Here is a 114,301-nt window from a genome sequence, read left to right as displayed (position 1 = left end):
TGGCCCCCAACTATGGCCCTATCTGAGGTGGTGGCTTTGTGGGAGCCCTACAGTTAGCCAATGTGTGTCCTCCTTGATGGGAGAGAAGAACTGGTCACAGCAGAGATTCTGTGTTCACTTAGAGACTCACCAATCAACATGGGAGGAAGTGGGAACCACTCCAGGTCCTTTGTTGAAACGCCTAGCGCTCTGGAAATGCTGACAGCAGCCGTTTAAGCATTCTGCGTTTGGCTCTCTCTGGGCATCGTTCAATTAGTCAGTCCACTGATCTTTTTCTTTCTCTCTGCCAAGAATATAGTTGACTGCAGAGCCCCCTGGGGCATAGCCAAGTTTACACAAATCTTTCCTAGACCAAAGAAACTAGAAATGCAGCTGCCTTTATTCCCTGGCCCCTTCCCTCTCGTTCCCCTTACTCCTTCACTGGGAAGCGTGGACATTTTTCTCTTAGGATGTTTCTTCTCCCTTCTGCTTGTTAGCAAATTCACACCCCAGGTTTCAGAATGCATTGGAAACCTTCCATTACAGACCCAGGTCTGCAGGTTTCAGAATGCATTGGAAACCTTCCATTACAGACCCAGGTCTGCGTTTTGACGGCCCAGGGTTCTCTTTTTTCTTTGGCAGTCTTGCTTGACCTGGGTCTATCTAGACTGTGCTTGTTCACAGAGTATGAAGAGGGTGGAAGCCGGGTGGGGTTGCCTGTGGCGCCAAGACTTGCAAGGCTGGAAGGCAGGAGTGAGTGTACTGCCTTACAGGAAAAGGATGCTCTCACCCAGAGCCTCAAGGGTTTGGTGGGATGAGCAGAGACTTGGATTGGAGATAAAGAAGTGGTCTGGAGACTAGAACTGGGGCTCTGGGAAAGTCCTGGGACCAAACCATGCCTTCCTGTATATTTGCCCCTGTCTACTTGTCTCACCATTGAAAAGGAGCAGGGACTTGCTCCCAAGGCTAAGGAGGAACAATGGGAAGACAAAGCTGCGTGAAAGCAAAAGGTCATTTATGTCTTAGCAACCTTTCCAATAGAGAGCGAGAGAGGGGAGGAGGACATGGAGCCCAGAGCCTGAGGAAGGGCGTGGTGAGCAAGCTGCTCCTTGATTTCAGCAATCTGTTTATTGCCTGTGTTAGGTCACTGGTAAGCCAACTCTTCCGTGCTGCCTGATGATTTTGTGGAGGGAAGATTGAATCTGCCTGCCCGGGACCTTTGCCATGAAGGCCTGTTTCTTTGAGCTGGGTGCTGAGGGCTGCCTGGACACGCAGCCATCAGCAACCAGTTTCCTACAAACCTGGAGCATCAGCCCCAACGTGGGAAAAGCGGCTTTGCAGGAGCACTCCTCGGCTCCCACATCCCTTCACGTGTACCCTTCTGCAAACAGAAAAAAGCCCAAGAGGGACATGGTATTGCAACCAAGAGGTGCATGGCAACTTCTGGAATTTTTGTTTCTTTTAGTTTTTAAGTTCCAGTTAATACACAGTGTAATAGTAGTTTCAAACATGCAATTTAATGATTCAACACTTGCATACAACACCGGATGCTCTGCATTTCTTAATCCCCATCACTTATTTAACCCATCTCCCCACCCACAGCAACTCTTTTTTAAGATTTTGTTTACTTATTTGAGAGAGAGAGACAATGATAGAGAGAGCATGAGTGGGGAGGAGAGGGAGAAGCAGGCTCTAGGGGGCTCGATCCCAGGACCCCAGGATTATGACCTAAGCCAGAGGCGGAAGCTTAACTGACAGAGCCACTCAGGCGCCCCTCGGCAATTTTCTTTTTTTTAAACTAAATTTCTAAAGCCCGGGCGCCGGGGTGGCTTAGTGGGTTAAGCTTCTGCCTTCAGCTAGACTCGGGTCATGGTCTCAGGGTCCTGGGATTGAGTCCCTCATCAGGCTCTCTGCTCAGCAGGGAGCCTGCTTCCTCCCTGCCCCCACCTGCCTCTCTGCCTGCTTGTGATCTCTGTCTGTCAAATAAATAAATAAATGAATGAATGAATGAATGAATGAATGAATATAAAGCCCAAAGTTGGTTTGCGTATCTTCATCTCTATTTAAAAGAATCTTTCACTATGAAGTGTTCCAAGATTTACTCTGTAAAGATGCTCTTGATAAGATATGGCTTGAAACAACTTAATCTGACCAAGGAGGGCAGTGTCCCTTGGGGAACTAAAGCGGCCTCTCCTCTTTAATGAGCTCTTCAGGATGTGTTGCTGTTTTCTGTGGGGCTTTTAACAATCCCCTGGGTTCCCTCATTCCTCAGAGTCAAGCATCACAGAGCTTGGGCCTGAGCTTGTTCAGGCTCTGACCCAACAGCAGATGTTAGCCTAGGGCCCTTGGCCTCTTTTCTGTGCTTCGATTTAGCACTCTGGCTTTACAAGGAGAAAGTATGTCCTGTCTTCCCAGTTCTGAGCACCATGGCCTTGAAACTCAAAGCTGGAGACCTAAATAGTTCCTAGGCTGAAGGCAAAGGAGATGTTTCTTACAGGGAGTGATAGCTCTGCGTGCTCTGCAGGTTGTCAGTGAGACTGCTTTGAACTCTCAAATGTGTGTGGCCTTCTAGCCGCAATCTCTCCCGCTGGAGCCTCCTGGGACATGGGACTGAGGGTGGATGGTGACAGGATAATATAGTTCCTGACAAGGTCTTGGTCACCAACTTGTAGGCCACAGGATCTCAGACAGCTGAGGGAAAGAAGGCACTCATCCCCATCACTTAATCTGCTAGCTCAGTGCTGCTTACACACCTAGGCCTTTCTTCCCTCTCCCTGGTATTCTGGGTACTGTGTCTGCAGGAGTTTGGGGACCCTTATACCTCTTCTATGTGTCTCTCTCTGTGTTTGTGTGTGTGCTGCCTGCTATGGAAAACATTATTGTGGGGGGAGAAATCTGAAAAACTCTGTCGTTTAGGAAAACCTCTCTTTTCCACCTATGTTTCCTCTGTAGTACTCTCACAGGACACTTCACTTCTGAGGCTCCTGGTCACAGAATGGGTAGGCTTCCCCCTCTTCCCCACTGAGGACCCCTGCTGGGCGTCCTGCAATTTAACCTCATTCTGTCACCATCTGCCCAGAGACACCAGCCTCTCCTTCAGGTAAGTGCTTAACCCACAGGACTGCTCCCTGCGTCAGATGCCAATCACAAGTAGCAGCTTCCCAGATTCCCACAACTTCTGTCTGACTTCGCTACAAATTGGAGGTTCCCACAACCCCCTCTTTAGCTTAGATTAATTTGCTACATTGGATCGCAGAACTCAGGGAAACGTCGAAGTTTACAGTTTATTACAGGACATGATAAAAGATACAGATGAACAGCCAGGTGAAGAGATACCGAAGGTGAGGTCTGGGAAGGTCCCAAGTGCAGAAGCCTCTGTCCCCGTGGAGCTGGAGGAGGGGTTGATGCGTGCCACCCTCCACGTGTGCACGTGTTTTGCTGGCCTGAGAGCTCTTGGAGCCCTATATACTGTTGGGGGGTTTTGGAGGCTTTCTCAAATAGGCATGGTCAGTTATTTTTTTTTTTTAAATAGTATTTTATTTATTTATTTGACAGAGATCACAAGTGGCCAGAGAGGCAGAGAGAAAGGAGGAAGCAGGCTCCCCGCAGAGCAGAGAGCCTGATGTGGGGCTCGATCCCAGGACCCTGGGATCATGACCTGAGCCGAAGGCAGAGGCTTAACCCACTGAGCCACCCAGGCGCCCCAGGCATGGTCAGTTATTAACTCCCATTTCCAGGCCCTCCCTCTCTGAAGAATTGGGGATGAGGCTGCAAATGCCAAGCTTCTAATCACGCTTGACCTTTCTGGGACCAGCTCTTGCCCAGGAGCTTGCCCAGAGTCACCTCACAAGAACAAAGATGCTCCCAATGTTCTTCTATCACTTAGGAATTCACAAGGGTTACGGGAGCCCTGTGTTGGGAACCAAGGCCAAAGACCAAATATGAGAACAAGAAATGTTCCCAGTGTCCTTATCACTTAGGATATTACAAGGCTTTTAGGAATTCTGTGCCAGGAACTGAGAGCTGAAACCAATATGTATATATATATATATTTCTGTTATCTCACAACTTGTCTATAGTACAGACCTCTCTTCTTGGATCTATTGTAATCTCAGGGTCAGGAGGACAGAAATTGACTACCTTCCCAAATAGTGCTATACACCGTTCTCTTTCTCGTTGTAAAAAGAGTCACTCTCTTCAGTGAGTCAGGCTGGAGACTTTGGGCTGTCTTTGACTCCTTTTTCCATTCCTTCATCCGTTGTATCCCGTTGGTCAACATGTCCTGATGCTTCCTTGTTTGAAAAATCCCTAAGACTTGCCTCTTGTGTCCACAGCCTTGTCTCAGTCAGCCTTAAAAGCTGGATTGCCTCAGAAGCCAGTGTCTTCTGGTTTCCTACCTTCTAGTCTAACCTACCCCAAGCCCATCCTCCTTACCACCATCATTTGAATCTTTCCCAAATACTAGGTTCATCCTATTAGCTGAAGGTTCATCCTTCAGACAGGATGAAAAAAAAAAAACAACTGAGGGGAAACAGGACAGTCTCCAAAGATTAAAATCTACCTGTAAGAGGAGGGGCAGGTTTACTCCATCTGGCTCCAGAGGGCAGAACTTGGGTCTGTGGGTGGTTTTGGTGGGAGACCGCCAAGAAACGAAAGAATGCGTGGACAAGGAGGGAGTCAGCTGGCCTGTCCTGTCCAGTTGGCAAGTTTCCCTGCAGACACCAGTAATAGCCCAATTTGAAAACACCCTGAAATATAAAATACCTAGAAATTGGGGCACCTGTGTGGTGCAGTTGATTCAGCGTTGGGCTCTTGGCTTCAGCTCCAGTCATGATCTCAGGGTTATGGGATCGAGCCCCGCAATGTGCTCCTCGCTCAGCCAGGGAGTCTACTTGAGTTTCTCCCTCTCTGCCCCCCTGCCCTGTGCTTGCTCACTCTCAAATAAATAAATCTTTAAAAAGATACCTGGCAGGGGCACCTGGGTGGCTCAGTGGGTTAAAGCCTCTGCCTTCGGCTCAGGTCATGATCCCAGGGTCCTGGGATCGAGCCCCGCATTGGGTTCTCTGCTCAGCAGGGAGCCTGCTTCCTCTCTCTCTCCCTGCCTGCCTATCTGCCTACTTGTGATTCTGCCTGTCAAATAAATAAATAAAATCTTTAAAAAAAAAAAAGATACCTGGCAATTGCCTTTATTGGAAATGTCAGTGAGCGATGTGAAGACAATGACCAAATTTTGTTGAGAAATATGGGAAAAGTCAATGAAGGAAAACTTCCCTGACTGGCAAAGTTAAAATTATAAAGATGTCAATTCTTTCTTAATTTATTTCAGGCTTTGTGTAATTGCAGTGAAAATCCCAATAGAGTCCTTTTAGAATTGGCTATAATTATTTTAAAATTTATCTGGAAGAATAAATAGGGGAGATGGCAAAGAATATGTTGAAGACAGAGCTTAACTGGGAAGAAAGAGTATTAGCCTTGGCAAACAGTAAAACATTATGTAGCTTATACATCAATTTAACAACTGGCAAGGCAAAAAATTTATGTAATTTTATATAAGCCTTGGCTCAGGGGGTTAAAGTCTCTGCCTTGGGCTCAGGTCATGATCCCAGGAATCCCAGGATTCGGGGATCGAGCCCCACATCAAGCTCTGCTCAGCAGGGAGCCCGCTTCCTCCTCTCTCTCTGCCTGCCTCTCTGCCTACTTGTGATCTCTGTCAAATAAATAAATAAATAAAAATCTTTAAAAAAAAAAACAAAAAACCACCATGGGGGGCTCCTGGGTGGCCTAGTCAGCTGAGCATCTGCCTTCAGCTCTAAACCTGGTCACAGGGTCCTGGAATCGAGCCCCACATCAAGTTCCCTGCTTAGTGGAGAGCTAGCCTCACTCTCTGCCCCCTCTGCCTTCTCTGCCTGCCCCTTCCTCTGCTTGTGCTCTCTCTCTCTGACAAATAAATAAAATCTTTTAAAAAAATAAAAAGAACAATGGGGAGAAAGGCATTTGAACAGATGGTTAAAATTTGGGACATGGGAGCAGGTATAGGACTCTATCCTTAAATAGTACAACTAAATAAATTCCAGGTAAATTAAATATTACAAGTTAACTGTAGGCAGAAATATAATTTAATAACTCTGAGAGGAGATCCATTTAGAATTTTAGTCCTCAAGGTCATGAAGGTATATGTCAATTATACCTCAATAAAAAAATTTTAATTCACAAAAATGTGACTTCTGAATTAAACTGAAGGCCAAAAGAATGAGGAATTCTTAGTGACAAAGATGAAAAAAAATAGTCACATTTTTACTGATAAGCTCAAACAAAATGATTGAAATACTAAGATCCCCTTAGACCACTGATCAATATGAGGATGGGTAATTCCTACACATGTTTATTAAGCTCCCACTCTATGCAAGCCATGTAGCTTTGCACCCTAGGATTCCCCTAGGGTGACCAAGGGAGACAAGTGTGTCGAGGCGGAGAACGTGGGTTGCAAGTCCGATGGGCTTAAGCAATAAAGGGTCAGTCTTACGGTTCAGGTGACAGGAAAGTCAGAGACGCTGTAGGCCCAGGCAAGTGTCCATAGAGTACTCTGAGGTCTCACTAAAGACCTGGGTTCATTCTCTTTGTTCTCTCTGCGCAAGAGGTTTGTTACAGTGCTTATTGTAATAGTGTAAAATGAGAGACAACATGTGTCCAACAGCAGAGAAATGGGTCTGGCACATATCCCTGGGATATTATGCGTTCACTACAAATGGCCTTTATGAAGACTATGCTTCGAATGTTAAGTGACGAAAAGTAGGGCTCAACATTTTAGGGACACCTATTACAGCTTTGCAAAAGAAAAAAATGTTTCTGAAAAGGCTAGAAATCAATACTCTGAACCACTCCCCATGCTTGTGCAGTGTGGCTTGTTTTTCTGCTTGGTTTTTGCTAACTTAGCCCTTCATTTTCCAAATTTCCTATGGCGTTCATTCTTTTCTCTCTAGCAAGGCTGCTTCCCACACTGCCTTCAGCTCATGCAGGGATCAGTCTTGTCTTTGTACATTTTCCGGTATTGGTTCCTTCACCTGAAATGCCTTCCTCTTTTGACCTATTAACCCGTTAGACATTTACTGATAATCAACACGAGGATATTTGTGGAATGCATGGAAGACAGTGGACAAGAAAACACTTTGTGTAGAGCTTTACAGATGTTAGTTTTTATCATGAGGAAATAAAAAGGAAGGAGTGAGGAGGAAGAGAAAGACGCCTATTCTTTGCACATTATTGTGCCTGGCGCTAAGGGAGGACAGACTGGAAAAATCCAGAAGCTTACCATCTAGTCAGGTGGGTAGGGGAAAAACAACAACATGTGGAATGCCAACACGAGAGAGGCAAGTAGTGCTGTGAGAGAAGGGTGGGGAGGATGTGGGGTTAGAAGCAGACCCTGAAGGCTTTGGGCAGGTAGGTCCCAGGAGAAAGGGCAAAAAGAAAGTCCAAGTGAGAAATAATCAGCCTGTGTGGGGGGTAGTGGGCATAGCTGAAGAATCCTGCTGGAGAAGTAGTGGGGGACTAGGAGGTGTGGGAGGCAGCTAGGGTGGGCATGCCCCCAGAATCTGGACTCTAATCTTTACAATAACGGGTCTCCAACGGAGTTTTTAAAAAATTAGTGTGTAGGTTTTCAGCGGGACAAGGGTCTTCCTTGTCTGTCCTGTTCAACACTGAATCCCTAGTGCATAGAAGCATGGTTCCTGGCACACAGTAGGTGCTCAATAAATGTCAGTTGAAGGGAAGTGGGAATGAAGGCTCATCCCAAAGAGGTAGATGACACAGATTGAAAAGGTCAAGGCTGGTGGCAGAGACACAAATTAACAGACTGTTAGGGCACCTCCAGGCATGAAGTAATGAGAGACTGACCTGCGCTAATGGCTACAGAACTGGAAAGTAAGGGACTGCTGTGATAGTCATTTGGAAAGATGGGATAGGTCCTGGTGCCTGACCAACTGAATGCAGGACATGGGGAGAAAAAAATCTAAGATAACATCAAGGAAAGTCACTCATGCTTCAAGATGGCCTGGGTTCCTCTGCCAGGAAGGCTTCCCAGAATTCTCAAGCTGTGTGTTCCCTTTCCGAACTTAACACAAATAATCTGTATCACCCCGTTTTAGGGTGCAACATTATCATCCAGACTTTGCAAGTGCTTGTTTCCCCAACTAGACTGCAAGCTTTATATTTTATTTTAAAGATTTTATTTATTTATTTGACAGAGGGAGACACAGCGAGAGAGGGAACACAAGCAGGGGAGAGGGAGAGGGAGAAGCAGGCTTCCCGTCAAGCAGAGAGAGCCTGATGCGGGGCTCAATCCCAGGATCTTGGGATCATGGCCTAAGCAGAAGGCAGACACTTACATGACTGAGCCACCCCTAGACTACAAGCTTTTAAAAGGTCAGGGTTATCTCCAAGCCCCTGAATGCCTGCCCTTCCTACTCCTGCAAAGTAGATGCTCAGTAAGTCTTTAATCATTTAGAAGAGACCTGTGTTCTCCTCCATGCTGAAGAGGGTGCTTTACTTCTGTTTTCTTTTTTGTTCTCTTTTCTCTTTTTCTTTTTTAAAAATTATTTTCATCTTCTCTCTTAGTTCATGCCTTAGTTTCATCTTCTCTCATTACTTCATGCCTGGAGGTTCGAGGGAGTGAGGAGGAGGCCCATCCTGAGTACTAATACATTCCCCATGGAAAAGTCAAGGGCCAACTATTGGCATTGCCACCAGCAATGAGGAATTTCATTCATTCATTAGTTCTTATATGGGCTTAGTCATAGGGGAATGGTGTAGCATAGAGCCGAAGCTCAGCATGGGCTTTGGATTTTGCTTATAATCTTAGATCTTAGATCTGTCATTTACTGGCCATGCTGGCTTGGAAAATTTATTTATCCTATCTTCTCTTTAATTTGCTCATCCATAAAATCAAAATGATAATGTCCACCTTACAACATCTACCAAGAGCTAACCATGTGCCAGGCACTGCCATTTGAGTCCCATTTTACAGATGAGGAAATGGATACGCAGAGAGGCTGACCATGCACAGGTGAGAAGTGTAGAACTGGGAGCGGGTCCTAGGCCATCCAATCCCATGGCTCCTGTGCTTGGGCTGCTTTTGAACCTCAGAGGTGTGGCCGTGGTCCCCACAAAGCCATATGGAAGGATCACGTGCCACAGGTCTGACACACAGCAGACACTGGATATGCTAATATTGTTAACATTTTTGAACATCTAATGTGTCAAAGGAATAGGCTTAGGCTCCGGGAGTGTGACCAGGAAGAGACACACTCCGCCCTCAGATTGCTACCAGTCCGCTGCTGCCACTAGATATTTGTGGGCCCAGAGGCAAAGCGACAATCATGAACTCTCACTGCTGAAAGATACCACAGAGCCTAGAACTGCCTCACTTTACAGGTGAGAACACTGAGGCCCAAAGTGGGGGTGGGGGGAGTCACTCAAGGTGGAAGCTTGGATGAGAATCCAGATCTCCTGCATTGGAGTGCTGGGTCCTTGGCCTAAAGAAAGTGTCCAAAAAGGCAGGAGATGGTCCTTATCCAACGCTGGTGTGCGTTTCCAAAGCAGCTTTCCTTGGGGGAGCAGAAGATGGGGTTGGGGGTGTCATGGACAGACAGAGAGAAGCCCATCAGATCTTCTCTGCTTGCCTGGCTCACCAAGTCTTTAGTATCGTCCTGTCTTTCTAAACTTCAAATGGCAGCTCCCTCTTCCTGCCTTGTCTTCCAATGAGGATGGCCAAGTGACAGAATTTCTCTGATCCTTGGGTTCCTTCTCTTAAAAAAAAAAATAGCCAAAAAATGTGGGGGTGGACTAAGGTCTCTTTCAGCTCTAAAAGGGCGTGGGTCTTGTGGGGAATGCTTTCAGAGCATATTTACTCAGTAAACCTGAAAAACAGAAGGAGTTTTTGTTTGCTAAGTGGAGGTTCTGCTATACCGCAGGTTGCAGCCACAAGAGGGCAGCAGGTCCTCGAGCCCCGGGGCAGATGGCCGGGGTGGGCCCCGTAGGAAGAGAGGAAGCAGGCTCTCTCCAGGACCTTCCCTGGGGTCCCAGAGTTTTCCTGTTGTAAATGCCAAACTCACTTCTTTAGCAAAAGGCAGCCAGCAAGCTTAGGGTGAGACGAGGGAGCAATTTTGCAAATTAAGTCTAGCACCAAAAAGATGAAAGACCAGGCCTAAAAAGAAATTGGATTCTAGGAAAGTAAATATTTTATGAAATATTGAAAATGTATCCCTGTCCTAGTTTAAGTTGCCTGCAGCTCACATCATCAGAGGCAGAGCTTTGAGAAGAGCGGGGAGCATTTTACAGGCTGATAAAAAGTATGGCAGGCTTATAGGTGATTTTAAAAACTTATTTGTGAGATTCCACCTCACACCAGTCAGAACGGCTAAAATTAACCAGTCAGGGAATGACAGATGCTGGCAAGGATGCGGAGAAAGGGGAACCCTCCTACTCTGTTGGTGGGAATGCAAGCTGGTGCAGCTACTCTGGAAAACAGTATGGAAGTTCCTCAAAAAGTTGAAAATGGAGCTACTCCTATGACCCAGCAATCTCACTACTGGGTATTTACCCTAAAGATACAAACGTAGTTATCCAAAGGGGCATGTGCACCCGAATGTTTATAGCAGCAATGTCCACAATAGCCAAACTATGGAAAGAGCCCAGATGTCCATTGACAGATGAATGGATAAAGAAGATGTGGCAGGGGCGCCTGGGTGGCTCAGTGGGTTTAAGCCTCTGCCTTTGGCTCAGGTCATGATCCTAGGGTCCTGGGATCAAGCCCCGCATCGGGCTCTCTGCTCAGCAGGGAGCCTGCTTCCCTTCCTCTCTCTGCCTGCCTCTCTGCCTGCTTGTGATCTCTGTCCGTCAAATAAATAAATAAAAATCTTAAAAAAAAAAAAAAAAGTTGTGGCATACACACACACACACACACACAATGGAAAACTATGCAGCCATCAAAAAAACAAAGTCTTGCCATTTGCAACAAAGTGGATGGAACTAGAGGGTATTATGCTAAGCGAATTAAGTCAGTCAGAGAAAGACAATTATCATATGATCTCTCTGATATGAGGAATTTGAGAGGCAAGTGGGGGACTGTGGGGGGAAAGGAGGGAGAAATGCAACAAGATGGGACCTGGGAGGGAGACAAACCATAAGAGACTCTTTTTTTTTTTTTTTTAAAGATTTTATTTATTTATTTGACAGAGAGAAATCACAAGTAGATGGAGAGGCAGGCAGAGAGAGAGAGAGGGAAGCAGGCTCCCTGCTGAGCAGAGAGCTCGATTCGGGACTCGATCCCAGGACCCTGAGATCATGACCTGAGCCGAAGGCAGCGGCTTAACCCACTGAGCCACCCAGGCGTCCCATAAGAGACTCTTAATCTCAGGAAACAAACTGAGGGCTGCTGGGGTGGGGGAGGGATGGCGTGGCTGGGTTATGGACATTGGGGAGGGTATGTGCTATGGTGAGTGTTGTGAATTATGTAAGACTGATGATTCACAGACCTGTACCCCTGAAAAAAAATACATTATGTTAATAAAATAGTGTACCATAAAAAAAAAAAAAACTTGTGAGGCTCATGTGTTAGATCAGTGTTTCCTAAAGCTTCTTGAGAAGTTTCAGTTTATTTTGCTCATGTTTATTTTATTTTTTTAAAGTTTTATTTATTTGAGAGAGAGAGTGGGAGAGGGAGACAGAGAGAGAGCATGAGAGGGGTGACAGAGAGAGAAGCAGACTCCCCACTGAGCAGAGAGCCCAATGTGGGACTTGATCCAGAGACTCCAGGATCATGACCTGAGCCGAAGGCATTCATATAACCAACGGAGCCACCCAGGTGCCCTTTGCTCATGTTTAGTAAGGCTTTCCTCAGGACAAGACACCACTTTTTGTTGTTGTTGTTGTTGAGGGAGAGGGTAAAATAACCCAAATTATCATGTGTCATTGAATGAAGAACACCAGCCTGGGCACATTAATGTGTGGATAGGAGAGGAAGCTTGGTGAAGATGTTGAGGACGGCTGCGCGTACTGGCTTGGCTTAACCTCTTCAGAGTTCCAGTCACCAATAATCACATTTCAGATCATCACAAAAGCCCAGAGATTCCCGAGGACCTTCCCAAGGGCTTTCTCAAATATATAAAAGACCTTGATTCCTTGAGAAGACAGTTCCCATTGCAGATCACAATCTTGCAAAACTTCTACAACACCCACACAACAAAAACGTAAGGATATGAGCTTTATATAGAAAGAGAATCTTGCTTAATTATCAGTTGTAGAGCTAGAGCTTCAATTTCTTTTTCCCCTACCCCCAGGGCCATGAAGGGGTGATGACTGGGATTAAGCTGCCCACTGCCTTACTCAACCAGCCTCATTTCTGGACCTCTACTACCTTGTGAGGTTCCAAAACACACTATGTGCCATTCCCCACCTCTCTGCTTTTGCATATGCTGTTCCTTCTGCCTGGCACTCTCTGCCCTGCCTTAGCCTTCTAACAAGCTTCTGTTCAACCTTCAAAACCCCCCCTGAAATGACACCGTTTGGTGAAGTCTTCCCCGACTCCACAGAGAATCGCCCACAGTTAATCAGTGGTTCCATACTAGCTGGTACAAAGCTTATCCCATTCTACAGGAATTGTTTGTTTTCATGTCTGTCTCTCCCTCCAGATCTGAGAATTCCTAAAAGGTAGGGCTGATGATTTATGTCTGTGTCCCCAGCCCTGGCCCAGTGCCTGGCACGTTGTGGATACTCAGCAAATGCCAGCTGACCAGAAATGGATTCTCTTTCCTGTAACCAGCAGAGTGTTTTGCAAGGTGACTGACCAGGATCACAGAACAAAATGGAAACCATTCCTAAAGGGAGCCCTGGAGCTCTGCCTGGTATTCGGAACTAAATGCAGAAAACTGCTAACAGTCAATGTTTGTGCTTGGAAGGCACACAGCATTCAAAACTTAATGGAGACCATTTGCCTAGAATCTATTTTAAGAAGATTACATGTAAGGAGAATTTTTCTGATCATGTGATTAAGCTCCAGAACATGAATTTGAGGAAGTGACAGGTATTCCCTATTGAAGAGCTGCATAATTTATGTATTTTAGAAAAGACTGTTTGGAGTGAGTAGGTAAACATGAACAGAGACTTCTGATTGTAAGTTTATGTAATAGAATTGCTCAGCTCTGGGCACTGGACACGGGGTGGGGCTTTGGTAGCTTCCCGTGGAATGACGTGGCCCTCCGTGAACGTGAACGGGTGTTGGGGTTGGATACATAACTGTCACTTCTCTGCACAGCTCCTCACAGCTTTGCCTCATTTGCAAACATCTGAGGGATTAGTAAATATTAGTAGATACATGTTGTCAGTAAATAGACTGCGAGAACTGCCAGCACCTGCTGGTGCTAAGTCCTTGTGCTCCTTTCTGGCTCCGAGTCTTCCTCTCTGCCTCCTTGTTCCGCAGCCTCTTGGCATGGATGTGGGGATATCCAACTGTACCAAAAGAGGACTGGGAGACAAAGGAAGAAAGGGGGCAGGTAACCTTTAAGGGGAAAGGATGTGGGTATCGTAGTTGGTTCAATTCTGTGCTGGGGGTTCCCTTGTAGGGCACTTTGGGGGAATGGAATTTCTTGAACTGCATGTCAATCAAAACAACAGTAGGTTTGAGAAAAGAGGGAAGGACGACACAGGAATGTGAAAGAAGTGATTGCTGAGGCTAGAAATGATTCTTACCCACAAATTAAAATGGGCAAAAGTTCAGCATTAGGTTATCAGAGAGAACCATGAATTTATATTGTACATTTGTACCTTTTTCAAGTTTAGTGCAATTCCTTCATTGTATATCTTTTTTTTTTTTAAGATTTTATTTATTTATTTGACAGAGAGAAATCACAATTAGATGGAGAGGCAGGCAGAAAGAGAGAGAGAGAGGGAAGCAGGCTCCTCGCCGAGCAGAGAGCCCGATGCGGGACTCGATCCCAGGACCCTGAGATCATGACCCGAGCCGAAGGCAGCGGCTTAACCCACTGAGCCACCCAGGCGCCCCTGTATATCTTTTTTAAATCAAGATTTTATTAATTTGACACAGACTGAGAGAGAAAAGGAGAAGCAGACTCCCAGCTGAGCAGGGAGCCCGATGCGGGACTCGATCCCAGAACTCTGAGATCATGACTTGAGCCTAAGCAGACACTTAATCGACTGAGCCATCCAGGTTGAGCCATATATTTGTTGTATATGGCTATATACATATATACATATGTATATGTAGACACACATATATACATATGTATATATGTATACATACATATATATAATATACAGATATATTTGTTGTATATCTTAAATAGTCTCACTATTTTATTAAATTTTTTATTGTGATAAAATAGACATAAGACTTACTATTCTAATGATTTTTAAGTGTATGATTCTATGACAATAAGTATTATTTACATTGTTGTGCGACGGTCACCACCATCCACCTCCAGAACTTCATCTTCCACAACTGAAATTCCATATCCATTAAACACGAACTCCCCATTTCCTCCTCCCCCAGCCACTGGCAACTACCATTCCACTTTCCATATAAATTTGAATACTCTAGGCATCATATAAGTGGAACCATACAATACTTGTTTTGTGACTGGCTGGTTTCACTTAGCATGTTTTTAAGATTCATCAACGTTGTAGCATTTGTCTCACTGGTTAATTGTTATTGTTGGGGAGGGGGAGAGGCACAGGGAGAAAGAGGGAGAGAATCTCAAGCAGGCTTCATTCACAGCACAGAGCCCTATATGAGGCTCAATCTCACAACCCTGATAATCACGACCTGAGCCAAAATCAAGAGTCGGACGCTTGACTGACTGAGCCACCACTGTTTCATAAGTGCATCTTGCAAAATCCTTTCTTTTTTTTTTTTTAAGATTTTATCTGAGAGAGAGGGAGAGAGAGTGAGCGCGTGCATGAATGGGGGGAAGGGCAAAGGGAGAGGGAGAAGAAGATGCCCCCCCACCCCGATGCAGGGCTTGATCCCAGGACCCCGAGATCATGACCTGAGCTGAAGGCAGATGTTTAACTGACTGAGCCACCCAGGCGCCCCACAAAATCTTATTTCTTAAAGTATCTCCAAGTGTAGATAAAGTAGACATCGTCATCTCTAGTTTACAGTTGGAGAAACTGTTGAAGAGTTTGTTGAAGAGAAACTGTAGAAGAGTTGAAGAGAAGATAAGTACATCAGATATGACTGGATGCTTTTACAAATCTGTATCCCCCTATACTCTCTCCCTCACAACCTTCTTTCTTTTGTCAGAGCCCCAATTATGTTCTCATATTTACTGGCAAGCTATGCCAGGGAATACTCTTAGCTCCATGAGTAAATCTTGATTAGTTTGACTCAATCACAGTTATCTCAGGTCTTTTGCCAATGACTGGTTTAGGTGATACACTTTTGGCCAAGAGACATAAGAGAAAGCTGAAGCAAGACCTTTAGAAAGAGTGTCTTTACTTTTACAAATAGACACAAGAAGAAAAGGCCTAGTTTCTGCTTCTCAAAGTGGTCATCTGTGTGGGTGATGCTCGGAGCTCGGCAGCCATCTTGTCACTATGGGAGGAGTTAGCAAATGTTGACATGGCAGAGGAGAGAGATGGAAGAATGTGATCCTGAATGATATGAATAAGCTGCTGAGTTAATCAACACTGGAACTCCCCACCTTGATCTTGATACTTATGTGAGATCATAAATTTCCTTACTGTTTAAAGCGCTTTTAAATTTTCTGTATTTACAGCTAAAAAAAATACTCAATGATTTTGAATGATAACAGCTGAGCAGGAATGCAGAAGATGCAAGTCTCACTCCCCTTTTCCACTGGATGATGCTAATGCCTCAGGACTGGTCTTTTGCTATGCGACCTCCCAACCTGTTGTATTATTTCTGAACTGTTGGCTGTGGGAAGTAATTTTTGGTGAAAAGGACCTGTGGAAAATTAAGTTCAATTTTGAGGAAAAAGTTGGAGGCACTGGAGAAAATGACGAGAGACACAGAGTGACAACTGCCTAGTGCATTACAACTGGAAGGATGGTGAAAAATGTTATTTGGGAACGATCCGCTGAAACATAACAGTCAGGTCTGATGAGAAGGGCTAGATGGAAAAAAGCCAGCCAGTGAGGCTATAAGAGCCAGGGAGCTTTTCCTTCCCATGGGAAGCCCAGCAAATCTTGGAGAGGTGGTATGTAGCAAATGGGAGACAAGGGCATGACATGAAGATGGCCAGGGGAAGGGCTTTGAGACACCAGAACTATTCGATGCTGCTAGAGAAGTAATATAATTATAAGTACATACTAAGCTGACTCCAATGCTCACTTAAGCCTGTGATAGATTCTATTAGCTACTTTTTATAGTTTACCCAAAAGCTTTCTTTTGACAAGTGACCTGGGTATGTGATCCAGGTTCGGACAATCATAGTACTTCATTGTCCAGGCAAGTTGAATTGGTCCAGGTGATGTGCACACAAAAGGGCCAAAGTCCTTCCTGAAAAATAATACACGGATTTTGAGAAAAATAAGGTGTTTTTTGCTAATAGATAAAGAGAACCAGAGATGAAAAAAAAGGCAGGCAGATGAAAAAGAATTAGGTGGCCCCAGGTTCTCTGTGTCTGACACTTAAAAGGCCTTGGTTTCTATAGTGCTTGGTTTAAATCAAAGAGGCAGGGATACCTGGGTGGCTCAGTTGGTTAAGCATCTGTCTTTGGCTCAGGTCATGATCCTGAAGTCCTGGGACTGAATCCCACATTGGGGTCCTTGGTTGGTGGGGAGCTTGCTTCTCCCTCTCCCTGCTGCTCCCTCTGCTGGTGCTCTCTCTTTATAAATAAATAAAATCTTGGGGCGCCTGGGTGGCTCAGTGGGTTAAAGCCTCTGCCTTCGGCTCGGGTCATGATCTCGGGGTCCTGCATTGGGCTCTCTGCTTAGTGGGGAGCCTATTCCCCTCTCTCACTCTGCCTGTCTCTCTGCCTACTTGTGATCTGTCTGCCAAATAGATAAATAAACTCTTTTAAAAAATGAATGAATAAATAAATAAATAAAATCTTAAAAAGAGTCAAGGAGCCATCCCAATGTGGCAGGTTATATTTTTCAGAGATGGCCAATGTGATATATCCCACTCTGATTATGTTGCAAAATTGACACTCTTCTCATCTAGGGTTGTGTCTGTATCCCTTCCCATTGTACCTGGGCAGACCTCTGTGACCACCAGGACAAAAAAGTATGGTGAGGTGATATCATGTGACTTTCAATGCTGCATCATAAAAATCTCATGCACCAGAACCTTTGATTTTGGAGCTTTGACACAAAACTTGAAGAAGCCAAGAAGAAGAAACCACATGAGGAGGCTATGTATGGGGGTCAGGCCATCGGATCAGCTCCAGCTGAAGTCCCAGCAGACAGCCAGCCTCAATTGCCAGGAGTAAGACATGCCCAGATGACTTCAGCCACCAGTCACCCTGAGCTTTTGAGTCCTCCCAGCTGAGGCCCCAGGCACTGTGGGACAGAAGCCAGTCATCTCTATGTGTTCTATCTGAATTCCTGACATACAGTCCATAAGCATAATAAAATGATGGTTTCAGGCCACTAAGTTTGGGGATGGTTTATTTATAGCTACAGTTAACATGAATACCCAGTGTCCTTCTCAGTTATGTGAACCAATACATTCTCTTTTTTGCTTAAGCTAGTTTGGATTAAGTTTCTGTCACTTGCAGCTATAAGAAATTTGATTCATGTACTCTTTAGTCTGTAGGTATTATTCACTGTTGCAGATCAGTTATTCAATTTACCAAAAAAATAAATAATAAATAATTTTTATGTGGTCTTCATGGAGAAAGTACAGAAAAAATAGTGAGAAGGATAGAAGACTCAGAATTAAGAAAAGGGGTTAAGAAAAGGGCCCTCTTTTTGTTTTCTTCAACCTGTGAGTCCATGGGTAATGATATACCTTACTGCTTCATTTAAGCCTCATTTTTTTTTTCACTAGTGTTGATTTCTGGCCACTGACCAGCTGAGTGACCTTTGACAAGTCATGACACATTGCTGGGTCTATTTCTTTTTTTAGAGAGTTGTAGTGGAGGAGCTATTTCTTCATCATCAAAATGAGGGAATGGGGCTAGATATGATATTATTATTGATATCTATAATTAAAATAATAGAGGTCCATTATTTTATATATATTAGTGATAACTGTGTTATTATGTTAGGTGTTTTCCCCATATGACTCATTTTACTCCTATACAGCAGCTGTTATTAGACACTTTCTGGTCCTTTTCTGGACTGAGATTTCATCAATACTCCTTCTCTTGTGCCCCTCACTCTCTTAACTCGTTGAGGACATGTCATGTGTGACAAGTTCCTGGTTTTCCAGAAACTTATGTTCAGATTAGAAAAGTAAAGCTGGACTAGACATTAAATTATTATGGTCTAAACTGAGGGGCACATCACAAATACGATAGGAGTAACATTTGTTATCTGCTGCCATGTAACAGATGACCACAAATTTAGCAGCTTAGAACAACACACATGTATTATTTCATAGTTTTTGTGGGGCAGGGGTCTGGACTCAGCTTAACTGGATCCTCTGTAGGGTCTCACAAGCCTGCAATCAAGGTTTTGGGCAGGGTATGTTCCTTAGTGGAGCCCAGGATCCCCTTCCAAGCTTCTGTGGTCATTGGTGGAACTCTTAGAGGCACTGGACTGAGGGCCACCATCTTCTTGCTGTCAGATAGGGACAAGTTTCCAAAGTCTCCATTCCTAGAGGCTCTTGTAGCTCCCTGCCATGGGCCTTCTCCACAGGCACATCAGAACATGGAGGCTTTCTTTCTCAGAGCCAGCAGGAGACTCCTTCATCCTAGTAGGCTAAGAAGTGTTATACAATGGAACTGTTTGTATGGGAGTGACACGCATCACCTTTGCCACATTCTGATGGGCAGAAGAAAGTCACAAGTCCTGCCCACAGGCAAGGGGAGGAGATTACACAAGAGTGTGACTCACTGGGAGGTGGTGGTGGTGGAGTGTCCCAGGAAGGTGTGTTTGCCACAGAAATTTAGGAAAAAAAGGTAAGTCAGAGTGAAGTGGACTCCCTCAAAGGAGGTTTTATGGAGGGACTTAAGCTAGAGTTTAAAGAAGGAGTAGAATTTAGACCCCCAAAGAGGGAAAGAGAAGAGGCAGACTATCTAGAATCAAAGGACCATACACATATGAGCAAAGGTGTGAAGGTGGGGTTCTCTCTTAAGTTAATGTCACACAAAAGCCCAATGGAAACCTGCTGACTTCTTATATTACAAAGGACAGGAGGATCTTTTTTTCTCTTCTTTCTTTCTTTCTTTACTTATTTGAGATAGAGAGAGAGAATGAGCGTGGAGGAGGAGCAGAAGGAGGAGCAGACTCCCCAGTGAGCAGGGAGCAACTCCAGGATCAAGACCTGAGCCAAAGGCAGACACTCAACCCATTGAGCTGCCAAGGTGCCCCTCTTTTCTTTTTCCCCCAAAGATTTATTTATTTATTTGGGAGAGAGCTGGGGAGGGGGATGGGGCAGCACAGAGGGAGAGGGAGAGAGTCTTAACCAGACTCAGGCTGAGCACAGAGCCCCAGGCAGGGCTCCATCTCATAACCCTAAGATCAAGATGTGAACCAAAATAAAGAGTGGGACGCTTAACGGATTTAGGTGCCTAGGAGCCCCAGAGCATTTTTTTCTCTTTAACCAAAAGGAAGCTGGGTATTAAAGAGAGTCCTGGCTGTGGTGTCAGAAAATTTGGGTTCATGGTTCAGTTCTGCTATAAACTAGTAGTATGATTGGGGCCTGCTGGTTAGCTGAGCCTACTGGCTTCCTGTGGATGCTTCTATTTATGTTGCTATTGTGAGGACTTTGTAAGCTCTTGGGTGGGAAGTGCTCTATACACTTTCTGGGTCCCATTTCCAAAGGCAGCTTCATCGAGTTCCAAGATCCCACTCTCTCCAAGGCCATCTCTCTCTGGCTCTCTGGGAATCCTCTTTCTCAGTCATCACCTAAATGGCCAGGGAGAGGCACTCTTCAGGTTCTGGCCTTGGCACCCCTAATCACTTTGTGATCCGCTCTGCCTGGTGTGCTCCTCCATCACCACCCACCACCCTGAGCCCACGCTCATCAATCCATGCTGGGGCCAGACCCCTTCCCCAGTGCCAGACTCACGAAACCAACCAATCCAGCCTGGATCTCCCCGAAACCCCTCATATCGTTCTCATATCCAGAACTAAACTCATTGCCCTCCCTGCAAGCTTCTTCTTCTTCCTCCTGGTCTTGGGAAATCACACCACCAAGTCTCACCGCTTGGAACATTCTTTCCTGCCCTGGCCTCACACCTGAGCTCCAAGTGATGCCAAGTCCTCTCTGCCCAGTATGACCCTCCAGTCACCACAGTCCACGCCTCCCTCTTGTCAGTTCTCACGGGAGTCAGGGCACCTGGTTCTCAACATATCCTTCTGGCTCATTTTGTTCTCCACACTTCCTGCTGGATGAACTTTCTCAAGCACGAATTTAATAATGTGTCTGCTCTGCTTTAAAGCATTCAGAGGCCCCTAAATACTTGGGAATGAAATTCAAACTCCTGGACATGATTTTCAATGTCTGAAATCCTCTCCGATGTCATTCTTGCCCACGTCCCCTCGCCTCTGCTCCAGTCCTACTGAACTGCAGTCTGTTCTCACATGGCACCATGTTCTTTCAAGTCTCTGGGTTTGAATGCACTGTTTCTCTGGTCAGAAATACCTGGCCACACTATCCTTCTCTGCCTTGCCAGCCCTTCTTATCCAGAATTACCCAGCTTAGCTGTTCCATTTTCAAGGCTCTCCTAGGGGCACTCTTGCCAGCTTGTGCAGGCCTCTATCACAGCTCTCGTTACTCCACAGACCCAAAGCCTGGGTTGTAACTGTTTTTTTTCTTTTGCTCTCTTCCTAGTTGTGAGTTCTCCAGAGCAGTAATGGTGTCTTATTTTAGTTTCTTATTTTGATGCTCTGATCACCTTTTCTTCCAATCTGATCCTTTCTACATATTTTATGTAGTTATATTTTGAATAGGTAACACATTCGTCTGCCTAACATCTGCCATTCAGATGTTACAAAAAGCTATATAATGAAGTCTCCCTTCAACTGCTGTCCCACTCCAGTGGTCCAATCGCCCTCCCCAGAGGCAATCAACATTATCAGTTTCTTGTGAATACTTCTAGGGATATAAATATTTCTAGACATAAAAACATATCTATGGTTCCCCTTTTATACAAAAATGTTATCATGTTCTACAGACTATGCTGTACCTTGTTTTCACTTATGTACTGTATCCAGGAGATCATTTCATTTCAGCACATAAAAAGCCTCCTTATTCTTTATTTTCGGTTTTCCATTGTGGTTGTACCCTAAGTTAATGAACATTGGGTTACTTTCAGTCTTTTGCAAATACAGATAATACTGCAATGACTCTCTTCACAAAAATGTCACTTCACACACAAGTGTAACAGTAGAATGAATTCCTAGAAGTGGGGCTGCCAGATCAAGGTGTACGTGCATTTGTGAGTTTTACCATGTCATACTGCCCTTCATGGAGTTTGCAGATTAAATCTTCTTTATCTTTGTATCCCTAACACCACTGCAAAGTCTAGAACAGAGCAGGCATTCAGTACATTTTTTTTTTTTTTGGTCAAATAAACAAACGAAAAAATAGCTCTTTCAGTGAAAGCTCCCGTTTTCCTTTCTTTGATGTCTAGTGGAAAAAATCTATGCCCATATAGAGCTCAATTCAAACCAAATGATTGTAGAGTATTACTGTAGAGCAAAATTCTTATTATTTCAACTTGTACTATTTTCCCTATTTGTGCAATTGATATACTTCTTCATCAGGTTGGTTATAAAATAAGATCATACTAACTTCTATGTTCTAATATAATAGCTGAATCCTTATCCCACATTTTGTGAGATGTCTTAATTATTCTACTACTCTCTTCCCCCACATCCTTCCTGAGCAATTACTAGAAGCCCGTACACAGTCCACAAATTCTTTCAGGTCGTTGCTTGTTGCTTTTATATGTCATCAGACCTCTCTCTGCAATGAAACTTTTACTGCCTTTTTTTTTTTCTTTTTAAGATTTTATTTATTTATTTAGTTGAGAGACAGAGAGAGTGTGGGGCAAGGGGAGAGGCAGAGAGAGCTGGAGAGAGAATCTGAAGCAGACTCTGAGCTGAGTATGAAGCCCAACCTGAGGCTCAGTCGAAGGACCTCAAGATCATGACCTCAGCTGAAACCCAGAGTCAGACACTCGACAGACTGAGCCACCCAGGTTCCCTGCTTTTCTTTTCTTTTTTACACTGTGAATCCCTGTAGCTCCTACTGGATTGTTTACTAGCTCTATGGATTCTCTACGCCTGTTTATTCATCTATAAGTAGGGCACATTATAGGATTGTGAAGATTAAATAAAATTACAGATGTAAAGTGCTTAGAACAGTGTTGGGCACATAGTAATGTTGAGAGAAACAGCTCTTTATGGGTCTCTCATGCTTCTACCCATCTTCCGGGGTATGCCAAAAGTGCAAGACCCTGACTGCTCTTCACCAGGGTCAATTCTCAAGGTTGCATTTAGAGTGAGCAACTTTAAGGAAAGAAGTAATGTCTCCCTACATGACAGAGAACAGGTTTGTCATTGCTTCCTATGAAAAGGCAGTTTTCCCCCAACTCAGTGTTCCTTGGTTGTGCACAACCAAGTAAGTGCACAGCCTTCATGTGAGCCCTTGTAAGACCTGGGGGAAGAGGAATTGACACAAACGTGCTGAAGCTCATGTTGCTTCCTGTGTGGTAATAGCCCTTTGTCTCCGACCCAGTAATTCTGTGTCTTTTGTCAGCATCCACAAAACAGTAACAGACTAACTTATGTCGAGTCACAGACATCAGTCAGGAGGGTAAACTGAAATACCAGACTCCAGTACTAAGTGCTTAAGTAAGCTATTTTCATTATTTTGGTTCTTGCTCTTCTTTCTTGCCTTTGCTGGGCATTCTGCACACTCTCTGTGAGTGTGCATTTGGGTAGGTAGCTGAAAAGCATCAACTGGGCCATTGGCCAAGAATTCTACAGTGCTGTTTGGGGAAACAAAATAAATCAGAAATAAAGGATAACTTCAAAATCATTGCCCAATTTAAATTATTACTTAGCCCCTCTAATATCCAGTTCTAAATCGCTGAGACTGTAGTTTTCTCTGCATATACTTTCTGTATAGTTGGAGTATAGTTTTTATATAGTTGCAATACGTGAAAGTTGCGAAAAAATAACCGGGTCTTATTTCCTGTTAGCTAATAGCTGAATGAGTTTGGGCTCTCTACAGTTCAGTTTCCAAATAAGTGAAATACAGAAATGAATTCATGATCCACTCAGCTCACAAGGTTGTTGGGGCCACGGAATAAAATAATGTATGCTAACACAGAAGGTACTGAACAAATGAGTTGTAATGATTTAAGGTTGCAACTTAAGGCTGTCGAGTCACAAACATCAGTTTATCCTAATATTTTGCTTTAGAGGCTACAAAATGAGTTCTGAAATGAAAGAAGAAAAAACTTGACCGTATGTCAACAGTTGGAACAGTCCGCCGCACTCGATGCAGTGTTAGTCGCCCAAACTACAACTCCCGTCAGGCTTTGTCCCCGAACTGCGTCACACATAACCTCCGCTCTGCCCCGGGCCCTGCCCTCACCCCCGCCCCCACCGTCCAGAAACTACAACTCCCAGGAGGCGCCACGGGCCTAACCGTCCGTTTTCCCCCCGCCCCCGGCCTCCCCTTTACCCCCTCCGGCGGCTCTGTGACGGACTTGGGTCCCGCGGGCGGCGGAGCGGGCGCGCGCGTAGGGGGTCGCGCGGCTGCTGAACAGGGCGAACGCGCGCGAATAGGGAGTGGAGGCGTAGGGGGGCGGCGGTAGGGCTCGCTCGCTCGCAAGATGGCGGACGAGGACGGGGAAGGGATTCACCCCTCAGCCCCTCACAGAAACGGGGGTGGCGGCGGCGGTGGGGGGTCCGGGCTCCACTGCACCGGGAACGGCGGCGGGGGAGGCGGCGGCCCGCGGGTCGTGCGCATCGTCAAGTCCGAGTCCGGCTACGGCTTCAACGTGCGGGGCCAAGTGAGCGAGGGCGGGCAACTGCGGAGCATCAACGGGGAGCTGTACGCGCCGCTGCAGCATGTGAGCGCCGTGCTGCCCGGGGGAGCGGCCGACCGGGCCGGGGTGCGCAAGGGGGACCGCATCCTGGAGGTGTGAGTATCTGGGCGCCCGCCGCCCCACCCCACCCCGCCCCTCCGGCCGTCCCTGCCTCTCACTCTACCCCTGTCGAGCTCAGGCCCCACTGTCCCCCCTCCCCCCCTCCAGCCCCGGAACCGGCCCTAGGGACTCCGTTCCCCTCAGGCCCCGCACCTTCTTGGGGTTGACCCTTTCACCTCCCCGCTCCTTGGGTTTTCGCAGCGCGCACCTCCCTCCTTGTAACCAGTCTACGTCCCAGCGCCCCCTCTGTTTTTACCCCTGCCCCCATTCTTCTGCCTTCTTTTCGGCCCCGTTGCTTTACCCCTGGGTATGCCGCTCTCTTCTCCTTGCTGCCCTCATAATGGACTTCTGTCCCCTGCTGACGGAATCTCCTTTTCTGACCCGGCCTCTTTCGTGTCCTCCCCAAGTTTTCATCTTAAGCATCGTAGTTTTTGTTCGCCGCTGCGGTCAACCCTCATGGACCGTCCCTCTGTCCTCTAGACGAAGTAGGCAAACCTGTGATCTGCTCCCACTTTTCCTGCGGAAATATCATCCCTCTACTGCACTCCTTTTGCTTTCCTTAGTTACTCTCTCCTGTGGTTAAGCACCCCCTCATTTTTTCTATCCTGCCTTGTGTCCCTTTCCCCCCCTCCCTTTTGGATTCACACTCCCAAGAGTGTACCTTCTTCTCTGATCCTTGCTTGCATGCCTTTGTTTTTGTTTTTGTTTTGGTGGTGGAGGAGGGTGTCTCTGACACTAGTTTCTTTACACTCTTGTGTAAAGAATATCCCATGTCACGCAGGCATTTCGAATCTAGTGTCTACCATTTCCATGTACCTCTGTGAGCATCCGTATTCTGAGCCCCCCCCCCTTTTCTGATCTTCACTTTTGCACCATACTCCTACTTTTTAGTCAGGATTATGGTGGATCTCTCCTTCATTCCTGCTTCCCCCCAAATTATGCTCCTCTTTCGGGTCTTTGACATCCTTACTTTATTGGGGCATGCCCTTTCTATTCTCTCTTACTACATCCTCTTGTGATCCCACGCTTGAGTTTATCCTATTCTTTATCTCCTCCAGGCTGCTTTCACTTCTCAGTTTAGGCTCTTGCTGCTGCTGCAACCCATCCTCTTCCTACTGCAGCCCCTCCTCCTTCATACTCCTTCAACCTTACTTCCTATTGCATCCCAGAGCTCTGCTGCCTTGTCTTCCTGTGTTTCTGTGCAGACCTCCTCCATCACTCTCATCCAGGTTTTACCCTTGGTGCCTTTATACTTTGTATTAAAATTTATATAGTGATTGCTGGTTGACTCTCATTACCTCCATTCTCCTCAGCAGTCTTCAATCCTGTATCTCTTGCGTTCTTACTGAACCTTATTTTTTCCACACTTTTGCCCTCTCCCTCAGTGCTTGGATTTGTCCTCATGAGGTCTTTCTCATTTTTTATAAATGTTATTTTAGTTATAATTTCCACAACTTTCAGTCTCTCCTGTAGGAAAACAGTAGGTTTGCCGAAGTTTTCAAAGAGGTTAGTATCGTGAGGATCTAGCCTAGTTGAGGAGTCCCTCCCTTTTTATTTACCTCATCACCCCTGCCCTTATCCTCTACACACTTTCTCTGTGGAATTCACTCATTCTGTTTACTCTTACCTTCCACCTGAAGAAAGAGTAGCTCATCAAAATAATTGTTTGGAGCTATTTAACTTTCCATTTATGTTTTCTTTTTCCATTAATGTTCTATGTGCTCTTTTTTCTTATTCTCTGGTGATACATTTTTAATCTTTGGGGGCCTGGGCATTCAGATATAGAATGGAGTTGTGACCAAAATTTGTTTCATACCTGGGCATCTAATTCTATTCTTTCTAGATAACTAAAAATCTGTGGTTGATGTTTTCTTCTGATAGAAGCTCTTGTAATTGTCATTTTCCTTTCCCTTTGGAAGTTAACTTTGGATCCAGGTGTTTATCTTTAAATTTAAAATTGAAGTATTTATTTAAAATTAGAAATTCATCATAAAGTTCTACATTACTCTTTATAAGAACTAAAGGAACTAAAAAAAAAAAAACTAAACCACAAATAATTCTGTAGATGACTACAGCTAACATGATCAACCATTTCAAATATATATGTGTGTGTATATTTATATGTATATAGATATATATATCAACTAACAATTTTATAACAGAATCTTGACATAAATTAGTTACTGTAAGGAATACTTCAGATGATCCCTTAGGACAGATGGAAGGACTTGCCTCAGGTCCAGGTTCCAGGCTAGGCCCATTCCTCTTCCTAGAGAGAAAACATTGAATTTTGGTGCATACGTGGTGGTGAGTAGGGACTTTGTCTTAAAAGAGACAAGAAAGTGGGCAGGACAAAAGAATGCTCTTTGCTTAGAGAACCTTACTCTGGAGGGTTGTGATGATCAGACTTTTTCCTGGCAATGGTTTCTCACCTTTCAGTTGTATTTTGATTTCCAAATTCTGTAAAGCTTCTTTGCTATCGTTGTGGAAATGGTGATAGTTGGAACACGGAGTCAGGCAAGTTGTCAAATTGAGACTTCAGCTCTACAGCCTCTTTCCTTCTTCCAAAGTCTTTATCTTCTCCTTAGGTTTTCTTGTGAAGGAGGAAATCAGCAATCGAACAGACACAGTTCTTGAGGGATATCTATGTCTGTTACTTGTTTTGCTTTTGTTTAGGTTGATGCTAATTTTCCTGTAGCATTCTTTAGGCAGCACTCCTTAGAGCTTTTCTTTGTCTCCTACAGGTTCCTTAAACCTCTTTGTTGCCCCAGGAAAGTTTTGCATGTTACTGAAGTGCCAGGTGGGATCAGGGTTAGGCATAGGTAGATTATTATTGTGTAGACATAGTTTGCATGAAGTCATAGGTGGATGTCTGGACCTTGATGATTGCTGTTTAAGACTTGTCCCTATTTTAGATGCTTTCCTGCTATACACAAATTATTCCAATTTTCATATATTGTAGTCATTTGGGCAACTGATTGAGTTGTGAAAAGAACTGAGTAACTTTGAGATTTAAGGGACTAAAGTCTTGGATAAGAGTAAGAACATTGATTTCTTTGTATTTTAAAGTCTGTCTTACAAAGGTCCTGTCCTCATTGAATCTTAGAACAGTCATTAAACTAAATTCAGTATGAATCAGTTTGTCCTTTTCCCTTCAAAACTGACTAGATTCTAACTGCTTTGCAAAGAGTCATGTTGCGGGGCGCCTGGGTGGCTCAGTGGGTTAAGCCGCTGCCTTCGGCTCAGGTCATGATCTAAGGGTCCTGGGATCAAGTCCCACATGGGGCTCTCTGCTCAGCAGGGAGCCTGCTTCCTCCTCTCTCTCTGCCTGCCTCTCTGACTACTTGTGATTTCTCTCTGTCAAATAAATAAATAAAATCTTTAAAAAAAAAAAAAGAGTCATGTTGCGGGATATGAACAAGCCCTCTGGGCTCTAAATTTTACTTTAGATGGAAAATTTTGTGCTAGCAATGTTAGTCTCCACTTTGTAATTTTTCCCAGTGTAACATATATTGAATGTTTCCCTTTGATGTGTATATACCTGGAGGGATGGTTTCAATAAGTAGAACCAAAATGCACATGTCTTTGCACTAATTATATAGTATGTGCAGTAATATTTGACTTCAGGTTAATTTTCTTAAGGTTAAAGTATTTCCAAAGGCTCTTGACTGATTTCTTGAGAGGTGCCCATAGAAGGGTTATAGTTGTGGTACCATCTTTATTTTTAAGTGATTAGGCTTATCTGTTGAGTAGTTTGTTTTATCTCTTTGGTATTTGGGTGGTGTGGTCTTTAATAAGCATGGACCCCTAAGATTGCTTGCAAGCATTTAAAATCCTGGTATATTTGTGTGGGGTAGAGTTTATGCTTTTCCTCTTCATAGTGTCAAGATAATCTACCCATCGACTTTCCTTTGTTAAAGTTACACTTGCTCTTAGCCAAAAGGCTGAGAAGTGATTTCCTTGTTAAAGGGAAAGAAAGAAAAAAAAGAAAAAAAATTAAAGCTGTATATATATCTATGTCTATATAGATTTGTTTATTGGGAGTTCATTTTATAGGAATATCTCATGGCCATTCCTTTTTTTTTTTTTTTTTGGCTTCATTTAATGTGAAAGTTTGGAATAAAGAGGTTGGTGCCACAAGAAATATTTTTACAAGTTACGTGTGAGTCATTTAATGTTGACTGCTAAGTACCTTCTCAGGAGCTGCTTTCTCAATTATAGATGAATTCTATTTGGCCCAGATTTTCCAGGTAGATTTTAGAAATGATGTTTGAAGTCCTGGTTATTGATCAAAGGAAAATTTTATGGTACTGATTCTTATGCTTTAGTGAACATAAAAATCACTGGGTGTGTTTGTCAAAAGTATCAATTCTTGGGCTCACACTTTAAGGGTTATATATGATTCAGTAGGTCTTGCATGGGGCCTAAAAGTCTTTATTTTTTTACTCCCTTTGCAACCTATGTACCCAGCCCATACCTGGAGCAACAGGTTCTAGGTCTTGAATTCTCAGTTCATTTTATCTTCGTGGTTATATTGAGAGTTATGAGCTAAGACTATACTAACAAATAATGATTTTTTTAGACTCCTGAACTCCAGCCCTTAGAAAATCAATTCAATAAGATAGTAGACTATTATATCTGCTCATTTAGACTTTATTGAATCTTTCTAAATGTTGTAATAAAGGTATGTGGTGAAGGGTTAGAACAAGTTAATAAAATCCTTATATCACTTTGCACTTTTAAAATTTTTATCTTTATTTTTATTTATTTATTTATTTATTTTATTATTATTATTTTTAAAGATTTTATTTATTTATTTGACAGACAGAGATCACAAGTAGGCAGAGAGGCAGTCAGAGAGAGAGGAAGGGAAGCAGGCTCCCCACTGAGCAGAGAGCCCAATGCGGGGCTCGATCCCAGGACCCTGGGATCATGACCCGAGCCGAAGGCAGAGGCTTAACCCTCTGAGCCACCCAGGTGCCCCTTATTTATTTTTTTTATTTGACAGATCACAAGTAGGCAGAGAGGCAGACAGAGGGTGAGGGGAGGGGAAGTAGGCTCCCTGCTGAGCAAAGAGCTGGATGTGGAGCTTGATCCCAGGACCCTGGGATCATGACCTGAGCTGAAGGCAGAGGCTTTAACCCACTGAGCCACCCAGGCACCCCACACTTTCTTTAAATTAAAGATTTATTTTAGAGAGAGAGTGAGCGAGAGAGGGCACAAACAGGAGTGGGGGGGTCGGTAGGGGGAGAGAGAGAACCTCAAGCAGACTCTGCTGAGCACAGATGCGGGGCTTGATCTCATGACCCTGAGATCATGACCTGAGCTTGAAAATCAACAGTTAGACATTCAGCATCAAGAGTTGAGCAGTCAGGTGCCTGGGTGGCTCAGTCAGTTGAAGTGTCTGCTTTTGGTTCAGGTCTTGATTCCAGAGTCCTGAGATTGGCAGGGAGCCTGCTTCTCTCTTTCCTCCCTGCTTGCTTATGTTCTCTGTTGCTATCTCTCTCTCTTTCAAATAAATAAAATCTTTAAAAAAAAAAAAAGAGCGAGAGAGAGAGAGAGACATTCAACAAATTGAGCCACCCAGGCACCCCTCACTTTGCACTTCATGTAATGTGTTACAATTTGCATAGTATTTTTACATTTGATCTTTACAACAGCCTTGTGAGATAGGGAAAATATAAATTCCTTGAGGATAGGGACTACATATACCCATGTTGTTTCCCTAGTCAAAGGTCTAATGGCACATACAAGGTATTATTCAGTAAATATTTGTTGAATGACTATAGGAGTATTATTTGTCCCTTTTTCATAAGAGAGGAAATTGAGTATTGCAGTAGTGAATGTTAACCAGAATTAAACCCAGGTCTTTGGATTCTAAATCCAGTATATTTTCCACTTCTTTGTTTTCTCAGCTATTTTTGGCTGTTAATAGTCAACTATTTTTGACTGAATGGTCCCTTAAAATTCTTTTTTTTTTTTAAAAGATTTTATTTATTTACTTGACAAAGATCATAAGTAGGCAGAGAGGTAGAGAGGCAGAGAGGCAGAGAGAGAGAGGGAAGCAGGCTCGCGGCTGAGCAGAGAGCCCGATGCGGGCCTCGATCCTAGGACCCTGAGATCATGACCTGAGCCGAAGGCAGAGGCTTAACTCACTGAGCCACCCAGGCGCCCCGGTCCCTTAAAATTCTTAAAATTCAGTCACATCCCTATAAACTTGAATAGCATTTGAGCTTTGGTTCTGTTGTGAAATGTAACTGTCTTTTATCATTATTTACCCTGTCTCTGATTGTTAAATTGGATGGGTTACAGGGAACCAAAATGGCTAGTTGTTGCTCTTGTTTGTTGATACTCTTTATTGGTTAGCAGTGAAGAGAGCCTGATATAATCATAATTGCAGTCCCAGGAAATACTTTTAATTCCCTAGGTAATTGAGGTAGAAAACATATAAAACTAAATTTGAAAATAGCATTTATCTTCCTCTTGGAAATCACTTCCACAACACCGCTGTTACCAGGAAAAGATCTGTTGTTAGTAACAAGATTTGTCTGGTTCATATAAATTATTATGAAGAAGGCTTCTCTTCAGCCCCCACTGACTAGTTTGTTTCAGGTGAGGGTTTGTTACCATGCTCTCAAGGATAATTATTTTTTAAGGTAAGTTCCATTGGGAGTAATTTTTATGATAAGCAAAGAGACTCAGTTGACAAGCAGACAGTTAAAATTTATGATCACTGCCCTGTGCTTTGGGAACGTGATGTGTGGTAAGTTTTATTCATTAGATGATGGTATTACTGACACAGTGGATAATGTGGTGGTTTAGGTTAGAGCCAATTAGAATTGTTCTTTTTGACTATCAGCTATATAGATTTTGAGCAGTTCTCTAAAAGCCTGTGTAGGGGTGGTATGATTCAAGCCCCACATGTGGAAAAAAATATTTAGGACTTTTTTTTAAAGTAGACTCTAGGGGCACCTGGGTAGCTCAGTGGGTTAAGCCTCTGCCTTTGGCTCAGGTCATGATCTCAGGGTCCTGGGATTGAGCCCCGCATCGGGGAGCTTAGCGGGGAGCCTGCTTCTCCCCTCTCTCTGCCTGCCTCTCTGCCTACTTGTGATCTCACTCTCTCTGTCAAATAAATTAAAAAATAATAATCATAATAAAAATAAAAAGTAGGCTCCATGCCAAACATGGAGCTTGAACTCATGACCCTGAGATTGAGTTGCATGCTCTACGGTCTGAGCCAGACAGGTGCCCCAAAAATATTTAGGCAGTTTTAAAATATCTTTTTAAAAACTTGCAAGTCTCTGTAAGAGATCTATTTTATATTAGAACCAATAAAATACCAAAAAAACCCATCTGAACCAAGTTTCAATAAACAATATTTAGTGTTCTTGTGCTCTCTGGCATTTTTTAGTCTGTTCAGTATTTGAGAGTTTTTTGTTTTGTTTTTTGAGTGCTGATGGTGATCCACATGAATTTCATGACTATTAGGTTATGATCCACAGTTTGAAAAGTAGTGATTTAGGGTATCGTTTTTCTGGTATGGCCCACTAATATCACCCCATCTGGTTTAGCAATTAAGCACAAACTACGTGTAAATTACTGTTAGGCTTGTATGAATCACAGAGTCCCTGCATCTCTGCCCTTGAGAAGTTTAACACTGCAGTGGGGTAGTATACAATTTACTGTGTGTAAAGCAAATGAATTAAGGGGAGATAAAGAACACAATGGAGTTTAAAGGAAAGAGTGATATGGTTGAGATGACTGGTGGGTAGATCGGTCACAGAAGGCTTTTTAAATTGTGATTGAAGGACAAGTCTAATTTCAGTAGTCAGAGAAGGGTGAAGGATTTCATAGGCTGAGGAAACTGTGACCAAAGGGAGGAGGATATGAAAAGTTCTTGGGATAACAAGAAATCTAAAGTTGCTATTTGTAGACAGTTGGGCTTGAAGTTAGATCAAAAAGGGCTTTGAATCCAAAGCTATGAAGTTTGGATTCTGTTCTGTTTTTGAGGTCAGAATATAATTATATGTGCATTGATACCTAGGACTCCCTGTGAATTTAGTTTTTATTTAATTATTTACCCAAAGAGGTTGAATAACTTCCAAGGCCAAAGAGGAAAATCACTATTAGAATTAGAAGAATTTCAGAGCATCTAGTCTCTTGGGCTATCTTATACTGTATAAAGAAGGGAACTAAGAACAACTAAGCTCTAACACCCATAGCTGGGAACAGCTGGTGAGGAGCTGGTTGCCTTTAATTTGTATAAGTTTTACTTCACAATCTAGCCTAGCTTGTCTAATATATCCTTCTCTTTTTAAGTTTTTTTTTTTTTTTTTAATTTATTTATGTATTTGGGAGAGAGAGGAGAGGCAGGGTGAGAGGGGCAGAGGGAAAGAATCTTCAAGCAGACTCCATGCTGGGTGCAGGTTTCCATGTGGGGCTCCATGAGGATCTGACAACCCTGAGATCATGACTGTAGCTGAAATCTAGAGTCGGATGCTTAACCCACTGCTCCACCCTGGCCTCCCACTTCTCTTTAAGCTTAAAATGAGTGTACTTACTGTTCTGTTCACAGTTGGTAAGTTTGATCCTTACATGCTACAGGCCCACTGTGCTCTGCCCTACAATGTTCTGTTTTAGCTGTTCTAAGAATTCCTAGTCTGTTCCTCTGATTTGAAGATGCCTCCTTTAATTTAAATATTTGGTTTCTGCATATAGCATACTGTTGGGAGTTGAGGGGACTGAAGACAGACAGCTTAATATAGTACTAAGATTTATATGTGCTGTCTACATTCAGAATGAAAATACATCTTTAAATCAGAATTGGTGATGACCACAAAGTAAATTTTTGCTTTCTGTCTGTAATCTGAAGGGTACTTCAGGATTAAATTGTGTGATATGGTTTTAGTAAAATGCAAGGTAGTATGTATGTAGTCTCTTGCTGTTAGTTTGCTCCCTGCTAAGCAAGTAAGGTTCTCATGGTAATTGAGGAAATAAACCTATCTGCAAGGTATTGAAGTTGCAGAGTAAGAAATTGTATTTGAGTATCCTTATAGGTACTTCCTTCCATGAACTTAAGTTATTATAAAAACATCTTTTTATTTTTAAAGTTTTTATTTTATTTATTTATTTATTAAAAATATTTTATTTATTTATTTGACAGACAGAGGTCACAGGTAGGCAGAGGGGCAGGCAGAGAGAGAGGAAGAGAAGCAAGCTCCCTGCTGAGCAGAGAGCCCAACTCGGGGCTTGATCCCAGGACCCTGGGATCATGAACTGAGCCAAAGGCAGTGGCTTAACTCACTGAGCCACCCAGGCACCCCTAAAGTATTTTTTTTTAAAGATTTTTATTTATTTATTTGATAGAGATCACAAGTATGCAGAGAGAGAAGGGGAAGCAGGCTCCCTGCCCAGCAGAGAGGCCACCTCTGTCCCAGGACCCTGAGATCACGACCTGAGCCGAAGGCAGAGGCTTATTAACCCACTGAGCCACCCAGGCACCCGCAAACACCGTTTTAAAAATGATTTATTTTTGCTTAAGCTATCTAAAAGTGTAGGTTCTTGTGTCAGACCTCAGAGCAAAACTAAAATGACAAATCTATGTGTTCTGTGGACTTGAAACACAAGTAATTAGTTTACTTCTCTTTGGAAAAGTACAGAGTGTCTGCAGAGAGTCAGCTGCTTGTGTGGATATTCTCCCAGCTGTGTTCAAGCAGCTGATTACTTTTAGAGAACTATTCCAGGAGATTAACCAGGAAGTTGTTTTTTTCCCCCAAATACTGCAGTACTTTTATATTTATATGTCTGTCATGTTTTAGTTAGGTTTATTTAGTATGTTTTTAAAAATTGGTATATTGGTTAAATTAATTTTTGGTGGTCTTGGAAAATGTGAAAGTTTTGGAAACTTCTTCCACTTCTTTTGCTGATCAGTTTAATCATTTAATCATCTATAAAGTTTATAACTTGTAAAGTGTGTCGTTTGTCTACTGAATGCATCATGGGTTACTTAATTTTTTTTTACCCAATGTTACTGTCATTTTGATTTTGGTAAGGTTAAAAACTACTTTCTGGATCTGTTTTCTCAAGATATGTAACTTGCATCTCTCTTTACTTGGAAACAGCAATGAGTTTTGTTCTCTGGCTGGTATTTTGAATCCAAGGAAATGTGACACTTATTTATGAGTTATGTGCTAGTAGATTATTTTAGATTTCCCTGCCTTACCCAGTTATCCTTTATATTGCTGATTCAGAAAAGGTCTTATTGTACCATTCTTCTTCTTCTTTTTTAAAAAGATCTTATTTATTTATTTGACACAGAAAGCAAGAGCAGGAACACCAAAACAGGGGGAGTGGCAGGCAGAGGGAGGGGGAGAAGCAGGTTTCCTGCTGAGTAAGGAGCCTGATGAAGGGCTGATGGGACCCGGTGATCATGACCTGAGCTGAAGGCAGACGCTTAACTAACTGATCCACCCAGGCGCCCCTCTACACTTCTCTCTGTACACTCATGTATAGTACTTCTTGAGAGTAATTGAATGTTTAGGAAATAGCTAGTAGGATTCAGGGTGCAGGCTCTTGTCCTAGAACAAACTTATCCCATCACAGGAGGAGTCATGTTTTTAATCACGTTATGTAGTAATCCAGAAATAGTAGTGAAATAGAACTTTAAAAAATTAAGATTCCTTCTTTGGTAATTTGTGCCACTTACAAACTAAGATTGTTGATAAACCTGGTTGATTTTATCCTTTAACTTTCACTATGATCAGTGTACCAAATTAAAAACATTTGGGGGTTCCATTTCAATTGGCCATGAAGGCAAGGGTCCAAAATACAGCAGATCTCAGACTTTCTGAGTTGGTGTTGGGAAATGATTTAAAACTGATTACGTTTGTTTACTGTTCAGTAACTGAGGGGGGTTGGTTCTCAGCAGTAGTGGTGTACATGGGAAGCTATATTAGGCTAGGGAAACCATAATGGCTACTAGCAACTTTCTTAACCCCTACCTAACATTCATCATCCCATAATGTAAAGAAGTAACCCAATTTTCACATTCAGCCTTACTTTTAAATAGTTTAAATAGAACCATGCAATACTACATGCTGACAATGTTTAAAGACAAAAACTGAAAAACTAAGAATCCTATCAAAACAAAATAAGTGATGTTGTAAATAGTTTTAGTATCAGAACTTTAAGACCTTACTGGTAATTCTTTAGCCTCTGTCATGTGAGGGAACCCACTGTACTTAATTTTTTTTTTATACTAAGTGTGGTGCATTTTGTTTTCATGGATGAAACAGTATAATTATAATAGATTATTCCCAGAATTTACGTGAAATAAAGACTCGCTTTTTAAATGTCGACATGTTTATTTCTTACTACTCCTTACTTCATTTTGCTATCCTTGGAGTCAGTGTTATTTTTAAAATTAATAACAGTTAGTTACTTTTATTTTCAACACATTTGAGTAAAAGAAAACATAGCCTCACTTTGAAATTGCTTATGTAATTGAATGCCATATTTTACTCTTAAGCATTATTTCTGTTACTTCCCATAATAGAAAGCAAAATTATCACTAATATTAAAGTTTGAAAAATGTAGAGCTTGCATGATGTTTTTAGTACTTCCCCCTAAACAGTGAAACCAGTATAAAAGTTAAAAATAAGGAGTGGAATTATGGGAGTACATGAAGGAAAACCATTATTGAATGTTTTTTGTGCTAGTCTTAATAATTTTTCATTCATTGGCAGAGAGAGAGAGAGAGAAAGAGTACAAGCAGGGGAAGCAGCAGAGGGAGAGGAAGAAGCAGGCTCCTCGCCACCCTACAACCCTCCCCGAGCAGGGAGCAGGGAGCCCAATGTGGGGCTCTGTCCCAGGATCCTGGAATCATGACCTGAGCTGAAAGGAGTTGCTTAACCAACTCAGCCATCCAGGTGCCCCTTAGGGAAAAATTTTAGTGAGTGCTTACTACCTAAACATGGGATTAGACACTGGGGATAGAAAGATGAGTAACGTGTAGTCCTTGCCCTTAGGAAATTAGCTGCATGTAGCAAAGTTTATCCATTTCTCTACTGAAGGACATTTGGGTGTTTTCAAGTTTTTGTAATTATGAATAAAGCTTCTATGACATCTGCAGGTTTTTTTATTTTATTTTTTTTAAAGATTTTATTTATTTATTTGAAAGAGAGAGATCACAAGTAGGCAGAGAGGCAGGCAGAGAGAGAGAGAGGAGGAAGCAGGCTCCCTGCTGAGCAGAGAGCCCGATGTGGGACTCGATCCCAGGACCCTGAGATCATGACCTGAGCCGAAGGCAGCGGCTTAACCCACTGAGCCACCCAGGCGCCCCACATCTGCAGGTTTTTGTGTGGACAAGTTTTCAATTCCCTTGGGTAATACCAAGGAGGACAGTTGCTAGTTCAGCTGGTAAGAGTATGTTAGTTTTGTGAGAAGTTTCCAGTCTTCCAAAGTGGCTGTACTATTTGGCATCCCCACCAGCAATGAAGGAGTATTTCTGTTAATCCATATCCTTGCCAACGTTTGGTATTGTCAGTGGTCTGGATTTTGGTTATTTTATTAGGTGTGTAGTGGCATAAAATTCACTCTTTTAATTATAAAGTATTGTAATATGATAGAGAAAATTTGGAGACTAAGGAAAAGAAAAATAATCCCCCATCTTATCATCCTAACAAAACTACTTTTGGTATTTTGGCTTTTATGTAGGCATCTTCTATAAAGTTGAGATCGTACTGTTATAATTTGTAATCTAACTTTTAAAATTAATACTTTATTTACCAGAACAGTTTGATTTACAAAAGAAAATATCAGAGAGTTCCCATATATCCTTCTCCCACCTCAGCCATAGAATTTTTCCTTTTTTGAACATCTTACATGAGTATTGTCCTTTTGTTTAAATTAAGGAACCAATATTGATGTATTATTACTAACTTAAGCCCATAGTTTGTTCACATTTTTTTAGTGTCTAGTCCTGATGTCTTTCTGTTCCAGGATCCCATCCAGGATACCACATTACATTTAGTTGTCATGTCTTTTTAAGCTCATTTTGGCTGTAACAGTATCTCAAGTCTTTCTGTGTTTTTGATGACCTTTTGATGACCTTGACAGTTGTGAGTATTAGTCAGGTATATTATAGGATGCCTGACTACTGGAATTTGTCTGATTTTTTTTTTTTTTTTCATGATTAAACTGGGATTTTGTTTTTGGGGGAGAAATAGTTCAAGTGAGGAGTACATACTGTTATTATGATTTGTGATGTTGATCATCTGGTGGAAGTTGTGCTCAGCCCCTCTCCCCTATTGTACCCTTTGGATAGGAGTCACACCCGGCGTAGCTTACACTTAAGGAGTAGGGAGTTATACTTCTCCACTCTAGAGTGTAGTATCTGTTTAATTTATTTAGAATTGTTCTGCATAGGAGAAGGATGCCTCTTCTCCCCCATGTATAAATTTATCAATCATTTATGTCATGGGCTCAATGGATACTTATTTTATAATATGGGTTTTATAATCCAATACTGCTTTATTTTATTGCTCCATTTGTTCTAGCTTTGACCATTGGTTGGTCTTTTAGTTGGCCCCTGTGCCTTTTGCCATACCCTCCTCCCCATTAATGTTTGGGTTGTTTTGTTTTGTTTTTGAGCACTTCTTTACTTTCTGGCACTACAAAAGGCTCTGGGCTCGTGTTGTGTATTTCATGCCCAATCCTTGAATCAGCCATTTCTCCAATGGGTCCTAGTTATTTTTAGTGGGGAATGGTATTAGAAAGCAAGATCTGGCCACTAGATGCGGTGGTAGCTACCAGGGTATAACTTCTTTCAGGTCCTCTCAGTTGACAACAAAAGAATATATGTGTGTATATTAGCCCCTGTATATATGCATATTTGTAAATATTTCTATATGTAACCATCTTTATCTGCATTAAGTTAAACATGAGTTCTTACTGATACTGTAGCTTTACTCCATTACCATATGATTTTTTGGTTACTCTCCCTTGCAGATCTGTGCATTTCCACTTCAAAGGTGAGAAATTTGGTTTCCCATGTTCATAATTCATTTACTTGTTTAATTCCAGTATACACGTATAGCAGTTGTTAACTTGTACCTTGGGGAAGCAATTTTATCGACTAGAGTATAGTATTTATGTGCAGTCGCTTTTGCCTTTATCTTATAGAATTCATTATGGTTACTTAGGTCTGTACCTTTTCCCCCTATCCCCTTCAGTGAGGTTGTTTAAAATACATTTGAAATATGAATAGATTCTCTTGTCACAGTCTGGGATTCTCCCAACCTGCTAGCTGTTTTTTTTTTTTTTTTTAATTTGCTTACCTTCAGGTTTACTCAATGTTATAAATATCCTTAAGTTTTGCAAATGCATTTTGTCGTGATTGTGTGTTACAGTGTCATACAAAATAGTTTTATTGCCCTAAAAATCCCCTGTGCTTCACTTATTCATCCTTCCTCTCTCTCCACACCCCAGCAACACACTGATCTTTGCGTTTTCCAGAATGTTGTATAATTGGGATCATACAGTATATAGCTTTTTCATATTATCTTCTTTCCCTTAGCAATATGCATTTAAGGTCTCTCCCCCGTACCATGTCTTTCTGTGACTTGATAGCTCATTTCTTTTTATAGCTGAATATATTCCATTGACTGAATGGATAAACAGTTTTGTTTAGCCATTCACTTAAAAAGGACATCTTGGTTGCCTTCAGGTTTTGGCAATTACGAATAAAGCTGGTATAAACGCTTGTACGTGGGTTTTTGTGTAAATACAAGCTTTCAAGTCAATTGAGTGAATACCTAGTAGTGTGATGGCTATGTCTTATGGTTGAGACTAAGTTTAGCTTTTTAAGGAACTATCAGTCTGTATTCCAAAGTGGCCATACTGTTATGCATTACCACCAGCAATGAGTGAGTTGCTCTTGTTCCACATCCTCATCGTCATTTGGTGTCATCAGTTTTTTTGGATTTTAGCTATTCACGTAGGTGTGTGGTATCTTGTTTTGACTTGCAGTTCTCTAATGATGAATGATGTTGAGTAAATTTTCATACTCTCTTTTTCCCTAGGTTTTATTTATTTATTAGAGATAGAGAGAGAGAGAAAGCACAAGCAGGGGGAACAGCAGAGGGGGGAGGGAAAAGGAGGCTCTCCACTGAGCAAGGGAGCTCCATACCAGGAACCCCATTCAAGGAGCCTGGGATCATGACCTGAGCTGAAAGACTTTCAACCCATTGAGCCACCCAGGTGCCCCACTTTTCATATTCTTATTTGCTGTCTGTAAATCTTCTTTGGTGAGGTGTCATATCTTTTGTCCAGTTTGTAATTGGGTTGTTTGTGTTTTTATTGTTGAGTTTTAAGAGTTCTTTCTATATTTTGGATACAAGTCCCTTATCAGATATGCATTTTCCGTATTTCACCCCAAGAGTGTAGCTTGTTTTTCATTCTCTTAACAGTATCTTTCACAGAGCAAAAGTTTTTAATTTTAATAAAGTTCAGCCTAACAGTTTTTTTTTCTTAGATAACATTTTTGTTGTTGTATCTAAAATCTCTTTGTCATACCCTAGCTTGTCTCCTATGTTACCTTTTAGAGGTTGTATTTTATAATCCACTTTTTAAAAAATAACATTTTATTTATTTATTTGATAGAGAGCTAGAGAGCACAAGCAAGGGGAGCGGTAGAGCAAGAGGGAGAAGCAAGCTTCTTGCTGAGCAGGGATCCTGATGTGGGGCTCCATCCAAGTACCCTGGGTTCATGACCTGAGCCTCACGTAGACACTTAACTGTCTGAGTCACCCAGGCACCCCTACAATCCACTTTTTAACATAATATTGGCTCAAACATTGTTATTTTCTTCATCTCCATTGTTTTAAATGATTGTTTTATAGTTAATTTGTGCTATAATTTTAACTATTCATCCCTCTTATTTTTTTAAATTATTTTTCTATTTTTAAAGATTTTAATTAATTAATTAATTAATTAGGCTGACAGAGATCACAAGTAGGCGGAGAGGCAGGCAGAGAGAGAGGAGGAAGCAGGGTCCCCGCCGAGCAGAGAGCCCGATACGGGGCTTGATCCCAGGACCCCGGGATCATGACCTGAGCCTAAGGCAGAGGTTTTAACCCATTGAGCCACCCAGGCGCCCCTCTTATTATTATTTTTTTTTAATAAGAACAGAAATTTGGAAACAGTCTTTTTCTTTGTTTAGGAATATTTCATTTTTTCTTTCAACATACTTGAGAGTGGTCCACATACAAAGGTTAGTAAGTTCTTATTACTCTCTTGGAGCTCCTATTTTGATGTTTTCCTTTGGATAAATTTTAATTGCCATTTTAATTGAAAAGATAGGAACACTTTAATAACTTTAGATGCATATTACCTGTAAAATTGCTTTTCAGAAGGATTTTACCTATTTACATAGTCATCATCTCATTTTCCCTGTAAGTTAACATTAAAAGCACTGAGGTGGGGCAGCTGGGTTGCTCAGGCCATTAAGCTTCTGCCTTTGGCTCAAGTTGTAATCTCAGGGTCCTGGGATGGAGGTCTGCATCTCAGGATTCCTGCTCAGCTGGGAGCCTGCTTCTCCCTCTCCCTCTGCCCTGCCCCCTGCCTTCGTGCTCTCTCTCTCAAATAAATAAATAAAATCTTAAAAAAGTATTGAGATAATAATTTTGCGCTTTTTAAATTGTTGACAAGTTTTGCTATTTATTGGAAAAAGCTCAAACATTTTAGAAATCTTTGGCCGTTTACATTCTCTAATTATACTTCTCTTTTCCTGTCAATAAGGTGTTTTAAAATGTAAGATGCAAAATGTTCTTATTTCTGAAACAAATTACAAAAAATTTCTTTATTTAGTGGTCCAGAATAGTAATTTTGTGTAGATGCATCCAAGCTTCACTTCTTTTGGCTTTGTTCGGCTTACATGTGATTGAATCTCTTATCTCAGGAGTTTAAGGGCAAAGTACAGCCTGATTGCTAAGACAATTAGTCAATAAACATACTCCCAGACTTGATTGTTTGCTTAAGTAAGATAGTGAGGAGGCAGAGTTAGATGAAAAGGAGTCAATCTAAACCAGTCAGATGCCTTCACTACAAATTAGAAAGGACATACATTCACATTTCAGTAGAGTAGATCCTTGCTTTTATAGTCTAGTGTACCCACCAACTGGGCAATGAACCAATGAAAAGTCAAAGGAAGTGTCTCTCTTCTGATGTGTCAAGGGTCTGTTTTTCTCCAACTTGGAGTCTTCATTCAATTTCTATAAAGATACGTTGTGGACAGAGTGGGGAGGTTTATAAAAAGCTTTGTGTAATTGAAGAAATAATAGGTATGTAAAATTTTAAAAAACTACTCATAGTTCTAGTCACTCTAAACTATTTTCATATTTTACACAGTGTGCCTTTTCTTGGGCAAAAATATTTTATGCGCTCATAATCACAATACCCAGTATTTTGCATTTAACATAATATAAGAACTTTTCCATGTTATGTTGCATGTAGTCTTTACAGATTTTTTTTTTAAAGATTTTTATTTATTTATTTGATAGACAGAGAGAGATCACAAGTAGGCAGAGAGGCAGGCAGAGAGAGAGGGGGAAGCAGGCTCCCCGCCGAGCAGAGAGCCGGATGCGGGACTCGATCCCAGGACCCCGAGATCATGACCTGAGCCGAAGGCAGAGGCCCAAACCACTGAGCCACCCAGGCACCCCCTTTACAGATATTTTTTAAAAAAATAATTGGTCCAGGGGTGTCAGGGTAGTTCATTCAGTTAAGCGCCTGACTCTTGGTTTTGGCTCAGGTTGTGATCTCAGGATTGTGAAATTGCGTTCTGCATTGGTCTTGCTTTCAGTGGAGAGTCGGCTAGAGATGCTCTCTCCCTCTCCCTCCCACTGTGTTCCACCCCATGCTTGCTCGCTCTCTATCTCTCTCTCAAATAAATAAAATCCTAAAACTAAACAACTGGAAAAAGAATTGTATGATCCATTTGCTTGATGTACTTCAATGTCTTTATTCAGAGTAATTTAAAAGTAGAATAAGGATTGTGTTTCACTCTGATGATGGACTCCTATTTCACATTTATAAATGAGGATATTGTATAATAATTTTTATTTAAAGATTTTACTTACTTATTTGAGATAGAACAAGAGAGAGAGAGAGCACAAGCATGGGGAGAAGCAGGCAGAGAGAGAAGCAGAGTCCCTGCTGAGCAGGGAGCATGCTGTGGGGCTCCATCCCAGGACTCTACTGGGATCACGACTTGAGCTGAAGGCGGACGCTTAACTGACTAAGCCACTCAGGTGCTCCTAATTTTTATTTTTATTTTTATTTTTATTTTTTTTATAAAATTTTTTTTTAGATTTATTTATTTATTTATTTGACAGAGAGAGATCACAAGTAGGCAGAGAGGCAGGCAGAGAGAGAGAGAGGAGGAAGCAGGCTCCCTGCTGAGCAGAGAGCCCGATGTGGGACTCGATCCCAGGACCCTGAGATCATGACCTGAGCCGAAGGCAGCGGCTTAACCCACTGAGCCACCCAGGCGCCCCAAGATTTAATTTTTTAAGTACTCTACATCCAGAGTGGGGCTTGAACTCAGGATCCCAAGATCAAGAATAACTTGCTTAAAGATTTATTTTTATTTTTATTTTTTAAAGATTTTATTTTTAAGTATCTATATCCAACGTGAGGTTTGAACTCACAACCCTGAGATCAAGAGTCATATGCCCCACCTATTGAGTCAGTCAGATGCCCCAATAATTTTTATTTTTAAATAAGTGTTATTGAGGTTTATGTATGGTCAGATGGCACACAGCTTAAGTGCAGAGTTTGAATTTTGACAGAGGTATCGACCCATTTAACCACCCCCCCCAGTCAAGATACAGAATACTTCTGTCATTTCTGAAAGCTTCCTTGTGTTCCTTTGCATTCAGTAGTTACCCGTGCCCCACAGATAACCACTGATATGATTTTTACTACTGTAGAATAGTTTTCCCTATTCCCTATTCTGGTAGTTAAATAGATGGAATCAAATCAATCACAGACCCTTTTCTGTTTCACTTTTTTTTCTTATTGTGTTTTTGAGATTCATCCATGTTGTTGTGGATATCAGTAGTTTTGGTCTTTTTTATCGCCAATTAAGAGTTCATTGCATGAGTGTGCCACAATTTTTTTAAAAATCTGTTTACCTTTTGGTAGATACTAGGATGTTTTTAGCTTTGGACTGTTAACGAATAAAGCCTCAGTGAACATTCAACAGCAGTTGTTTATAAGAAATTGCCAGATTGTTTTTGCTTTGTGCTTCCATTAGCAGTGTATGAGAAGTCCATTTCTTCTATATCTTTGGCAAAAGTTGGTTTTATCCTCTTTTTTATTTTAACCATTCTTGTGGGCATGTAGCCACTGTGTTTTAATCAATATAATTGAAATCTATCTCATATTGCTTGCAGTTATAGGAATTTATTGTCTTTTTTTTTACAGTCTGTCTCCAAGGGACTAATTGCCCTTTAATTACTTTTTGTGAATGTCACAGGGGTGGGAGATCAAGATCATATTCTGTTTACCACACAGAATGGCTCCTTGCTGTGGTACATTTAGTGATTGGCGCTGTCATATTTCCATCCATATTTAGTTTCAGTATGTACAGCTTCCTTCAGTAGGTACACCTTCCTCTACTAATCCTGACTATTTAGAGCGTTTCCCCCTTGCTTTTCAGAGTGTTTATATTAGCTTTACAATTTCCCCTGTTGGCTTACTTTAGTTGAACCGAAGTCTTATCTAAAGCCACGCACCTGGGTGGCTTAGTTGGTTAAGCATCTGCCTTCAGCTCAGGTTAGGATCCTAGAGTCCTGGGATCAAGCCTAGCATGGGGCTCCCTGCTCAGTGGGAAAACGGCTTCTCCTTCTCCCTCTGACTGCTGCTCTGCCTATTGTGCACTCTTTTTCTGTCAAATAAATAAATAAAGCCACTCCCGTTAGCTAGCTAAAGGCCTGATTGGGCCAGATTTTGGTCTTATGTAAAAAATGAGAATTTTATTAAAATTATTAGGTATATTTTTATAATGCTGAAAACACAAAGTATACATTGTAGGTATATCTGATTACCCAGAGAAACAAAATTTGTGGATTGTTGGAGATTTTTACTGGCCTTTTTTTCCCTTATGCTTTATTATGAAAAATTTCAAGCATACAGAAAAGTTGAAGGTAATGCACAGTGAATACCTGCATACCCACCACCTAAATTTTATAATTAACATTTTGCTGAATTTGTTTAATCAAATACCTGCTGAAAATGTTTTGATAGTGTGGTTGAGCTGTTCCCTTTCTTTGTGGAAGAACGTAGATGAGTGGGACCCATTGGGCAGTAATTACTTTTGTGTGGTATAGGACTAGGTGTTTCTCTGATGCAGTGATATTATGAAGGTGATTCCCTTCTTGTGATGAGTCAGCGTAGGTTGAGAGCTCAATCATTTATTTTCAGATGAATTCCAGCTACATTTTATTACAAAGGCAGAAGACAGGCAAGGGAGATTGGTGATAGAAAGGATTTGTGTCATCAGGAGGCCAAAATGCTACTAACCTGCTTGCCCAACTGATACAAATACTATCACATGAATAGCTGTCATTTATTGAGTAGTTACCGTCTTCTAGAGCTTTATCTCATTTTAGTTCTCATTCTGTTAGCTAGGTATTATTAGCACAATTTTATGGGTTAGGAAACTGAGGTTCAGTGAGATTGAATAATTTAGCAGTGTCTCATCTGTTAAATGGCACAAGTGTTACCCAAAGCCAAGTCTCTCTGACTCTAAAACCCATGCTTTGAACCAGAAGTCAACTGCTGGAAATTTCCTTTATTGCAGAATTTATAGTTTACATTTATGTCTTTAGAATTGTCCAAATTGGGCCACACTTTGAGCTTAATATGGTGGTATTCTTGTGGAAAAGAGGGTATCATAAACATTTTTATAATTGCAGAGTCCTCTTAATTTTTGAGGAGGGAGGATCCTTTTTGAAATTAAACATCCTGGGGTTTTTACTGACCTCATTTCATTCTCTGAAGAATGAAGGAATTTCCAGCCTTGTATTAAATTGTGGAATGTATAACCTTCCATTTTTAGTAGAACCAAATAAACATTAGCAAGTGTGTTTAGAATGTGACAGTGGTAGTTCGTTCCTGTCTTTATTTATTTAATTTTTTAAAAGAGGTTTTTAGGTTGATAGCCAATTTGAAGCTTGGTCTTTCTGATAAAGAATTGAAACATAAGCAAGCTCTCTTGCTCCCTGGCTCTTGGAATAAGCCCTACTGCAGTTTCCCAGATGACTTTCAGGGCTTGTTTTTTGAGTGACCCAGGAAAAGTGTATTTTAATGTAAAAACTGAATGGATGGTGGAAATATGCATTGAAAGCAGTAGTTCTTCACCTTTTTGGTTAAGAACTTTTAAAGGTTAAGAACTTTTTTTTTTTAAAGATTTTATTTATTAATTTGACAGAGAGAAATCACAAGTAGATGGAGAGGCAGCCAGAGAGAGAGAGAGAGAGGGAAGCAGGCTCCCTGCTGAGCAGAGAGCCCGATGAGGGACTCCATCCCAGGACTCTGAGATCATGACCTGAGCCGAAGGCAGTGGCTTAACCCACTGAGCCACCCAGGTGCCCCTAAAGGTTAAGAACTTTTAAAGCCAGTGGAAGCAGTGGACCCCATACTCACGGTGAAAAATACATATATGCACAAATATAGTTTTACAGACAAATGATATAGGTGTTCACCAACTCACAGCCTATTGACAGAATACCCCAGATTAAAGATACCTTAAAGGAGAAAAAAATGGGGAGCTGAAAAATAAGATTTTAGTAGTTAAACTTTTTTCATAAATGTGTGTTTCATAAAATTGCTTATACTAACGTAAAATCTTGTTTTAGTATCCAAGGTGTTCAGTCTCTAAAGTGAGTTTTCCCTACTTTGTTAAAAAAAATTTTTTAAGGGTATTCATGAATAAGCTAAGATTCCTAAGGGTAGATGAAGTTCTCTATGTTGATTTCTAAATTTTTGCTCTTTTCAATTTTTTCTACCAGCAAAACATGTTTGTAGAACTATTGATAAGGCTAGGATTAGATGAAATCCTTTGACAATTCCCAACTTTAGGTTTCCATTTCTTCTTCAACCAACATTTCTTCAACAGCGATGCAATACTTTGTTCTTTTTTTTTTTTAAAGATTTTATTTATTTATTTGACAGAGAGATCACACAGATGCAGAGAGTCAGGCAGAGAGAGAGGGGGAAGCAGGCTCCCCGCTGAGCAGAGAGGCCGATTCGGGGCTCCATCCCAGGACCCTGGGATCATGACCTGAGCCAAAGGCAGGTTAAGGCAGCGGCTTAATCCACTGAGCCACCCAGGAACCCCACAATACTTCATTCTAGTGCAAGTATTCAGGTGGTGTTCCTAGCGAGTTACATGTTTCATTACAGTAATCCTCACAAGAATCCTTTTAGGGGCTTATTATTGTCCCCATTTTACAGATGCAGAAAACAATGCTAAGAAAGGTTAAATGACTTAGTTAAGACAAGTGCCTGCACTGAAGGTAGGGCCAAAAATTTGAACCCATAGCTTCAAAGCTCATTTTCTCTCTGTTTTACCCTCTGGCTCTGTGATGAGAGTTGATCATTTTTTTGATTACTAGTTTGACCTGATCCAAATCTTAAAAGCCCAAATTTCTATCAGTGGAAGGGGTGCTTTTATTTTTTCTATAGCTAGCCAATTGTAAAATTACTGAATTTTTTGTGTGTGTATAAGTTAGACTTTAGGTTGTGAAAGGTCTAGAGTGCTGAATTTACTGATTAGATTGTTAAACCCAAAAGGAAGGAGGTTTAGCAGGGTGATCTCTTGCCTGTTCTGTTTATATAAATGGATGTTTCAGATACCAGACTTTGACAGAGACAGTTCAAGTGACTGGAAAGTTTGTGGAAAGCTTGTTACTAAATTTAACATCATTTTCAGGAAGGAAAAATCCTAATGGTTTGGAACTGAAAAAGAGCATACCTCTAAAGGGTTGTAGATAAGCTTTTATCACACTGAGTAAGGCCAGGTGTCTATTTCTTAACTCTTGGGAGATAGCCATGGAGGGAACCTCCAGCTCAGCTAGCTGCCTTGTGGTTTTTGCTGAGACAGCAGGCAGGGTCAGCATCGTAGAAAGGTAGTTCACAAAACTCACTTTGCTGAGTGAGTTTTGTGACACTCAGCATCTTTCTGGCAAAATTATTGTTCTTTCAAACCTTGTACTTTTCCTAGTTGCAGCCTTCTTATGCAATGAAGCAGGGAGGAGAATGAGTAGGTTGATTTACTATATAACTTTAGATGTAGGTTCTTTTAGTTTGAGCTGACGACACAGGGCTTTAAGTGAGATAGCACAGAGCAGAAAGAAGAGTAGATAGAATGCTAAGAGAGAATAATTGATGTAATTGGGAGGACAAAAGTTGGTTCAGATAATGAAATTTCAAAATTGCCTTTTTATTAAAAACCAAGTGATAAAAGAAATTATTTATATGAAAATATATACCACTTAACTCCCAAGGTGATGAAACTTGGTATAAAGGAAAATTAAATTGACTGATTTGGAGTTACGGGATAGAATCAGATATAAATATAAATTATTTTAAGTCATACTTTTGAGTCTTTACAAGTTAAAGGAATGCATTTTGTAAAAAAAATTTCTTCTTACAGAAATTTTAGGAGGTTTAAAAAGAACTAAGTAGAGTTCAAATGGCAGTATTATTAAAAGGTGTTTTGAATGTACTGTATACATGCTTGGTTAGGATGAGGAAATTGGCTTTGAAAGCTTTGTTTCCTCTGCAGCTTCACCATGTGTTTTTCCTGAAGCTCTGTGTGGGATTCTAGCATAGAGGAAGGGCAGGCCCTCTCACCTGTTTCCATTTTTTCTCCCTGCCATAAGTTCACAAATACTTTTTCATGTATGATTTATAAAAATAATAACAGCTTTTCTGGAACCAAATTAATCTTGATTTTATGGTTCATACTGCGTGACAGCGGGGGCAGGAGGGTGGAGTTACAAGGTGTTTGGACCCTTCTGGTTTATGGGATTTCTTTTTCCCTTTTTCCCCTTAGGAACGGCGTGAATGTTGAGGGGGCGACACACAAGCAGGTGGTGGACCTGATCCGAGCAGGCGAGAAGGAATTGATCTTGACAGTGTTATCTGTACCTCCACATGAGGCAGATAACCTAGATCCCAGTGACGACTCGTTGGGACAATCATTTTATGATTACACAGAAAAGCAAGCAGTACCCATATCGGTCCCCACATACAAACATGTGGAGCAGAATGGTGAGAAGTTTGTGGTGAGTGTCAGCTCAACTCAATCCTCAAAACATTTAGCTTTTATTTCCCCTCGATCTTGTCATTTATGATATATATTAGAGCATTAGAAGTAATCACCACAACTTTGATTAGTTTGTCTACCAGCAAGATGGGTTCATACATAAATAAAAGATACTGATTATGATTTTTGCAGGGAGTAAAGTACGGTAATGGAGAGGATTTCTATTTCTGTTTAAATATAATTCCACTGTCTTTCCAGACAGTTTTAAGTTTGCATTCTGGTCTACTTAAACATGTTTAAGTGGGTTTCGTTGACTTGTTTGTTCGTTTATTGGTTGCCATATATCTTTGCTAATAGCAGTCTCTCACTTATTGTTGACTCTGTAGAGCTATAGAGCAAGGTTAATTTCAAAAGATGGTGTTTTCTAAAACATTTGAGTAATACAGAATTTGTCCACATCAGAACCTACAAATGCCCTGCACTCCTTTCTACCTCTTGTTCTTTTTCCTTTTCTTTGGAGATCCTGGTTGAATGATTAACTTGGGTTTTCCGCAAGGTCCTAAGTATACTCTGACTACAGTTCTCATGCACTGTTCTATATATTGTCAACCTGTTACTGTTGTAGATGTGCAGGAACGCCCATCTTGAGTTCTGGGTGATATGTGCCAGCCTCTTTTTTGAGTGCCTTGCTTGTTCCTCAAAACCTGATAGGGGCTGGTAGCCCAATATACTTATTTTTTCTCTTGATTGAGGTATGCTTTATTTGCCTTTGATTATTTGGGGAGTGTTGAAATAATGAGAAATTCATTATTCTTTGTAGAAAGTGCAGTGTGTTCTGTTAGATATTGGCAAACAGACCATATGTGTTTCAAGGTGAACTGCTGACTAAAGATGTAGTCTCTGAAACTGGGATTTATTCCCTGTGTAGGAATGAGCCACAGGACATTTATGGTAAATTCTTTTTAGTGGAGAAAAGCAAGCAGAGAAGCCAGAAAAGTTCAGAAGGATCAAATAGTGTTCAACTGCATCTTTAATTTAGCTGGTGATGGTAATCCATATAGCACAGCACAGTTTATGTCAGCCTGGTCTACGGATTCTCAAAGCCTTACTCACAAAGTTTAGAGTTTTGTGTTTTGGAGGTACTATACTTTGAATCACAAGGCATGTAAAAAGTAGAAATCAAGGTCAGCTCTTAAAAGTAGAGCAGATTCGATGTTGAGACCTTTTGGGAATTACCTGAGAACTTTGGAACCTCTGTAGACTTTAGAAAAGGAATGAAACTACTAATTATCCATTTTAAGAAAATCGATATTACTGAGCATAATTTACCAACATTAACATTCACCCAGGTTAAATGTTCATTTTCATGAGTTTGGATAAATGTACATAGTTTTACAATCACCATCATCACAATCAAGATACAGAACATTTTCACCACCCCAGAAAGTTCCCTGGTAACCCTTTGCAGTCAGTCCTCTCCTTATAACACCACCCCTGTCGACCACTGATGAGCTTCCTGTTAGTATATTTTGCCTTTTCTCAATGTCAAATAAGTGAAATCATATAATAATATTATATATATATATATATATATAGTCATAAAATAAGTAGTTTTGGGTATCTGGCTTTGTTCATTTTGTTCATTTTTTTAAAAGATTGATACATGTTGCATATATCAGTAATTTGTTCCTTTTAATTGCAGTTAATTTTTAATTGAATAAATTTACTACAATTTGTTTTTCCAGTGGCTTTTTGATGCATGTTTGGGTTGTTTCCAGTTTGGGGCTATTATGACTAAACCATGAAATAACATTAATATATGGGGCTTTATGTAGATGTATATTTTAATTTCTCTTGAGTAGCTAGAAGTGGAATTGCACGGTCATATTGTAAATGAAAGTTTAATCTTTTTTTCCCTTTGAATTTTTTTTTTTTTAAGATTTTATTTATTTATTTGACGGACAGAGACCACAAGTAGGCAGAGAGGCAGGCAGAGAGAGAGGAGGAAGCAGGCTCCCTGCTGAGCAGAGAGCCGGATGCAGGACTTGATACCAGGACCCTGGGATCATGACTTGAGCGGAAGGCAGAGGCTTTAACTTACTGAGTCACCCAGGTGCCCTCCTTTGAAGTTTTTATTTATCTATTTGAGGGAGAGCACGAGCACAAGTTGGGGGGCGGAGAGAGAGAGGGGGACAGGGAGAAGGACAAGCAGACTCCCCACTGAGCAGGGAAACCCATGCAAGGCTCAATCCCAGGACCCCAGGATCATGACCTGAGCAGAAGTCAGATGCTTAACTGACTGGGCCACCCAGGTGCCCCTAATCTTTTTTTTTTTCCCCCAAAGATTTTATTTATTTTTTTGAGAGGAGCAAGAGAGGGAACAGGAGTGAGGGGAGGGAGAGGGAGAAGCAGACTCCCCTGCTGATCAGGGAGCCCGGTGTGGGGCTTGATCCCAGGACCCCGGGATCATGACCTGAGCCAAAGGCAGATGCTTAACCCGATGAACCACCCCGGAGCTTATTTTCATGTCCTTAGTGGCCATTCTTACATTTTCATTGTTGAATTGTTCAACTTTTTCCCCCATCTTTAAAAAAAAGATTTTATTTATTAGAAGGAGTGAACATGAGGGCGCCTGGGTGGCTCAGTGGGTTGGGCTGCTGCCTTCGGCTCAGGTCATGATCTCAGGGTCCTGGGATCGAGTCCCGCATCGGGCTCTCTGCTCAGCAGGGAGCCTGCTTCCCTCTCTCTCTCTCTGCCTGCCTCTCTGCCTACTTGTGATCTATCACATAAATAAATAAAATATTTTAAAAATAATAAAAATAAAAATAAAATGGGAGGAGCACCTGGGTAGCTGAGGTCATGATCTCAGCGTCCTGGGATGGAGCACTGTGATCAGCTCCATGCTCAGGGAGAAGTCCGCTTCTCCCTCTTCCTCTACCCCTGCCCCCACTCATTCTCTCATGTTCACTCTTTCTTTCTTTCTTTTTTTTTTTTAAAGATTTTATTTGTTTATTTGACAGAGATCACAAGTAGGCAGAGAGGCAGGCAGAGAGAGAGAGAGGGAAGCAGGCTCCCTGCTGAGCAGAGAGCCCGATGCGGGACTCGATCCCAGGACCCTGAGATCATGACCTGAGCCGAAGGCAGAGGCTTTAATCCACTGAGCCACCCAGGCGCCCCACCTCCCATTTTAAAACTTAAGTTTTTTATCTTCTTTTTTTTTAAAGATTTTATTTATTTATTTGACAGACAGAGATCCCAAGTAGGCAGAGAAGCAGGCAGAGAGAGAGGAAGGGAAGCAGGCCCCCCGCTGAGCAGAGAGCCTGACATGGGACTCCATCCCAGGACCCTGAGATCACACCGGAGCTGAAGGCAGCGGCTCAACCCACTGAGCCACCCAGGCACCCCTTATTTTGTTGCTAAGAGCTCTTTATGTATTTGGAGTCCTTTATCAGAGAGGTGTTTTGTAAAGTATTTTTCCCAGGCTGTGGCTTGCCTTTTTAAAAATTTTTACTTATTTAAAAGATTTTATTTATTTGAGAGAAAGCATGAGAGGGGATAGGGTCAGAGGGAGAAACACACTCCCTGCTGAACAGGGAGGCTTATACGGGCTTGATCGTGGGACTTCAGGATCATGACCTGGGCCGAAGGCAGTTGCTTAACCCAACTAAGCCACCCAGGCACCCTTTATTTTTATTTTTAAAATTTTTTGTCATATGTTCAATTAACCAGCATATAGTACATTATTAGTTTTTGATGTAGTGTTCAACATTTGATTAGTTGTGTATAACACCCAGTGTTCATCACCCCCACGTGTCTCCTTAATACTCATCACCTGGTTACCCTATCCCCCAACCCCTCTCCCTCTGTGACCCTCAAGTTCCCAGAGTCCAGTGTCTCTCATGGTTTGTCTGATTTCCTCCCATGCAGTTTTCCTCTCTTCCCCTGTGGTCCTCTGTGCTATTCCTTCTGTTCCACATAGGAGTGAAATGTATGATGATTGTCTTTCTCTGCTTGACTTATTTCACTTAGTATAATCCCTTCCAGTTCCATCCATTTTGATGCAAATGGTAGGTATTCATCCTTTCTGATGGCTGAGTCATACTCCATTGTATATATGGATCACATCTTTATCCATTCATCCGTTGAAGGACATTCTTTTTATTTTTAGCAGTATCTTTCAAAGAACAGAAGTTTTACATTTTGATGAAGTTGAGTTTGTCTGTTTTGTTCATTTATGGATAATTTATATTCTAAGACAGTTGCCTAACAGAAGGACACAAATCTTTTGTTTTCTTGTAAAGGTTTTATAGTTTTAACTCTGTTTTTGTAATAACTTTATTAAGGTGTGATTTACATACCAGCAATTGTACAACTTAAGTGTATATAATTCAGTGGTTCTTAGTTCACAGAGCCATTACCACAGTTAGTTTTAGAACATTTTCATCCTCTCAGAAAGGCAGCATTTTCCCTATCTCTCATCTCCCTATAGATCTTTTTGTCTCTATAGGTTTGCCTATTCTAGACTTTCCACATAAATGAAAATTATATGTGTTCAAGGGTTTATCCATGTTGTAGCATGTATCGGCCAAGTAACATTCCATTGTTTGGAAATGCCATATTTAATTTATCTCTTCTTCAGTTGATGGACATTTGGGTTATTTCTACTTTTTGGTTGTTGTGAATAATGCTGTTTTGAGTATGTGTGTTGTTCCAGGTTTTTAATATATATCTTTATAAGTACTACCTTTAAATAATTCAATATTACTTCTCGTATAATAAAAGACGTTTACAACAGTATATATCATTTCTTTCTGTCATCCTTTGTGCTGTTGTTGTCATACATTTTACCTCTATATGTGTTATAAATTCCATGTTACTTTGTTATCTTTGCTTTAGATAATTCAAGAAATGAAAAATAAGGAAAGGGTCCTCCCTGTTCAGCAGGAAGTTTTTTTTTTTTTTTTTTAAGGTTTATTTATTTGATAGAGAGACAGCAAGAGAGGGAACGCAAGTTGGGGGAGTGGGAGGGAGAAGCAGGCTTCCTGCTGAGCAGGGTCCCCGATGCCTGGAGCTCAATCCCAGGACTCTAGGATCATGACCTGAGCTGAAGGCAGATGCTTATAAACGACTGAGGCACTCAGGCGCCCCAGGAAAGAGCTCTTTTATAATAATTTAATTACGTATTTACCATTTATGGTATCCTTCATTCATTTGTATAAATTCAGTTTCCATCTGATATCCTTTTCCTTCTGCCTAAATAATTTTCTTTAATGTTCTTATAGTGCAGATCTTCTGGCAATGAATTTTCTTAGTTTTAGTTGGTCTGAAAAAGTCTTTATTTCACCTTTATGTTTGAAAGAATATTTTTATCTGGTGTAAGATTCTGAGTTGATGGGTTTTTTTCTTTCAGTACTTTAAAAATGTGACCCCTGGGGCAACTGGGTGGCTCAGCGGGTTAAAGCCTCTGCCTTCGGCTGGGATCATGATCCTGGGATCCTAGGATTGAGCCCCACGTCAGGCTCTCTGCTTAGCAGGGACCCTGCTTCCCCCACCCCCCTCTCTGCCTGTCTCTCTGCCTACTTGTGATCTGTCAAAAAAAAAAAATCTTAAAAATGTGACTCCTGTATATACTGGCCTGAATAGTGTCTGATGACAAGTGAGAGACCTGATTATTTCAGCTTTTGTTCTTCTCTAAGATGTAATGTTTTAACCCCTTACAGTTACCGTCAGAGTTTTTTAACTTCAAAGTTAAGTCTTTCTTGGTGTTTATCCTGCTTGGGTTTTCTAAATTTTATAGATTTGTGGTTTGATATCTTATTATTTTTCAAAAATTGTCAGCCAGTATGTCATTAAATATTTCTTTAGCTGTGTTCTTTTTGTCTTGTCCTTCTGAGATCCAATTACTTGTATGCTAGACTGTTTGATACTGTCCTAAGCTTTTGGATGTTCTATTGTTTTCTTTTTCTTTCTTCCTTCCTTTTTTTTTCTTTTTTTGCTTTAGATTGTTTTTGTTACCCTGTATTCAAGTTCACTGATTATTTCCTCAGCTGTGTCCAGCCTACTATTGAGCTTGTCAGAGAAATTCTTCTTCTCTGATACCATGTTTTTATTTCTATCATTTCCCCTGAAATTCCCCATCTATTTACACATGTTGTCTGCCTTTTCCATGACATCTTTTAATGTATGAATCATAGTTATTTAAGGTGCCTGATAGTTTTGACATTTAGCTATCTCTGAGATTGCCTTATCTCTTGCCATAAGTGTTTTTCTTTCTTACTTTTTTGCCCTGTAATACATGATTGAGTACCAAGTATCATGTGTAGAAAAAAATAGAGACCAACGTAAATAATATTTGAACCTGAAAATAAGCACATGTCTTCATCAGGGGATTGAGTCAGTCAGGCTCAGTTTGGGTGTTGTTTTGGCTTTTGGTACCTTTATTGTTCCATAGGCTTCGAATCTCTCTAATAATATAGGCTGCTTTGTGCTTAGAGTACGGGCTGGGGTCAGAAGTTCTGTTTTTCTGTGTTCTGCTCTCCCTGCCCTCTCAACTTTTAGCTTCCCCTGCGTTGCCTATACCACAGACAAGTTCTCTCTATCTTTGCCTATCCCCCTCTGACAGACTGCTCGTGCTTTTTATTTAGGCTAGATTTATAGTGGGAGTTCTGTGTTATCTGGTCCAACTTCTGTCTCAGACAGGGTCTATGCCTGTATCTTGGGAGCAAGACTTTTTTAGTTTTTCTGCCCTTCTTCCTTATCATAGCTAAACTCTGCCTTGTATCTGTGGTTAGTCTTGGAAGAGTTTCTTGTCCCTTCTCTAGCTGTAGCAGAGCTCTACTTAGTATCAGTATAGGAATTTGGGTCTAAGATGGTTTCCTGCCTCTCACCAGGAGTAGGGAGTAAAGGGTTTTTCATTTTAGTTTTTCCCCAGAAGCAGTGGATCTTTGCCAGTGCCCTCTGAATGAGAGAATATGCCGGCTATCCCCCCCAAGGGCTTAAGGCTTTTGCTTAATGATAGAAGATAAGGGTTTAGGGGATGTAGGTGGGGCATTGTGTTTTTTTTTGCTAAGCACCTCTGTCATGCCTAAGCTGCCACAGTAGCCCATTTCTAGTGTCCTGCTCTGACTCTGGTCTGTCTTTCTTTCAAGAGGCGCATGAAAAAGACTTCCAAGTGCATGGGAAATCTCTTATATCTAGAGCAGTATTACTTATTTAAGATTTACTTCCTAAATCTTAAACAGAAGCAGCCAATGATAACTACTTAATGTATTTGTCTGCTACTACTTGTTTCTGTCGTATCTGAGTCTGTTTCTATTGACTGAGTTTTCTTCTGGTTTTAGATCAAATTTTCATGCTTCTTCATATGTCTAGTAATTTTTGATGGGGTTTTGCACCTTGTTAATTTAATGTGACAGTATGTTAGATTTTGTTATATTCCTTTAAAGAATGATGGGTTCTGTTCTTTTCTTTCTTTTCTTTCTTCCTTCCTTTCTTTCTTTCTTTCTTTCTGCTGGCATGCAGTTAAGTTACTTATACATTACTTTGATCCTTTTTCAGGTTTTTAAGCTCTTTTAGGGTAAGCCTAGAGTAGCTTTTCTACTCTAGAGCTAATTTAGCTCTACTCCTAAAGCATGGCCCTTTTGAGTTCTTTTGAATGTCATGGAGATTCAAGGGAGGTCTCTTTGTTCTGGCTGGAGGGAAGTCAAATGATTACAGATGCTCTTTGAACTCTAGTAAATTATTTTTACAGCTTACCCTGGTAATAGTTCTTTCCTCAAATTGCTATTTGGCCAGAATTCAAGGGGATCCTATACAAAATCAAGGGGATTTCTAGAGCTCTGTCTCTCTTTTGCTCCCCCCTCTTGTGTACTCTGTCCTACAAATCCTAGCTGCTTTGGCCTCCCTGAACTCTAGTTTCTGTCTCCACAACTCAGTGAAGTTGGATGCCCCAACTTCACTGGATGCCCCGTCTGACCCCCATTTCAGGAGAAACCAGAACCTAGAAAGCCTAGGTTATGGTAGAGGTCATCTTGTTTATTTCCCTTTTCTCAGGGATCACAGTTCTTAGTTGCTGGTTGTCTAGTGTCTAAAAATAGTCATTTCCTATGTTTTGCCCAGTTTTCTAGGTGTTTATTGTAAGAGGTTAATTCCAGACTATTTAGAAGTTCCCAGATTATCCTATAAAAACAGAATATTTTTATTTATAGGTAATTAAAACTTGATTTTTAATATTCTTGATTTTAAAATAAATACCAGTGGAACCTTGCTTCATACTATTTAGAAAATTTGATTCTAGTTCAATTAAGGATTTAAATAACAAAAAAATTAAAAGCTGTTAATAGAAGGTATAGGTGAATAGGTATAGCAAAGAGTTTTTGGTCCTGGGTATAGCAGAGTTTAATACAGAAAGCAGTGATTATAAGAATACTGATAAATTGGACTTCATAAACAGACATTTTTAAAAAATCAAGTTACATAATAAAGTGAAAAGACAAATGACACAGTAGGAGAAGTTAGAATATACACACATGAAAAATCCTATGTCAAGGACTTATAATGAACTCTACAAATCAGTGAGAAAAGCACAAAAACTCAGTCTAACACTGGGCAAAATATATGAATGTGTATTTTACAGAAGAGAACACTCACATGGCCAATAAATGTGTGAAGAGATGATAAACATCATTAGATGAAACATTAGAGAAATGTGAATTAGGACCGCAGTGAGAAATCTTTTCATACCCATTCCCCATTGGCAAGAAATAAGAGGATCTTTTTATGTTTTACTGAGAGGAGTATAAGTTGATGTAACTAACCACTTCAGCTTACCGTCTGGCATTATCTATTTAGGTTGATTATTCACATACTTCATAACCTTACAGTTCTACTCTTAGCATTCCCAAGAGAATCTTTTATATATGTACAGCAGGGGGTATGTATACAAATTCATAGCAGTATTTGTTCACGATAGCCAAAACCCAGAAACAACCCAAGTGCCCATCAGTGGGATAACAGATATTTAAAAAGCAAAACAACAAATTGTTATATACAGCAGAATAAACCACAAAGGTATGTAACATTGTAGATGAGACTAGGGAAAAAAATAAGCCATGAAAAGATCTCACTCTGCATGATAACCTTTTTATAAAACTAAAATACCCCCCCTTTTTTTGTTATTTCAGAGGTAGAATTTAGTGATTCATCAGTTGCATATAACACCCAGTGCTCATTACATCAGTCGTCCTCCTTAGTGCTTGTCACTCAATTATCCCTCCCCCACCACTTCCCCTCCAGCAACCCTCTGTTTCCTAGAGTTTGGTGTCTTACAGTTTGCCTCTCTCTCAATTTTCATCTTATTTTTCCATCCTTTCCCCTATGTTCATCTGTTTTGTTTCTTAAATTCTGCATGTGAGTGAATTCATATGGTATTTGTCTTTCTCTGACTTATTTTGCTTAGCATAATAACCTACCCTCTAGTTCCATCCATATCCTTGCAAACACAAGCTTTCTTTTTGTAATATTCCATTAAAACTAAAATATCCTTTAAAAATTAATATAAAAAATAAAAATGTAAGGATTACTAATAGATACAGGAAAATACTATAAAAAGAAAAGCAAAGGAATGATGAACGTGATTGAATATGTTAATTTTGAGGGTCAGGGAAGCAGGGAGAGGAGGGGATAAAGGTGGCAGTGACTATGGTTAGAAATTATTGTCAGGGTCTTATTTATAGTTTACTTTTGACAAGGTTAAAGTAACTAATTAAATTTCCAAACAAAGAGCTTGCCATAAATGAGACTGCGTTATGAACCAGGGATTATGATTAATCTAGTTCTATACACCTGAGGTCTACATAAAGAAAAAAAAATAGACCATTTATGATCCATCTTGTGGGAGAATACACATACACATGCATGCACGAACACACAAGAAACCTAAGTTATTGAAGAGCATATTGTGGCCTTTGTGCTTTTTTATTTCCAGGAAGGAGCCTAAATACTTCAGCATTAGGGAAAAATCTGAGTTAAGGATCTCACAGAAGTGAACTAAGAGTGCTGTATCTCTTTTTACTTTATAAGCAGCTTAAGAATGGCAATGTTGTTGTTGTTGCTGTTTTGAGACTTTTTTAAAAAAAGATTTTATTTATTTATTTGATAGGAGAGAGAGATCGCAAGTAGGCAGAGAGCTGGGGAAGCAGAGAACCTGATTCAGGCCTTGATCCCAGGACTCTGAGACCATGACCTGAGCCCTAGGCAGAGGCTTAACCCACTGAGCCACCCAGGCACCCAGTGTTGTTTTTTTTTTTTTTAAAAGATGAATTTTCAGATAAAAATAAGATTAAATAGCAGGATGGTGTTAGAAACAATTTGTTGGTCATAATGTACATTGAAGTTTCATCCAGATCAATAAAGGGAACAGGACAGCATCTATTTGACTTTTGGAAGCTGAACTTGGATGATATTGCCAAAATGTCACCATTCTATTTTTATTTTCTAGTAACTTTTGCATTATATAAGGAGATTCTCCTCTGTGTGTTCAGTAACATAATTCCTGTCAGAAAATGAAAACTTTTTAATATTCACATCCTACATAGGATGAGATGTTACCATTTCAAAGCCTTAAGGTGGGAATCTAAGGAACCAACAAAATGGAGATCTCTGATATTTGGGATATCTGATATTCTGGGATTTTGGTTTTGCTACTGAATACAGAGCCCAGATGTTAATAGAATTGCTTTCCCTGCAGTGGATTGTGCTCATTGTAAGATTTTATCAGTTACAGGGCACCTGGCTGGCTCATTTAATAGAGCACAAGACTTAATCTCAGGGTGGTAAGTTCAAGCCCCACATTGGCCATGGGGCCTGTTTAAGAAAAAGAGAGAAAAGAATTTATCAGTTATCATCATCTGGCATTTATTACATAGGATTAAGTCATGAGGCTAGAGAGAAAAATGACATGACATGAATTTTCAGCATTTACATATTAGAAATTATTTTGAAGCTGAATTTTGAAACTTTGACCTACAGAATCCAGAGAAACAAAATTAGATCCCTGACAGAAGTTTTATACTTTCCTCACCCATATTTTTTTCTGTTGGGTTCTTAATAAGCAAAGAGGATCTCAAGAGGACTGAAACTTGAAACTCAATGGTGCTAAGAGCAGTGCAGAGCCTCTAAGCCCACTGGGCCCTGCTTGCCCCAGCCCTGGAGCCTGAGGGCAGGTGCTGTCTGATTGCACGGGCTCTGCCCATGAATGGATAACAACAGAAAGTGGTATCAGAACAATGAGATTCAGCAGTTTTGCACAGGAAGCTTTGGGAGATGTTGTTTAATGTAGTCTCCTTAAAGGTGGGACAAAATTGAACAAACAAGAAGAGTTTGGTCCTTTGGAAAGTGTGGAAGCTGCTAGTGAACTCTATTCTCCACCATCAGGAGAAGTCACTGAAATTAATTGCAGAAAATCCAGGACTTGTCAACAAATCCTTTTATGAAGATGGTTGGCTGATCAAGGTAACACTCAGTAATCCTTCAGAATTAGAAGAATTAATGGGTAAAGAAGCATATAAAGAAATATATAAAATCTGTTGAGGAGTAAAAATGGAACCCCTAAATAGTATGAAAGGAAGGAAAGAAGGAATGGAGGGAGAGGGGGAGAGAGAGAAAGAGAGACCGACAAACTTGTTGCCTCAGACAACTGGCTTTGCAGTTTGAACCTTCCAAGTTGAAGAAAGTGAACAGTGATCGTTAAATTCAGTGTACTATGGTAAGCTGGACTAACTTCATCTAATTCTGTTTATGATCCAGCCAGTCTTAGGGTTTAAATTAAGGTAGAAAGATCCCAAAAGCACTGCCTGCCCATGTACAGCTGTAGTTCCTATTTGATTATGTCCTCCTCAAGTCCAGAGAATGAATGAAAAAATATATATACATACATATATATATTTTTTAAAGAATTTATTTATTTATTTTACAGAGATCACAAGTAGGCAGATAGGCAGGCAGAGAGAGAGGAAGGGAAGCAGGCTCTGTACTGAGCAGAGCGCCCGTCGCGGGGTGTGATCTCAGGACCCTGGGATCATGACCTGAGCCGAAGGCAGAGGCTTTTAACCCACTGAGCCACCCAGGCACCCCCAGAGAATACATATTTTTGATAGACATTCTCGTTTGTAATGAGACTATGGGCATTTCTTTTTTTTTTTTTTTTTTTTAAAGATTTTATTTATTCATTTGACAGTCAGAGATCACAAGGATCTCTTGTGATCAGAGATCACGACCTGAGCTGAGGGCAGGAGGCCCCAACCCACTGAGCCACCCAGGCGCCCTCTTTCTTTCTTTTTTTTTTTTTAAGATTTTATTTATTTGAGAGTGAGTACACAAGTAGGGGAACTGGCAGGCGTGGGAGAAGCAGCCTCCGCACTGAGCAGGATACTAATGTGGGACTCCATCCCATGCCATCATCATGGGATTATGACCTGAGCTTAAGGCAGATGCTTAACTGACTGAACCACCCAGGCATCCTGAGACTGTGGGCATTTCTCATGGCCCATGGACATTTCTTGAATTTTAGGCAGAAGACCTCCGCATGCAATAAGTCAGTCAGTCATTTTTTTTTGGCAAGTGAGTGTGTCCAAACCAGGGAACTATGAATACTGATAGATCTTGGTTAATTTTCAGAACCAATGAAGAACAAAGACAATCTGTTGGCACTCTTTTTGTATGTTTCTTATTTGCTTAGCACAGTTAATTTATTTTATTTTATTTTATTTTTTAAAAGATTTTATTTATTTGATAGAGGCAGGCAGAGAGAGGAGGAAGCAGGCTCCCCACCGAGCAGAGAGCCCAACGAGGGGCTCGATCCCAGGACCCTGAGATCATGACCTGAGCTGAAGGCAGAGGCTTTAACCCACTGTGCCACCCAGGCGCCCCTAGCACAGTTAATTTAAAAATGCTTTTTGGCTCTTGGGGAGGACATTCCTGCTTGCCTTAAAGTATTACAGAACTGTCAGGCATCCAGATTATTTATATTTCTGTTGCCTTGACACCACATTTAAATTGGGATGGGGGAGGTAGGTGAGTGGCTATTTGATGTTACTCTTCTCATCGTATAAAGAAACTGAAAGTTGAGTCAATTTCTCAGGTTTCTTGTTGAAATTATCACAAAGGCCTCTCAGGCTGTAGCGTTCTTTTTATCCTAGGAAATGTTTTACGGGACTTGATATCACTCAGGTTATCATCTTTGAAGAAATACAGTCATAGTCTTGTACATTATCAAAGATCTATTGATCTCTTCTATTCTTCCCTGGAAAAAGATTTTGGGGAGTATCTTTGAACTTGCAGTGTCCCTAAGTAGTTTTACCTTCCTTCCTTCCTAGTATGAGGAACTCAGGCTGATACGTATCACCCATACTGTTACGGGCTTAGTTTTTGTAAGCAAAAGAATGGTGATGTTATTGAGAAATTTGGATACTTTAGTTTGAGAAGGAAGTATATAAGGCCAGACTGACTAAATAAGAATTCTTAAGACATCCTGCCCTCAGGAAAACTGTGGTATTATCTAAGGGAAATGCTGTTCTCCTTTTATGCATTTGTACTTCAGGAGGCAGTGATGGGAATACTTGATAATATATGTGATTCATTACAACTTTGAGTGATAATCACAGGAAGAACGCTCATTGATCCGGATCATACACATCCTTGGAGACTGTTTGATAGTGATTAGAGGCTTTGTTTTTAATTGGAGGAATCATGAGTAAAAAGTTATAGGAGAGGAATCTTGAATAAATTAAATTTTTTTTTTTTTTGCATTTAATTCACTTCCTAAATCACAGAACCATGGGAAAGACACATCTTGAGCTTTGAAGGAAAGGCTTTGGCCTATACATTCTCAGTGATTAACTTGTGATTCCATGAGTAGATGATCTGTTTTGTGCACGTTTAAAATTTGTAATGATTTTTGCAAAACCAGTTAATGTGATTTGGAGCCAGTTTTTCCATCTCTGCCTCATTTGTTATGTTCTGAGAATACAGAGTAACTTGGATTATTAGTTGTTTTTGGATTGCATGTTCTATCACTTTCCTTTATGAGGGTACATAGTCAAGAATTTCACATATATCCATTTATTTTGTAATCAGATATTTACTGAGTGCCTGCTGTGTTCCACACTCTGTTCTAGAAGCTTGGCATGTATCTATGAACAATAGACAAAAGTCTCTAACCATTTCTTCATGAGGATTCTTAACTCTTCGTAATTACAAGGTGGTCCTTAGAATATGTTTATTCTTCAACTTTTTGTTAGCCCTGTTTTAATGATGGAAGGAAGAACAAAACTAAAGCTATCTGACTTTGGGAAAGTAGTTTTTGCAACAAAAACATTTTACTAACAAAATGCTACTATTACATAATTTTTGGAACTTCTTTGAAGTTTGGGCCACACACAAATAACAGTCACATTGCTTTCTAGTCAACCCTCACTTTATAAATCTCCAAATTTACTTGCTTGTTCATTTTCACTAGATTTACCACATTGACTTTGAATGACTTAGCTTTCTGAAAATAAAATCCACTCTTTAAAGCTGATAATTGCCTTTGAAGATATTTAAAACAATGTGTTGGAGGTAATTTTAATAGCAAAAATAAGGTCATGGACTGCTTAAAAGGAGTGGCACTTTTGTACCTATCATTTCTGGCATGTTTCTTAAAAGTAAGCCTTATTTTACAGTGACCATGAACATATTCTCTGTTAAGTACGTAGCAGAATATACCTCACCAGCATTTGTCTGAGCTTGACTTTAGATGATTCTGTGATTTAATTTGTAGTAAGTAGGCTTTTTTTTGTTTTTTTTTTTTTGTTTGTTTTGTTCTTTCCCCTCACCAGGTATACAATGTTTATATGGCAGGGAGGCAGCTGTGTTCTAAGCGGTACCGGGAGTTTGCCATCCTACACCAGAACCTGAAGAGAGAGTTTGCCAACTTTACATTTCCCCGACTTCCAGGGAAGTGGCCATTCTCTTTGTCAGAACAGCAACTAGATGCCCGACGTCGGGGGTTGGAAGAATATCTAGAAAAAGGTAAGCTGGCCTACTAAACTCTACTCTCTCAAGTAGACGTGGAGTCTGGTGGGTATATGTTGCAACTCTTAAACTCCATAGCTAAGTTTCCTGAAACTCAGTAGTGAAAGTAAATCACATTTCTCTGACCATTGATGTTGAGTGATCTGAGCTTTGAAGCTCAGACTGAAATGTCCAGCACAAGGATTAATTGTCATTTCATTGACTTGGTGAGGACTTAACAACAGAAAAATACATAATTCGTTTTTGATGCATTAGGGACCTGTATTTATAGGGTTAACGTTATTTGCCAGCAAACACAGACAGACTCATCAACATGCTGAGTTGACTTCAGAACTAAACAGGCCATACTTAAAACATTTTTATTAAAATGATTCTCAGTTCACTGGCAAATCATACTTGAAAACTCCTTTTCCTCTTACAGGTGCAAAGTTGTAGGTAATCTAAGGTCCTGTTGATCTAAGCAGGTTATAGGTTAAAGTATTGAAACCTACTTGTTATCTCAGGACTTCCAAGTAGTGTATCAGAAGTCTGAGATGTGGGTGCTGAAACATTTGCTTATCTGGAAAGATAAGGAGAAATGACCCAGATTTCCAGAATAAGATAGTTCATTCTGGTGGCTCAGAGAAGAGATCCTTATATTATGGAGTTACGTAATTTCCCAGTTGTGCAACAGGCCTTTTTGAAAATACTAATTTAATAGAATAATGGTCTTACATGATATTTATTAATTCTATGTCCTTGTGTCCTTGTATAAGAACTAATTGGCCTAATTGAATTTTTTAAAAACTTTTGTAGAGAGCCTTATCCCTGAAGAAAAAACTGTTTCCCCTGTAGAAGTTAGTGAGACTCCCTCATCTGTTTTTAGCTTTTTTCTAACATGGAATGGCCTCTAAACACAGCCCTCGGGAAATGAAAAAGGGGATAAATTTTTTTTAATAAAATGAAGTAAAATCATCCATATAACTTAACATCCTCATGAGAATGTCAGGAAATTAACTTAGATTTAGACAACTACTTACCTGCTTTGCTTTCCTTCCTTCCTTTTTTTTTCTTTTCTTTTCCTTTTTTTTTTTTTTTTTTTTTTTGGTTGTTTTGAAGCTAAAGTTGGTGAGATGAGAAGATGTGCTGAGCTTACTACTTAATTACCTACCCATTTTTTCCGAAGTAGTTTTAAGTTCTCTGACTGGCCTGGTTCCTAAGCAAAGTAGTCTTTTTTCCTTTTGTATTTGCTTTATTCCTAATTGACCTTATCCTTGCTCTATTGTCTTGTTCTTAGTTCACATGTGATTGCAAAGTTAAATTTACTGAACTTTCTCTGGTTTTGGGTGACTTCCTTTGGCCATGTTTAATATTTTTAGCAAGCTACATCATTTTTAAAAGATTTTATTTATTTATCTGACAGAGAGAGAAAGAGCACAAGTAGGCAGAGTGGCAGGCAGAGGGAGAGGGAGAAGCGGCCTCTCCGCTGAGTAGGGAGCCCAATGCGGGGCTTGATCCCATGACTCTGGGATCATGACCCGAGCCAAAGATAGCCACTTAACCATCTGAGCCCCCCAGGTGCCCCATCAGCAAGCTACATCTTTGAACATCCTATTATTCCTCTGTTGTAGTTCATATTTATAAGAATATTTGTTGTGCCTTAACATGTCATACGTCAGGAATGGCATACCTCCTCTGCATTGCCTGCTACTTACGATTTATGCTTAAACCTTGGTATGTTCCTGACTTTAAAGTCTTGATTTTTAGGGACACCTGGGTGGCTCAGTGGGTTAAAGCCTCTGCCTTCGGCTCAGGTAATGATCCCAGGGTTCTGGGATCGAGCCCCACGTTGGGCTCTCTGCTCAGCAGGGAGCCTGCTTCCTCCCTTCTCTCTCTGCCTGCTTCTCTGCCTACTTGTGATCTCTCTCTCTGTCAAATAAATAAATAATATCTTAAAAAAATAAATAAAGTCTTGATTTTAGAATCTCATGCCAGATTCTATTTTTATTTTCTACAGTGTGCTCAATACGAGTCATTGGTGAGAGTGACATCATGCAGGAATTCCTATCAGAATCAGATGAGGTAGGTGAAGAATCCCTTCAGTGACTATTTACCCCTTGACTCCTTGTGGGGGAGAACAAAGATATTGGTTATAGATTGAACTGCCATAAATTCTCCAAATGAGTGTTTTTTCAGCTTCCCTTTCTTCTGTACCCTGCTTATCTTTCAAGATCTATCCTCCTAGCAAAATTCAGATAAAACAGTATAGTATTGTTAACTCTGGTCACCATGCAGTAGAACTCCAGAACAAGAGCTAAATCTTGGTCATCTTTCTATTCCCTGTGCCTTACCATAATGTCAGGCATATTGTAGGTGCTTAATAAGTATTAATGGAGTAGAAGAATGAATATGTAATGCTGCTATATTAAATAGTGTTTTATCAGCTAATTATTTTTTATGTATATGTCTTTTTTTTCCCAACTAGAAATAAGTTTCTTTCAGACAAGGGCTTACAATGAAGTAATACTTAGGATAGTTTTAGATGATGAATATTTTTTAAGTGGTAAACGAAAATCCACTTGCTCTTAAATAGTTGTTTCTCTCTAATAAAACTTAGAAAGTCAGAAATCTGTTAGAGGAGGGGTACCTGGGTGGGTCAGTTGGCTAAGCATCAAACTCTTGATATCAGCTCAAGTCTTGATGTCAGCATCATGAGTTCAAGCCCGGAGTTGGGCCCCACACTGGGCATGGAGCCTACTTTAAAAAAAAAATCTGTTAGAAGAATATATTAATCATCAAAAGCAATAAGAAAGAAGGATCTTTTAAATTAAGGGATAAGGATTGTGTACTCTTCTCTAGAAGAAAATTGGGCATTATACTAACTCAGAATCCTGCATTTCATCCATTTTTCCTGTCAAAGGTGTTATGATTACTTCAGGGTTTGGAAAGGAACTTAAGATACGACTTGAACCAATCTAGCATGCTTACCCATTTAAATCCAGAGAATGTTTGTCAAAACTACTGGGTTTAGTTGTTCTCTTTTCTCATTTGTGAGTTCTGAATTTTGGAAGTAAGCCAAAAATCTCATCTTTTTTTGACCTAGACTGCTTCACACAAGTGTTCTGTTTTGAAATGTGAACATATTAGCTTTAACATGTTTCTTTCCTCCCTGTTCATCTTAAAGGTGAACTTCTGCTGCAGCCTGAAGTCAGCTTTCTGACTTGTAAAATGTATTGACTTTAAGGTTTCTTTTTACCCCTTTTCACTGGAACTTGTTTTCTATCACATGTTTAGGTTTGTTGTTTAGCTAACATGTTGCAAGGAGAGTGAGGATATGCTGGGTCATAAATTCTATCTCTTTGTCTTTTCCCCCAGAACTATAATGGTGTCTCCGACGTAGAGCTGAGAGTAGCACTACCAGATGGAACAACAGTTACAGTCAGGGTTAAAAAGAACAGTACTACAGACCAAGTATATCAGGTAAGTTAAACTTGAACATGTAGACTCAATATTGGATGGTATAAAGCTAAGGAAGATAGATTAAATGAGTTAAAACATATAAAGTGCTTGAACTACCTGGCATATAATGAGTTTATTAAATGTTAGGTACTCTTGTTGATGTTATTATTAATGTGAAAATAGTTTGCCCCCCTTGAAGGAAGGGTACAGTTACCTACTGTCACAGTTACCTACCTACAGTTACCTACTGTAGGTAACTACTAGGTAGTTACCTACCTAGTAGCTGTGATTAGCCCACCCCTTCTTTTTAATTGTAAAAAACTTTAACATACATGAAAACAGAACAATACAGTGATCCCCCATTTTTCTATCACTTATATTTAATAATCATCAAGATTTTGCCACATTTGTATTATATATCCTTTTTTCCTTTTCCTTTGTTTAATTTTTTTAAAAAGATTTTATTTATTTGAAACAGAGAGAGAAAACACAGGCAGGGGGAGGAGGGGCAGAGGGAGAGGAAAGGCAAGAAGCAGACTCCCTACTGAGCAGGGAGCCTGATGCAGGGCTCAATCCCAGGACCCTGGGATCATGACCTGAGTCAAAGGCATGTGCTTAACCAACTGAGCCACCCAGGTGCCCCTTTGTTTAAATATTTTAAAGCAAATTCCATTTTATTGGACCTGTGTATATTTCAGTATAAATCTTCCCCCTCTCTCTCTGCCTACTTGTGATATCTCTCTGTGACAAATAAATAAAACCTTTAAAAAAAGAATCTGAATCTAAACAAGGTTTGGTTTTTATGTTTGTTTTAATATAAAGCAATCTCCCTTCCCTTCTCCAACTTTTAATTTCCATGTGACTGATTTATTGCAGAAATTGGGTCTGTGGTATACAGTGCCCCACATTCTGAGTTTATCTTTTTGTTTGTTTTTTATCTGTGTCATTTAATATGTCTATCTTCTCCTTACATTTTATATAAATTGAAGTTTGCTCTAGAGGTTCGATTAGGTTCAGGTTCAGCTCTGTTTTATAAGAATACTTCACAATTGGTGATACATAGGTAGATATCTATCTATTTATAGATAGTGAAGTATTCTTATAAAACAAATATATAAATATATATCTCCTATTGCTTTTCAACAGAAGTTATACAATATCTTGTTATCCCACTTTTTGTGATACTAAGATTAATTAGTAGGTTGAGGTGGTGATGACCTGGGCCCTCTACTGTAAAATTTCCCAGTGATATGTAATTAGATGAATGTACCATCAGTGATTGCTGCCTTAACCACTGATTTCCTTAAGCGTTACAAAGTACTAGTTTTCTAATTCTGTCATTTCTTCATATTTGTTAAGTAGGCTTCTTCTGTAAAGAACTTGTCCTTAACTAGGGCTGTGTAGTTACCCTAAAATACAGTTTATAGAAAAGGGAGGATAAATATTGAATTTTTTTATTGCCAATTTTCAGAGTAAAGAATTGGTGTCCTAGTTGATTCCAGTGAGGGCCAGTGAAATAATTATTTTGTTTTATTTTATTTTATTTTTAAATGTAATTTAATTTTATTATCATGGGGTTTTAGGTTATTTAATATAATTTAACATATATTATCTTTGATTCTCAGATTGTTCCAGTTTTGGCCAGTGGAAGCTCCTTCATGTCTGCTTCTGTATTCTTTTGATGCAACTTACTTGTTTATAATAACATTCTTGCTTTTTGATACAAGATGTTCTGGTCTCATCTTTGTATATTTCTCATCCTAGATTTAGAATCAGCCACTTTCCTCAGGAGTCCTGGTTTCATAATCAGTGAAATAATATATATATACATACACACACACACACATTAATTTAAATTCAATTAATTAACATATAGTGTATTATTAGTTTTAGAGGTAGTGTTCAGTGATTCGTCAGTTTATATAACAGCCAGTGCTCATTACATTATGTGCCGTCCTTAATGGCCATCACCCAGTTACCCCATTTGCCAACCCACCTCCCTTCCAACAACCCTCAATTTGTTTCCTTAGTTAAGAGACTCTTACAGTTTGTCTCTGTCTCTGATTTCATCTTATTTTATTTTTCCCTCCCTTCATCTATGATCCCCTGTTTTATCCGCATATAAGTGAAATCATATGATAATTATCTTTCTTTGACTGACTTATTTTGCTTAGCATAATAATTCCATCCACGTCATTGCAAATAGTAAGATTTCATTCTGTTTGGTGGCTGAGTAATATTCCATTATGTATATACATATACACATATACACATATATATACATATACGTATATGTATATATGTATGTGTATGTATATATATACATATACACCACATCTTTTTTTTTTTTTTTTTTTTTTTTTTAAAGATTTTATTTATTTATTTGACAGACAGAGATCACAAGTAGGCAGAGAGGCAGGCAGAGAGAGAGAGGGAAGCAGGCTCCCTGCTGAGCAGAGAGCCCGATGCGGGACTCGATCCCATGACCCTGGGATCATGACCTGAGCTGAAGGCAGCGGCTTAACCCGCTGAGCCACCCAGGCGCCCATACACCACATCTTTTTTATCCATTTATCTGTCAGTGGACATCGGTCTCTTTCCATAGTTTGGCTATTGTGAACATTGATGCTATAAACATTGGGGTGCAGGTACCCCTTCAGATCACTACATTTATATCTCTGGGATAAATACTTAGGAGTATTAGGAGTACAGTTGCTGGGTCATAGGGTAGCTCTACTTTTAACTTTTTTTTTTTTTAATATTTTATTTATTTATTTGGCAGAGATCACAAATAGGCAGAGAGGCAGGCAGAGAGAGAGAGAGAAAGAGAAGCAGGCTCCCTGCTGAGCAGAAAGCCCGATGCGGGACTCGATCCCAGGACCCTGAGATCACGACCTGAGCCGAAGGCAGAGGCCCAGCCCACTGAACCACCCAGGCGCCCTACTTTTAACTTTTTTGAGGAACCTCCGTACTGTTTTCCAGAGTGGCTGCATCAGTTTGCATTCCCACCAACAGTGTCAGAGGGTTCCCCTTTCTCTGCATCCTTGCCAACATTTGTTGTTTCCTGACTTGTTAATTTTTGCCATTCTGACTGGTGTGAGGTGGTATCTCACTGTGGTTTTGATGCCAAGCAATGTTGAGCATTTTTTTCATGTGTTTGTTGGCCCTTTGTATGTCTTCTTTGAAGACATGTCTGTTCATATCTTCTGCCCATTTCTTGACTGGATTATTTGGTTTTTGGGTGTTGAATTTGATAAGTTCTTTTTTGTTGTTGTTTAAAGATTTTATTTATTTATTTGACACAGAGAGAGATCACAAGTAGGCAGGGAGGCAGGCAGAGAGGGTGGGGGGGGAGCAGGCCCCCCACTGAGCAGAGAGCCTGATGTGGGACTTGATCCCAGGATCTGAGTCAAAGGCAGAGGCTTAACCCACTGAGCCACCCAGGCACCCGAGTTTGATAAGTTCTTTATAGATTTTGGATACTAGCCCTTTATCTGGTAATATATTTGTGAATGTCTTCTCCCATTCTGTCAGTTGTCTTTTTGGGTTTGTCAGCTGTTTCCTTTGCTGTGCAAAGGAAAGTCCCAGTAGTTTATCTTGATGAAGTCCCAGTAGTTCATTTTGGCTTTTGTTTCCCTTACCTTTGGAGATACCTGTAGTAAGAAGTTGCTGCAGCGAAGTTCAAAGAGGTTGCTGTCTGTGTTCTGCTCTAGGAGTTTGATGGATTCTTGTCTCACATTTAGGTCTTTCATCCATTTTGAGTTTATCTTTGTGTATGGTGTAGAGAATGGTTCAGTTTTATTCTTTTGCATGTGGCTATCCAATTTCCCAAAACCCCAACGCCATTTGTTGAGGAGACTTGTCTTTTTTCCATTGGCTATTCTTTCCTGCTTTTTGAAGATTAGTTGACCATAGAGTTGAGGGTCCATTTCTGGGTTCTCTATTCTGAGAAGTTATATTTAAAGGTTATGATCTGGGTGCCAGATATAATCCTTACTTTTATTCTTTTTTTTTTAAGATTTTATTTATTTGACAGAGATCACAAGTAGGCAGAGAGGCAGGCAGAGAGAGGGGGGGAAGCAGGCTCCCCGCTGAGCAGAGAGCCCGATGTGGGGCTTTTTATTTATCTTTAACCCACTGAGCCACCCAGGTACCCCCCTTTTTGTTTATCTTTAATCCTGATTTGATCAAGACTTTCAGGGAGACAAGGTTTCTGGATATTAATGTTTATTTTTCCTTTGTAGCAAAGAAATAAATCTCTTTCTCCTACATTTACTCATGTACTATATACCATGACAAAGGATATATATTTCTGAGATTATAGCATGATGCAGTGATTACAAGGAAAATGTTATTTTTACAAGTTGCTAGTTTTGTTTTGTATTCTTTGTTTTGTTTTCTAGTATTTCTCTAGCAAAGCCAATTACTTGCCCCTTTTTTTTTTGCACTTTTCTTCTTTTTTTTTGGCACAAGTCTCTTCCTGAGACTTGTCGCTGTGAGCCATTTTCTAAATTTTGAAAGCATTTCAGTTTCTGTTCAGTGCAGTATAGAATGGTGACTTAGAACATTTATAATCTCCAGTTTCTGTCTCACATCAGGGATGAGCTTAGGTTTGATAATGTGAGTAGGATATGGGAAGAAGGATATAATTTGATATAGGAAGAAGGATATTTGGCTTACCGAGACACTAATATTTAACAGTTTTATCTTGTTAATATTTATATTGAGATTGATCTTGTGGTACTATTTTGTGTTTTTTGAGTTTTGATGTCTTCTGTTTGTAATTTCAGTTTTCATTTATTTGCACATGGAGTTTTTCAATTGTTTTTTGTCCTATGAGCTCCTAGAAAGAAGGATTGATACTTGTTTTTTAAAGATTTTATTTATTTGCTAGAGAGAGAGCACAAGCAGGGAGAGCAGCAGGCAGAGGGAGAAGCAGGCTATTCACTGAGCAAGGAGCCTGATGTCGGATTCAGTCCCAGGAGCCTGGGATCATGACCGGAGCCAAAGGCAGGTGCCTAACTGACTGAGCCACCCAGGCATCCCCTAATACTTATTTAATATGCCTCTGTTGTTCCAACATTCTATTGTTTTCATGTGGATATTCATGGTGACAATGCTTAGAAAACGGAGGTCCCCAGGCGGAGGCATGGATCCTCCAAAATATAAATAAGAATAATTTTGAAGCATGAATAAAATTGTCAAACTATTTTAAGCCCAAGAACCAAAGATACAGATTTTGTAGGTTAAATGTGTGAGAGTGGATATTTAAGAATTTATTTTCTTCTTAAGACCTGTTCTTATCAAGCACATGACTTACAAGTGGTGTTAGAAAAGACCTTCGTGGGATGAAGTCATATTTCAGAGAGAAAAGATATTTAAGGAGAGATTATTATTAGCTTGAAGTGGAAGGGGAAGACTCATATTTAGAGATCATAGCTCTTTGGGTCAGATACAGGTTTTTTTCGCCTTTCATTTCATACATATGTGTGTATGAGTGCATGTAGACATACATACAAAGAAGAATAGCTATAGACTATGTATTTAGTTTATTTGAAACCAAGATGGCAAAACTCCTCCCTTCTCCCCCATTGCACATGGGGGACATACCTGTCTTTTCCCATAGTATTGTCTGATTTAGTTACCCTAAAATGAGTCTATCCTGTTTACACTATAGGCTATTGCAGCAAAGGTTGGCATGGACAGTACGACAGTGAATTACTTTGCCTTATTTGAAGTGATCAATCATTCCTTTGGTAAGTGCCAGTTGGTTTGTTTAAATTTTGTTTGAGGGTATTTTATTCTAATTCTATCAAACTAAAGCTCCCAGAAGCTGTCAGACTGAAACTGTTTGCCTAGAGAATAAGAGCTTGCAGAAGGGGAGATCCCACTCATGAGGACTGTCTTGTAGAAGCAGACTAGGCAGATCCTATTAAGTCCAAGTCAAAAGGGTGTCTGATCACTGATCCTTTTTCCTCTTTTGTAAATACAGCTTACTTATACCTAGCACTGATACTTCATGGCATTTTTTAAAATCAGAGTTTCAAAATTAATATATTCCAGTGAAGTAGCCAAAAAGAGGGATAGTCAATTTAGCCACAACTTGTTTTAGTGTACTTCTCTGCTTTTTGTAGGTAATTAAGAATAGCTTTTTATTTTCAGGAGTTAGAAAGAGATACATTGCTTAAAAACCTTTGCTTTAATGCATGTATTTAATTTTCCGTGTAAATAGATATTCTTTTTCTAGGAAGTTTTATTGCATGTTGACAGGAAGTTTCTCATATGTTCTTTTATAAAAGCTAGGGATGGTGGTCACATTGGTTGCATTGAGATCACAGAGGGGAGGAAGTCTGAGTGTCCCCCTCCCCAAAGAATTTATTTATTTATTTATTTACTTACTTACTTACTTATGAGAGAGAGCATGAGAGGGAAGAAGGTCAGAGGGAGAAGCAGACTCCCTGTGGAGCCAGGAGCAGCCCAATTCAGGATTCGATCCTGGGACTCCAGGATCATGACCTGAGCCAAAGGCAGTCGGTTAACCAACTGAGCCACCCCGGTGCCGAGTGCTTGCTGTTGATGACATAGATTTCCTACAGTTTATGGGTCTTTCTACATCATATATATATGGGGCTAAGGCCAGAAATGACAGGTAATATTGACTGATCCCACCTTCCTCCTCCAAAAAGGGGGAGAGTTTGGTAGCTTTGGGTCGCCTTGCCATCCCTGGTCGAGGTATAACAAGGTCGATTCCCCTCAAAGCAGCTATCTCCTTATTATTCTTCATCTTCCCAACTCCCTGTGGTCTAACTAGGCAGATATAAATGTTGCAGAGGATTGCTAGGGAACCAGGGCACTTGGATTCTAATCTTACTCTTTTTTTCTAAACTTTAGTTAACAAATAAAATGGGAAATACAAGATCTGTCTTTTTGCAGTGTTAGAAAGTCAGGTAAACATCAAGAGAAGAAAAGTCTGAACCTTTCCAAAGAAAAGTAACATAGAAATTAAACACGATAGTGTTTTATCCTGCTGTGCCTTGTTAGGAAGAGGAAGAAACATTACTGGGAAGACGCTTTTCACTTTGATGGATGTCTTAGAGTAATAGGGAGAGGCTTTCAGCTCTTAACAATAGAAGCAGTTCATTGAGAATTGCCACATGGGAAACTCTGAATGTACCATAGCTGGGTGGGTAAGGCTTGCTTTAAAGATGTCCGTGGACATTGTGGTAACTTGCCAGATAATGGATAAGATAGTTTGAGTTTGGAATAAATGCTGTCTGCACAGTCAACATGTTAACTCAAGGGCATGCCATGCAAGTGATAGATTTCTGTCAATTTGAGACTCGATTGGCCATAGTCACAGTTAGAAGGGATAGATTTGGCTAGAGAAATGGTTATTTTGTGGTCCCATAGCAGAGCTCGTTGATGGTTGTAAACCAGTATTCTGGTTAAGGATAGCCTGCCACTCTTTTTTTTTTTTTTTTTTTTAAGATTTTATTTATTTATTTGACAGACAGAGATCACAAGCAGGCAGAGAGGCAGGCAGAGAGAGAGAGAGGAGGAAGCAGGCTCCCCGCTGAGCAGAGAACCCAATTAGGGGCTTGATCCCAGGACCCTGGGATCATGACCCAAGCCAAAGGCAGACCCTTAACAACTGAGCCACCCAGGTGCCCCTAGCCTGCCACCACTCTTGATCTTACACAGTTGTCCTGAGGAAATTCCTTATGTATCTTTTCACTTCAGCTTTCTTTCTTTCCCTTTTTTTTTTTTTACTTTCTTTTCAGTACGTAAGCTGGCACCTAATGAATTTCCTCATAAACTCTACGTCCAGAATTACACATCAGCTGTGCCAGGCACCTGCCTAACCATTCGAAAGTGGCTTTTTACCACAGAAGAAGAAATCCTCTTAAATGACAATGACCTTGCTGTTACCTACTTTTTTCATCAGGTAGGTGAATTGATCTTCCCGGAAAGGCCTGATTTCTTTTTCTGCTTATATGTAGTATGTAATTTGCCAATCCAGTGTGAATTCTTGATAAACTGCTTTGCCTCCTGGATCTTAGTTAAGTTATATTTTTAAAATGTTCTATCATGGGGCAACTGGTTGATTCAGTCAGTAGAAGATGCTAACTCTTGATATTCCGGTTGTGAGTTCGAGCCCCATGTTGGATGTAGAGATTACTTAAAAAAATCTTTTAAAAAAGTTAAAAAATAAATGTTCTGTCCCATTTAACAGAAGATAATTAAGTTAAAGAAGTAAAGATGTCCTGGAATTAAGATAAATTTATTATTTTTTTTTAAAAACAAGAAATGAGCATATATGGCTATGTACCTATTAAAAAACTTTTCATCAAAATTACACGTATAGAGTTTAAAGCTCAAATAGTTCTACAAAGGTTATTATGAAAAATATCAGTTACTCCACTTACGTTTATCTCTGCTTCTTTTAGACAACCATTTTCACCCCTCCTTTACCTTTTTTTGTTGTTTTATTTTATATTTACTCCTATATCTCTTTTATGACTTAGTTACATTCCTGTACTTGAATTTTCAGATTCAAGCAGTATCTCTTAATTTCCCACTATAGAAGATGAGACTCTAGCTCCATTTCCTCCTGCATTCCCACTGCGTACTCCTGCATATGCATATCAAGCATACTTTGCTAGGTGACAGAGCTAGAAATTAAACTAGTTTCTTGACTTCAACTCTGAACTCATTGTGTTATGTAAATATTTTCCTTTAAATGGCTATGGGGAATGATTTTTACCTTAAAGAAATAAGCAGTCTTCTAGTGAAGGTTCAAGTGGCCCCAGGCTGGTGCCTACAAAAGTTGTCCTTATAGCAAATCACTGAGGTTGGATTCTAATGCCCTGGACAAGTGATTGTTTGTTCTTTTCCCTCCTTTTTTTCCTCTCCCAAAGATGAATATTCCCTTCTCTTAGATTTTTAAAGTTTTTCTTGGGGTAGAATGAGGTTGGGAAGGGGATACATGTTTCAGATAGCTGAACCAGGAGTAGTTGAGAGTAAGCACTTATATTTAAGTACCATCATGCATGTATCAAGTCCTGTTGGGGATTTTTCTCCATGTATGGTCTCAGATTTATCACTTCCTGTCTTGCAGTTGCTACCACCCTAGTTTATAGTCTTGTTTCAATTCATGCTTAAAGCACCATAACTTCATCAGTCTCCCTTATTTCATCCTCTTTGTAGCTTGGTTCATTTGGCACTCATGTATAAATCAGTCTGTCTTTTCAAAATAACACAATTTTTTATTGCTTATTTTCGCTCCAGTAGTCCTTAGAGCTGTACTTAACTCTAAATTTCTGTGCCTGTTTTCTGGGGTCCATCATAATCTGTTAACTTACCCATCCAGCATTATATTTTGTTGTCCCCTGACATGTACCCTTTATTTAAATCAGGCAGATCTGTCTCCTGAATATATTTAAGCTCAGATGCATTCCTGTTTCCTGACTTCTGTTGATAGTTTTTTCTGTTCATCCTAACATTCGGGGTCCAACCAAGGCTTCCCTGATAATTATAATTAGCAAAAAACTCTGCTGTTCTTACTGTATATCACTTACTCTCTATACCGTACATCTTTGCTACTTCATTGTTACCTTTAACAATTATATTGTTATAACTCAGCCCATAATCTTTCAGCATTCTCTAATTGCTTCAATCTGTATAAATGAACTGCAATTTAAATCTCTTAACAGGAGAAACAAGATCCTCATGTGCCTAGAACAATTCTAAGCACATACTGGGGCACTCTTTAAATGCTACTTTAGTCCAATAAATATATCCTTGTGGCAGAGTTCACTGGTGATGATGATGATGGTTCAAGTGGATAAGAGTTGTTCTGAAAACGGGGATGCCTGGGTGGCTCAGTGGGTTAAGCCGCTGCCTTCGGCTCAGGTCATGATCTCAGGGTCCTGGGATCGAGTCCCGCATCGGGCTCTCTGCTTGGCAGGGAGCCTGCTTCCTCCTCTCTCTCTCTCTCTCTGCCTGCCTCTCCATCTACTTGTGATTTCTCTCTGTCAAATAAATAAATAAAATCTTTAAAAAAAAAAAAAAAGAGTTGTTCTGAAAATGAAAACGAATCTGTATCTCTCTACTTTTGTCAAGAATGTGCTTGATAATGACTTTGATTTTCCTTTCTTCCCTTCCCTTGTTTTGGTGACAGGCTGTTGATGATGTGAAAAAAGGTTACATCAAAGCAGAGGAAAAGTCCTACCAATTACAGAAGCTGTATGAACAAAGGAAAATGGTCATGGTACGTTTATGTTCCCATAATCTCTTTATATAAAATGCTCATTCTTATCTCTTAAACCTGTTATTCCAGTCATTTTTGAAAGATGTTGCAACTGGTCAGTGGCTTAATTAATTAAAAAAAGAAAAAGAGGGGGATATAGACCTTCATGTAACTATGAGGGTCCTCCATCATATTTGTTCCTCCATTTAGCATATAAGAGGATATTTTGCTATGTGTGGGTATTTAACATTATTATTGACAACAACCAAACAGTATTTTTTTTTTTAATATTTTATTTATTTATTTGACAGAGATCACAAGTAGGCAGAGGCAGGCAGAGAGAGAGGAGGAAGCAGGCTCCCCATAGAGCAGAATACCCAATGCGGGGCTCGATCCCAGGACCCTGGGATCATGACCTGAACCAAAGGCAGAGGCTTTAACACACTGAGCCACCCAGGTGCCCCAACAAGTATTCTTTTTGATAAAAACTTCTGAAGCAAAAGATGTGCAAAACATTTAATATGTAAATATCAGTTCTAAAGAGTTGATATTTAGATTTTTAACACTAGAAATTTTTTAATTTTGGCTCAGGTTGTGATCTCAGGGTCGTGAGATCAAGCCCTGCATAGGGCTCTGCACTCAGCAGGGCGGCTGCTTGAGATCGTTTTTCTCCCTCTCCCTCTGACCCTCCTCAATGCGCCTGCATGCTCATGTGCGTGGGCTCCCTCTCTCAGATAAATGTTTTTTGGGGTGGTTGTTGTTTTTAAAGATTTTATTTATTTGACAGAGAGATAGACAGCATAACTAGGCAGAGTGGCAGGCAGAGGGAGAAGGAGAAGCAGGCTCTCTCCACTGAGCAGGGAGCCCCACACGAGGCTCAATCCTAGGACCCTGGAATCATAACCTGAGCCAAAGGCAGCTGCTTAACCAACTGAGCCGCCCAGGCACCCCTCAAATAAATGTTTTTAAAATTATTTTATTTATGATTTAGCAATTGGAAAATTATTTGTTTTTATAATTTCCTTCTCTGCAGTGGCTTAAAACATGTATGCTCAGTGGTGCCTTTTGTTAGTGTGATATCTTGGGGCTGTGCTGTTTGATTCAATAGCTGCTAGCCTCATGTAGCTATTTAAATTTAATTTTAAACTCATTTAAATTAAATAAAATGTAAAATTCGATTCCTCAGGTACACTGTTCTCATTGCAAGTGTTGAGTGGCCACATATGGCTAGTACCTACCATGTTGGACAGCTCAGATACAAAACATTTTGATCATCACAGAAAGTTCTGTTAGAGAGGAGCTAGCTACAGTATTCCTTACATGTTTTATTTTTATTTATTTACTTACTTATTTTAAAGATCTTATTTATTTATTTATTTGACAGAGAGACAGTGAGAACAGGAACACAAGCTGGGGAGTGGGAGAGGGAAAGCAGGCTTCCCGCAGAGCAGGGAGCCTGATGTGAGGTTCAGTCCCAAGAACCTGGGATCATGACCTGAGTCAAAGCCAGATGCTTAATAACTGAGCCACCCAGGCACCCCTCCTTAAATGTTTTAAAATGAGCTTTCAGTTTGCACCTGCCATAAATACAGGGTTGGAAATTGTCAAAAGTAAAATTTGTAAAGAACGCTTATATAAAATTTCACTTATAGAATTTTAAAATTTCTTTTTTGCAAATTCAGATATTGTTGAAAGTTTTCCCATTACAGTTTTTCATGATTTCACTCAAGACAGTTATCTTTGGTGATCTTTCACTCAAGACAGTTACTTTGGTGATGATGCTGATAAGTCACTGAATTTCTTTTGTACTCTCTGTGTGTGCACTTTTTCCTGAGGAAATATTCTCTTTCTAAACTAACAGGTTGGAATAAGTATACAAATAAGTCAGCCATTGAACTCAGCCCATAATCTTATATCTAGCTGGGATAGTTATTTTATTGCTTATCTGACAAAAAATAATAAATCTGTTTGCCTTAGAAAACTGCCAGAGATCAGGGAACCATTTACCAGTGCTCTACATACCAACAGGCTAAAATAGACAATACAATAATCTTTTAGACAGAACTAATTCTTGGCAGAATTTTGGTAAAGGGTATTTTACTATGTGAGAAACAGGATATTCGATTTTGGGGCACCTGGGTGGCTCAGTTGGTTGAGTATCTGATTTCTGCTTAGGCCTCGGTCTGGGGGTCCGGGGGTTGAGCCAGCCTTCCCCGCCCACCCCACCGCCAGGTTCAGGCTCTGTGCTCAGTGGGGAGTCTGTTTCTCCCTCTCCCTCTGACGCTCCCCCTGCTCTGTCTCTCAAATAAATAAGTAAAACCTTAAAAAAAAAAAAAAAAAAAAACTCGATTTCTACCTGTTCTTTAGGATCATGGCATTGTCTTCTCTATATTAATTTATGATTCTGACCAACACATCTGCATCTTTTTGGTGAAAAGGAGCAAGTACTAAAGGACCATCATCCTCTGAAGTACTTCTTTGCCTTTTCCAAAGGCAACAAATCAAAGTAATTTCATAAGGGCTTCTGATAATTCCAGTATGGAATACATATTGTTTCTTTGCACATGTAGTACTCGAGACACAATGTCTTCCATTTATGCATTCAACAACAAATATTTGTTGATTATCATTTGTGTGGCAGGCACAGTAGAAGGTGCTAAAAATATATGAAGAGATTTGGATTGTCCTATGGCAAAATATAAAAGATCTGAATCTAACAAGCTTGGTAATGTATTAAAAAATTACTTTTAGACTCAAATTTTTATCTTGTGATCACTCAGTTAAGAACTGGAAAATAGGGGGGATTGGGTGGCTCAGTTGATTAAGCATCTTGAGTTCAGCTCAGGTCATGACCTCAGGGTCACGAGATTGAGCCCTTTGTGGGTTAGGACTCTCACTCCCTCTGGGTCTGCCCCTCCCTCCCAGCTTTCCTGTGTGTGTGCTTTCTCTCTCTCTCCCTCCCCTCTTCAAATAAAGAAATGAATCTTAAACAGCAACAGCAAACCTTGAGTACAGTTGATCCCCTTGGATCATTGGAATTGAGTATAACATATGTTTAAACATTTATGGAATTCTGTTGTCTTAAAAACCTAGTGCCACAAGCAAGTACTAGCCCTATAATATTGCAATTAGATTTTAAATAAAGTCCCACCAAAGTTTGAAAAGTGTGAATTTTATTCAAGTATAATTTCATGTATTCAAGTATTAGTGTTCAAAGATATTAGCCTACCCAGTGGTCATGTTCAGTACATTGAATCTTCCAACTGGGATGGGCCCTTCTGAGCCTATGTGTCTTGATAATAACTTAATATGGTTGATTGTCCCAAGATTAGGCCACATCACTACTATTAGTTGCCAAATCACTGTGAGATCTTCAACAAACTTCAAGGTTTTAGTTTCTTTTCTATAAAATGGGAATATTTGGATTGCCAGCTATTAAGTACACTCTTGACTCCAAAATTCTTAAACATTCTGTAAGTTCCCTTATTTTCCAAATATAGAGGACAGCTCATATCTTTATACTTTGTGCAAATCTAAGAGTGTAGAGATTTAAAGTTGACAAATACTACCTGACCTGAGAATCTCTGAAAACCTTGTATTTCCCACATGACACTTAACCTCTGTCATCACACCAAGCCACAGGTACCCTTTGTTTCCATTCAGGCTATTTTCAGAACTTAATGCCATTAGAAAGTCCCCTAAAGGTCCTTTGCTTTCAAGGACTACATTCTTAAATTTGGAGGGATAAATGAGCATTTTGATTTGAAGGTGAGAGAGAGGGGCACATAGAATGTCCCGGTACTGTCCTAGGCACAATATGTACATTCTCATTTCCTCCTTATAACCATGGAGGTGTATGGAGAAGTGGAGTCTGATTCTTACTAATATCACTTAGCTTGTCAGAAGTGGAACTAGAATTTGAACGTATTTCAGCCTGGCTTCAAAGTGTATGTTTTTCCCTATAGCAGAGCAAAGAAGCTGGCAGCAGTGTCTTTTATTTCCAGATGGCAGAGGTGAAGCCCCCAGGCAAAGTGACTTACACAAAGTCACAGAAAGAGAGTTTAGGGGATGCACAGCTCCAGGCTTCATCTGATGTCTTTCCCTAATTCCTCCCTTTGTCTACATGTTTTTCTTTTTAATAAAATAAAGCTCCCTATTAGGAATATGGCAGAAATATTTTTAAAACAGTAGTGGTGTCTCTTTTTTTTTTTTTTTTTAATAAAGTCTTTTTTTTTTTTAAGATTTTATTATTTATTTATCAGAGAGGGGGGGGGAGAGAGAACGAGCACAGGCAGACAGAATGGCAGGCAGAGGCAGAGGGAGAAGCAGGCTCCCTGCTGAGCAACAAGCCCGATGCGGGACTCGATCCCAGGATGCTGGGATCATGACCCGAGCCGAAGGCAGCTGCTTAACCAACTGAGCCACCCAGGCGTCCCAGTAGTGGTGTCTCTTAAAGAGAGGTCTCAGCAGCTGTGTTACATGTAAGGCTCTTTGAGTAAAGGACATGAACAGAACCAGTCCCAATGCTGCGTGACACCTTCCAGCATTTACAGAGGTTCTAAGCACCTTTGAGCAGAATGTGCTGCTTACTGAGCTTACGGACTCCCCGATGACTGTGTTAGGAGGATGCCATGAATTGAGCACTTGCAGGCCTGCTTGCAGGGCACTCTTCTTTTTCCCTTTAATACCTTAGGAAATTTCAAATATGTAAAGAAGTTGGAAGAATCGTACATTTAGCCTCCATGTACTCGTTACCCAGTTCCAGCAACCTTCCACTTTTCTGCCGTTCATGTTTCATCTGTCTCACACATATGCTTTCTTCCCCTGGAGTTGTTGTTTTTTTTTTTTTTAAGATTTTATTTATTTATTTGACACACAGAGAAATCACAAGTAGATGGAGAGGCAGGCAGAGAGAGAGGGGGAAGCAAGCCCTCCGCTGAGCAGAGAGCCCTATGAGGGACTCTCCCAGGACCCTGAGATCATGACCTGAGCCGAAGGCAGAGGCTTAACCCACTGAACCACCCAGGCGCCCTCCCCTGGAGTTTTTAAGAGTAATATATACAAATAATTAATAAATAAATACATAAAAAATAAAATTTAAAAAAAGAAAAAAAGAGTAATATATACATCATTTCACAGGGCATTCCTGAGAGGGAAAATAGTTGAGCCCTCTGGCTAAGGATAATGGAGCCTTTAAAATTATTTTTTAAGCTGTCATTTATTGAATACCTAATTACGTACTGAGTACTATGCTAAATACTTTAATGGTCACAAATAACTGTGTGATGTAGGTGCTATTACTATATTCCTTTTCACAGGAGAGGAAACTAAGGCTCCTGGGATTTAGTAATTTGCTGGAGTGCAAGTACCTTGCCAAAGGTGACATAGTTAGGAAGTGATGGAGCCAGGATTCAAGCACAGGGTAGTCTGGGCCCAGGCTCTTGACTTCTCTTTGTACTGCTTCCTGTCCCAACCTTTGTTTCTGCTTAAAATCTCAGAAGAGTTTTATTCCATGGCACTGCCCGTCTTATATATCAAAGTTTAGTGGCCAGAGATATCTTTTTGCTCATAGTGCTAATGGCAGGGCCAGGCAGTATCTACTTTTATCCCTAGTACAGGAAGGATGATGAAATAGGGGGATGGAGTAAGGTGACAAAAGGAAGGAGAAATGAGAAAAGAAAAATGCAAATCAGATATTGTGGCACTGCCTGTCGCTGTGTTCTTGCTGTCATTTTATAATTTTCCTTCTTTGAAGTTGCCATTATTTTACCTAAACAGAAATAAATACAAAGTATGGAAGGGAGCATGTAGTTTGATTTTATTTCTGTGGGCCTTAAAGTCTTCCCAGACAGTCTCTGGGGCAGTAGCGATGGTCTTGAGTGCTGTTCATTGGTACCAGAACTACAGGTTGCTCAGGACCCTTTTTGTGCCTAGGCCCCTTTGTCTCTTCTCTCTTAGGCAGAAGGCTACTAGCTGATCTAGTGCAGATCAGCTAGTGTGCTGTGCTTTTGTCTTCCTTCCAGCATTCCCTGCATGTCCCCAGTGTGCTCCTTTCTGTGTGTGGGGACTCAAGGCTCTTTGCTTATTTTCTAGTCAGTCCCTGAGAGGAAACTGGGTCAGAGTCCATGCATCTTTTTTTTTTTTTAATCATCTTTTCCCTATTTCTCTTCTATTCTCCTTCCCACTCATCTTTTACTCTCCCCTCCAAACTCAAAATAATGAGTTCAGTGAAAGAGAAGCCAGTCCTTATTGTAGAGGGGAAAGGACAAAGAGCTGAGTTGGGAGTCCTTTCTGAGTCAGTCTTGTAGCACTGTACCTTGAAGGGTTGTATATGCCACTCATTTGGTCCACGTGCTTTTTAAGGAGGCATAGGTACTGGAGACCAGGGGATGGTGGCACTGATTTGGGGACTAGTTGGCAACAGAGAAAGGACCGGTGGCCAAGAAATTAAACCTGGACTGTGCCACCTGTGATCTTAAGGAAGTCTCCTGTGGGAGACTCTGGGTCTAGCTTTAACAGTCTCTCTCAGCTTCAACATGTTATGAGTATGAGATTTGGGGTAGCTTACTCCTCCTCATGGAGGTCCTTATAACTTTTGATTTGGAAGGAGATATCAGCTCCCTTTCCTTAATCATGCAGATGGGTTTGATTCCCGTCCCGGAGGCAAGTGAAAGGAGAGGCAGACTTAATGGCATTGTGAGTTCTGACTCCATTTGTGTACCAGTAAGGTAGAGAAAGGAGGTGGGATTGGCAATGCGGAGGTGGAACAAAGAATCAGGAGCTGAAAGTGGAACAAAGAATTAGTTCGGGAGTCTGGCTCTTCTTAGTGCTGGTTATGAGACCAAAGCATGGGCTTCAGGTTGCTGGGTGAGAGGATTCTCCTTGTTCGTTCTCTGGTGTCATACCAGCAGTTCTTCGTGGTGGGTCAGTACCATAGTAACACTGTTTTTGCCTTCCTTTTTTTTTTTTTAGTACCTCAACATGCTAAGGACTTGTGAGGGCTACAATGAAATCATCTTCCCCCACTGTGCCTGTGACTCCAGGAGGAAGGGACATGTCATCACAGCCATCAGCATCATGCACTTTAAACTGCATGCCTGCACTGAAGAAGGACAGCTGGAGGTGACAGTTCAGCATGGGGCTGCAGCTAGGAGCACTAGAATTGACACTGTTGCTCACTTACTTGTTGGGGTTTAGTTCCTGTTGGGAGGGGAGGTGAAATCAAAGCTATTTTGATGGGGTAGGTAAATCAGCACTGGATCCACACTAATCCTTACCTTCCTGGCTACTAACTCTGACGCTTCTGTCAAAGTCTTTTAAATGATCCAGACATCTCACCCCTTTCACTTCTGCTGTCTGGTTCAGAACTATCCTAGCTATACTCTCCAGCATTCTTGGACTTACACTCTTATTCTCGGTTGTTTAGAACCAGGTAATCGCGTTTGAATGGGATGAGATGCAGCGATGGGATACAGATGAAGAAGGAATGGCCTTCTGCTTTGAATATGCCCGAGGAGAGAAGAAGCCTCGATGGGTTAAAATCTTCACACCATACGTGAGTGGTAGACAGGGAAACAGTCTAGGGGAAAGTAGATTGGGTTTGAAGTTCTCAAGCTGAATGCATAAATGGGGAGAGCTGTAGAGGTAGCAGTTGTCTTTTGAATCCTAGAGCCCCAGGTGTCTTCCTGTCTTTCCTGGAGGACTTAACTAGGATTGGCAGTTTCACATCCCATTTGACTCACAATTACCACTAGAAGGAGCCAGAGAATAGTAGATGAACCAGGCCTGGGGGTTTTTTTTGTTTGTTTTTATTTTGTTTTATTTTGTTCATTTGGGTTGGCTTTTTGTTTGTTTGTTTGTTTGTTTTGGTGATGCTTGCAGGTTTTTCCTCTAGGCTGAGCAAGTTTGTGATGTGCGGTAAAGGAGGGCAGGAGTTCAAAGGTGTGGCCCTGTGATGCCTAATCTTGAGAAGTCAGTGTTGCTATTTTGTTTTTGTTTTTCAGTTTAATTACATGCATGAATGCTTCGAGAGGGTGTTCTGTGAGCTCAAGTGGAGAAAAGAGGTAATTCTAAACAATCTTGAATTGACTTTTTCATCTCATGTGTTTAAATGAGATGAAACAATCATTTGTTTAAAATGATAGGCCTATGGCCAAATACCTGGGACCTTCACCTCCATCTCAGTCTTTAAAGGAATATTAGAGACAGTTTATTCTTCTAGAGAGGTTATTCTTTCAGGCTTTGGATGCTGAATGGAATGTGCAAAAGAAGCCCTGCTTCCTCCCTTGCCTAGTGGGTAGCCATTGGATGTCAGCTATTCCATCTCCCATGACTTCCTGGACCCTCCTCTGCAGTGGTTTTGTTTTTGTTTTTTAATTAAATTACTTCCCTTGTTGTTCCTGACCCAGAAGGGCAGCTGTCCTCAGTTTTAGCCGTTCTGACTAGACGAGTCATGACAGAACCTGTCTGGGCTAACCAAGAGTGCGTGGTGTGGGAACGTTCTGCTCCTGTTTTACTGCTGTCTGAATATGCCAGTGCTGGAGCAGAATTTGGAAGATTCTGAATAATTAGCTACTGATTCTCAAAGACAATGTTTCCGAAGTTCAGAAGATAAAGTCAGGATTATAAAAATTTGTATTCTTGGTATAGTAGAAAGAGCACTGGGCTCCAAGAATCAGTTCAGTATTTTCTCCCAGCTTTTTTCCTCCCTGCAACGTTGGGCAAATGAGCCTCCCTAGATCCCATTTTTCCTGTCTTTTGTCATCTATAAAATGGGAAAGCTGAACCAGATAATTAATCTCTAAGCTTCTTTCTGGGTCTACACAGCTGTGCTTCTAGATGGGAAGTTATAGAAGAGGAGGAGGCCAATCAGATTGAGTCATGTAGCCATACATTTTTCTCCTCCTTTCTGAGGGTGGCTTCCAGGTGGGAGGAGATGCAGACACCTCAGTAACTGATCTCTGTTTTCCTTTCAGAACATTTTCCAGATGGCGAGGTCACAGCAGAGGGATGTGGCCACCTAGCCTTTCCTCATCTCCTCCTCTTCACCCTCATCCTCTCACCCCTTTCGTCTCCTGTGTCAGACAGAGTAACCGTTAACACAAAAGAAGAGAAAAAGGAAAAAAGTCATTATGTTCAAAAGCCCTAAACTAAATACTATTAATAGTCCCTCTGAATTTCATGTCTCTGGAATTGAGCTGGTAGAGAACAACAGATTGGTCAGCACCAGGAGTCAGCTGAGTTAAGACAGGAAAAGAAGGCCACCAATGCGCCAGAGGTACCTTTATCTTTGTCCTTTCACCTGGGCCTCATACCAACACACTCTCCTTGTACTATATTTTTAAAACTGGAACTATGAACTCCATCCATTTGCACTGTTCAGACATATATATGTATGTATGTAAAAATTATATATACACAAATTAGCTGCACGTATATACATATATATATTTCTTTTTAAATTTCATATTGATGGCAGTACCTTTTTTAGCTTGTGTTTTTACACACCTTTCACTAGAATTCATGACTTCTCTCTTGCTCTCTTTATTTTGAAACAAACTTTAAAAAGGAAAAAAAATATTTTACCAGGAAAATACCTCTCCTCATGAAGGACTCGATAAGTTTACAACCTGCTTGGGTTTTCCCCCCCTTTTTTGTACTGAGTGAAGATTCTGGCTTATGCATTGCCTAGAGTCTGAGGAGCAAGGAGCATAGTTTCTTTATCTTCCACAAGGCTGCTGGGGAGGAGAAAGAGATGTATATCTCAAGGGCAGCAAGACTTGCAGATCTGCAGGGAGAGTCAAAAGTCTTGGTGTGGTCCTTGATTCCAAGACACCTTTCCTGGTCCATCTCGCTCTCCCACTCATGGCTTTCTAGCCACATTCTCATCTCCTTCTCACTTCCCGAGGGCCCCTTGAATGCTCTTCCTCCACTGGCCTAGAATGGAGGGGAGGGTCAGCTCAGGAGGTTGATGCCACAGGAACCTGAAACACTTCGTGGTTGTAATTTCCCATTTCCTACCATTTCTGAAGCAGGCAGAGTATTAGGGACCAGAGTTAAAGCCAATACCTTTAGGCACAAAGATCGGACTTAGGGGAAAAGAAGGAAGAAATGTCCCTTAAGTACCTAAGCTTTTCCCTCTCCATTCCTGACCAATAATCACCCATAACCAGTTATGTTCTCCATGACTTCCTTAAAGAGCCGTTTTGGGAAGAGGGCTCTGATGATATCCCTGAGGACTTGGGGAAACTTGGAATGAGTCAGTGGTCTGTGCCAACCAATCTACTGCTCATCCAAGCCAGCTGAGGACCCAGGAAGAACCAGTAGGAATATGACTGATTTGAGTTGGATCTCAATTTTTAATGAAAAGGAGCCTGAAAGAAAACCATTTTGTCCCTCAAAGAGCTCCTCATCTCACCTTGCGGTTTGAGCTTTTGAGACCTGAGAACTGTATCCCAGGACCAGGTGGGGCAACACTCTCAGCCCCCGGCTCTAGAGATACTGCATTGGGGGTGTGAAGTTGGGCTCCCATGCAACCAAAGCACGTCTGTGAGCCTTCTTTTCTTTTTCCCTTCTCTACCTTCTAAACAGAAACCTCCATTGGGTGGCATCTTTTGCTTTGTCTAACTGGGAGGCAACCATACTTGGTTTAGTCAGTCTACTGAGCAGTGGTGGGGTGGTTTGAAGTTTCTTTTTCGGTAACTTGTTTTTGCGGATCGTCATGAGGCCACTTTTCTTTCCCTCTCACTCTGTTATCCTGGCAGCTGCTTGCCCCAGGACAGTGTGGGATCATACAGGACACCTGTCTTCCCTCCCCTTCTCCAAACATAGGTGAAATCACAGAATACAGACGTAGGGATGCTAAATGTTTTAAAGTTACAGAGAGTGATCCCTGGTTTGAAAGTTTTGATACAGGATTAACTTCTTTTGGCTTAAATGAATTTAATAATGAGCCAAAGGACCCTAGAAAGAAGATAATGCTGATTCCCCACTCCAAGATGCTAAAGAGGCTTTCGGCTCCAGCTTTGTTCAAATTGTAAACATAGCAGCCGTTTGCCCATATTCCCTCATAGTGCGAGAGGAATGAGCAAATCCGGGGTCCGTGCAGTATCCCAAATACTGACCTTCCATTGTGAGATGTGAGATGGTGGGGGGATGGATGCCCATAGGATGGAGGCCCGTTTGGTGGGGGGGTGGATGCTGCTCTGGTCCCTTCATGGCAGAGCGTTCATTCACTTGGTGCTTTGGAGACCGGGTGAGGGCCCCATGGGTATTGGCCTGTGGGCAGAATCAAACAGCCCCTACTAGCAGCCATACCACTAACAAAGCACCCAGTTGCATCAAGGAGGGGGGAAGGAGGGAGCTTCTGGAGGACAGCATCTTCCCCTCTTCCACCCGCAGCAGGCCTCCTGGACCAGGCAGAGGTCACTGTGGCTTCATAGGATCAAGCTCTTTTTTGCATGAAGCAGTGTTAGTGTGACACTCCTTTCCCCTGTTGCTCTGTACTTCCTCTCCCTAATCTCTGCTATCTTTCTTAGTCCTGGATTGTGCCCAGGGAGACTTCTGCCCAGTCTTCTTTTGCAGTTTGCCTCTGGGAAGTGGAGGGGCTTGCCCTCCCCTCTGCTTTGTCCCTGCAGAACCAGCAGGATCTTCCTGATCTGTTTTCCTCCCCTCTGCACTCAGTTTCTGTCCTCTTTGGTAAAAGGTCAGAATTTTGTATAGATCAGGAGAAAATGCAGGCCCTGAGAAACCTGTCCTTACAGAAAGGTTTCCTAGGGCCATGCTTTGGGCTCTCTGCTTTTTATATTTTTATTCTTCTCTTCCATTTTCCTGCCCTACCCTTGCCCTCAGCCTAAGCTCAACCAGGTGTGTGCTCAGGGCAGCTCCTAGGCCTGGCCTTTTTCATTCTGTCATTACCCAGACTAGTGGCTTTGGTTATCTCCTCTTGTAGCACCAAACCTAGTGCTTGGAGCAATAGTACAGGGCATTGACAGGAGGGGACATCTCTCTCAGAATCTGCCAGCTTATGTCCTGGCTCCTAGAAGGCAGTTTTCCTCATGGAGACTACATCCTGATTGACCTGAAGTCTCCAGACCTGGAGGGACTACTGTGCCCCCTCCTCTCCATTGTGCTCTCTGGCTGGGTCAGTTCAGCATAGAGACCCTTTGGGCTATTGGAGCCCAGGATACTGCTAGGTTCGCTCACCAGATTGATTGTTTCCCATTAGCTTCCTTTTGAAAGGAGGACGACGCTGTTGATACTCAGAAGAGAGGCAGTGGGTTTGCTTCTTCAACTCCTGTCTTCCAGTTCCACCTCCTTCCTTCCTTTCCCTCTAACCCTGAGCACGTCATGCCAGGCCTCACTCATACCAGGACAGCAGCTTACTCCTCAGCAATAATCTCGAGTGTGGGGAATGTTTAGGGTTCTGGGGAAGGGCAGGAGCAAAGAGGGGAATGCTGGGGGCTGGAGGCACTTGGCCATCTGCTAAATTGGACACCAGTTTTATATCATGCCCCCCCTTTTTAAGCCAGTGAGCTGGGCTTCAGTTTTCCCCAGGCCATGCATACTTTTAATTTATTTGAGAAACTCTAATTGTATTTTCACTGCAGTATCTTGTATTTTTTATTTGTGATTTGAGAAATGTGAAGAGAAAATACACAGACACATAATGGCTAACAGTGTTTCTTTCATTCCTTGTTCTAGAGCTAACCACTCTAAAATTGTTTGGTAATGTCACTTAGTGTAATTAATTGTAACATATTCTTTTAAATAAATTGATTTATTGATGAAACTGGTCTGTGCTTTCCTAGGCTACACATCCTTTGGGTTGCGTGGGAAGACGTGAAGAGGGATGAGATGGGAGTTAGAAAGGTCAGTCTGAAAAAAAGTAGCTAGAGGAGCACTCTTCTGAGGGCAGGAGATAGAGAAGAGCAGGAGAATGTGGCTTCTTTAAAAATGCCTCATACTGGGGCGCCTGGGTGGCTCAGTGGGTTAAAGCCTCTGCTTTCGGCTCAGGTCATGATCTCAGGGTCCTGGGATCGAGTCCCGCATCGGGCTCTCTGCTCAGCGGGGAGCCTGCTTCCTCCTCTCTCTTTCTGCCTGCCTCTCTGCCTACTTGTGATTTCTGTCTGTCAAATAAATGAATAAAATCTTAAAAAAAAATAAATGCCTCCTACTCCCTCAGATGTCAGAGTTGATTGTGCCAGCCCCCCGCCCCCCCAAATCCACATGAGGCTCACAGGACCCCTCTCCCTCAGCCTTACTCAGAGCCTAGCAAAGCCTTTGGGACACACAGCACTGTCCCTCTACCCCAGCAACATGATATTTCATTTTATAAATGCCTCAGGAGACTGGTCTGAATCTGAACCTAATAACAACAATAATAATAGTAATGCATAATAGTAGGCACTCTGGGTGGTTGTATTCCTTCTGCCCACACCCCTGAGAATAAAGGTGGTTGTGGATATACTTTGTTTTTACAGAGGAGTCTCAGGTGCTGTGACCTAATGACCTACTCCAAAGAAACCTGCTCTTCTCTACATTAGCTCCTGGGCTGAATCTGCTCTGAAAAGCTCAGCATTTGTGTTAGGTCAGATATTTCTGTTATTTTTATAAACCTGTTTTATCTTTATAACCCCTGACCATATGCTTTTGCTCCTTGATTGAAAGCTATAAACGCAGGAACTACTGTGACATTTCTTTTGGCAGTTTGGGGAGAGACATTTGTTCTGGGTCTCATTCACTCAGCCATCAGCATTAAATAATTGGAATCTGATAAATCTGATATTGGGTAAATAATTTATTTTTCTTTAACAGGGAAAGAATCGGTAGAGAAATAGTGGAATCCCAGAGCTGAATTACAGAAGTTTAAGTCGACAAATACTGATTGGCTATCTGCCTGCGCAGGGCACCCTGTTCCATACGACAGCAGATACAAAGGAAAAGAGGCATTGTTCCCGCTTTTAGCCCAGCAGAGAACAGAGAGATTCACGAATGCGGGTACATGGCAGTGGAAGGTTGAAGTGCCATAAGGACTAGGAAGAAGAGGGGAGAAAAAAAGACTTCTGGATGAAATCAGCTAAGGAGGGGTGACTGGGTGGCTCAGTGGGTTAAAGCCTCTGCCTTTGGCTCAGGTCATGATCCCAGGGTCCTGGGATCGAGCCCCGCATCGGGCTCTCTGCTCCGCGGGGAGCCTGCTTCCTCCTCTCTCTCTCTGCCTGTCTCTCTGCCTACTTGTGATCTCTGTCAAATTAAAAAAAAAAAAGAAAGAAAGAAAGAAAGAAATCAACTAAGGAAATCTTTGTGAAGAAAGTGGTGTTTAAGGTGAACCATGTAGGACAAGCAGGATTTCAACAAGAAGGTTTTTCCACAGACATTATTGAGCTATCATGTGTCTGACACTTACAATTGGGAATGGAAAGCCATGGGGGGAGGGAAAGGATCAAGCACGTCCAGATGAACAATGAGTAGTCCTATTTGATTAGAACTTAGGGTTGTGTAGGAATAAGATGAAAGATGAGATTTGGAGATCCTTGGATGCTAGGGTGAGGAGTTCTACATTAAAAAAAAAACCTGCAGCTGTTTTTTGGATCAGCTGCAGTTTAGAAACTGATACTTCTAAATACATACAGAAGGCTCAATTAGGACACTGTTGGTAAGTGGAGGCAGTGATCATTGAAAGGAGGATGTGAGGAAAAAAAATGTGGAAGTAATATCTTGTGATTAAATAACATTGAATGCATGTGTCAGGAGTAAAAGACTCCTGAGGTTTCATGAATAGGTGGCTAGAAAATAGAAATATTTAAGAGTTGAAACAGGGAGAAAATGTTTTAGCTTTGGACCTATTACGATTTAGGCATAGGTGAGAAATCTAGATACATAGGCATCTAGCAGTTACTTCGTAATTATTTGTTGAACACCTAGTGTTCTGGGCGCTTTTGAGGGTGATGGGGATACAGTGGTAAACAAGGTGAGGGACAGACTCAGCATCTCCCTGTGGATGGATCTGTAGAAGGCTTCTATGGAGAACAGGTTGGAGGAGGGCAGGTAGGGAACCACAGAGACAGAGGAGAACCCACCAGAGGGCTCTGGTGGTACGAGGGTGACTTTGGACTTTGTGGCCATGGAGACGGAGACACAGATATGTGTAGGTCAACAATATATTTGAGAGAGAAGACAAGTAGGGCTTTGCAGTTGGACTGGATAGGAGGCATGAGACGGCAGTAGTACTAGACACTCATGAGGAAGACCGAGGGAGGAAGGCACGACCCAGAGTGAGTTCAGGACAAAAGTTCAGTTAGAAACAGCTGGGAGTCATTCTCATCAAGTGGATGAGAGGATACAGTATATTAGAGGGAGACCCAGTTTGTGGGGGGCAAGAGGAGCCTACCTGATTACTCAGGAAAGTAGATCCAGAGAATGGGAATCTTCCAAGGACTAGACTCTTGGCTTAGGGTAACTCAAAGTTGTCAGACTCGGAGAAAAGAGTGAGTCTTGGCCATGAGCGGAAATGCCTACAGTCACAAATACTAGAAGCCAAGACTGGCTTTGGCATTTTAGCAGGAAGAGTGTAAAGACAAAGGAAACCATGTAAATCAGACAGGCTGTGCCCCGTCTCCACTGAGGAAATGGAAACACCTTGCATGACGTTTGTGCATTTCTAAGCTCAAAATATGGCCAGGGCATGGGGGTACATTGGAGGAATTATCCAGGGCTTTTCTTGGCCACACTGTTGTCCCTAGAGCCCCCTAACTGTGGATATTTTTCTAAATATGTTTTTGTTTCTATAAATGGAAGGCTTCTCCCAATCCCTGCTATTAATCTGTCAGCTCCACTCTTCTGCCGTAAGTTCTTTTCCCATTCCCTTCTCTTAATGCTACCATTAACATGGGAACAGTAACTTGATCATTTTAGAAGCAGCAGCTGAGTTTCATTCTGCTTGGTCTGACTTAGGGGATCCTATTATTCTCATTTCTTATTTCCTCTGCTTTCTCATTTTGTTACTGCTCAGACCTCTCCTGCTCAGAAGAGGTGGTAGTGAACTTTGGGAGCTAACAGAACTACCCTCCTTGATACCCTGCTTACTATATTTGAAGCTAATATGATGCCAAAGAAATCTGTTTATACAAGGTACAAGTTCAGGACTTCCTTTTCTGACCCTAAGTGTCCTATGTTTTCCCATGAAAGTGCCTGGAGATGATGAGCACTGGGTGATGTATGGACTTACTGATTCACTATATTGTATACCAGAAACTAATATAACACTGTTAACTATACTAGAATTAAAATAATTTTTTTTAATCTTGTTTCAAACTTTATTCCCAGGCTTCTTCAGCTTAATAAGCTGCAAAGAATGAATTGTGTATAAGCAAAAACTGAAAAGAGCTGCAGTGTCTAAGGGGCTTGGGCTTAAAAATATTAGAGATCTAGATTTTATCAGATCCATGAACAAAATTTTAAAAAGCAGTCATAATATGAAATAGCAGCTCCCAGTAACTTCTTTAAGTTTTATCTTCTTCAGAAGTTGACTCAATTCAGTTTGCTTCATTCTTGGAAGCTTCATCAAAATTCTCCACAAGATCTGGAACTTCATCATCATCATCCTCTCCGGTAGCAAGTGGTGCTTTTCCATCCACAGATTGTTTGGGCAGAGCTTCAGCCAGTCTTCTTAAACTAGTCAGACTGTCTGCACCAAGTTGGTTTAAGATACTGGGTAGCATTTCTGTCAGCTGCTTTGTCTCAGCATGGCCTGTAATGGTGAAAGTGTTCGCTGCCAGCGATGCCTGAACTTTGGGGTTATTAAAGTGGATCACTGTTCCTTGGTTTGTGAACATATTCACTTCTTCAATACCAGAGATATTGTTTACCCCTAACTTCTTTAAGGAGAACTGAAGTTTTTTATCATCTGCTGTAGCTGTTCTATGAACCACCTTCTTCTTTCGGCGAGCAGTTCCTTTCCCACCAATGCGCACTTGTGCTTGCAGTTTGGCGAGTTTCTCCTGGTTCATGATCGTTTATTTCATCTTGTTGGAGTGGAAATGGGACCGCGCGGGGGACGAGGGTTGGCGCTCAGGGGGTCTCGGGCAGACCAGCTGAGATTAGGTGCACACACGCGGGGACGCAAGATGGCAGCTCTAAAATAATTTTTAAAAAGGACCTGGAAAGGAGTGCCTGGGTGGCTCAGTGGGTTAAGCCTCTGCCTTCAGCTCCAGTCATGATCCCAGGGTCCTGGGATCAAGCCCCACATCGGGCTCTCTGCTCAGCAGGGAGCCTGCTTCCTTCCTCTCTCTCTGCCTGCCTCCCTGCCTGCTTGTGATCTCTGTCAAATGAATAAATAAAATCTTTAAAAAAAAAAAAAAAAAGGACCTGGAGAATCCCTGCCCCAAAATGCTTCCTGTCCCCCAAAAGACTGCCCTTGTGTTTCCCTCTTCATCCTTCAACTTCACTTGTATCTGCTGCTTCCCCGGAGAAAATGTGACGGCAGTCTTGCAGGGAGGGACACAGCCGTGAGCAATGACAATAAGTAGTCTTCAGTGTTTGTCAAGGGGCTGCCTGTGATCAGGGAGGATACCAGGAGGAGGAGATTTTGGAGTCTTTTGCCTCCCCTCTCCTCCATCCTACGAGAACCCACCAGTATAACACTTTGGGAAACGCTCTTTGGTCTAAAATTCACCTTCCATCTTTCTGTCCTGACCCAGAAACTGTGGTGAGGACACAAGCGAGTCACTTCAAGGGAGAATTCCTGGTGTTGATACCAACTCCTGCTGTCCTTACACACACTTCTGCCTGTCTGTGAACACACACACACACACCTATATATTCGAGATTTCAGATGTTCCTACCCGATTCTCTTCTGAGTAAGGCCCCATCCCTGATCTCTGCCAAGCTAAGAGACTCTTTTCCCTGAAAGAATATCCAGATATGTTTCTATTGTACTTCACACGTTGCTTCTCTTTTTACTACTTTTACTAGTTTGGAGCAGTTTAAGAGAAGGCCAAAGTATGGGGCCGATGTGGGGGCGGGTGGTGAGGAGCCACATCCATGTGCTCAGCTGGGACAACCCTGGCCTAAGGCTGGCTGGGCTGGAAGGTAAGCAAGTTTAAAGTAGGGAGCATAATGAGGGTGGGATAGCAGGTAGCTGCTAAAATCAAGTGGCCGAGATGCTGTGAAGTCACACACTACTCCTGTGTGAGCCCATGTGAGCCCATGTGAGCCCCCTGAACCCAACCCTAAGGCAGTTCACAGAGAAGAATCAAAAGAAGACCCAAAGCAGAGGGACCTCAGGGCTTACGCAGTCCACCTTCTGCGTGATGGGACTCACTGCCGCAGCCTGCTTGGTACTTGTTGGGATCTCTGTTTTGGGTCAAAGAACGGGTAATGGGGCCTGCCCGATGAGAGAGTCCTGGGCTTTGGAGTCTGACATATTGGGCCTCCTTCCTGCAGCCATCCCTTAGTAGCTTTGTGATTCTGGGTAAGTTAGTTACCCTCCCAAGCCCTTTTTATTTAACCTGTCTATAAAATTATATCCTGCCTCACAGAGTTGTTGGGAGGTTAAGGGAGGAAATGTACATAAAGGGCCTGGAACAGAATCGCAGAGCAAAATCGTAGCTCCCTGGATCCCACTGATGGGTGCAGGGACAGTTCACCCCCACAAACAAGGGAGAAATGGAGACCAGGAATGTGAGACTCAAGTCCCCAGCCTTCGGGGGGACAGGGCTAGATACAAGAAAGGCCTGCTGACCTGCTTTCTTCCCTCTGTGCCTAGTGCTGCAGAGCATTCCAGGATTAAGCCCCAAGGAAGGGTGGAAGAATGGGATCATGAAGCTATGGTCAAGACCTGGACCAGCTCAAAGGTCTTAGACCCTCCTGACAGGTCTCTCTCCCAAACCTCCCCTCCACCCACCTTTGTCCCCTCCCCAGTGCACAAAATCCCCTACCCTCAACTTTCCAAGACTCTTATTTGATGCTTTTAAACTTTTTTCTTTATTTAGACAGAAAAGACCAACTCTTTAAAAGTAAAATGCAATAAATAAATAAGTTAAGCATAGAGAAGTGTCTGAAATGGACTCCCCAGTCTCCCCTTACCACTCCCACCCCCCACCGCCCATTTTTTTCCCCTAAAACTTCTTCCTAAAGAAAATGATCAGGTAATAAACCCCTGTAACCCCTCCCCACACCCCTCCTCCCATATACCCAATTACCCCCAAAGCAAAGGGAAAAATCAAGAGAGAGAAAAAATCCAAGGGAAACATTGTCTAAACTCCCAGAAAGAGAGATGGCAGCGTCCGGGCCAGGCCGGGCTGGATAACGCACGGGTGGTAGTGGTATTTACACGGAGGGGACCAGCAGAGACTGTAAACATTTTTAGGGGTTTCGGGGGAGGTCTTTTCCTCATGAAAGGAGGAGGGTCTCTGTGGCTGACTGGTGGAGAGGCAGCCCTCAGGGCTCCCCCACACCCTCCTTAGAGGGGGCCCATGGGGGAGGCAGTGAGTTTTAGGGCTGGGAGCCCAGGGTTCAGGGATATCCTACCTCTAGCTGAGGGTGGCAGGGAGTGTGAGAACCAGCTTCGGAGAAACCCCTAATGTGGGGAAGAGGCTGGGGTGAAGGTGAGGTGGGGAGCTTATGGGAGGCCCCTCTGTCTTCCCGGGGGCCACAGGCCCGCTGGTGGGGGAGGCAAGTGCGAAAGCTGGGCACAGAAGGTCACCACAGGAACCCCAGCAGAAGGCAGATAGCCCGGAGCCTTTGAGCCTGTCCCTTGCTCCCTCACAAAGGCCAAAAGGGCACCTGGGAGGAAATAGGCCCTTCAGGAGGGGCAGGGTGGTGGGAGTGGGCCGGTGTCCTGTTCCCCCAGGGCTGTGAAGCAGCTTTTGCCCCCAGAGCCCCATCGAGGCCCCGGGCAGGTGTGCAGAGAGGGCTGGGACCAGACGTGGGGAGAGGGGTGTGGTGCCCCTTCCTCTGGTGTCTCCAGACCTGTGAAGTAAGGAGACATGAGTGAAGCTGTAGGGAAGGCCCAGCCAATGCAGGTCACAGGCCCTGCCAAAGGAGAGGTAGCTGGGCTGGCTGACGCAGGAGAGGATGGGGAAAGCTTGGGGAAAGCAGGTCATCAGAAAGGCCTCAGTCCAGACAGCCCCCCAGCTGTTGGACGAGGGACAGTGATGGAGGAGATGGGAGGGAGAGGGCCCATGATACAGGAGACCAAAGGGTATTCAGGAGGAGGTATTTACACAGCCCGTGAGAGAAAGAAAGGCTGGAAGACAGAGAGACAGGGACTGGAGGGGACAAAGCAAAGGAGTGAGACAACAGGCAGGCAGGCAGAGATAGCTAAGAGAAAGGAGAAGGGGCAGCGGACAGACAGACACCTGGAGGAAGAGCAAGGCGGCCAGGCTAGGACCTGGAATGGGGCTTAGGGCTGCAGACTTGGGGGCTGAGACCCCCAGACCCTAGAGAGTGCTCTCATTCCTTTTCAGAAAGGAACAAAGAAAGCAAGAGAGAAATGCACAGAACACAGACCACAGTCACCAACCACTGTTGACCAAGCACATCCCGCGAGCTGCCCCCCGCCCTGACCCTGGGCTGAGGGGCGCTTCCCTCCGCGGCCCCCTCCCCAAAGAACAAACAATCGGCTCCAAAGACAACACGCTCGTTCCATGCAACTTACAGGGGCCCGGAGCAGGGGTCCGGGGATGGGGGCTTCGGCCGACAATGGACACGGGCCCTGGGCTGGGGGGGCCCCCAGGGTGGGGGGAGTTAAGCAGCCAGGATTGGGGGGAAAGGGGGAGAAACAGAAAATGTGGGTATTGTTCTTGGGTTGTGTTTTTTCAGGGGTTTGGTCCAAAGGAGATTAAACAAACACAAAAGTCACCAAAGCTCACAGCTCTGTGGCCACGAGGCTAAGGTGGTGATGGCAGTTGGGTGGAGGGGACCCATTTTGTGAAATTCGGGCGGTCCAGCATTTTAGCCGCCTCCACCTAAACCAAAGCTGCTCCTGGGAGGCCTGAAACTTGGACTTCCCCCAGTCTGTTCTGTGCACTCTGCACTGCCCCATGGATCTATATTGCACAAGAGCCCAGGGTCTATACTACATGGGATCCAGGGTGCTGAGGGTCTAATGTCCCCACCTCTCAGGAGGATAGATATTCCAGGAGCCACGATTGTAGAACCCTCCAGTATCCTACACCAGCCCCCTTACTTCTCCAACTCTACTCCTCTAATTCTACTCTGACCCAAAGGAAAACGAATAAGAGAGACACACACAAACACATAGACACTGACCAGACAAATGACACCAAATTCTGAGGAAGGCCTGGGAAGTGGACACAGATCTAGACAGACTTGGCTCTCTCTGGGGTCACAGTGTGTGTGTGTGTGTGTGTACACTCACACACACAGGTGTATATATGTGTGTGTGAGAGAGAGAGACAGAATGACTCAGGTGACTGAAAGGTGACAGCAGAAAGTGACTGAAAGGGTGACAGCAGAAGGAACTATACCAGACCCCAGCTTCAAGTGCACAGAGTCAGGCGGGGTAGGGTGGGCATCCCTGAGGCTAGGGGAGCATGGGGTGGGGGCATTCCAAGTGAGGGCCCTGGCTTCAGTGTGAGGGAGTTGAAGAGGTCACAGGATGGGAGCAAGACCTACCTGGGGGCCCTCAGTAGGGCCGGTTGGCATCCTTAGGCCGCTTTAGCTGGACTTTGAGGCGCTTCATGCCAATCTGGAAACCGTTCATGGCCTGGATGGCAGCCTGGGCACTGGCCGGATTGTCGAAACTCACAAAGCCTGAGGTGAGAGGGGCATAAGGCCCAGCCCAACCCCACCTCACTTGCCTGTGCTTAGGGCCAGAACCTGCTCCTTGGTTCCCTGCTTCCCCAGCTCCCTTCCTCCTGGGAACCTGAGGGCCTGGCACACAGCAGGCATTTGATGGGGAGCAGCTGATTGACAGGCTGAGGAAACGCAGTGCAGCCACTCAACATGCTCTTGGACATTCTTTCCAGCACTCTCTGAAGGGCAGCCCCTTCCTCAGCCTGGATAACTCTGAACCTGCCTTCTGAAAACACAGACCACTTCTGGCCCTTTGTGACTTCTCAAGCAGGGAGGACAAGGCTCCTTCTCCCCTGAAGCAACTTTTCAAAGACATGAAGGCAAAAGACTTCACTCCCTAAATTTTCCTTTTGAAAACCAAACATCCCGTTCCTGAGACTCTTCCAGACTTTGGGGAGCATGAATTTGACCAGTGCTCAAGGAGAAAAGGTGGAGTTGCAGGTTTTGGAGGAAGAGCTAGATAGCAGCCGGTATGGCATGCTGAGGGTGTAAGAAAGGTTCCTTCTGACCTTGGATAATCTGGATTTCAAAATTTGGGCCCACTGTGACCATGAATGCCTTTAAATGTCTCAGACCTTATCCATATTTGGAGTTTGGCAAAACTGTACTGTATCTTTTGGATCACCACAGTCTTACCAAAACACTTGCTCTGATTGGTGGCCCGGTCAACAAAGACTTTGGCTGAGATGACATGGCCGAAGGGGACGAACATCTGGAGGATCTCTGAGTCCGTGAACTCCTGGGGCAGGTGGTAGATGAAGATGTTGCAGCCGTCAGGGCCTGGATGGCAGCAGACACAGAGGAAGAGCTCAGGAATTGGGAAACGCAGGGCAAAGGCCCCACGGAAAGCAGGCCCTGGCAGGGGGACCCTCCCATCCCAGCCCCCACATGCAGGCCAGGGCACCAGACACCTCAGCCCCACTCGTTTTCTTCCCACACATAGGGCAAGAGTCAGGCTTGGAGCAGGTGACAGGGAGTTCCCAGCCCAGGACCAGGGCGCTCTTCTCCCTGAAGGCTCTGGCCCAGGAGAAGGGCGCCCAGGCCGCACCTTCCCGTTGCTGCTGCTGCTGCTGTTGCTGCTGCTGTTGCTGCTGCTGCTGCTGCTGGGGAGGAGGTGGGGGCTGCTGGGCGACCAGGGTTGGTGGAGGCTGCGGGAACGCAGGTGCGACCAGGCTGTAGGCTGCTGGGTAGGCTGCTGAGGGGGTGGTGGGAGAACGGAGAGCTAGTGGGGGTCTCGGAACTCCCCTAGCCCCTGGGGCCCTCTGGCCAGCCCTGTCTCCCTTCACCTAGCCCAGGCCAGTGGGGTGGACCAGCCCTTGAACTCTGGGTATACTACCCCTAACGTAGGACCCATGGGACCCATCAGGAAGCCCCAGGGGGTGGCTGGCAGGGCAGGGTGCCTGGAAGACCAGCTTCTCTCCCTCGCTGTCCCTCCTGTCATGGGCCCTGGGCTCCTCACCTGTGTAGTGCTGCATCCCCGCGTAGGCCTGCTGCAGGGGGTCCACAGGTGCCGCAGGGCTCTGGGCTGGGGAGAGCAGCACCAACTGTGAGGCGGGGGAGGACGCAGAGCAAAGGCCAGGTGGGGGGGGAACACAGCCTCCCGGGGCGCGGGTGTGACAGGATAGCGCGCAAAGGCACAGGGTGGTGGGAAGAGCGCAGAGCGTGGAGTCTGCCTGTGCGATCCTGGACTTCTCTAAACCTTAGCTTCCCTGGCTGCGAATGGGCAGGAGCCTCTGAGCCCAAGGATGCCAGAGCAGAGAAAGCACCTTATGACCCTGAGGCCTGCAGAGGGAGGGTACACCACAGCTGTCTGTGGGCATTGGGAGCGGTGGCTTTGATAGCTGCTGGGGAGGGAGGGGGGCAGGCAGAGACCCCCACCTGGGTAGGGGTGAACCCCATTGGGATACAGAGCATCAGGGGCAGGTTGCCCGGTGGGCTGGGTGGGCACCGGGCTGTAGCCGTTGACGCCCAGGGCAGCAGGGATTGCCGAGACGGGCGTGGCGGCGATGGCAGGAGGGGTGCTTGTTCCTGGGGAGGAGAAAGCGACAGAGACAGAGCAGAGGAGCGGACACACACACACACACACACAAACACAGAGAACCAGTCAGCAAGGCTGCAGGCATTAGGGAGGAAGCAGGCCACTCTATTGCCCCTGAGTCCCTCTCAGGCCCTCTGGCTTCCCTGAGCAGTGCCCTATGTCCCCTCCCCGCCACATACACACCGACCTGTCCCACTTGTGCCCAGCCCAGCCCGGCCTGCCTACCCTGGGCTTTACCTGAGGATGGGGTGATGGGGGTGGCAATGAGGCCATTGGCATTGATGGCGGCCATGTGCTGCATCTGCACGGCGGCCATGGTGGCCATGGGGCTGAGGTAGGCACTGTGAGCCGCCACCAGGGCTGCCTGTTGCTGCATCAGCTGGAGGGAGGGGAGGAGAGGACAGTGGGGCTGGGTCCTGCCACCCCCACCCCCATGCCCAGCCTGGCTCCCCTCCCAGCCACGGACCGTGGCACTAGAAGGGTGGGGGCAGATCCTGGAGGCCAGGAGGCGGCGGGGAGGGGCCCAGCCCAGGCCCCCGGGGTCAGTGCTCACGGCCTGGGTGTAGGCGCTGTAGGCTCCAAACTGCAGGGCGATGGGGCTGAACATGCCCAGCTGGGTAGCCACCTGCTGCATGCGGCGGAGACCTCGCTCCTTCTCCGTGTCGGCAAACTTCACTACCAGGCTGGATGAGGCACCCTGGGCAGGGGCCACGTGGCGGTTAGAGGGACAGAGGAGTTGGGACCTCTCCTGCTCAGAACCCTCAAGGCCCGGCCTCGGTTCCATCCCTCCAGGCTTGGCCTCCTGGGGAGGACAGCCATCAGGGCGCCTCTGTCCAATGGGAAGATTTTCATCCCAGCTTCCCCCTGTGCCGGGATGGGCGAGAGGCTACAAAAAGTTGAGGAACTCGAAGGCACGTGTTTGGAAAGGGAATAGCCTATTGAAATCAGAAGGGTGCCTCTGGCTTTGTAAGGATTCCGAGCTGGAAATCATCCCCAGCCAATATTTAATCTCAGCCTGGTCATCCCATCTAGCTGCCCCAGTCCCCACACCACGATGCCCACCCCCACACCCTGACCCTTGTGGTATGCTCAGAGCATGAAGCCTCAAATTTGAATACCACCTCGAGCTAAATCAAAACCAAACCCAAGGAACATGTGCGGAGATTTTATAGAATTCTGGACTCTAGAATGCAATTCTCTATTTAGTGGTGCATCCTCTCTCGGCCAAGGCCCAGCTAATCGCTTGCCCAGCCTCTGCTGAGGGAGCTTCAGAGTCAGCTAGGTCCATCAGAGAAACACACTCTGCTGGAGAGCCCCCCACGAGCACGGTCAGTTGGCCAGGGCATGTGGGGCCTCTAAGCAAGTGTTCCGATGCCCAGCCAGGGAAGGTGGGGTGTACAGGAAGGTGGGCGAAGAGACAGGAGATGGAGAGGCTGAGGAGTGAAGGAGGCTGGAGAGGAGGGCAAGACCTGTGGACTGGAGGTGAGGGGTCAGAGGTGGGGGGATGTCATCTGAAATGTGAATGTGGGGGTGCTCACCGGCAGGGTCCGGCTGCTGTGAAGGGTGTTGATGGCCGCCTGGGCCTCCGCGTGGGTCTGGAACTTGACAAAGGCGCAGCCTACAGCATCCAAGAGCAAGGAGGAAAGGGTGAGTGCTCACCCTCAAGGGCCCCCAATGCTCCTGTCGCCAGGGAGCCAGGGGGAAAGGAGCAGAAAGGCCAGAGGGCCCGGCTGGGGAAGCGGAGCCACTGGGTACCTTTGCTGGTGCCATCTGGCCCCCGGAGCACAGTGCACTCGTCTATGGTCCCAAAAGGCTCGAACATCTTCCTGACGTCCTCATCTGTCTGCTGCTTCCCTAGCATCCCCACAAAGAGCTTCCGGTCTTCTGGGGGGTAAGGCACAGGACAAGGGGCATGTTCAGGGCTCCCTGGCTACTTTCCCCCACTCTATTCCCACCAGGACAGGCACAAATCCTGCCCTTCACCTTTGGCAACTCCCTGGAGCTCCAGGCACTCCCCTTATCCTGAGACTAAGGCTACTAGCAGTGATGCCAGTGATTTGGGGGGAAATGGGATACAGTTACATAGGGTGCTCAGCACAGTTCTGAAGGGCTTGCACTTTCCTCTGGGCTTCAGTTTGGCCATCTCTACAATGGGCTAGATGACATCCCCTTTGACAACAACCCACACCTTGACCAGGAACCCTTTGGAATTCTCATATTTCCTTCCTCAAGAGAGGCTGTCCCTCAGTTACTCTAAGCCCTGGGCCTAAGTCCCAAGTCCAAGGGTACAGAACCTACCTCCACGGCTCTCGCTGTCGGCTGGCTTGACCTGGATCGGCCTGTTCATCTAAAAGGAGAGAAGAGAAGGCAACTGCTGGGGACCTCCTCTGAACCCGATAAGAGCCACCCCTCACCCCCAGGCTGGGACCTGCAGAGAGGCTAGAGGAAGCAAGCCCCAGGCCCTAAACCCTAAACCGATGATGGGAAGGGAGGGATGGGCCTAATCTTGTTTAGGATTAGGACCCGGGGAGATTAGAGGCAGTGGGAGGTCAGGATGTCTAGGAGGATGCTCCTGGGCCCACTCCAGGCCCTGGTGAAGCCCCAGGTAACTTGACCAAGTGATGCTCTCTTTAGGGGGAGAATGGAACTTCCCATAGGACCTGGCTCCCCAGATGGAGCCCAACCAAGGGGCTATTCAGCAAGAGCTGCCTCAATTTTACAAAGTAGGGGCAAGACAGGCCTCTCCAGTGAGCAGCCCCAAGGAAGACTATCGACCCAGGAACACCCTGACTTCCTTCTGACCCCAGAGGTGTGTCTGCTTCTCTATCTGCCCCCCTACACCCCTTGACCCCAGGGGGAAGGCACTCGGGCAGCACAAAGGGAGCAGATGCCCAGTCTCCGTGGCAACAGGAGAATGCGCGCCATGGCAACCGCCCACTCAGCCTGATTTATCCCTCCCGTCGCCCTGGCGACCGTGGTGACGTCATCACTTCTGCTGCTCCACACACCCGGAGAAGGAGTGTGGGGGGGGTGAGAACAGGGTATGCTGGGGGTGGAGGATTTGGAGGGGGCTGGGAGGTGGGGGAGGGGCCCAGGACAAGCTTCCTGATTCGTGCTGAGCAGGCTCTGCAGGGGCCACACTGTCCCTTCTTCCTCAGCCTTCCTCCTCCAGGTCAAATCCTTGGTGTCTCACAGCTGAGAGGGCTCCGAAGGAAGAACTGCTGTCCCATGCTCTTTTGACATTCTCCCTGTACCCTGAAGTCCTCCAGAGCTCTCCCTTCTCTTCACTCCTGCAGCATCTCCCTTTGTTCGGTCTCCAGTGGAAATGCAGACACCCCTCAGTTCCCCCCTCCATGATCTTGCCTGGTGAGGGGACTTAGCAATGACTTCTGCAGGTTGATTTCCTTCACTGGGGGCAGGGGGCATCTTCAGAACTGGAGGGAGGGGAAGGACTCAGTATTTAGTGTCTGAAAATATTTTGCTACTGAGGGGCTATCCTAGCTCCAGTAACCAAAAATATAAAACAAAAGAAACCATTTGTTGACATTCTGAGGGGAGCTACGGGTATCCTCAGGAAAGGCACTGGACTGGGGGTCAGGAGATCCAGGTTCAGGGACTAGCCCTGCCACTCACTAGCTGGGTGACCTTGGACAAGTCACTTCTCTCCTCAGGACCTTAATATTCTCCTCTGTAAAACAGTGGGGCAGATCAGATGGTGGTGAATCAGGTTCCCCTCAGCTCTAGTATTCCAGCCTTTGGGGATCTCGTGTGTCATCACTTCACACAGAGAAGTACAGGACTGGTAGTGGGCCCCTTGACCCTTCTTCTCACACATAGACCCTCCACCCTGGTATCCAGCCATTCCAGTCAGTGCGACAGGACTCTGCTGGTGAGGGAGCCCAGGCCTGGATCAAACCTAAGCCGCACCTTGGCGGACACCCCTGTCCTGCCCCACCCCCATTTATGGATCCAAGAGCAGCTGGCTGGGGGGAGGTGGGTAACAGTCACCCAAATCCTCCAGCCAATCTGCCCCCAGCTTTATCCTCCACCAATCTGGGATTATCCCTTCGAGTTTCAATCTCCTCAGGAGCTTGCACCTGCATGTGTGTGTGTGTGTCTGTGTGTGCGCACACGCACATGTGTGTGTGAGAGAGAGAGATGTGGGGGGCGGGAGTGGGGGTTAGACACCCAGGGCGCTCAGTTTTGCACGCTGTAAAGCTGTAAAGGGCCACACAGGCACCTTAGCCCCAGCCACACCTCCTACAGAAGACGTAGACTCCACACCAGGGTCTTTCCACAGCATCAGGGAATTCTTGAGTTGACACTATCCCTTTCCCAAAATGCCCCTAGGGATCTGAGGTTCTAGGCAAAGGCGGGGAACCTGAGACCCAGAAAGAAAGGATGCCATTCCCAGGCACAGAAATAGCACCTCAGTAAATATCCACAGCTGATAGGGATTCACACAAAGACACACTGGCTGTGTGCCGCACAGGTCACATTGACAGAAGGTCCCCGACACAGCCTCCCTCAGAGCACCCCCCCCAACCCATGCCCAGGCTCTCCTTCTTGGCCTGGCACTTCCTGTGGGAAGCTCGGTCTTTGTTAGCTCAGCTCGGGCACACCTGCCCCCTCCCCTGAGTCCAGCTGGGCCCTGTTTACCTGGCAACCCAGGCTCGGGTGCCTCTCTTCCCTAACCACCACCAGCCAGGTGATAAGCCCTCCTGAGGGCCTCCCAAAGAAGAGGAGGCTATTTATACTCAGACTGCTCCCCCACTGACTTGGTCACTCATAAGGCCCTTATCCTTCTCACCAATAGCAAAGACCTCACTTCCAGCAAGAGCTCCTATTTCCAGAAAATCTCATTCTCCAGAGGACACAGGCCTTCTTCTCTGCCACCCCTGGCTCCTGACTCCCTTCCACCCGGTGTCCCAGACCACACATGGATCCTTTCCACGGGGCCCAAATTCACTGGCCCAACAGCGAGCCAACAGGCAGGGCCCATAGCCCCAGAGTGGGACTTCAGCCTAAAGACAGGGCATAGGGTAGGCTAGGCAGAATTAGTTCCTCCCACCACCACCTCCAGGAGGCCACACCCTCCTGGAGGAAGAATCCACAGGCCTTTGGCAGAGCCTGTCCTGGGAACACTCAGGGGAGAGAAAAGGAAATGGGGCTTGACAGCCACAGGTCCAGCCTCCATTCTTCCTCTGCAGCTGAAGTATCACCCTAATATAGCGGGACTGTGCAGATTTCGGGGTGACAGAGATGGGGAGGAAGGAGAGAGAACTAAATGCTCCCATTAAAAAAGAGCCTATATTGGGGCACCTGGCTGCCTCAGTCGGTAGAGCATGTGACTCTTGATCTTGGGGTTGTGAGTTCGAGGCCCACATTGGGAGTAGAGATTACTTAAACATAAAATCTTAAAAAAAAAAAAAAAAAGCTTGTATTAGGAGGGTGTGGAGGGAGGTTAGACAGCAGGAAAAACTTCCCACAGAGGGGATGCACTAAATGGGCATGCGTGCGCACGTACACACACACACACACACACACACACACACACACTGAACGACTATTTGAGGAAACAATGCTGCCAGGAACGCAGGTGGCAGAGAAAAAGACCTGGGGGATATAAAGGGTCAGGCAGAGCCTGGACATAGACATCTGCTCCCCTAGACGCCCCAAGCCCCCCAGCACAAGGGTACCCTTGGAGGATAGGACCTCCCCCCTCCATTTCCTACTAGAGGCTCTGTCAAGCCAATCTGGATCCTGTCTGGAGGCAAAGGCCGAAGTGGAGGCCTCAGTGTCACCTGGGAGCTCACTCAGGGGCGGGGCTAGACAATCATTAACCAGATGCCCTCTTCCCTCACCTGCCACCCTGGGCCTATATTTTTTTCCAGGAAGTGGGGGCAGAGACCTTCTGCACCCTGACAGTCAGAGCCCTGCCGGAGCTCACAGACAGCTGGAGGGGGCAGACCCAGGCCAGGTCCCTGCCTAGCAAGACAGCAGGAAAAGAAGAGACGTTGTGACTAAGATGAAAACTATTGAATTGTCAGGAGTCTCCACAGAGGAAAGGAAAGAAAGGAAAGTTGGAATGTGACGTGATGGAAACCAGGCTTCCCAGGGAAGAGTGTGCCCACACCCACGCAGCCAGGCTGGAGGGCACACGTGCACACATGTGCACATGCACGCGCACACGCAGGCTCCCCGGATCCCAAGCCTGCTCTCTCTCTCTCTCTCTCTCTCCCACAACCGTGCGTGCACACACACACACACATACACACACGAACACACATGAACACACACAGATCCTTAATGCCATAGGCCAGGGCTGTTCCGGTGCCTTGCCACCAACTAGGACGAGATGGAGGGGAGAAAGCCAGTCTGACTGTGGGATTTGCTCTCTTAGCTGCATTTAAGGGGTGAGGGCCACAGAGGGAATGGGTCACGGACCTACTGAAGGTTTGAAGTTGGGAGTGACTGAAGCAGTTCTTATTTTCCTGGATGCCCCCACCCTCTTTGCCCGTCTGTTTTGTCTACTTCCCTCCCAGGAAGGAATGGAGAATCAGCCTTTTTCTCTATGCCCCACATAGGGGAAGGGGTAGAGGCTCCAGCACCCAGGCCAGGCTCAGCAAATGTTTGCCTGAGGGATGGATGGGGTAAGCTCTCAGAATTACTTCCTGGGGCTCAGGGGGTGCGAGGCAACAGAAGCACACAGACATGGGAATAGAATCGCACAACCTTTCCCCCCAGGCTGCATGGCAGGAGGCAGCCTGAGATTCTCTATCCCTGCCCGCCCAGGCCTGGGACAATCTGCACAGCTATCTCAGAAGAAGAGAAAAAGAGCTCTGACTTTTCAGGAGAGAGGCCATGCCGGAGGGCACCCCTGCCGACCTGGACACACTTTGGGGGTCAGACTTGATGTCTGCCCCTGCCCTTGCTTGCCCCAGCCCATGCCCCCCAGGGCTCTGCTCCACCTTGATGCCCAAAGCTCTTCCTAGGAGACACGAGGTGAGTCTTTGAGAGCACAGAAGCCCGCACAGAGATGCTAGTCCAGCAGGTTCCCACTGTCCCGGTCACAGTCAGACATTCCATCCCCAGAGCCACAAAAGAGTGCCTGGGTGCCTCCTGCTTACTTTGCCACACACTTGGTATCCGGAGTCTCTCCCCATGCCTCACAACCAGCTAAGCTCTCTAAGTGTTGTCCCATGAGCAGGCTGGGAAGTGGAGAAGGGGCTGCACCTGCTCTTTACAAAGGTCACATTTGCTCTGCTAACCGCTGTCTTCCTTCTCTCCAGGTAGAAGAAATGAATGCATCTCCAGCAAGAAAGAGGGCTGTTAGAAGGAGAGGGGGGCCTCCTGGTGATGAGAGGAGGTAGGAAATGAGTTCTGTGTCTCAGAAAGGTGGTGAGCCCCCTGCCCCTTCTAGCACCCTTTTCAGGAGTGCCCTATGAATATGGGACTCACCCCTGGAAGCGTCTTCTGTTCGTGCAGGGCGCTCTGGGCCTTCAGGGCTGAATCGCGGGCACAGTATGTCAGGAAGGCACATCCTGAGGAGGGGCAGGGGCAGAGAGACCGGGTGGGGGTGAGTCCCTGATACCCCTCCCTAAAAGGATCCCCCCAGCCATGACACTGAGGACTGGGAGGCTTGCCTCTTCTTGCCCCTCTCTGGCCGCTGGAGTGGGAAGGTGTCTGAGAGGGGCCAGACATTTTGCCCCAGGGAGTCTCTGGGCTGAGTTGTTGGGAGAGGGGGCTTTGTGTGGGGGGAGAAGGGGCATGTGGTTGCCAGACAAGTGTGTGCGGTGTGGTTTCTCTCTTCCTTTGCTGGCCTCTTTTCACCTTCTCCTTTGCCTCTACCTCCCTCCATCTTGGTTCCCATCACCCTTCTCCTCTCCCATTTTCCCTATTTCCTCATTTCTCTCCAACTCTGTGGGAGGCAGGTGGAGGGTGAAAAGTGGGATAGAGGAGAAGGAAAAGGGAGAGCAGTTCACTGCAAGTCCCTCGGCCAGTTGACAGGGCAGGCAGTGGGCCCCCCACCCCCACCCACAGTGCCTGGAGCTCTCCAAGTCCTGACCGGGGCCTGACCCTGCTTAGCAAGAGTGCACAGCCCTTGGACAGGCCCAAGGAATGCCTCTTGGCCAGCCTCTCTCAAGTTCCCGCCCCCACACTTCCCAGATCTACACCAGTCTCTGTCCTCCACACCCTGCTTCTCAGGTCCCTCTCTTGGGTCCTGGAGCTGCCCTGCCCAGTCCATGTCCACTCTTGCCAGGGTGACCCCCACCTCAATAGAGCCTGAGACCTACTAAGATTCCCAGGCGAGTGTACACACACGCACACACACACACACACACGCATGCACACACACACGTGCGTGCGCACGCACACACACACACACACACACACCCCTGCTGGCTCCTTATCTCCCAAACCAGATCTCTTGGTCCTCCATCCTCCTTTGAGTTCATCCACGACATCACCCTCTCATCTCTGGAGTCCACATCTCTGCATCCCCTCCAAACTCTTCCTCTAAAGAGGCCATCCTAAGGCCTGCATCCGAGTCCCCGCTCACCCTGGCTGTTCTCTTGCAGCTCCTCCATCCACTCCTTAGCCCCTGAACTCTTTCCTTCCACATTGGCCCTTTCCAGCTACTCCAGCCCTCCAGACTGGCTTCCCCTCCTCCCAGCCTCCCTTCCCACCCCTGGCATCTCTCCAGCCTGGCCTGACCCCTCACCCTTGTGCAGCCCGGTGTACTTGTCCTTGATGACAGTCAGCTCGAAGATCCGACCAAACTGTTCGAAGATGGGCTTCAGGTCCTTTTCCTCCAGGTGCCTCGGGATCTGCCCCACAAACAGCTTGATGGCATCCGGCTCCTTCATTGGGGCGGCCCAGGAGGAGGGGCCGAGGGGAACAGGGAGAGGCCCAAAGGCCAGGGGGAGCTGCCCAGCAAGGAGGCAAGTGGTGGGGGCCGGGGCCCAGCCGGGGCTGGCTTTCCCTTTGGCCCCCAACCACAGTGCTGAGCAGAGGGGCAGCTCTTCACACAAAGGAGGCCCAGGGAGTTGAGGGCTAGGGGTCAGGGGTCTAGGCAGACACTGTCATGCCACCAGGGGGCATAGCCCAAACAAATGATCTCCCTCCCAGAGATCTGGCAAATATCCCAGAATGGGGGTCAGTGTGCTCAAGATCTGGAGGATTAGGGTGGTATCTGGGGTGCTGGGAACTGGGGGTTAAGAGCTGGAGTCAGGGAAAGGGCCTGAGGAGGGTGATGGAGATGGAGGCTTAGGGGTTAGGGGCCTGGTAGGTTGCCAGCAGCGCCCGGGGTTGGGGGGGAGCACTCCTGATGTGGGGCAGGTGGAGCTCTCGTTGGCTTTCCCGGGAGGACACCTCCCCTGTGGCTGATTCTTCTGCTGGGTCCGAAGATCCCTGATGCCAGATGCTTGATCTCTGATGGCGGCAGGGCTCCGGGGGTCCCTTTTGCCTTGCCGCCCCCCTTCAGGTCCTCCCCTCAGCCCCCCTCCCACCCCCACCCTGGTCCCTGGGCCTGGGTTGCTGCTGGCTGCTCCCGCTGCTGGGGCTGCCTGCTTTCCCGGTCACCTGGGTCCCGGAGCTCTGCTCTCCGGCCGCGCTCTCCTCAACAAAAACCTCCCCCCTCCACACCCCCCTCCCCACTCCCACCTCCTTTCCCCTGACATCAGTGATGTCAGTCTCAGGGGTGGAATACAAATTCTCTACCCTGGAGAGGGACGCACAACACAGACAAGAGCCACGCCCTCTTTCTATCTCCTTCCTCCCTGACTCCCTTCCCACCCCAAGAAGAGCAGCTGGTGCTGTTGATAATAACCCTTCCCCCATCTTACTCCCCAGTCACGAGCTGGGCAAGACACTAAGATGGAGAATTTATAGAGGAGCCCTAAAGTGGGGTCCATTGTTCCGGGGGCTGGAGCTGTCCCCGGTGCTGGAAGCGAAGACCCAGGAGAGGGGAGCAGGGGGGAGGAGGAGAGGGGAGCCGGCATCTGGGGAGACTGAGTGTGGGGAGCAAAGGAAAGAATCTGGGGAAAAGAAAATGTCATAGAAAGAGTTGGAAAGGTTGGGAGTGGAGGGAGATGTAGATGGGGCGGGAAGCAGGTCTCAGAGCCTGGGGGAAAGGGCAGAAGAGGACCCAGAGAGGAAAGATGGAAGTGGGGGGGGGGAGGAGAGAGCGGGGTGAAATGAGCACAGAGAGAGAACTGTGTATTTTCCGGAAAAGGATCCAAGTAAAACTATGTCTTGCTGGCATTTGCCAACGCCCCCTTCTCTCCCTCTGGGTGGTTTGTGTGTGTAAGTGCGTGGGCAGGGAGACAGCGGTGGTGAGGTGGTGATGACTGTGAGAGCTATCACTTGTAAGCTCCTTGAAGAATTGGGCACCGTTTAATTCAGCATTTTACTGTTTGGGGTCTAGCACAGTGTCTTGCTCATACATAGTTGCTTAATAATTATTTTTTGAATAAACAGTAGATGCAAAGAACCTCTGATAAGACCAAATACCCGATTCCTTTAGGGGGAAGAACCACAACTAGCAAACTCCAGTTTAGGGCAGAAAAAAACCCAAAACACACAACAATTTCTCGTCCTTTTGCTCCCTTTTCCTAGTTAGGTTCCTTGAGTAGGACTCTCAATGTGAACCAGGTAGCAAAAAGGGATGGGGGGAGCACATTTGGAGGTCGTTACTCTCTTAAACCACTCTTCTTCTACAGATGATTTGTTTCCCCCGTAATCTCAAGGGAGCACTGGGCCCACCCACAGCACCCTTCAGTGCAGGGAGTACCTGCTGACATCAAGTCTCCTGGACTGGGCAATCCTTGTGGAATGCCCCATCTACTGTCAGTCCCTTCTTCACCCCAGAGTGGGGTTTATGTCTCCACAGTGGCACTGGTGTCTCCGAAATCCATCCAACTGAATCCCTGCCACCCCCATTCCTCAGCTATCACAGCAGGCAAGCTTCTCTTCAGGAAGGGAAGTAATAGTAATGGCGCTTAGATGACATGGTGCCCCAGAAATTCTTCCAAATGCTTTACATTTACTAATGTGTTTAACCCTCAGCACCACCCTATGATGTAGGTTCTACTAATACTTCCAAATAAAGATGAGGGAACCAAGGCACCAACAGATAAGATGGCTTGCCTTATATCATAGACCTAGAAAGAGGCCTTAATGAGGGTGGAGCCCAGGAAGTCCGGCTCCTCAGTCCTGAGTTTAACCCCCACATCATATGCTCCCCTTGGGAATGGTAAGAGTTGTTAAGCCTGGCTTTCTTCCTTGTGTGCCTTTATTTGAGCACTGTGTAATAGATGGCCTTCTTTCTACTGCTTCTGATTCTCTGTTGACCACCTTTCATCCTTCCTTAGTCTGGGTTTGAGTGTGTGTGTGTGTGTGTGTGTAAATATTATCACAGTTCATCATATGGATGCCCAGGTCCTCCCAGGTGGGCCCCTAAGATGGGCACGGGGGTAGATGGGAGGGAGATGGTAGAGGACCCAGTACTGGGTGGTCAGAACACACCATGGCAGTGCCAGGGAACCAAGAGTGCAAACACACATGGAAAGCAACTTTCCACTCCCTACTCCACCCTCATTGTTCCTTTTCTTGCCTCCTAATCTGATCTAGGTATTTATGGAGATGCTAAACAGATCACACCCTCTGAGGATGGAGCCTAGGAAGACCCCATGGCCCTGTTGATCTCGTTACTCTGTGTCTTGTCAGCAGATCTGCCGCCCTGCTGCTCATTCAAGCTTGGGGCTAATCACATTAATTGAAATATTAAACATTTAAAAAAATGAATTATAATGAACTCCCCTTCCTCCTCCTCCCAATCAGCAACTGGGGAGACAGCTGCAGGCAGCAAAATGCCTCCAGCCTTTTGCTTAGTTTGTGGTCCCCAGATGGAAGGTTTCTATCTGAAAGGAGAGGCAGAGTTAAGGGGAGAAGAGGAGGGAGCTTGCTTCAGGGCATCCTTGCTGGGTGACTGTGGGCACATCTCTGCCCAGTGACATAACTCTGGAGGGTTAACCCTAGGACTCCGAGGCCCATTCTGGGAGGTTGCTGTCCAGGAGGAAATGAGGCTTCCAAAGCTTACTTCTTCCAAGGTCTTTCCTCTTTCCACCATCTCCAAGCTCCCCCTCCTTCTTATTCTTCTGCACTCAGTTCTAAGCTGCCCTACATAAAAAGATTATTGACTTTATAAAGGGAGAGCTCAACTCCTGATTTTAGATTCTTAGAAAACGGATAATTGGGATATATTTCAAAGGGAAAAAGGTAGTGGCGGTATATGTAGGCAGAGTGGCTAGTCACCAGATACTTGTTGGCCTCACCAAATGAAAGCAGAGTGAAGCCACGTGCTGCAGAAACCATGACACTGTACAAAGAATCTATTGTTTGATCTTCCTTCCCAAAAGTGGCTGCTGTCTCAGATGGAGAAGTAAGACACAGAGGTAAGAGGTGAGGACTGAGGTGCTATGAGAAAACAAAAGTAAGTAGAAGTAGCCTCTCTTATTTACAAATAGTGGTACTTGGACCAAGGGAAGTGCTCAGTCAAGAAAGGCTTGGTTGATTCTCAAAGTACAAGAAGATGACAGACTAGCAAAAGAAGGACATTACTTATTTTATACACCCGGGTGGGAAGATGGAGAAAGTTTTACATATTTATGTATGCATGTGTGTATGTGCACGTGTGTGTGTCCATGTACATGTATATATTTGTCAGTCCAGCCCAGCATTGTTTAATAGAAGGCAAGCCATATATATAACTTAAATTACTAGTAGCCACATTAAAAAAAGCTAAAGAAGTGAAATTACTTCTAATAATAGATTTTATTTAACTATAGATTCTCAATATTATTCAATGTTTATATGATATGTCCAAAATATTCAACCTGTCATCAGTATAAAGATTATTCATAAGATACTTTGCTTTTTTTAAACTACATGCTCAAAATCCAATGTGTATTTTACACTTAATAACACATCTGACAATTCCAGCAACATCTGAGTGCTCAGCAGCCACAGGTGGCTCACACTCACCTTACTGGATAGTGCAGTTT

At 43.4% G+C, this 114,301-nt stretch overlaps 3 protein-coding genes and 1 long non-coding RNA gene across 15 annotated transcripts; 2 read left to right on the top strand and 2 right to left on the bottom strand.

Annotated features, from left to right (window-relative positions):
* The first annotated feature begins 23,755 nt into the window (after window positions 1-23,755).
* SNX27 (sorting nexin 27) lies at window positions 23,756-90,170 on the top strand. The gene is made up of 12 exons (XM_045083070.1): window positions 23,756-24,283; window positions 48,409-48,640; window positions 63,498-63,690; window positions 65,690-65,754; window positions 67,048-67,152; window positions 72,809-72,887; window positions 74,913-75,076; window positions 77,312-77,401; window positions 84,353-84,502; window positions 84,807-84,935; window positions 85,384-85,443; window positions 86,356-90,170. Exons 1-12 carry the CDS (start codon window positions 23,973-23,975, stop codon window positions 86,401-86,403), a joined length of 1,626 nt encoding a protein of 541 aa, XP_044939005.1. The 5' UTR covers window positions 23,756-23,972; the 3' UTR covers window positions 86,404-90,170.
* A 3,661-nt stretch (window positions 90,171-93,831) lies between these two features.
* On the bottom strand, window positions 93,832-94,422 carry LOC123392908 (transcription factor BTF3-like). The gene has a single exon (XM_045083069.1). The coding sequence runs from the start codon at window positions 94,384-94,386 to the stop codon at window positions 93,913-93,915; it is 474 nt and encodes a 157-aa protein (XP_044939004.1). The 5' UTR covers window positions 94,387-94,422; the 3' UTR covers window positions 93,832-93,912.
* Window positions 94,423-96,354: 1,932 nt separating this feature from the next.
* Window positions 96,355-110,894, bottom strand: CELF3 (CUGBP Elav-like family member 3). Of its 12 annotated transcripts, none has more exons than XR_001176996.2 (14): window positions 109,960-110,801; window positions 108,696-108,778; window positions 103,533-103,581; window positions 102,990-103,118; window positions 102,773-102,852; window positions 101,788-101,931; window positions 101,472-101,613; window positions 101,075-101,224; window positions 100,656-100,721; window positions 100,245-100,391; window positions 99,833-99,976; window positions 99,017-99,154; window positions 98,037-98,098; window positions 96,355-97,348 (listed from the first exon to the last, which is right to left on the bottom strand). XR_001176996.2 is itself a non-coding variant. In XM_045083068.1 (14 exons), the coding sequence occupies exons 4-13, from the start codon at window positions 103,579-103,581 to the stop codon at window positions 99,027-99,029; spliced, it is 1,176 nt and encodes a 391-aa protein (XP_044939003.1). In that variant the 5' UTR covers window positions 108,696-108,778; window positions 109,960-110,065; window positions 110,820-110,894; the 3' UTR covers window positions 96,357-97,348; window positions 99,017-99,026. The 12 variants fall into 12 exon arrangements, 11 of the variants coding, with proteins under 11 accessions (XP_012903467.1, XP_044938999.1, XP_044939003.1 ...); XM_045083068.1 differs by lacking the exon at window positions 98,037-98,098 and adding an exon at window positions 110,820-110,894 and having other exon boundaries at window positions 96,357-97,348; window positions 102,990-103,115; window positions 109,960-110,065; XM_013048019.2 differs by lacking the exon at window positions 98,037-98,098 and adding an exon at window positions 110,820-110,894 and having other exon boundaries at window positions 96,358-97,348; window positions 109,960-110,065.
* Window positions 107,915-113,090, top strand: LOC106004120. Its single transcript, XR_001176997.2, has 3 exons — window positions 107,915-108,239; window positions 108,527-108,603; window positions 112,869-113,090. It is a non-coding gene; the product is annotated as an uncharacterized LOC106004120 (long non-coding RNA).
* Window positions 113,091-114,301: the final 1,211 nt, after the last annotated feature.

The sequence above is a fragment of the Mustela putorius genome, unplaced genomic scaffold (genome assembly GCF_011764305.1).
Source record: "Mustela putorius furo isolate JIRA1106 unplaced genomic scaffold, ASM1176430v1.1 tig00000695_pilon_pilon_pilon, whole genome shotgun sequence".
Taxonomy (NCBI): domain Eukaryota; kingdom Metazoa; phylum Chordata; class Mammalia; order Carnivora; family Mustelidae; genus Mustela; species Mustela putorius.
This window is presented reverse-complemented; position numbering and strand designations above follow the sequence as displayed.

Bases quoted from the DNA above. Each gene is read 5' to 3' on its own strand.
- CELF3 (XM_013048018.2), bottom strand. From the start codon at position 110,104: ATGAAGGAGCCGGATGCCATCAAGCTGTTTGTGGGGCAGATCCCGAGG. The intron at 103,119-103,532 runs GTAGGTTCTGTA...CTTACCCCCCAG, and splicing joins CGACAGCGAGAGCCGTGGAG to AAGACCGGAAGCTCTTTGTG. The intron at 100,722-101,074 runs GTGGGGGTCTCT...TGCTCTCCCCAG, and splicing joins TGGGGTTCACCCCTACCCAG to CCCAGAGCCCTGCGGCACCT.
- LOC123392908 (XM_045083069.1), bottom strand. From the start codon at position 94,386: ATGAACCAGGAGAAACTCGCCAAACTGCAAGCACAAGTGCGCATTGGT.
- SNX27 (XM_045083070.1), top strand. From the start codon at position 23,973: ATGGCGGACGAGGACGGGGAAGGGATTCACCCCTCAGCCCCTCACAGA. The intron at 65,755-67,047 runs GTAGGTGAAGAA...CTTTTCCCCCAG, and splicing joins TCCTATCAGAATCAGATGAG to AACTATAATGGTGTCTCCGA. The intron at 85,444-86,355 runs GTAATTCTAAAC...TTTTCCTTTCAG, and splicing joins AGCTCAAGTGGAGAAAAGAG to AACATTTTCCAGATGGCGAG.